Here is a 144,179-nt window from a genome sequence, read left to right on the forward strand (position 1 = left end):
TTGAGGAAACAGGTAGGTATCTGAGAAGCAAAGGGGAAGTAAGATTGTTCGATGAGACATTCCCGATGGTAGGGGCTTCAACAACAGGGATGCTTAATATTTGGTTCTGTATTGTTAACATTATTGGGAATTTTATCTGATTCTTTGAATCCTCAGGCTTTTTGTATGTTTTATTTTGGACACAGAGGAATTCGAATGGTGTCCATAATGAGGCAATGCAGAAAAAGAAATGTACTCTTGAAACACTAAGCTGAACCCTAAATTTAACTTAGAAGAAGCAGGCATGGGAATCCCAGGTTGACCAGGTGAAGCATCAGTTCTAACTGGTTCCCTCCAGTAAATCTGAGAGGGACCTAAGTCTCCCTTTGCTGGTTGGGAGGGAAATCAATTTGTTTAATGTTTGGATTTAATTTTACAGGAGTTTTCAGTTCCAGACAACAAAAGCAAAAAGAAATTCTCTACTCATCTTTCCAGTTTGTAATTCAGTATGCATTTGGCATTTAAAAAGACATATATTCCAAAAAAATACATATATTCAGATCTAAAAGAACTTCTGATCACTATAAAAACACGTTTACAATCCTTCAAGGTAATGCATTTCTAAAATTAGCATCCTCCTGTGTACTTTCATATCCTAAAAGTCTATCTGAGACTCTAGGTGTGCGGAGCTAGAACTGCAACACCCAGGAATTACAGTGGATCTAAAGAACCCTGTCCCTTGTCCTCATTACTTTTAATAAAGTCCTCTTCAGCACTGTCTTTTGACATTGAGAAATCCTTCTTTCTAAACGACTTCTTAAATAATACTAATCTTTAAAAATTACCCTCAGTTGTTCCTCACATTATTTTATTGATTTTAACAAGTCTGTAAGTAATTTTATTTTCACCATATACACATATGAGAAAACTGACAGTCAGGGATTGACGTTTGTGTAGTTTAAACTTGTATATGGGAACCAGCACCAAACTCACATCTGACCATCAGAGAACAGGAGGAACCGGTAAGTGAGGTAGGAGCCCAGCCACCACGATCTGTCCCCAAAACTTTCCACATAGCACTGCGCCTTATATAGGCCAAAGGTGGGCCTTGCTTAAACCATTTAAGAAAAATATGGAAACGAAAGCAGAATCGCTATTAGTAACGATGCTGGCACCTGGCAATGTCATAACATGAATTATACAATAAAGCAGGGCAATCATGCCAAAATGATTAATCAGAACTACCAAGAAACTTATATTATATTAAAAATTCATCCTACACACGTACAATTCTATACTTGGAATTATCCCAAGCCAGACTCACTCCTTGGGAGTGAAAAAGAAGCACATTTTCTCTGCCTCTCTCTCACCTCCTCCTCCTAGACAGCAATAATAATAAAGCTAATTTAAATGTTATTAAAACATTTACACAGCATACCCATACTTTCGTATGAGTCTAATATTATTGCGACAGTGGCACTGTAAAGTAGGAGTTGCAGGTGTACATATCTTATTTTAAAGATGAATAAATGTGAAGCATAACAAGTGTCATCACCCTGTTTAATTTCACAATACTCGTTAGGGGGTTTGTGTAGCTCAATCCAGTTTTGGGAGTTGCTCTCAGGGACTGTGGAGTAGCAGAGAGCAGAATCACTTTGAGTTTGAATGAGCCCATTATTGAGTTAAACAGATGTTTGCTATTTTGCATCACCAGCCCATCAAGCCTGCAGATAACCAGCTTCTCTCTAGCCACAATCATTAGATACGACTTTCCTTTCCACAGCTTTACAATGGGTCCCAGATGCTTCTTAAATCCAATTAAAAACTCCTGAGCCGGAGTTCTTTTCCTTCTAGGAATTTCCTTCAGCTCTTAGCGTTCTTCTCAGGTTGTTAAAAGTTTTACCCCTTCGTGGCCCTGCTTGTAAGAACCTCTTCCGTACCAAACCACATTTTTCTTCTTTAGACCATAACCACTTCCCAAGAAGGGCCCAAGTTTCTTCCTTCTTTCTTTCTTGTTTTCCTAAGTCTCTGTAACTTTCCCCAGCCTGACTCGGATGGTTGTGTGCTGTATCAGATGCTGGCTGACTCAATTTAGTAAGTGGTTTGGATGGAGACCTTGGCAGGCCTTCTCTAGGACAGGCCAGTGTTTGTCTAGTGGCTTTTCAATAAAACCCCAGGCCTTTTCAAGGGTGAGAGAGGAAAGGAAAGGAACAGCAGAGATAAGAGAGAAATGATATGGAGAGAAAACTACTCAGTAAAGGGACTGACATTTTGGAAGGCAGAGGGAAGGAGATTCACCTGGGGAGTGTTTTGGCTTCTTCATCTGAGATTTCTGCTGTGGCTCAGAATCAGTCTGCAAATTTCTTTGTCTCTCTCCTGTCTTCTTTCTCTGGACTCCTGTGCAGGCCTGAAGCTGCTTCTGTAGGGGACAAGGTGCGTACCCCTAGGCAGCCTTGGAAATGTCCCCCTTATTATGTTTTTCAGTTTACCAGGTAATTCCTTTACCAGGTTAAACTAAACTTATTCCCACAACATTTCTCCTCCCAAAAGATCTGAGTCAATTCAAAGTTCTAGATACACAGTAAACTTTCTATTCGAATTTACAGAACACTGTCACATTTTGAACCCCAGTGATACTATGTGTGTGTGGGTCTCAGGGTCATGTCCCAATGAAAAGGGCACCGTCTAGAAAACACAAGAAACTTCAAAATCATTCCATTTCTTTACTAGTATTCACACCATCAAACGCGCGAGGGCTAGTAATTATTAGGGGTACTTGAATCACTTCTGTCAGTAATTCATGTTCACATCTACTCCTCACAAGCACGTCCTGAGTTTTAGGTAAATCGCATGCAATTACTCCCATTTATGTACTAAGGTTTGAGAATTTAGAGGTTAAATGACTTCCCTAAAGAACGTACAGCCAGCAGGAAGCAGAGCCAGGAGAGAAAGACTGGTTTTCCCTTCTAGCCCAGTACACTGACCGTATCACAGGGCTTCCTAATAAACAGTAGCCTTTTGGTGAAATGACGAAAATGAAATGTCTTGTTGGTGGAGAAAACACTTAGTAAATTACAACGAATTGCTTAAGTTTTTCACCCCTATGAGAAACGCATAATCCACAGAGAACATTATGCATTTGTGCTTCATCTTAATGTCGTATGTTTTCTCAGTGTTAAGGATTAAAAGACAATATACGGTAATTCTATTTAAAAATGAAACATACCACAAATGGCGTTCTAGCGTAGGAAATGTTTGTTCTGTTGTCACGCTGTGAACCTAAGTTTATGGGTGGAGATTTCTTCCAAGTGTAATTGGAGTCCACGGCCACTGGTGGGAAGTTTTTATATGCTAAATTTGCTCCCCTGTATTTCTTGGTTCCCTTACTACCTGCAATGTGGAGTGAAGCTCTGTCTTTAGGTAGGAAGTCAACTTTAGAATCTGAATATTAAAAATAATTGTCTAATATTACCATAGTCCCAAGAGCCTTTTTTCTCCAATTAAATTGTTACCTCATTTCTTCAGCATAAGAAGTTTAAAAATATCACAAACCGACTTACCTTCTAATTCAGAAGTTTTGGTGTATAGTGAAGTGGTGATTAGTAGACTTGCTTTTCCTTGGATCTCTTTTCTTCTTTCCTCCCTTCTTTTTCTTCCTTCCTTTCTCCTTCCCTCCCTTCGCTCCTACCGCCCTTCGCTCCTACCGCCCTACACGCCTACTGCCCCTCCTCCCGTCCTTCCTTCCTTTTATACTGAACTCTCAGGTTCTCCCTTTTACCCCATAATCACTCTGGCAGCTGACTTGGATATGAGATAATAGTTCTCCAAGTCAGCAAGCCTTGCCTTCTTGAATAGGCCCTTATTCAGAATAACAGCTGTGTTTTCCCTTTATTCTGCCATTGAACCTTTACAGTAGGACAATGTTATGCCATTTAATAAAAGAAAATAAATGAGAAATTTATGTCATTAACTTTATCAGTCTTTTTAGGGAAATGATGTAAGCATGAAACATCAAAGACATTTTTTGAAACAATTCAAATGTCTTCCAGTAGGTTTGATTGAACTGACTTGGCCCTAGGGAGGTTCTTAATGGATGATTAACAAATGTATTTCAATCTTTGTTTTTTCTTTTCGTCCTAACCTAAAATTACTCTAGGCATGTAATTCTAAAGTTTTTCATTCAGGGAACTACAAAGAGCTTTAGGGTTACAGTCAATTCTAGAGTTATTAAAAATAATACAGTAATTTCCCTTTTAAAAATTCTTTGGGTGCTTGACATTTTTGTAGAAAAACCTACAGCACAACAGTTTCATACGTTATTTAACACTTTTAAAACCTGAGCCCATGTGTTTCAGTTTCAACGTAGTGTTGCTTTCAGAAAGCTTGTTCAACAGCCAAAGTAGTTCAAAATAATTCCATGTTTTACTTGTATGCTTTATAAACCGGAAGAGAATCTAAATTTCTTTTTTGATGTGACCATTTTTTAAAAGTCTATATTGAATTTGTTAAATATTGTTTCTGTTTTATGTTTTGTTTTTTGGCCATGAGGCATGTGGGGTCTTAGCTCCCCAAGCAGGGATCGAACCCACACCCCATGCATTGGAAGGCAAAGTCTTAACCACTGGACTGCCGGTGAAGTCCCATTGCAATGATTAAATGTCCTCTATTCTCCGGTCCCCTTTTCTGCCTAAGACCAGTCTCAAAATCCAGAGCAACTGTTCCTTTGTTCCCTTCAAGAGACTCAATCTTATGCAGCTGTGGATTGCGGCTGATGACTAAGCTTTCAAGGCAAGTGTGTTTTGTTTGTGCCTGGTCCTGGGTCTGAAGCCAGGTGGTGGCTGTTTAGGAGGGAGGATGGGTGTGAACTGGGAAAGAGAGTGAGGACAAAATGGAACCCCCATAGATAAGCTGGAACCTGCATTAGTTTCTCGCTCCTCCAACTTTGATGACCCAGGTGGCATGCAGGAGAAGGTAGTAAATTCATCACAGAGCTAAATGTGCACCTGGCTCAGGTGGGAGAGAAACTGCAGGAGGCTCCACGGGGAAGTTCAGGAGCTACAGGCTCTGCTGTCCTGCAAACCCAGTCAGCCATCAGCACAGCACCATCTGTGTATGCTGTGTCCATGTCTTGCTGCCCCTCAGTGACTTTCTGAGCATAAAAAGGACCATGGCTGCTGCTAAACTCTCAGTTTCCCAATCCCATGCAAAAATGTCTTTTGTGGGCCATGATAAACCAGAACAACATAGGAGAGAAAGAATCCTGGAAAGTGCAGTTCTTCCATAGCTACATCGATGCAATATAAATCCAGCAGCAGGAAGGATTTGGCCTAGTTAGTATAGGGGTTTTTGTCTGTTTGTTTTTGTTTTGTGTTTTAGTAAGTTGGAGGAGGAGAAAGTTGGGTAATACTACCACACCAATTATTGTTGTCATATATCACTGATTTGACACTGTTTTTTATTTTGTCTTAAAGTCTTTTTTTTTTACTATAGTATTCTTGTGAAAGAGATAGAGATTATTTATTTTTCTTCCCCTTTTATACAACTGTTGTAATTTCTGATCTGTGGAATTGCACTTAAGAAACAAAATCTATGTAGAAGGTGATTTGCCCAGTATCTCCCCTACAAGCCTATGGGAGAGTCAGAGCATTCCTGCTTAGTTGAAAAAACAATGACTTGAGAATAGGGAAACCTGGCATGACTTCTCTGTAAAAACTGGGTAATCTCTGGCAATTAATCTGTCTTACTGTGCTGCAATTGTTCTATCTGAAAAAAGGGAAAATAATGCACAAGATAATTTCTAAAATTATTAGTTTTCAATTTTAAAAAGTCTGGTTATATAACTAATACTTGTTTAGTATAAGAAATTCAAAGTTCCTAGCACAATTATCAGTGATTAGTAGAGCATCTCCTGGTTAGGAAAAAAAAAAAAAAAAGAGCTACTTTCCTACTCCTGCTGCTTTATTTCTTATGACTTTGAGTTAATTTCTAGTGTTCTTTCATTTCAACCTGAAGGACACCTCTTTAGTTTTTCTTATAGGGCAGGTCCAGTAGTAAGAAACTACCTTAGTTTTTGTTTATGTGGGAATGTCTTACTTTCTCCTTCATTTCTGAAGACAGTTTTGCCAGATACAGAATTCTTGGTTAATGGGTTTTTCCTTTCAACACTTTAAACCTTGTCTTCTGGCCTCATGGTTTCTAATGAGAAATTGGCTGTTAATCTTATTGAGGATCCCTTGTACATGACAAGTTGCTACTCTCTTGCTGCTTTCAGGATTCTCTATCTTTCAACAGTCTATTATGATATATCTTGCTGTGGGTACTTTGAATCTATCCTACTTGGATATTGTTGAATTTCTTGGATATATATATTTGGATCTTCCATCAAATTTGAGAAGTTTTGCACGTTATTTCTTCAGATATTCTCCTTCCTCCCTCCCTCCCACCTTTCCTTCCTTCCTTCCTTCCTCCCTCCCTCCCTCCCTTCCTTTTCTCCTCCTTCTCCTTCTCTTCTTCTCCTTTCTCTCTCTCTCATTCTCTGCTATTTCTGGGACTCCTATAATGCATATTTGGGCAACCTACAGGTACCTTACTTTACTTTTCTTCATGTTTTCTTCATCCTCAGACTCAATAACTTCAATTGTCCAATCTTCAAATTAGCTAATTCTTCTTTTTTTTTTAAATGTACTGTTAAATCCCTCACGTGAAGTTTTCATTTTTGTAATTGTAATTTTCAGATCCAGAATTTCACTTTGGCTTCATAAAACAATTTCTCTTTACTGATATTCTGATTTTGTTAGTACACTGTTTTCAGTTTCCTTTAATTGTTTTTTTTTTTTTAGCATACTTTAGCAGTTGTTTTAAAGACTTTGTCAAGTAAGCCCAACACCTAAACTTCCTCAGTGACTTTTCCTGTCAAGTTATATTGTTCCTTTCAATGGGTCATACTTCCCTGTTTCTTTATATGCCTTGTGATTTTTTTCTTAACTGCTGTTGTTGGACACTGGACATAAGAATATTATAATGCAGTAATTGTGAAAAGCAGATTCTCCCCCTTCCCAAAGATTTGCTGGGGATTTTTCTGTTTGTTTATTTGTTTGCTGAAGGCTGTAGAGTCTATTTGTAAAGTTACTTCCCTGAACAATTTTGCAAAGACTATGTTCCTTGTTGTGGGTAGTCACTGAAGACTCTGTTCTTTAGCTTGTGTTCAGCTAGTGTTTTTGAATGTTAGGAGCTAAAACAACAAACAAACAGAACCCTACAAAAAAAACCAAACATACCCAAACAAAAACAACAACAATAACAACAAAACCCACCTCTCCCAGCATTTGCAGATTGGCTCTGTGCTGAGGCACTCCTTCAACACTTAATCACAAAAATACACCACTGGAGAAAATCACCTACGTTCAACAAGTAGAAGAATGTACCACAATAAATGCATTTTCAGCAGACCATTTCCAATAGTCCCAATTCCAAGGTAACAATTTTGCCTTTGCAAGTGAGAGGGCAGGGAGTCTATAATCTGGTTACTATCTTGAGCTGAGATTTCAGGGTATGAAAAAATGCTTAAGCCCATGCTTTTGCTCATCACCATTAAAGAAAGAACAGTAGAGCCATTCTGTACTAGTACTATTTTCTAATCACGAGTTTCTCTGAGTTGGGCTTAGGAAACTTGAAAATTATATTTTTCAGGGCTTAGATTAGATTTAGTTGAATTTCAATAGCAATCACTGATCTTTCTGCCTGTAAACCTAGACAGCAGGGCACAATCACCGGGTTCCAGGGTGAACTTGGCACTATTTTGGCATGCTCAGGGTCATCAACCCTTTAGGGTTAAAGATGCCTCTCTCTCTCTGGTTGTAAATATTGACTCACTTCATGAAAGACTAGAGAGGAGGGTTGTTGAAACCTCCTTCTGCACTCAAGGCATTGCATGCTGTTAGTTAAAATGGAATAAGTAAATATATTTACTGTTTAAACACAGTGTCCTAAGTTGTAACAAAGTAATTACTCATATTAATTTAAAATGCATAGCAAACTGAGCTCCATGCTGAAAATGACATTTTTGATCCACTAATTAGCTGGACACATATAGCAATGGTGGGCCTGTGCCTTTTCTCATATGTCCTGCTTTCAACTAACTTTATAGTGCAGTTAAAAAAAAAAAACTGTCAATACATGACCATGTCAAATAAACATGTTATTGTTAATGACCATGCTATTAGCCACGTTATTAATGACCATCTCAATATATGAGCATGTAAAACATGATGAGTTTTTCATCATGGCCAAAACATATCATGAACATTGCTATCTAACAGCTAAGTTACTGCACAGAGATCTTGAGAGCTGGATAAGATTCTTCCTTTAGAAATGTGTATGGATTGGAGATTTTGCCACCTTGGCACAAAAGAAAACTTTCCAACCCTCTCATTATTCAGAAAGTAATTACATTAAAATGAACTAAATAGATTACAAAGGAGACAAAAATTGTAATCTTGTGAAGATATAAATTGTAGCCAGTGATTGGGATGTTTCCATTATCACTGGCATTTGTAATCTAGAAGTTTTAAACTTCAATATATTCAATACATAAGTCATTATATTAGAAAATTCCATTTGAAAACTTAGAGAAGTTAGAATGGTTCAGATATAGACATATAGTAATTATGAAGGTATTTTATATGTTTATCCACTGATTTTTAAATATTCCTTTTCCGTGGACAAAATTCTTAATCTCTTAAATATTCATTAAGCTGATTTTAATGAAGCAAAGTAATAAAAATCATTTTGCAGCAATTTCATAAATGTGAATGAAAATATGGTGCATTATGTATTGCAAGTGACCCCGGCATCTTCAGCATGTGAACAGACTCTCACACCCCATTGTCTAATTTTACACTCTTCAATAGATGATTCTCTCCCAAAACAAAATACTTCATTCAGCCATATTGGACCAGTACCTGCAAAAATCAGATACAACTGTATTAATAAGTATAGTTTAGTGGTTATGTTTGAGTGGGAAAGAGCCATTAATTTATTCACCAATTTAACAAAAAAAAATGTGTTGATCATTATCCATATACAAGTTCTGTGCTCTGTATTAAGATTCAAAAATTAACCCCCTGCCCCAGAAAATTTTAGTTTCTGTCACTGTGTAACCAACTAAAATACTAAGTAATAAGAGGTGTAACAAAGGTGCATACAGAGTTCTATGAAATCGTAGATTGAAGAACTATTGGTTTCCTCTAATGATTTAATAGTTTTATTTTTAAAAATAAGGAAGGAAATAAACTTTAATAATAATGGATACATACAATGATTTAATGATCTATATGTATCTGTACAAGGCATATCTAGAACATAAGCAATCCTGGAGTTCTTTTCTTAGGTTCCAGTGTATTTCAGTTTGCATGTGTCTGGTTTACCAGACATGTTATCTATTTTTAATTAAACCAAGAGTAATATGATCAGAAAAGGGCTTATAAAATATCCTGCAAGAACACCATAGATTATTAAGTGCAAACACAAGCAAACAACAAGAAAATGGCACAGCTAACACTTATTCTTTTTGTCTGAATTCTTCCTCAGACACATTAGAAGGAAAAATGACCTGTCAGCATAGGCTACCTAGAAGACAATTAACTAAATGAACGTAACCACCACTTTCAAGATAAGGACATTATTTTATCAATGAATAAGAAAACAACTGTTTTTCTGAAAAGAATTCATGGCAGGAAAAGATAACTTTAAAATGAATGTTTGGAAATGTTTTTCTGATATTCTCTAAAGATTTTTTAAGTGTATCACTATAAAAGTTTGTTCTTTTATACTTAAGACATTTGGGAGCAGAACCTTTGAAAAACTTCTAAATGAATGATTTCATTGGGTTTTGTTAAACATATAATATTGCAAACCTCCTAATGAATTTTCAAGAACATTTCATGTTGTCAAGAAACTGATGATTTAGCAGCAAAATTTCAATAAACACCTTTGCAAAACTGGTGGATGGTAAGTAAATATCTTAATACTGTAAGCATAATCAACAATGCATTTTTTCCATTTGAATCAATATGTTAAAAGGTTCTCTTTCAGTCACAAGAGCTATATAAAGCATATTCGGAAATGTCTTCAAGACTTAGAAACATACCTTTGTGTAGTTCTAAAAGTTAAATGAACACTTGTATTTCACAGAGGCATAAATAATGGCACATATAATTACATTACTCTTAACTGATTTTTCAAATATTATGTCAGTTCAAGAAATAAAAATTAACAACATGTGCATGGTTAATAATGTGCATAATTGTATAGCAGTATGTGCCTATAATATATGAATAAATTTCCAAGATATTGGAAATTTTGTAATCACAATGTGGATAACATTTGACTGAACCCTAAAAAATGGAGGTTTTCTGCGTATGGAAAAGAAGTCATTCCATATAGTGGGGGCAGCATGAAAATGCTTGATGTATTAGAACAGTTAATGGTCTCCTGGTATCTAAAACACAAAGTATATTAATGAGGGGAGGAGGACTCTTTGGGAAGGTTGGATAGAGAGCTGGGACCATGCTATAAACATTTTTGAATTTTATGTTGTGAGTCACCAAAAGAAATATCATCAAACTATATTTTAGAATTGTATGTTTGGCAGAAATGCGGAAGCTGGATTGAAGAAGAAAAAATCTATAATCTAAAAGAACAGTTAATAGGATGTTTATATAGATATTTTCTGTGAAGACATGTTTTTATTTACCCTTAGAACTAGGAAATTTTGATTTCCACATAGAAAATAAATAGGTTCATTCACTTAGTTTTTGAATAATTTGTACCTTCACCAGAAATATCCAAATACAAGACAAGTTATATTTAGGTTTACATTATCAAGGTAACTGGAAATATTGTAGTTTTCATTTCATATAATAGTAATTAAATCAATAGAATCCAAACAATGTTTCTATTAGACAAGCAAAGGTTTTCCTGGGCTGACCAATTATAAGAGTAGTAACTTGGACAGCTCAAGTGTTTTCTGAAATGTTTTTATAAGAGTATTAAGACTTTTCAACTTGAAATTTTAAGGCAGATAAAAAGGAAAAGATTAGGAGAATATGATCTCAAAGTCAGAAACCTTGCCAGGAATACTTTTTGGTTTCCAAATTGCTCTTACTAGGCATATCATGGTCCCTTTTCTGTTTGTGTTTGTATGTATGAGCATGTTTGTGAATGTGTGTTTATTTTAAATATATAAAGTCTATCTGAACTTTTTGGAAGTTGCTCCAAAGGGCTATTCAAAAAACATAGGCAAGGACTTCCCTGGTGGCTCCATGGTTAAGAATCCACCTGCCAATGCAGGAGACATGGGTTTGAGCCCTGGTCCGGGAAAATCCCACATGCTGCAGAGCAACTAAGCCTGTGTGCCACACCTACTGACTCTGCACTCTAGAGCCCACGAATCACAACTACTGAGCCCATGTGCCACAACTACTTTAGCCTGCATGCCTAGAGCCTGTGCTCCACAACAAGAGAAGCCACCGCAGTGAGAAGCCTGTGTACCACAATGAAGAGCAGTCCCTACTCACCACAACTAGAGAAAGCCTACGCACAGCAATGAAGACCCAACACAACTAAATAAATAAATAAAAAAGTAAAACCTTCATCAAAAAACATAGGCAAACAATAACAATTGCACAAATAATAAAACTACTTCCATTTTAACATGTAAAGGAACCAAAACAGTGGGACATTTATGTATTATATTTATTGCATTTATGAACATTTATAAATTGTATAAATAAACATAAATAAAACTTTTGGTGAAAGCCATGGTTCTGTTGTGTTTGGGAGCATGAGAACAGTATGGTTTCATGGTTTCTGTACCCAGGGGACAGTGATGCTTTCACTCTACATTTTGTAGATCTAGTCACCAGATTTATGTCTCAGCAGTGCGGAATTTTTACAATCCAGGAAAAGAGAATTAAGGGTGACAATCCTCTCAATGTCTGAAGTATCCAGAGGGCATCCCCATAGGGGAAGCACAAGATAGATATTATTCAGTCAATGTGCTGACATGTGAGCACAAGTTTTTAGAAACCATAGTAGAGGAAACCATGAATATTAGAATACCAAAGCTGTAGTAATAACAATGAACATTTAAGCCCACTTTTTAAAGAATTTACTGGGCAGAAAATATTCAAAGTACTTTTGAGTTGTTATCTCACTGAATTCTCAAGCAACCTTAAAAAGTTAATAAATGCTATTATAATGTCGTTTTACTGTTGAGGAAAGTGAAAATCAGAGAGAAAAAGTAACTCCACCCAAGGTCACATAGCTAATGCCTAATGGAGCCAGTATTCCCACCATGGGTCTGCCTAATGTCAGTGCCTTTAATCAAAGATTTACTGCAATCCCCTGCATTATTAGATTTGGTCATTTAACAAATCTCTTTTGAGTGCCTATGTGACTGAACAAAAATCAGAATCCATTCTCTCTTGGACTGACCTTCTAGTGAAGGCTTCTGTTTTAGGTAAATGCAGCAACTGAGGTCACATGTGTAATTAGTGGCAAAGCTGATTCTTGTATTTAGAACCCCTAACTCATATTTCAGTGCTTTTCTCACCAAGAACATATGGATGTGATAAACATATTGTATTATTCAGTAACTCTGGTCTTATGCTATGTGGAAAAGATTCAGACACAGTGAACATGCTAGGTCTTTTCACATATAATTTTAAAAATTTACTTCTAATAACTTTGTAAAATATTGGCAATTATTTCCATTTCACAGGTAAATAAACTGAGACTCAGAAAGGATGCATGACTTTCTCAAAACAACAGAGAGAATAGAGCCAAGCAACAGAACATGATGACATTTAAAACTTAGAGCTATTCATTGACTACAAAGAAGCCCAGATAGTTATAAAAATAATTTTCAAGGATATGCTGTTTTATTTTTATATTAATATATTTGGGACTATCAAGCCTAAGGAAAAAATTATTTAATACTCATGTCCCATCTCCTTCCAAATTGTTTTCTGCATTAAAAATTAATGCCAAGGCAGCATAAAATGCCTAAAATTTAATCTTCATGTGCACCTCAAAGATTAAAAAAGAGATCTGTTTTTATTTCTTTAGGTAATAACTGTTACTCAAGGATATTTTTTCTTGCTGCTGTCATTGTTAGTTTTTGCCTCTGAGTTATCGTTTCTACTAGTGGAAACCTATGCAAAATCGATGTATATATTTTAGAAATGTTTTTATTCTCTAGTCCTGTTTATCATCTATTTATCTATCTACCTAACCATCTACATATCTACAATTCCCTTTACAATTTGAAGGCTGCATAAGGAAGACAGATTGACCAATTTTGTGTTTCCAAAAGCAGACAACAATAACCGTGTTGTCCATGGCTTCTGGAATTTTATGAGCTTGGTTTGTGATGCTTAAGAGTATGCTTGACAGCTGATACCATTTCCTCTTAATCTCTCTTTTAAAAAGACAAATATTGATATTTCTTTGAGGGATTTGAGTTTCCTTAATCTTCGGTAACACTGCTTTTATTTAAAAAAGTAATCATATTTCAAACATCAGCCAGATATACAGTGACACGATGAGATTTGAGATTAGCTCCTGAATGGATAAGTGGGGAAGCAAAAATCACTAATGGTTAAAGTCTCTGAATGAATTTTAATTACATCCAGTCAGCCTGGGTGACATGCATTTATATCACTTTAAGACTTCTAGTTGGGAAGTGCTTTGTCAACAGTTTCTTCTTTGAGAAAAGCATTCTGGGTTTTTGTTTTTGGATCAATGTTAAAAATGAAATGGGGGGGCTTCCCTGGTGGCGCAGTGGTTGAGAGTCTGCCTGCCGATGCAGGGGACACGGGTTCATGCCCCGGTCCGGGAAGATCCCACATGCCGAGGAGCGGCTGGGCCCGTGAGCCATGGCCGCTGAGCCTGCGCGTCCGGAGCCTGTGCTCCGCAACAGGAGAGGCCACAACAGTGAGAGGCCCACGTACCGCAAAAAAAAGAAAAAAAAAATGAAATGGGAATCAGAATAGAGAATGGGTAAACTTATACTATAGTTCTGGATTCTAGTTTTGTGGTTCTGGAGAAGCCACTCATTTTCCCTGTTTTATTATATATGCAGAATAGAGAGGTGGGGGGTCGAAAGAGCTCTAAGATTTCATCTCCCTTTAAAATTCTGTGATCCTAAGATTCTGAAGAAGCAAACTCTTTAGAAATGAAGTTTTTAAGGTTAAAGAACTTAGGACAGTCTGCCTAGTGAAGAGACAGGGTGAGGGATGGATGTTGAGTGCTCTCCCCACGACTGCCACAATAGCTATGTAAATGGGGCATGTTTTGTGACAGTTCTGTCAGCTTTACTTAATTTTACATGAAAAGTGGGGCTGTAATATCTATTTCTCCCAGGCACTGTAAGCACTGAATGAGATCATGTAGTAAACACCTGATAAACAGTATTATTCCATACTTAGTATTTATTGCCTTTGTTACTGTAAGTAACAGAACAGACATGTTAAGAACCCTATTATAATGGCTCTATATCAGGTTCCATAATACCCAACATCTAAACATTTACGTTTCAAAACTTTCAGTGCGCAGGGAGCAGTACATAAGAATTAGAGTTCTGACCTATTGATACATTTTATTCATCTTTGAGATTGTTTTTACTTCCAATCACTAATGGATAGTTCAGAGATGCAGAGTTATATTCTTGATCTCCTTCAGTTTATTCTTGTAATTTTTTTAAAATTCCACTCAGAAAATTGATTATGGAATGTGAAGGGGGTAATGAATAAAAGATAGCATTTATGTTTAGAATTTTCTTTTGTTTCTGCTTTTAAGTTCAGAGCTTCAGCACCAACTCCTTTAAATTTAGGAGAAGATAAGATAGCTGCTCCAGATCGAGCTCTTACTTCCTGTATCAGCTGACAGGCTCAGATATGCCTGGAACAAACTCCCGGACTACCACTGTCCTCTGACAAAGCTCATCCAAGTTTGCTACAGGGAGACCACCAGGATGAGAGATTGGAAAGCTTGCATAGGGAGAGAAGAGCCTCCCTCCCCCTTCCCTGCCCCGTGCAATGGCAAGCACCAGAAGCTTCTCAGTGCTTCCTTAATTTAACCATTTTGTCTACACAGGAAAAAGAAAGAACATTCCACTTTATGCAAATGGTGCAACCAGATGAAAGAACCCATTTAAAGGAGTGTGCTTTAAGCTTTGTTCCTATAAATCATTTTCTTTGTAACTGCAAAACTCATTGTTCTTAAAGCTAATAAGGATTATCTCTGGTAAGCCAGGTTTGCTATTTTAAAATGAGAAGAAAGAAGAAAGAAAAAAAAAGGAGAGGGGGAAACTGTGTCCAGAAAACTGTATTCTTTCCTTAATGGGAGGAGAGATACAAAGGAGATAAACTTAAACTTTTATCTTCTTGTTTCAATTTTGATAATAATGCAAAATATAGTATTAATCTGATTCTTCTTACTTTCCTATAAGAATGACACATAATTAAAACTCTAGTGCATTCCTCCTCCTCTCTCTACCCCTCCACTCACATTTCTAAGTTTCCTTTCCAGTCTCTGTTCTGCATTCAAAATTACTTTTTCTTTTCCTCCTGAGTAAAACTGCAAATTTAAGGTGGAGGAGTGGAAAAAGGAGGCGTTGAAACAGCTTTACATGAAAAGGTGGTTTACCATGACTAATCCAACATCAGTTTACGATGCAAGCCTGTTTCTTAAAATACAATGTACAATGAAGTAGATCATGAAATTTATTTTTTAGATTCTTTTTCTCCAGAACAAATCACCTCAGTTCTATTCTTTCTCCCAGCTCATCTTGCTTTATTATTTTAAAATTCTCATCATCATTCTTCAATTTTGGGGGATTGAATATGCAGAGAGCTGAAACAGAGCTGGATGTGTGTGGAGCAGAGTGGGAAGATTAGAAGAGAAGCTTACATAGAATGCTTCTTAAATCACACCTCTGTACTGTGGGAAAAACCACATTCAACTTTACCACCCTTGGAACATCGTGAATATCACTCTACAGTATAACATGGATCTGACTTTTCTACCATTCAACAAGGATTGCAAATAAACTTGTAATTATACAGTTGGCAGTGCTGCTACCAGTGATCTCTGTCACTCTTGAGCAATGCTATGAGTCCGGCTTCGTAATGGGCACTTTCTATATGCAGCTCATTTCAGATTAAAATAAATCTGCTGGGTTGTTATTATTATTCTCATTTTATTGGAAAGGAAACTGAAAGTCTGAGATGTATCAGAGCTAAGGTTTCAACTCCTATCTCCTTAGTTTATATTATAAAACTTTTAGTCTTTCCAGTTCAGTTTGGTAGGTATTTGAGAATGTGAGAGGAAAAACAAGATTCTGATAAATCTCATTGTTTTATTATAATAAAACTCTAGTTTAATGTATAGGGTCACCAGCTACCATGAATACAAAGCCTCACTGAAAATGGATGCTCAGCTTAGAGAAATAGTCAGTTACCTGAAGAAAACTGGAGAGAATCGTCTCCATATAGCCAAACGACTCATTTCACAGGAGACTAAACTCTATTGTTTCTTATATAAATAATGAACTTTCTTCTTTTTGGCCAGTACTTCAGAATATGTGTTTTATTCCTTTCTTACCAGTGCTTTAGACTAGAAATCCCTAGAGGTATAAGCAAGAATGAATAAAAGCTGTGGGGAAAAGAATATTTTACTTGTGAGACTAGGCCTGCAAGTTAATGGAATCTTAAGATAATAGTCTCCAATTGTATGTTTACCATCTAGGTTTAGAACCTCAATTGAAGAACAGCTTTGAAATCTATGGCAAGGCTTCATATTCGTAAAAAGAACAGAGCTGGCGTATAACGTCTTATTCACTTTCCCACCACAGATTGTATTTGAAATGTTTTATACAATTATGTATTTTAAATAAATGGGCTTTCATGCTATGGATCTTAGTTACCATAGAAATGGATTTTTTCCTCACAGAACATTGTAGAAACCCAGATTGGCAGTTTAGTCTTCCTAAACAATTCACTGATTCATTTGATTTTCTAGTGACTAAGAGTTAGGGATTTTTTTCTTTTCCCCTTCTGTGGGGAAAATTGCTGTTTAAAACAATTCATTTAGGAGGTAAATTTTACAGGTGCAAAGATGATTTTGGTCTGACACTTTTCAAGATGGGGAAGAAGTTCTGAAAGTGTAGTAGAAATGGAAAATTTGGAAATTCCAAAGATCTGTTGGATGATGGCAAATTATGGATATTTTCTATTTCCTTTGTTTCTTCTATTCAAAACTCTAAGGCACAAATCAAAAACTGACAGCCGGAGGCTTGAACCTGGTGCAGAAACTTGCAACATCATCACTCTCTTCCATCTTGTGCTTAGCCTCTTTATGAAATTAAATCAAGTTTCTGGTCTCTAAAGACTTTAGAACCTGGATCCCTGCTAAAATTCACCTCTTAAATTCGATAAAATGAATTCTTTTTGTAAAGGAATAAAGGATATAATTGTGATCTTATTATTATCTTATCTTATTATTAATACTATTTACGTGTTTAGCACAATGCCTGACACATAGTTATTACTCAATAAACTGTAGCATAATAGTACTTAACAATCTATTTTATGAATTTAAGAAGTCTATTTTATCTTGTTTAGTCTTTTGATCTGATAATTTGACATACTCCACTATTTTATCATCATACACAAGATTATCTGGGAATACTGCTGTTTTATCTCTATTATTTTGCATACAATTTCCTATTGCCCATATCTATCTAGGAGAATAACACAAAATCAAGATGGTCAAATTTTTTTTTTTCCTTGGTCAACATGAACTTCAGAGATACCAATTATCTATCACATGGACAGTAGAATAAATAAAGAGGAAATATTGACTATAAAATTCTAGTTTACCTATATGTGGCTATTTTTTCTAATCTGTCCTTCAGAATTGAAGCACTTATATATGTTTAATTATACATAAAACCTATTATTAGGTGCCAATTTAGAAAAAAAATGAGGTAATAAAAATATCATGGGTAAACATTCAAACATTTTGTCCCCAGCAAATTTTCTTCCTAGCTCTTTCAATACATTCACAGAACAAGTTACTGAGTCATCCAGATGAAAATATGCAGATATACATGCAGCAAAAACATTATTCAATTCGACCTCAAATAGAGGGGAAAGTAACCTTTCTCTTCCCTTATTTCTCATCAAGTTCCTTAAAGGAGAAGTCACATTAGTAGGCATAGAGAACCCGTAAAATCGCCTCTTTCTCTTTCATGGTTTTTCACTGTCCTTTCAGAATAGAGGTGCTCCATCATGGACTAAGCTTTGGGAAGTAAATACAGAAGCTGGTACCCACCACCCACCCTCCAGTTCCACAGAAGAGAGAATGGGGGAGCACGTGGACTTGCCCAGCTGCCCGCAAGACCCAGATATGTAAATGAGCTTCCCAGGAAGTCATGCCTTGTCTATATAATTCACTGGTTCCTGTTCATCTGCTTTACCAGGAATTTTCCATATTTTCCTCTATTGTCCAACTAACTGATTGAGTCTAAACGAAATTTAGACATTAAATGTTGTCTGAGAGCATCTTTTTTTTTAATCTCTATCTTTTCATTTCTACTTTCTAGGAAAGGCCTTAAAAAAAGAATCCTGCTTCCTATTCTACATGTTCCTGTCTCTACTTGATTGTATGTACTGGAGAATGCCTACATTTCATTAAAAAAAAAAAATTACCTTGTCCAAAATAAGCTCCCTTATGCACATTTCGAGCACCTTGGTATCCCAAACTCCTACAGATGACCTGTCCTCCACGCAATTCCCAGCGGTCGTCACAAACTGTACCCCACTGGCCATCATGGAAAATTTCCACTCTGCCTTCGTGAGGGCCGCTACCACCAACCAGTCGAACTGTCTTAGACGGTGCTGTCACAGAAACAAGCAGGGCTTAATTTTACATATATGTACATATTGCTTTATGCTTTAAAAAAAAAAAAGCATTTGAGCACATTTTTCCAGCAAGTTCAATTATTGGAATAAATATTAAACTTTCTAGCACCACCTATTGGTAAAGAGTTTAATTGCAAACATTGTACATATTGGTCAGATCTGAAGAGTAAATCTACTCTTGCTTTTTTATAAGTTACATCTATGAAAACACTGCAATGATTTTGTTCCAGTGACTTTAAAATTTTATAGCTACAAGTCTGTGAATGTTATAGAGATTTTTCATACTATTTTTAAAAATTTTAACAAAGTGATTGCTTTCTTGACGCACTAACACACAAACTGGAACATACATCCAGTGACTTTCCGTGATACAGGAGGTTGAGGAGAAGATATTTTATAATATCATAAACATAAAAATAGACCAAACGGCCTGTTCTTTACCAAGAAAAACAAGGTAACTATAATGACAAAATCAATTCAGAAATAGCAAAGATATTCCTTGATATAAGCCCCCTGGATTTTGTCCCAAAGTGTTTTTCTTGTTTTGAAAAAGGATTAATGAGATAGAAATCAGACAAGTTTCATTTATTTTGAGAAATCGCTAAATATACCATGAAATATACCATGTATATACCAGAAATATACCATGTTTACAACAAAGTAACTTTGTTCTGCAATGCCTACGTAATCAAAATTGCCATATATACAGTAAACTTTTATAAAACTTTGATCATGTGCAGTGATTTACATAAATATGAAATGTCTCTTTCTCATTTTTAAAACCAACATACACATTTTGAACCTAAGAACAGATAAAGTGTGTAAATAGTATCACAAAAAATTTCACTTAGAGTTAGAAAATTTCTTTAAACAGCCTGAACTATTCTAGTAAGTATTTGTTAAAAAATCATTTGGCTGAAGAACAGAAAAAGGCAAAGACAGAAAATAATTTTTAAAATTTACTTAGTGCTAAATAAAATATTATCTAATAATTAGAAAAGCCAATGAATAAATACAGTTCTATTTAAATATATCTTTTCAAATATGAGTTTGAAGAACACCATAATATAAAAAAGCAAGATGCAATTCTTACAACAGAAATATCTCTGTAATGTGAAAATGGAGTTTTAGTGTATGGGTTTTCAGAACTCAGTTAACTAAAGAAATAGTAACTTTTGTTTTCTAATTTGAGCAAATTTTGTTGGAACAGTAATCCAACAATATGTAAACAAAATAAACAATTTCCTACAAGCCTGACTGAGCCACTCAGAAACATGAAAAGCAAACATTAACATGTAGTATTACAATTATAATTATTTTCTTGATTCATCCAAAATATAATTCAGTGCTAAATACTGAATTAATGTAATAATGTCCAGGTGCATAAGCCCTTCCTCACTTAATAAACATGAGTTACAAACATTAAAAACATTTTTAGAAAGGAAAATAATTTGCTATTGCAGTATTCAAACTTCCAATTACTAAGTAAAATACCTGGGTGACCCAATCATTCACTGTAAATGCCTAAAAAAATAGGAAATAATAATCCAGGAATAGATTGTGTAGTTTTAAAACATTACAGTCATGTAATAGTAACTAGTGCCACTCCCAATTATTTTACATAAGTCAAAAATAAATCTCCCTGTGCTATGCTGCCACTTCCCATCAGCCAACTATTTTACATTCGGTAGTGTATATATGTGGATGCTACTCTCACTTTGCCCCAGCTTCGCCCTCCCACCCCGTATCCTTAAGTCCATTTTCTATGCCTACCTCTTTATTCCTGTCCTGCCCCTAGGTTCTTCAGAACCATTTTTTTTTTTAGATTCCATATATATGCGTTAGCATACAGTATTTTTCTCTTTCTGACTTACTTTACTCTGTATGACAGACTGTAGGTCCATCCACCTCACTACAAATAACTCAATTTCGTTTCTTTTTATGGCTGAGTAATATTCCCTTGTATATATGTGCCACATCTTCTTTATGCATTCATCTGTTGATGGACATTTAGGTTGGTTCCATGTCCTGGCTATTGTAAATAGAGGACACAACCTTTAAAAGAATGACATAGCCATAGGACATGACATAAACTGGTTAGAACCAACTAGGTCTGAGATGGGGACGAGACTTCCACTGGACCTTGAGGTTCTGTATATGCTCACTGTAATACATCAGCATGCTAAATGACACACCCACAGGCTCCATGGCAGTTCCAAGGCTGACCATAAAAGGTCAACAAGTGGGTGGGGCCCAGTTCCTGGAAATCCCCACCCCTTCCCCAAAATAGCTGGAATACTCCTCCCACTCATTAGCCTAAGAAATTACACCCCCCCCCCAATAAAAACTGACCCTGTACCCTGGTGCCTTTCTCACCTTCTGAGATGGCCCACACTCTGTCTGTGGAGTGCATTTCTCTCTAAATAAATCCACTTCTTACCTATAACTTGGTCTCTCAGTGAATTCTTTCTGTGATGAGACATCAAGAACCTGAGCTTCATTAAGTTCTGAGACCAGGTGTGTGGTATCAGTTAAAAGACTGTGGGTTCAAGTCCCAATCTGAGATACACGGTTTAAGTTAGTCACCTGGAACAGCTGAATCATCACTTGAATCTGCTCAGGATTCTCTCTCCAAATTTTATCCAAGAGCCTCTCTGTTAAGCTGCTTCATTCTTTCCTTTGATTGGAAGCTGGACATCTTTGTTCCCCAGTGAACATGTCTATTAACAAGTCCTACATTTATATTTTACAGTCTCTTTCTCAGAGACAGTTCTAAAATATCCAAGGAAGTCCTCCTATGACCTAGTTTGGGCGAGATGCCCATCTATGGACTAAACAGCTTGGGCCAAAGACAGGGTCAGTTACATTCACATGCCATTCCCGGAATGGGGGGAGGGGAGAGGCATTTCCTTGTTGAAGGTGAGTTTTGAGCAAAGACAGTAAGCCCGGTTCATCAGACATTTTAATAATCTTCGTGTACTTATGAATATTCATTATACTATATGTTTAGCCTGGTGTTCTTTTAATATCCCTGACTGTAGAATATAACTGAAATTAAAAATCCACGAGTTAGATAATCTGGATTTTACTTATTCCTCTGACACTGTTTATGTGAGCTTATTAAACTATTCAATCTCTCTAGGACCAAATTTTCCAACTGTTAAAAAGAGAAAATGATATTTGCTCTTAGTTAAAGCATCTAAACACAACTTCTCTGTGCCAGGCATTTTCCTTGGTTTCAGAAATTATTTGAATAAAGCATGTATCCTGCCCTCAAGATTCAAGTATTTCTGAGGTTATTTTGAAGGTTAAATAGTTCATTCTTTAAAATGAAGTACAAATGTAAAGGTTTTACTTTTACAAGTTTTGAAAATTTTGAGGTTTACATTTTGTGGAGAAAGCATTAGAATGAATATATTATCTTGATATTAATCACCTTATTAATTTTTAACTACTTTCCTATTTAATACTTATCCTTCTCAAAGAGGAGATCTTAACCAAGTAGGATGACATTTTACAGATAGACAAAACCTACCCTATGGTTTCAGATGTGAATGTATTTGACCTTTGTTATTTCCAAACATGATAAACCTTGAAGAGACTCTTGGAGACCAGTAATGAGTAAACTATGGCCTTAAGCCAATCTCAGCTTGCTTTCTATTTTGTAAATAAAGTTTTGGTGGACTGCAGCCATGCCCATTAGTTTACATACTGTGTAGGGCTGCTTTCAGGCTACACAGAAGAGTTGAATAGTGTGACAGAGACCTTCTGGCATGCAAACCAAAAATATTTACTAGCTGGTCCTTTTCTGAAAAAGCTTGCCAACCCCTGATATAATTGAACACACAAGACTAGTATGATAGAGGATTTCAGTAGGGAAAATCCTGCCGTGTGACCCCTGGAACAAATAAGGTCATGATTAATCTCTACTTACTTCTCCAGTTTAACCCTTTGAAAACCTCTCCACCCCCTCTCCTTGCTCCCTTTAGTTCAATTATATAATTACTCACATTCCCAAGTAAGCCTTGCTCTCCTTTATTTCTGGGGCTTTCGTTCCTCAATCCCCCCCCTTTCCTCCCCTCCCCACCACTGGCACCTCCCATTTCTTCACCCTCAGCCCCCAGTTTGGATTGGTATCCCTTCTCAGGCTCGCATAGCACTACTGCCCTGCAAGGCACCGTGAACTAGGTAATTTTCTCTCCCAGACTGAGGTCCTTCCCGTTATCTTTTCAATACCTGACCAAATATCACTTGATGAAGTCACTTGATGAAGGGTTTATGGTGTGAATGAATGAATTTTGACCTCTTCTTGATACGCCGTCTCTATTCCTGAGTGGATTAAATTGGCAAATGCTTCAAATATCAAACACTGAAAGAAGTAGAATTTAGTATGTCACCAGTCTCTAGAGAGAATACAGTTTCTATGTGTAGAAGCAGTAAAGGAAATTGCGAAGGAGAGGTTGATTTAAACATGAGTCTATTATAGGAAAAAACTATGTGGCTGTCCACGAAGAGCCACCAGACCGGTCTGGTGGCAGGGTCTGATCAGAAACCTCACATATTCCAAAACCTGATTATTTGTAGGTTTAGAGGATTTATCTCTTAGTGGCAGACTAATGTTAAACAGACTCTCAGGACTAAATGTCAATTCAACTTACAACCAGAAAGGTAGTTGCCTCAAAAACGGGAATATTTTTAACTACTTGACAAGGCCATTTTCTCTCTGTGGGCAATCTGCACAAGAAGTCAAATCACAATCAGTGAATTATTCGTTTAATTAATTTATTAACTTACAATGAGACATAGCTATGAGATTTTGCCTCTGGGTTTGGCCAGTGCTCTTTGCTTAACACATTTTTCTTTATATATGTTAATATATTCCATCAAGTTAGCTGGTTTGACATATCTCTGCTCTGATTCACTGCAGTTTAACTTTCTAAAGGCAATCTTACTCTTATTCCCTAGATTTGGAGGAAAGTGTAGAGTACTGATAATTTCTATATATTTTTAAAAGCCTGTGTGTAATATTAAAATATATAAAATATTTATTACACAAATAGCTCATTCATATTTTTATAAGATACCAGACAAAAAATAAATAATAGAGTAGATAATTTACAAAGGTTTTCTAATCTAACCTGAGAAAATAACTTCAAATATAGTGAAAGTTAACAAGTTCACTAGTTATTATTGTTTTGTTTATTGAAGGCTTATTTTTAAAGGAGGAAGTAAAACATATATTAAATATATATGATATATAAATATAAATATATATTTTATATAAAATATAAAACATATATTAAATATCTCAGAATAGAGGAATAGCTAAATTAATTATAGTATACATTAGATGGATAGTTTTAGACTCATTAAACATTCCTGTCAAAAGAATCATACAGAAAATAGAGAAAAATGATAATATAAAATTTAAGTGACTATATTAACATTAATGTTTCATTTTAATATGCCAAAAAAATTGATATATAAAATGATTAGAAGGAAGTATCCAAGCATATTGACAGTAATTTTGTACAGGGGACAGAAATTGAATATAAAATCTTTTTCTTATTTTCTGAAATTATATTATTTTTAAAACTAAGATTAATTTAATTAAAATAAGTGGTGGCCAGATAGTCACTGATGTCCTTACTGTTTTAAAGGGTCTATGATTCAAGTTAAGCTGAAATTCATAAAATTGAGGGAAAGAACAAGCTCAGAGTGAGAGATATAGTATAATGTCCTTTATATAAAACACAGAAAATAATACCATCTATCATTTATGCAAACATACACATGTAGTAAATATATAAAAACACGAATAGAAAGACACATGTAAACTCCATGACAGAAGTTTAACCTGGAAAAGCAAGGGAGGCAGGTATAAATGGGGCTTCATCTGTGCTAGTTAACACGATATTTCTTAAAAGAGAAATATGTGTAGTCCGTATGGTAAAAGGACAACACCTCTAAAATGCGGGTGGTGTGTACATGACTATGTATTAGCTATTTGTTGTAAATGTTCTTCCTTCTTTTCTTTATATTTGAAATCTATTTTATTTAAAGAAGAAATCTATTTTATTTAAAGTCCCATGTTCATGGGGACACTGATGGAGCCATCTATGAGCCCAAAATAAATTATAAAAATGCTTCATATACAAGTCTTTTCTAGAAAGTTAGGAAAAACTATTATGAATCTACTATGTTTGAGACAGGAAGGGGTCAGGGCACAACCCTTAAAAGAATGACATAGCCATTGAAGACACAACAAACTGGTTAGAACAACTAGGTCCAAGATGGCGGACAAGTTGACTTCTACTAGACCTTGAGCCTCATTATACACTCATTGTAATCCATCAGCATACTAAATGACATACCCACAGGCACCATGATGGTTCTGAGGCCAACCACAAAAGGCCAACCATAAAAGTCCAAAAAGTAGGCGATGACCCAATTCCTGGAAATCTCCGCTCCGTCCCCAAAACAGTTGGAATAATCCTCCCACTCATTAGCCTATGAAATTGCCCTATAAAAACTAACCACCTATATTTTGGGGGCTCTTGCCTTCTGAGATGCCCCATACCCTGTCTATGAAGTGTGTATCTCCCTGAATAAAACTCCTTTTACTTTACTATGGCTTGCTCTTGCATTCTTTCCTGTGCAAAGCCAAGAACCCAAACTTGGTGGTAGTCCCACGGACTCACGCGAGACCTGGGACGTGACCATCCTCTCGTGCCCCACTTTCTTTCTTGCAACAAGCTCTAGTAGACGAAATTTTAATTTGAAAAGCGAAGTCAGGAAGAATGTGGACTATGGGGTGTCTTTGCATTGTGTCCATCACTGCTACTTGAGTGGAAGTAAAGAACTGAGGTTAAAATGTAAAATGACTTTTGAGGAGTGTAGCCATTTCATTTCAATTATTATCATATTGTTTACCTCATGGTCATGCTTTCTTTTTTTTGTATCATTTATTGGAATTAGGATTTAGGGTTAAATTTATTACTCAATAGTAATTATTATATTTGAGTTTCAAATGTAACAAACATTTTTTTAAAAAGTCTGGTTGCAAGTTGACCCAGAAGTCCTTGCAATATGGCAAAATTCCTCTAGAAAGGGAACTGATTTTTTAATTTAAGATAATTAGCTTAATGAGGTATTTAACTATGAAAGAAACACCCTGGTGTGAAATAAAACTCATTTTATGGCAAGACAAGAAAAATTTAAACATAAAAAAATTTTCTCTGCCCTTTGGATTCCACTCTCTCTTCTACTGTGCATTGTGTGTCTGACTTATCCATCGACCAGACCTCCCCCATCAGCAGAAATACCTGCTCAACCATAAAGAACAACATTCTCCTAGCATTAGCAAGACAACTCCTTCAAAGATAACATTCCTTCTTGATCATGTACGGGATCACATGACTTACCACGATGACCCTTAGATCTGGATTATGTAAACTGTCAATAATACATCATTTGATGTACAGCCCTCTGCCTCAAAAAACTTATATAACTGTGCCTTGACTTCTAATGGGCGGAACAGTTCTCAGACCTGAGATGCTCTTGCTGAGTTATAATCCTCAAATTTGGCCCGAATAAAAGTTTCCATTTCTTTCTTAGATTGACTGATTATTATTATTTTTTTACACTGGATATCAGATGTTTGGAGAAATAGGCTGAATTTCTTGGAAAAATAATTTAACAGATTTTGAATCTTACTCCAGCAGTCAAAGAAAACACGTATTCTGGAAGCCCCCAAACAGGGTAAAGAGGAGAAACCAGAGGGAGAAGATTTCAGTGGAGCACGAGTATGCAAAGTATTTTGATGGCAGGGGAGAGACCAAGGAGAGTGGCCAGTGAGGAAAATATGGAGTCTAATCTAGCCAGGAATTTCGACACAGTAAAGTCTAAGGTTCAACTTGAAAGTTGTAGACTCTTCTGCTCACATTTTCCTGTTATGAATAAGTCTTCAGTAAAATTCTCTTAAATCCCCAGGTGGAGCTAGGGAACATCCTCAAATGAAAGGAGAGGTGTGGTGCTGTGTTGGAATGAGTGACGTGGAGGGAAAGGAGCGATCACAGATGCATAGGCATGTGAGTTTCCTAGGGCTACGATATTAAATGGTCACAATTTGTGCAGCAAATTAAAACAACAGAAATTTATTCTCACAGTTCTGGAGATCAGAAGTCTGAAATCAAGATGTCCGCAGGGCTGTTTTCTCTTTGAAGGCTCTGGGGAGAAATCCTTCCTTGCCTTGTCTTAGGTTCTCATGACTCCGGCCAGTCTCAGTGTTCTTTGGCTTGTAACCGAATCACTCTAATCCCTGCCTCTGTCTCCAGCTTTTCACCATGTCTCTGTGGCCTCCTTTTATAAAAACGCCAGTTGTTAGCTTTAGGGCCCACCTGAATCCAAAATGACCTCATCTTAGCCTAACTACACCTGCAAAGACCCTACTTCCAAATAAGGTCACATCCTGAGGTTTCAGGAGCACTTGAATTTCTAGAAACCCTACTAAACCCACTATCACAGCTGTGGCAGGGATTTGAATGAGGAGACATGGGGAATATAATTTTTCCATATTTTCGTCAATCTACTTCAGACAGGAGGCACTGGAATTGCCTTAGAATGTGAGGTTGGTGCTCAAACAATTTTATTTCAATATTAAAGAACTGACCCCCAAGATTTGAGGACTGCAGAATAGCTGGGTAGTAGACATTTGGTTACACTGGAAATTAGTGACTTAGCAAAGTTAACCATGATGACACTGAACACCCATAGTTCAGCGACTGAATAATTAAAAGACTGAGAATGTGCTGCGTCAAAATAAACTGTACTAAACCTCAGATGATATTGAGTAAATCTATTATAACTTAAAAGTTCTTACTTCGCAGTGGGTTAAGCAGGATATGAGTGATAATTCAGGTGAAGCAGGGGATGAAAATAACTGTAGTACCCCAGGAAAGGGTCAGGACCTGTAGGTTAAGCCACAGTGGGAGATATTTCTGGGACACTTCATGTGCAAGCAAGTAACTGCTGTTCTAGGGAATCTCGTCTTGAGACTCACATTGTAGGGCAATGCATGGCCAGAGAAGCCAGGTTAAGGGAGCAAATGATAGGTTGTGAACCGGGAATACTTCGGTGGTCCAGTGGTTAGGACTCCATGCACTCACTGCCGAGGGCCCGGGTTCAATCCCTGGTCAGGGGACTAAGGTCCCACAAGTCACCCGGTGCGGCCAAAAAAAAGGCTGGAACCTATAACCTATGTTCGGAAAGTGCTTGAATTGGAACAAAAGAAACAATCTTGTATTAGTGTAAGACTACATGTACTGCAGAACAGGAAGCCAGGACCTGGTTCTCTGGAAAAAGCCATTTGGTCCTCCGAGGTTGTGGAGGCATGGGGAGTGGCGTGTTGGGTCTCTCTACTCTATCTGAATTCCGGCACATAACTGAAGGAATTTCAAATTTTGCTAATGCAAAAGACCTGGCTGGAATCGTATTGATGTTGTTTTGTTTTTCTTCCGTCTCATTAGCTCTTGTGAGAATCAGGCTGTAAGTCAGCTGAGATAACTCCTAAACAGGACCAGTGCTAATCACTGGATTCACTGCTGATTTAAACCTCTATTTCAATTTACAAGACATATTAGTTATACGTACTACAAAGGAACACATGTACTGTGTTAATGGAATACTATATGTTTTTAGTGCCCATTTATGGAATCATATAAAGCTTGAAACACCACATAACTGTCAAGAATGAGCAGCATTTGTCTAAGTTAGCTGGAGACAACACTGCTCAGGCACACTCTGCTCTGCTGAAGCCTAGCTGGGCTACTGAGAAAAGGACAGTGCAGTTAAACAAGAGACACAATAAAAGAAGAGGACATCAAAGCAATCACATTATATTGAAAAAAATGTTCAAATTGAGCCAGTTACTGAAATAAAGATAGAATATTAGCAGGTAGCTTCTTCCCCTTGTGCATATGAGTAATTCTCAATACAATAATGGAGGCTAGGTAAGCATTCTAGAAAGACTATGTTTCTGAGTTAATATACTTGGGGGAAGAGACTGGAGGCAATGGCTGGAATGGGATATGAAGGAAGAAACATAAACTAACAGAGATTAATTGAGAATATTTTTGGGAAATTTGACCTAATGGAGTTCATATTGTAAGAACTCTTATGTTAAGGTCTTTCAATGATTAGGCTCATTCTAGAAAACCAAATTGCTCTTTACAAATCTCTTTCTCTCCCTTCCTTCTTTCTCTCTCCACACCTTCCGTATGACATATTTGTGGTATTTATATATATAAAATATATAAAGCTAGTTGTGGGAGTGTTGAATGGAGTCACAGTTACAAATAGGGACTTTGGAGATCAATACACCAGGCTTTGTGATTCTGTTCTACCACTTAGTGGTGAGCTTCAGTTTCTAATCTATAAAATGGAAATGATGATAGGACTTACCTCAAAGGCTCTTCTGAAGATCAGATGAGATAACGCATTAAAGTCCCTGCATTAGAGAGTAAATATTTTCTAAAAGCTCATTATTATACTTATTTCATGTTTGGAAGAGAAGCCTTTACTTTGGTCAACTGAATGCTTAGAGAAAGACCAGAATTCATTTAAGGTTGTGCTGAGCCCTCAGCGGAAATTAAATGAAAGACACACAGATATTTCGTATCATTGTATGAGTTTCAAAATAAGACATTTACTCTAAATTCACATCCTAATTACAGTCTTATTGGGTAAAAAGCACAGTAGAAAACACTAACAAATGACACATTAGTAATTGGTATATTGAGGACAGAACCTCACACAAAGTGTTTCATTGTATGGCTGGAATTCTGTTTGCTTGAAACACATACACTTTCAAGTTAGGGTGAGAACACAGCAAACTATTAGGACAAGCTTTAGAACTTGGTGCAGACTTGTTTTCTTTTTATTATATGTTATTAAATTTGGTGTAATTTGTGCATTTGAACTGGGCATTTCAGCCTCTACTTCTGTCTAAAGAAAAAAGCCTTTCTCCCCTAATTTGGAAAGTTCAGGTTCGTATTTGACACACTTAAGAATCCCTCTGCAGTCTGGGGTGTCAGATAACTGGTGAGCCGAACCCCCTGGCATTGTCCCCCAGGGTCCCTGGGATCAGGGCCGTCAGTGGCAAGTGTGGACCAAGTACTGCTGCAGAAGAAGAGGGCTCCCAGGTGCTGCCTGTTCCCTGGTACAGAATGGGGTAGGAAGTCCTACCCAATTAAACCACAGGCAAAGAGATACAACTCATCTTCAGATGTTTGCTTTAACTGGCTCGTCATCGTTGCCAGTTTGCTACTACTGAGGATGATCTGATTCCTCTCTGTCCCTTTTTTTCCTGGAGACTTTGGTGTCAAGCCAGCACAGACCCAGAGTACCACTGACAACTCTAATTTGTTTCAACACTTCTCGGAGCTTTTTCATCAGCAGCGTCTTGGGCTCACGCTTTGTTCCTCAGAGCCTGGAACTCCCGTTTTATTAGCCTGACATTTTGTTCTGACCTCTGTTGACAGCTTCTGGCCTCTGGCGTGCACTCTGTTTAGTCACTCCTTTTATTTATAACTTATGCTCTTTTGCTCGGCTCAAACTCATTGATTTGTGATCTGGTCATACTTGCGTTGCTCTATCTAATGTAAAATCTTATCTGATTCTCCAGCACCTCTTTTTGTCCATGGCATTTATTTAGCTTCTTGCATTTTCATTTGGCTCTCACTCCTGTCCTGATTACAGATTTTAAATGTCTGCATTATACCAGCGAGGAAGAGCAGCTCCAGTTCAGAGAGACCATGACCACTGAGAACTATGCCTTATGAGTATAAAGCACTTTATAGTATTACAGAGCATCTGCATACACACAATATCTTACGTGACCCTCACAACAATCCAGTGAGGTAGGCAATACGATGCCCATTTCACTGGGGAATGAATGGAAGTGGGGAGACACACATAGGGACACTACTGAGAATTCTACTAGAACATTAATGTTGTGAATCCTGGGACTATGTGTTAAACCTTTAAGGAAAGGAGAGTTGACAAAATTCAATTTGTTGATTAATAGAGAGACATTCAAAACTAACATGGAATCCCACATTTTTCCGTTTTTTAGTTTGCCTTTTCTTACATTTTCTCCTTTCTCACTGTCAGCCCTTTCTTCACCTACACAAAATATCTCCAGTTCTACTGAAATATTTATTTTTCTCCAGGATCTATACTGGATATTTGAAGCATGAAGTACAATGAGTTGTGTTTAAAAAAAAATTTTTTTTTACAGTTTTTATTCAATAACGTAACTAGCACACTTAGGAACTTTGTTTTTTACATGTGCTTTTACCAAGGATACTAAATGCAGCAGGCTGGTGAAAAGACCTTTTTAGACTAAAACAATTTCATCTTTTTTTTTCAGCAATTTTTTTTATGATCAAAATATTGTTGCTTGAAACAGCTCGGTATTTTAAGGAAACAAGTTTTGTTTTTTGGTTCAAAAATGTTGAATGAACTGCCCCAGCTCCACTAGACCTCACTATAAAACTTGAAAACAAATATGCCATAAATTGGAGAATAAGAAGACATAAATGCAAACTAAGCAAATCAAAGTCAATTTACCTTTTTAAAATTCTAAGGAATTAAAAAATCTTGACCTACTCTGAACACCTATGGAGCCCTGTTCCTTCCCACCATATACCTCTGCTCTATTCTATAACTGCCTGTTTCCACGTCTATGTGTTCCTGGGACAATTAGTTCAGGAAGTCCAGGGACAATAGTTATCTTATAAGCAGTTTAGTCCAGCTCCAGGAGGTACACAATAAACATATGCTGAATGAACAAATGGATTCTTTTAGGGCATCCCTATCTCTGGTTGAGACTGGTATTTTTGAGGGTAGAGAATGCACATATAATCGGTATCCATGAGATTTCTCCTGGAACCCGATGGGTTCAGAAGACACTAGATGAGTGGGTGGCAGAGGGCTCCTGGCCTAGCTCTGAGGAAGGTAGGAACAGCCCGCCAGTCAGTACCTGGGAGGCGTCCCAGCTCAGGACGGTGGTGATGGTGGGGTGCTAGAGTGGGTAGAGGTATGAGCAAGGGAGCAGAGACCCAAACAGCACCAAGGACCAGTAGAGGAAGGCATGCGGAAGCCGGGCACCATTCGGGAACCAAGGTTGTTTGGAGGAGCCACAAAGGGATCTTGGAATCAGTTGTGCTGTGACTTGTCCAGAGGTGAAGGTCCTTTTAGTGAGATGGTAGCACAGGGTGTCCCGCCCAACCCACCTGATCTTCAAAGGGGCCTGCCCTAATATGATCAGGGAGTTATGCTGGTCCTGACACATATGTAAAAGAGGAAATAAGAATGAAATTAGAACATTCTCTAACACCATACACAAAAATAAACTCAAAATGGATTAAAGACCTAAATGTAAGACTAGATCCTATAAAACTCCTAGAGGACATCATAGGGAGAACACTCTCTGACATAAATCACAGCAAGATGTGATAGATCTTTTCTGATCCACCTCCCAGAGTAATGAAAATAAAAACAAAAATAAACAAATGGGACCTAATTAAACTTAAAAGCTTTTGCACAGCAAAGGCACCCATAACAAAATGAAAAGAAAACCCACAGAATGGGAGAAAATATTTGCAAACGAAGTGACCAACAAGGGATTAATCTCCAAAATATACAAACAGCTCATGCAGCTCAATATCAAAAAAACAAACAACCCAATCAAAAAATGGGTGGAAGATCTAAATAAACATTTCTCCAAAGAGGACATACAGATGGCCAAGAGGCACATGAAAAGATGCTCAACATCGCTAATTATTAGAGAAATGCAAATCAAAACTATAATGAGGTATCACCTCACACCAGTCAGAATGGCCATCGTTAAAAAATCTACAAACAATAAATGCTGTAGAGGGTGTGGAGAAAAAGGAACCCTCCTATACTGTTGGTAGGAATGTAAATTTGTACAGCCACTATGGAGAACAGTATGGAGGTTCCTTTAAAAACTAAAACTAGAGCTACCATATGATCCAGCAATCCCACTCCTGGGCATATATCCAGAGAAAACCATAATTCGAAAAGATACATGTACCCCGATGTTCATTGCAGCACTATTTACAATAGCCAGGACATAGAAACAACCTAAAGGTCCACCAACAAAGGAATGGATAAAGAAGGTGTGGTATATATATACAATAAAATATTAGTCAGCCATAAAAAAGAATGAAATAATGCCATTTGCAGTGACATGGACTGACCTAGAGATTGTCATACTGAGTGAAGTAAGTCAGACAGAGAAAGACAAAGACCATATGATATTGCTTATATGTGGAATCTTAAAAAATGGTACAAATGAACCTATTTACAAAACAGAAATAGAGTCAGAGATGTAGAAAACAAAGTTGTGGTTACCAAGGGGGAAGGGAGGGTATAAATTTCAAGATTGGGATTGACATATACACACAATTATATATAAAATAGATAACTAATAATAACTTACTGTATAGCACAGGGAACTCTACTCAGTACTCTGTAATGACCTATATGGGAACAGAATCTAAAAAAGAGTGGATATATCTATATGTATAACTAGTTCACTTTGCTATACAGCAGAAACCAATACAATATTGTAAATCAACTACACTCTAATAAAAATTAATTTTAAAAAGCTGAACCAAAAAACAAATAAAAGAGGAAATCAATGATTATTTTTGTTATATTTAAATCATGCTTGAAAAATGTTTTCTAAAAGTACAGCAAAATAATTCAATATAAATTTTCATATACCAGAATTAATTGAATATGTGGGGAATCACGCACTTTCACAGGGAACAAATTGGCACAACCTTTTGGAAGCCATTTGTAAGAATCCTACAAATTGTAAAATGCACGTCACCTTTGAACTATTGATTCTACTGCTAGCAAATTCTCTATTAAAAAATATTCTCACAAGATCATGTAAAAGAGTGCTGAATGTAGCACTGTTTCTTAAAGCCAAGCTAAAGCAAAGAAAAATCATCAAGTGTTCATGACTAGGGAACTGAATGATACATTATGCTAATTATGGTAGCGCTATATAATGGAATAGTGTGTAGCCACTGAGAGAAAAGAGCCACATACACTGCCATAGCAGATGATTGGCATATTAACTTAAATAAGGAGAAAACAGAACACACTGTATAGATGTTTCTGTATTTGATTCTTTCTGTCTTTTTGAAACATTAAGGAATTATATACTCTCCATGAGGGGCTGGGTATGTGGAGAGGAATCTGGAGGCTATGTACACACACACACATTTATACACAGAAATCTCTCTTAATACTTCCTCAAAGAAAGCAAGCACGTAAACTTCAAAACAGCCATGAAAATATCTGTAACTGAAAACATATCTGAACGTATCTGAAAAAAAAAAATTCAAAGCATTTGATAACCTCAGGTAACAAAAGACAGTGTGGGTGTTAGATTAACAGGCTACAAAATAAAGGTGTCCCTTATTTGCCAAGCTTAACCAGAGTCAAGGTTAAGAAGCTCAGATAAAGTCTCAGGAAAAGGAGAAAAGGAGATAAAGAAGAATCAAAGATAAAGGTAGAGATAAGGATAGAAATAAACATGCAGATAGGGAAGAGTTACACAGGAGTTCAGTGAAAATAAATGGAGTGACAAGGAGAAAGGAGAAGAAATGGAATAAAAAGTAAAACAACAGATCAAAGTGATCACATCGAAGAATAAATGGACACAAAGGAGAATTTTTCCTATTGTTTCTATTACCTTAATATAATAATAACAACAATAATAATCATTGACTAACACTAAAGCACTTTGAGGAGACACACAATACTCAGTGTTGTTCAATTTAGGGGCAAACACACTTCAACAATGCACACAATTATGAAAACAACTGTAGAAAGCATCACGTGGTTACACCATACTTAAATGGCTGGCATTCACAATGGTGACCCTAAGCTGCCTAAATGTGGCATCAACACAGTGTATGAGGTAAAAATAATTATTTTTACTAAGACAGAGAAACTGGGACTGCATTTTTTAAACAATAATTACAACTGAAAACTGCTAGATTTGGGGATCCATTAAAGAATTTGTGAAAATCTGCCTAAAACAGACCCTTGATGGGTAAAGATTATGATAGCTGTGTGTGTATCACTTATTCTCTCTCTCTCTCTCACACACACACACACACACACACACACACACACACACACACACACACACTACATGCAGCTCCAACTAGGAACACAGAGGAGGAACCCTTGGTTTCTGAGAAATCAAGTGTGGATTCCTCATTCCCTTTCAAAATCCTTTCATTGTATCTGGTAGATTTGGCCTAGACACACAACCATTGACTTATGGCACTGTGACTACTGAAGATATCTAATATCTAGTTTTCAAGATCCAATGTACAGATTCTCTACATTGGAACATGAGGTCAGCATTCCACCCACAGAGATCCCTGTTGTGAAATCTATTCTGTTGCAGTTTTGAAGGTCTGGGATATCGAATACCACTTCTCAAGTTTTTATCAAAACAAAACAAAACACACAAAAATACCCCAGCTGTCAGAGAATTAGCCTGTTCTTAGATTGTTCAAATTCCTATATGTAACATTTCAGTTATTTCAGTTAGTAGGTAGGGAGGCTGTATTGTTTCTATTCATAAGCTTGATTCTCTTTCAGCAGATTGAAATTGGCTTGAAAATTGAACAATTTTCTATGTGAAATTTTTAGAAAATTACACTCATCACAAAAACTAAATACAAATGGGTAATGAGATTTAGAGTAGTATAATTTAATCTATTTGTTTTACACCAGTTAGCACAGTTTATTTGTAGAAAGCTGTGGCTGACTTCCAGAGAATCCCCATGGATCAACACTGAAGTTCTCAACCTTTGCCTCAAGCCCAGACCACCACTATCACAAGCTTGTTTATTACAAAGGCACACACAAAAAAACCAAGAAACCGTAAACTTACTTAGCACGCTTCCACTCCCTTTTTCCCCCTTCTGGCCTTTTTGTCCAGAATTTCCTTTAAAAAAATAAAAAGAAATAAAAAGAAAAAACTTTTTAAAATTTAGGCAATTCACAGTGCTTGAAATGGAGACAGCAACACAAGGTCATCTAGAATAACAACGTATAACAATCTACAGATTTTCAGACATAATAATGTTGATGACGATGATGATGATAATACTAATAGCTATCATTTTAGAAACCCTCTTATGAACTTAGCATTTTATGGGTAGGTCCTTTACATACATTATCTCAGATTACTTACCAGGACATTAAATGTTCCATTTTCCTAAAGTAGGCAAAACTGAGGTGTAAGCAGTTTGTTTCGGATTATTGACACTCCTTTTCCTCCTCCTTCTTTGCATCTTCCTCCCTCTCCCAGAAAGCCTGGTATCCTCCATCTCATCCCAAACCTTGTTTTTCTGTTCCCATTACAATCTGTCTGTCTTGTTTTCTATTTCTTTTATGTGAAGCCTAGCAAAGATGGAGCTGTGAATGAATTTCTGGGAGTGGTGAGATCCCAATTACCTCAGTCTTGGGGGAAGCTGGGAAGGTCTGAGGGGTGTCTAAACCTCTAGATAGTTACTTTTGGCTTCGAGAAACCTCATTCACATACTTTAGAGGTGTGCTACAGACCCTGTGCTAATAAGGGTCAGGACCTTATATGGAAACATCGTTAAGACCCTGCTCTTTGCTAATGGGTTGCTATTTCACCTAAGGTTCCTAAAGCTATATCCAGAGGTTAAGCCCTTAGTACCAACAAGAAAATTCAACGATGACAATTGCATCTCACTAGAGGGGTGCTGTTCTCACATATTGATTCTTCTTCCAAGAGTCGTCAGATATGTCTTGTAAGTAATCACCTTCCTGGCATAAATGCAGGACTGACCATAGAGCCATCTACCTCTAAGTCAAAATCTTCATTAATGTTCTTGATTTCCTCCAGCAAAATCAAGGACTGTTCTCTTTTCATCCAAGAGCTCAAAGGGCATAGTTCAAAGATCATGAGCTTTGGAATAATAACAATAATTTTAGATTCTCTTGTGTTGAATTATTTTGCTCTGCCACTAATTAGGTATGTGGCTCAGAACAAGTCTTTAAACCTTTCTGAGCTGAAGTTTATTCTTCTTTCAAATGAAAAAATAGTACCCTCCATTGCAAACCTGCCTTGAAAATTAGCAGCAATGTTTATAAAGGGCCTTGCTCTTAAGAGATGCATGTAAGACATGGTAGCTCTTATTTGTTTTACAACATAACTTAGCTAATTTTATTTTCAGTGAATGAGAGGATTTTTTCATTTCATTTCACTTTTTTATGGCACAATTATTTTACATTTTATTTTGCAGTTTTAATCATTATTTTGTGTTCTTTTTGGTCTGTTTCTCTAACTTACTTGGCCTCATCCATGCTTTGTTTTCGAACGTTTGTCCTTATTCACCTCTTAGAGAAGACTTTTTTGATCTCCAATTTACCAGATTAAAAAAAATACAAAATAACGTGTGGTGAGTAACATGAAAATTGAGATTTAGCATTTAAAAACTGAAGCTATTTCCAATTAAAATTTTATTTTGAAATACCAACCATTCCTTATCATGGTATAATAGTCTCTAATTGCTTTGCATATATGATTACACTGTACATCATTAAATTCATTTTTTAATTGTGATTCAGTCATTTCAGGTAATATTAAATTGACAAGAATCATTAATTTAGCACAAAGTACCTAAAACCTTTTCTATTTTTTTTTTGTATGGTAGGCTTTTATAAGATATAATACCAAAGTTTTAGATTTCCTCAAGAGGAAAAATCTAAGATATTAAACAAAAATTGGGGGAGGGGGGTTAAAATGGTGTAACTGATCAGTTCTAATTCTTTTCAGAGAAGATAATATAATAAACAAGCTTAATTTTATCATTCTAGCGTTATTTTCAGAATTAGAAAATAATTGTAAAATTACTCTGGGAAGTCTTTTCATGTCGTAGTTTGTCTTGGGTATTTTATTTTTTAAATAAATTTATTTATTTATTTTTTGGCTGAGTTGGGTCTTTGTTGCTGCGTGCGGGCTTCCTGTAGTTGCAGCGAGCGAGGTCTACTCTTCGTTGCGGTGCGTGGGCTTCTCATTGTGGTGGCTTCTCTTGTTGTGGTGCATGGGCTCTAGGCATGTGGGCTTCAGTAGTTGTGGCACGTGGGCTCGGTAGTTGTGGCTCTCGGGCTCTAGAGCACAGGCTCAGTAGTTGTGGCGCACGGGCTTAGTTGCTCCACAGCATGTGGGATCTTCCCGGACCAGGGCTCGAACCCGTGTCCCCTGCATTGGCAGGCGGATTCTTAACCACTGCGCCACCAGGGAAGTCCCTGTCTTAGGTATTTTAACGATACCTTGATCTCTGTTCAAGCCAGAGAGCTGAACAAATGACCCACTTTTCTTCTTATAAATAATAAAAAAAATGTTTTATGTCATTTTAGCATGATTCAGAGATTTCCTCACAGACGACACTTGGAAATCTTTTCTCACACTTGAACACATTAAAAACATTCTTTCTAGAGAACAGGGATTCCTCCCTCCTTTATAATGACATCTTAGGCTAAAAACGAGCCCAAGGGCTTTGTCAAAACCTGGAGTTAACCACCTCCTGTCAGATATGTCACTCTTCTGTCAAAAATAAAGAACTAATATTTCTGAAAGCCACTGAAAAGTAAGAAGTAGATGGTATGTAATATACCGCCACTCTAACTTTAAATATCAATATAAGAGGAGGTATTTTCAATAGCATCATTGTGACTTCAAGCATTTTCAGAGCCCCTGCCATGAGCTAGGCACTGGGTTCCTCATTTTCACACACAGGCACACTTAGCCCAGCCCAGCTCTTTTCACCTACTTCAATTCAGATGTGACATCTTCCCTCCTCTGCCTAATGCTTCTTTCTATTTCCTGAATTCTTCACCTTCAACCTTCTTAACCTTCCACAATCTTTTTAACCCTTCTTTCCTCTGTATCTTCAACAACTTCTCTATTTTACCTTGCTGTCAGCATTTAAATAGTATTCAAATTCACTTTCAAAGAAAAAACAAAATCAAATGAAAAAACCAATCTCTTCCTCCCACTCTGAAGAGCCAGACTGCTCTACTCCGCTGTCTACCAGCCTCATCGCCAGGCACCCCTGGGCATTCCCCAGTCTGGCTTCCACCCCACTTCACCCAGCCCCACCAAAACTGCTCTCAGTAAAGGCAACATCCTCACAGCAACAAATGGAAAACGCTTTCTGTTGACTGCATCTCACTTGACCAACTTTTGGAACTCCTTTGGTTTTTTTTCACACCACCTTCTCTGGGTTTTCTTCCTCACTCCGGCTGCTTTGCTCTTTCTGCTCAGTCTGTACGTCTGGAACCACTCAAGGCTTTATCCTAGGCCCTTTCTCTTCTCACTGTTGCCTACCCATAAAATATTACTAAAATCAATGATTATTAAAATTCATTGACTTCAGTGAACATTTATATGAGCATAGCTACAACTTTGTCTTTCTACCTCTGGCTTCCCCTCTGAGTTCCAAACCCATATATTCGACTATAAATATCTCCATGAATGGCACAGAGTGTTCAATAGCTGTTTGTCAAATAAATAAAGGAATTCATTGTGGTCTATAATTTTAGACATTCCTAAGAAAGACCATAACTCACCCTTAGAATCAGACTTTGAATGGACTCCAAGAGTCTAACTGGAGAGAAGCACATTATTTACATTGCTGGAAAACCTAGTTCATTTAAAAAGGTTCTGTTCAGAGTACTCTAGGGATTTTGAAGATATGTAAGGTTACACTTCAATTAAATCCTCCGAGCTCTCTGCAGTAAATCTGTCAGATGGTAAATGCTCTATAGATCTGCCATGGATCAAGAAGAAAGTCTTCCCTTTCTCTTCTTATATTTGTATACTTTATCAGTTAAGGACTGTCTTATTTACTTCTCATTTCCCTGTACCAAGCATTGTCCCTTGTATATATATATTGAGTACTTAATACATGTGGAAGGAAGAGGGCAGGGTGGGGAAGAAAAGGAGAGCAGGAGAGAAAATAGAAAATAAATAGGGCTGCTCTTTCTTAATCTTTTTGCTTTGAAATCACTTTGCTTTGATATCACTCGGATAGTCCAGGCTGTGTCATTAATTAGAAAATGACAATTAGTAGATTTTATTTCTAATTTTGTTACCCTCTTTGGACCCTTGTAGAGGAAGAATGCATTCACTGCTTTAATCTGCAGTATAACTAAACTAGTACCAGGCACTGCTGCTCATATTTCTACCAAATTTGAGTCTTTTAATAAGGAAGTAATATCCGGAGAATATCTTTTGTCAAGGGATTTATTACCTCTACCCCTGCTTTCATTTTTACAGTCTCTCTTTCTCCGGTTTTCTTCACCTGAAGATGTGGTTCTCAAAGTGTGGTCCCTGATCAGCATCATCACTGTCACCTGGAAACTTGTGAGGAGTAAACATTCCCCAGGGAGCCCAGTCCCTAACCTATTGTATCAGAAAGTCCTCCGGAGGTGGAGCCCAGTCAGCTGTTTTAACAGGCCCTATAGGTAATCCTAATGTCTGCTCAGGTTTGAGAACCACAGATGTAAAGAAGTTCTGCGCATCTTTAGGCCAGCTCTAACACGACTTTCTTTGTAACATCTTGTCTTGCTGTACAGAGTTAATCACTCTACTTTCTACTTCCACAGCTTCCAGCTACCATTAGTTTTGTCCCACTTTACAAATGTTTTATTACTTACCACTTGGTAATACAGCTAACTGGTTCTGCATTTTTCTGTCCCCTGCTCTCTTCTAAAATTTCTGTGTACAGTTCACAATTCAAGCTTAGGCTAGCGGCATAAGGAGTAGAAATAATATCATCATGTATGTAAATTGTAAAGGGCCCGAACATGGTGATTATTAAGTACTAATATACAGTAGCAGGCAGGTTATCTTGTAAAGGATAGGATTTCAGGTCTGCCTGTATTTTGCTAACTGTAACTTAACAGGGTTTGGCGGTTTTGGTTAAAGGGGTGTTAATACTTTGCTTGTTTGTTTTTCTCTACCAGTCTTTCCACTCTCTTTATTCTAAGATAGATACCATTCTTCATGGTGATTTATAGTGGTGTGGAGTTGACAGATCCTCTGTTGTGATTTTATATGGAACTGTTTTCCTTTTGGACATAGAAACTTTCCTCAGGTGGACAGAAATCAGTTTCAGATCAGAAAATAAACTGCATGTGAGTGCTGCTTTTCATACTATGATGACCATTGTTTTTGTTATCTAAGAAGTTGAAAGGAATATCTATGATCTGGTGTTTATTTTACATATTCTGTGAAGAAAATACGCATTATCATAATACCTGGCCTCCCGGTCTTCCCCGCTGATCCTGGGAATCCTCGACTTCCAGGAAAACCAATGGATCCTCGATCACCTTTAAGACCTGGAGGACCTATATGGTAAATGAAGAAAAAAAAAAAGTCCCAAAACAGTGGTAATAATTCATTTTGCATGAAGATTTGAGAGAATAATGAAACAATCTAATTTCACTAATGGATATGAAGGAGGTGAATCTCCAAATGGAGGAACAATGTCTTTCCTAAACTTTCATGTGTAAAAATTGATAGATAACAGTAACAGTGAGTAGAAACATTAGTGCATTTAGTACCCTGTAGATATTCAATATGTAACAGATTGTCACTAAAAATAAAAACACACAAGAAAAAAAAATCTTAGCGTTTTAACTGGAAGCCTTATATAGTCTAATCAGGAATCTTCAAATGGCAGAATTTTGCTATAGCTGAAATGATAACTTTGAAATGTAAGCTAAAAATTGGACTTTTAAGATTTATCCCAGAAAAATCACAAGTCAAGCAATGAGAAGTATCAGAGAATATTTATTAAAAAAATACTGAGGCCCTAGTGCAGGAATATACTACTCTCTCATGCTCTTGTTTTTACATACTCCATTGTAATCCCAAACAATAATGTAGCCGTGTGTGTGTGTGTGTGTGTGTGTGTGTGTGTGTGTGTGTGTGTGTGTGTGTGTGTCCCAGGCACAGGGAAAGTATTCAGTAAACATTTTTTTAAAGTAAAAGGTTATAGGTAATTCTCCTTGGCATGCTTCCAAGGAAATGGCATGCTGAAATGAATTTCTATTATATTATTTTGAGATAAAGCACAGTTTAACATAATATCCACCCCAGTACATGAGTAACAATTGTAATATATTTAATGTACTGATTATTTAATACTACTAAGCACGTATATCTTCTCAGATTTTCATATCATGGTTTCGAGTCAAGCTGAGTTTAGTGGGCTCATTTGCATGTATAGGTATTTTTTGTTTGTTTGTTTTTGTTTTGTTTTGTTGGTACAGGGTTTCTTTTGTCTTTTCTTTAAACACTCCCATTGTAATATTTATTTATTTATTTGTTTGGCTGCACCAGGTCTTAGTTGCGGCACATGGGATCTTTTAGTTGTGGCATGTGGGATCTTTAGTTGAGGCACGTGAACTCTTAGTTGCAGCATGTGGGATCTAGTTCCGTGACCAGTGATCAAACCTGGGCCCCCTGCATTGGGAGCACGGAGTCTTAGCCACTGGACCACCAGGGAAGTCCCTATAGGTGGGATTTTAGTAAGCCTGGTTAAATCAGGAAGTAGAATTATCAAGACAGTCCATCATATACTTTTAACTTCCTGATTCCCTACCAAACATGGGGCAAATAGGCAATCTGGCAAAGAAAAAAACAGATTGCAGCAATCAGGTAGGAAAGATGCCTAGTAACTTGAATATTTTTGCTGCAGTGCACCAACTCAAATGGCAACCTAAAAATCTAAAAGAGTCAATTTATCACTCCAACAATGAAATCCACCTCTCTTTTTTGAGGGGCCAGATAATGCCTATTTGTGTATATGAGCAATACCAACAGCAGCAGACTAAACCCTCACTTAAAGAATCAAAGCAGCTTTGCAATGGTATCTGTCTAGGGTGGTAACAAAAGCTGAAACTTTTAAATCCCTCTATTTGATTCCGAAACAGCTACAAAAGATGTTCCCAAGATGAAGCTTTGGAAGGCAAGTTGTAGCCCAGACTGAACTTTTATGGTTGAGTTATAAAGCTTTGATAATTGCAATTTGTAATGGAGGAGTTGACAGACCTTTGACAATAGCTGCTCTGGCAGATAATGTAACACTGGTTACTTCCCCTGCTTATGACATTAATGCACCATTGGTAAGATCTGCTGGGTGCCAGTCAAGTAGAAAGACTTTTCTGAACAAAGAATCTTACCTGGTATTACTTTCAAAGGCAAACCAACAATTGAGATATATATATATATATATATATATATATATATATATATAATACTAAAAGCTTTTTTTTTAAAGGTAAACTTTATATATTGGCTTTTTAAGCACTATGATGTAAAGGGCTGGCATGTGTCAAATTCATGCTTTTCATTTTTAAAAATTGTTTTTCTGATGTAACCTGGGCTGGTTGATACACCGATCAGAAAGAAGAACAGTTTATATAATCAAAACACAGAAAATTAAGATCAAGTCCCTGGTATTTAGACATTTCTTTAGCAGCAAAAACTATTCTAGTTATCATTAGATGGAGCAGTATACTCCCCACCTTCAAAAAGCATGCAGGTATTTGATTTCTAGCCATGAATAACAGGATGATCATGTTACTGTTATTATCTTTATTTTTTTGAAAGCAAAGAAAGTTCATGCTCTTTCTCTTTTTCTGTCTTCTATTATTGTCTTTCAAAATATTGCTTTCAAGATTACAGAAGAAAATAATTTGAAACAATTTTGCTCTAAGTAAGATACAGAGAGTGGCTGACAGCAAAGGGAAAAGTCATCTGTATTCTAGTCAATATTTACATTGAGATTGCATAGGTTTAAGCAGATAAATTCCAGTTAAGGACCATATAAGGAGTATAATCCAATTTGCCTTTGATTTACATTAGTTGTTTTTTTTTTTTGTATCTTAAAAACCAGGTAACCTCCCAATATATTCAATGTGAAGATGGTTTTCATATTTTCCTTCACATGTGACATAAAACTAGGTCGGCCAAATACTGTTTGCAGTCAGTGATATGGACAGCACTCTCTAGACTTATGAACAACCCCATGTTGTTAAAGCACTTAACTTTCTTTAAAAATCAAGAGTCACTGCTTACCATTCAGAACATGATAGTGATTATCATTTGATATCCCCTCAACATTTGATATCATTTGATATCCCCTCAACAGACACAAACATACACATGCGGACACGGACACACACACACACACACACGCCACACAGGGAACCAGTCAAATAACTGATTCCCCCACACACATACACAGATGTACATTACCTAGCCCTGCAGTATATGATGGAGTAGTTACCGTACCTACTGGACCTGGAATGCCTTGTGGACCAACTTCTCCAGTGGGACCTCTATCTCCTTTTTCACCTGGAGGTCCAGGAGGACCTTTAAAAAATAAATGACAATTACTGATCATAGGCTTAAAGCATAGGTAAAATAGATTTGTCATTTGTCAAGACAGTTACGTAGGTAAATCCAAAGCCTTTTATTTGTTGCACAATTACACAGAATGAATGAGACTAACCTTCCTGAATGGAAGCATACCCTGCTACTGAGTAGTGCAATGAGATAGCTCTAAATTAGACAACCGAATTATGGACTAAATACTTCTGTGTGCCAAGCAGTGTACTAGGTTCTCAGATGCTGGGGGCAGAGAAAGACAGTGAGTCAATCAATGATGGCGCAAATCCACATTAGTATTGTGTACCTACTGGGTATGAAACCCAGTGCCCCTAAAACTGAGCTCCCTTGCCAAGTTTATGATTAACCTCTCTATCTAAAATTTTATTCCCCTTCTTGACCTACCCCTGTTCCCCTCAGGACTGAGGAATATCAAAGAAAAGGGGGACTGAAACCAAGCAGGACCCTGCAGGGCCTTCCTGGGTACAAAAGCACCCTCCAGGTGCCCTGTTTCTTGTTTGCAGAAAAAAGGCTTTAGTTTCCTAGGCCTTCCCTGAGCCCCAAAGAGCAGGCACAAGGAGTTAACAATGAGAGAAGTGAGGGGATGCAGAAACAAAGGAGAAGCAGTCAAGCAAGGTAGCTAGAATGATAGTTCGGAGTCCTAGTTCCTCCTCAATGGGTATACATGACAATCTGACACATATCTTTGAGTCGATCTGTAGAAACTAAGCCCTTCACCCATGTGGAGGATGGTGACTACACGCTGACCACTAGTATGTAGACCCCACACTGGTTGGAACCAGAAGGTTGATGATTAAGCTTCTGGGAGCATCACCCTGTTACCTCACCACCAGGCAGATTTCACTATATTAATTTAGATGCTCTGTGGAAAATGTATAAGTCAAGTCATGTGTGATACCCTCAAGGGAAACAAAAATCCACACAAAGTAGACAACCAAAAACCCTATCATTGAAAATGATACCCTCGGATATTAGAAAAATGCAGATCAGCAAGAGGAGCAGTGGTTGAAAAGACTTAATTGAGGAGGTAGGATGCGAAGGGGATTTTGAAGAATGGGGAGAATGAGAAGAAAGAGAATGCTGGGTAACTAGGAAAGATGCGGGGAATGGCAGGAAAGTGAAAATGAGTAAAGGAATAGCTTTTCAAGTAAAATATTAGGTAGAATCCCTAGATAGATATAGACATTATAAAATAAGTTGGAGAGGTTGCAGGGAAAATTCTGACTACCTGGCATGGCAATTACCAAGGTGTCCCCCTAGTACTGAGTTTGATCAACACTGATTTACTCATTTGAATTTTCTGTGCCCAGCAAAACAGGTATCTAGTGATCACCTCTTTAGAATGATGGCACTGAGTATGTCCCTCTTCTACATGGAGTGCCACAGGACAAGTGTTATTCCTTTCCTTTAAAGCAGAACACTTAGCAATTTCTTTTCAATTCCAAAAGGAAGAAATGAACCTGGACATACCATAGAATAATCAAATAGTGATGTTTTAAAAGAGTCATTTTCAATTTCCGTGGTTCAAGGACAGCAAGGATAACACACAACTATGTTTAGCATCACTGGTTAGAGAGCACTTGTTTACAAATTTTAATCAGGTGGGGAGATATGATACTTGAAAGATTCTAAGAAGGGGCTCCAAAAATAATGATAATCTTATGAGTAAATATATTCTGTCCATTTTCTTTGCTTCTTTTGAAATCCTTGTCCCTTGCCTCTCTCCATTTTTCTGATCTGTTTCTGATTTTTCAAGGTCCAACTTGGGTTTTAGCACCTTCCTTCCCTGGTGACTTAATTTTCCAGATATTGTTGCTCTTCTCAATGGCACATCATTCATTTCCCTTCGTACACACCATTGGGCTGTAAGGTTTTATTGCATTTTCATTACAATAGTAACTACATATTATAGGAAATATAAAAGCCTAGAAAAAATGAGGAAAATATAATACATAATTCTATCATCTTAAGAGAATAATCACTAACATTTATTTTCTGTTTTTGTTGTATATTTTTTGTTTTTTGTTTTTTACATAATCATCATGCAAACTGCATACTACTGGGCATTAAGTAGTTGTAGTAACAACTAGCAAATTCTCCTAAGCTATAGCTTAATGTTGGAAACATATATTAAGGTGCCCACAAGAGATGTCATGGTTCTACATCAATGGGAATCTACGCATCTTCTATTCCTGCAGAATGTAGTTTCTCCCAACAAAGGGGTTTTAATTCCCACAACCGTGAACACAGCTGCGGTTCATTCATCTCTGCACAGTGACAATGGAGGGGGCAAGCAGGACAGAAAGACTCAATTTGCAGCTTGAATTTTGCTGAGCAAATTAAAGGGAAGCAAATCCACAGTACTCCAGGATGGCATTTTGAAAAAAAATTGCACATGAAAAGACTGTGATTCAGTGATTAGGGCTCTAAAAAAGCAAGACAGACATTCCAGAAAAAACTAGAAGGTGTGAGACAAGAAACAAGGGACACAGATTAGCTCTGGGCTCTTAGCCTCTGAGATCAAGAGTTTTCACCATTTCTTTAATAAGTAAGAAATGGAACTCACTATCTTTTCAATTATTTTGCATGTAACTATGTATAGTAACTGTACACAGCTCAAATGTTGGAGCATTAACTCAATCATAACAAATACATCTATGCTATTTTATAAAATTCAGGGTTAAAGATCCCTCTTTGTCTATTTCTATATAAAAATGCTGATACCAGGTACTTGAATCCCAGAGTAAGAAAACCAGGTAAAGTCTTTCCTTCAAGAGTTCTGAGTGTGTTGGATGTTACATTTTTATTGTTATCTTAGTCTTCATGTAACATTAATCTCACCCATTACATTCTGTTTAAATTCTATAATTTGTTATACAGTGTCTTCGACTGCCTAGAGCAAAATGTGGAAAGAATCTCAATGGTTTAAGTGTCTTTTTGATAGTTTGGAGGGATAGAAGTACACAGATCATATACTACTTTCTCTTAGCTTCTTATGTAGAACTTTTGAGAACATTATCAACATAATGCTCTCATCTACCTTCCAAAACTGGTCTCTCCAATCCTGCTGTTGCTCACATCCTTATCATACTGCAGTTGGACTAATCTAGAGGGTTTTTTATTAAAATCTGGTGTGAATATATTTTGTCTATTCCACCCTCATTCATTCATTTATTTCAGTTTAAAAACAAATGTCTGCATCAACAGACATTGGAAAAAAAGAATGGAAGTGGAAAAAAAGAATGAAGAACTTTAAGTCTGAGACTTCGAGTCTATTGTAGTCACCTTCTTGGTTCTGAGTTACTATTTAACCTTCCAAAATTCTGTCCCATAATCACATCAACAACCACTTCTGTGCATCAATAATGGACACAATGCTTCCTGGTAGCTCTCTTGCTAACATATGTCAAAGGACACTAGATTAATATTGTTCGAAACATCTGATCTGCCCTAGATCAAGAACCCATAAGAATTCCACTATTTTTCATCATCTTTAGTACCATCTAACTGCAAAGTTAGAGGGATAATTCATAAATGCTATAGCAGTAATTTGCCATGAACAATTCCCTCTATAAAACACACCACCAAATCCGCTATTAGCTGTCTCCCTATGATTTTTTGTTTTTAAGGAAAACTAAGATATCTACTTAGCCACAGAGATGTACTGATTTAAAATACTCAGTAATTTAAAAATATCATAGATCAAAATTACCCAATTTACTGGGAAAGAAAACCCAGGAACATCACATCATTTAAAATCCTCAGATGATAACATAGCACTAATAATATCTGTCAAAATTTCCAGAGCTATGCTTCTCCATGTCGTGTTCATTACGATCATAAATTTCCTACTTTGTTCTCAATCTTGCCTCACATGTAGATCACCATAAAAATCTGCCAAGTCTTCTAGGCTGCTGCTATTTAAACCTCTTTATTTTTTTTCTTTTTTCTTCCAGTTTTCATGCTCACTGACTTAGAGGTGTTTAATCTGGACGAAGCCTTAAAGCTTGCTTAGTCAAACATAATTATAGAGGTCTGAGATAGTGAATTCCCAAGGTCTTAAAGCCAGTTGGGTAAAATCAGAACTAAAATACTTCTTTCCTGATGTTCTAGGCTATACTTTTCCAAAATTAATTGATTTCATTTTGGGCATCTGTTCTTTCATTATTCCTGAGATGAATTTTTCTTTTACATAGTGGTTAAAGACACAATTCATTTCTTAAATCCCAATAATTAATTGCACAAATCTCCAAATTCAAATTCTATCAATCACTTCTTCTTCTTTATCATGACAATTGATCAATTGATACATTTTTTTCTCTTTTTGGTGCTTTTAGTTTCTGGAAAAAAAATATGCTTAAAATTTTTCCACATAACCACTGCTTTCAGCAATGAGTCATATTTTATTTCTCTTAATTTCTCTTAAGTTCCTTCCTCAAATGTTGAACAACTTTGTCTTTTAAAGTCATGTTATCCCCCACTCCCCACCAAATTCTGCTTCACCATTTCATTTCAACAATGAAATTTCATTTAGTCCTTTAGACTTTAATTGCTATAATTACTTGAGAAATATATTAAAATATCTCTACCTCTTTAATCTTCATAAATATTTAGTAATTGCTAACATAAAAGAGGAGGGACACCAAGTAATGACACTGATCCTACAACCGACATTAGATAAAGCACTCATTAATTAATACAATGTCTCTCTTGGGTTATAGTTTAATAAATATTTATTAAAAATTATGACTAGATGCTGTAGAGGATATAAAAACTAGCCCGTAATTTTAATGAACTTACTGTTTCCAGTAAGAGACAACATTTCGATAGAAGACAGTATGAGATATTTTTAGATATGACAATCATATTAGGAATTCTCTTGTGAAAGAATACTTAATGTTCAAAAGTAAGCAAGATATAAATGTCAGCAAGAGTATTACTACAGTGGGACCAGAGAAAGCTTCATGGAAGAGGTTGCATGTATGTCATCTATGGACATTAATGATAGATAAGATATTTTCAGATACAAATAGAAGAGGAAAGATATTCTTTCAAGTGAAGGAAAAGCCATGAGGCAGGATGTAAAAAGTATTGGGCATGTCAGAATCACAGTAAAATCAATTGAAATATTTGGTGTCAAAAAGGGAAAAGACAGGGAATGAGGCATTCAAAAGTAGTTAAGAGAAGCACTATAGGAGAACTTGAGCGCCACAGAGAAAAGTGTATGTGTAATAAGGAGGTGATAGAGAGTCTCTTTGCAATCTAGGGTGTCCCTCTAGGAAGGCTGCATTCTAACAAGAGTGTAGAAAGGATTGTAGTCTGAAAGACTGAGGCAGGAAATGATTGCAAGACTATTTCAATAGTCTGGCAGAGTAATGATAAGAATAGTTCACACAGAATATAAAGGAGTGACAAGGGGTTAGAGAATGTGGAACATAAGAAGTAATGGTATTCTGGGAGAAAATAACAACAACAATTAAAATTTCTACCTTGGAAATCTGGAAGAATGACATTGCCATTACAAAGTGTAACTTCATAAAAGGGAAGTATTACTTTCACTTATTCCTTTAAGGCATATACATTTGCTCACCCACCATATACCAGGCACTCTAACAGGTGCTGTGTATGGAGAGACAGACAAGAGAGACAAGACACAACCTCATGGAATTCGCATTTTATTTGAGAAGATCTGTGATAAACAAATAAGCAAATGTATATATGAAACAGTATCATGCAGTTTTAAATACTATGAGGAAGTTAAAGCACACCATGATATAGAGAGATAATAAGAATGGGGAGGGAGAAATTATCACTAGAAAGGTAACTTTGAGTGGATCTAAGGAGAACAGAAAGCTAAGAGAACATTTAAGGGGAGAGAGAGCTGTCTAGTGCACATTATGACAGCAAGAAGTGAAACCAGCACTTCCTGCTTGTTAACTTATACTGTTCAATGGCACTTTCATTCTTCCAGCTCTTCCAAGCTAGACAGAGGGAAAATTAGGAAAGAGGGCAGATAAGCAGATGGGTGCCAGATCAGGTAGGAGTTCAGATTTTATTCCAAGTTCAGTGGGAAGATATTGGAGGGTTCTAAGAGGTAAAAGATCTAATCATATGTTATTAATATTATTATTTCAATAACACTCTTTTGCTCTCTGTAGAATGGATTAAGAGTAGAATCAGGGAGAACAATTGGGAAGCTGATGTAGTACACCAGGCTGTAATACAGTTGCTTGAATTAGAGTCATAGCAGAGGAGACAGTGAGAAGGAGTTTTATCACATGGAAGAAGAGTTAGCAGGACTCATATATGGATTGGATACAGGGAGTGAGAGAAAGAGAGAAATCAAAGCTTGCTTCCAAGACCTTGGAGTGAGTTACTAGTTGGACAATGACTCAGTTGACAGATAAGACTAGAGAACCAACAGACTTGAGGGGTGGATGAGGGTAGGTGCTCTCAAGAACTAAGGGCTTGGCGCAGGTTCGATCCCTGGTCAGGGAACTAAGATCCCACATGCTGTGTGGCATGGCCAAGAAAAAAAGAGAGGGGGAGGGGGAGGGGAGGGGGAGGGGGAGGGGAGGGGAGGGGGAGGGGAGGGGGAGGGGAGGGGGGGAGGGGAGGGGGAGGGGGGAGGGGAGGGGGAGGGGAGGGGGAGGGGAGGGGAGGGGGAGGGGAGGGGGAGGGGAGGGGGAGGGGAGGGGGAGGGGAGGGGGAGGGGAGGGGGAGGGGAGGGGGAGGGGAGGGGGAGGGGAGGGGGAGGGGGAGGAACAGAACTAAGGGTTTGGGTGTGGATTTGTAAAGTTGGGGATATTTAATTGAAATCCCAAGTGGAATTCGAAATCCCAAGTGGAATGTCTAATTGTTAGTGTGAAAGCTGATTAATTCAATTTTTCTTTATCATTGGTTTCAATGTAATACTTAAAGAAAACATGCAGTAGAGGCTTCCCTGGTGGTGCAGTGGTTAAGAATCCGACTGCCAATGCAGGGGACAAGGGTTCAAGCCCTGGTCCGGGAAGATCCCACATGCCGCACAGCAACTAAGCCCATGCGCCACAACTACTGAGCCTGCCCTCTAGAGCCTGCGAGCCACAACTACTGAGCCCGTGTGCCACAACTACTGAAGCCCGCACGCCTAGAGCCTGTGCTCCACAACAAGAGAAGCCAATGCAATGAGAAGGCCATGCACCGCAAAGAAGAGTAGCCCCGCTAGCCCCAACTAGAGAAAGCCTGCATGCAGCAACAAAGACGCAACTGAAAGAAAGAAAGAAAGAAAGAAAGAGAGAGAGAGAGAAAGAAAGAAAGAAGGAAAGACAGAAAGAAAGAGAAAAAAAGAGAAAGAAAGAAAGAAAGAAATTTATAAAAAAAAGAATACATGCAATATATTCTATACCAGTTAGCTATAAACATAATAATAAATATACCTGCAACATTACAACCCAACAAACAGCTATCTATTTAGCTGCTTTCCCATCTCGCTCATCTTCTTCCTTTTCAAAAACAATCATTAACCTGAATTTTGTGTTTCTCATTTTCTTACATTTTAAAAACAACCATTCTCATTAAATGTGTATGTGTAAATATACATTATTTACTTTTACTAAATCATGAGCATTAGAAACAAAAATCGTACTGTAAATAGTCTCTGGGACTTATTTTTTTAATTTTTCTTTTCTTGTAAAAATTTGGATATTAAGAGTTCCTAATTATCCTAAACTAGTGTTATGTAAGATGAAATCACATGAGTTTCTGTTTCTCTTATTCTAATAAGAATTAACAATTGAAAGTGTAAAGTAGAGCTTAACAGACATGGTAGCTAGAATAAGAAGATCCAACATGAATTTAACTAGTGTTACAGAGGAAAGGATAGAGAGAATTGTGAAGAGGCAATATTCAGAGACTGAAGCTGATAATGTTCCCAAATTTATGATAGACTTAATCCACAAATATAAGTGGATTTAGGAAGAAAATGAAGTAAAACAAATGCCACATGGAAAAACTGTCGACATAAAAAACACAGACTAATGAAATTGTAGGTATTAAAGACAAAGATAATGGCAAGCAATGTGGTCATAATCATTTTAAAAGCAATAAGAAAGGCCATAAACCAGAAGAAAATACGAATAAAAATAATAACTGTTACGCTAAGAAATATGTATGTGGTAAAACAATTTTAAAGATCAAGGACAAAATAGAAAAAATGAAATCGAAACATCTCACCACCAATGGACTTTCACTAAACAAATCTCCAAATAATACTTCAGGAAGAAAAAAATGATCCCAGAAGAGATGTCACAGATACATTTAGGAGGAGGAAAAACTGGCAAACTCATGGGCTAATCTATATAAATATTGTCTGTATCATGTAATAAAAACAATCTTGACTTAATTCTTGGTTTAAAAAATACATAAAATAGAAATGCGCTATACTCAAAGACAGCAGGGGGCTTCCCTGGTGGCGCAGTGGTTGAGAGTCTGCCTGCCAATGCAGGGGACACGGGTTCGAGCCCTGGTCTGGGAAGATCCCACGTGCCACGGAGCAACTGGGCCCGTGAGCCACAAATACTGAGCTCTGTGCGTCTGGAGCCTGTGCTCCACAGCAAGAGAGGCCACGACAGTGAGAGGCCCGTGCACCACGATGAAGAGTGGCCCCCGCTTGCCACAACTAGAGAAAGTCCTCGCACAGAAACGAAGACCCAACACAGCCAAAAATAAATAAATGAATAAATAAATTAAAAAAAAAAGACAGCAGGAAACCAGGGAAGAGGGTCATCAGAGCGTTTTAATTTCCTTGTATATTTGAGGATGAAGGTGAAGATACTGATCAACTTGTGACTTTAAGATAAATTTTAAGGATGACTATCAGCAAAATAAAAATAAATATAAGGTTTCCAAAATCTTTTTGGTGCCCTTGATAGAGAGAAAAGTTTAATGAGAAAAATTTCAAATAATACTAAAGTTGACATGGAAGGAAAGCAAAAGGAACATGGGACTGCACAGAAATGGAGCATAAAATGACAGTAGAAATAAATATGGTGAAAAGAGATGGCCAGATTGCATAGTAAATTTTAAGAACTATTCTTTACAAGAGACAAGCCTAATACAAAGGATAACAAAGGTTGAAAGTAAAATATGAAAAAAAAGTTAAAATGTAAATAATGACTAAAACCAAGTATAGAAATATATATGATATATATACTAATTTAGAAGTCAGTAAGATTCAATTCACCTTGTTTTACTCACAGGAGCTAAAGAAGAAATTGACAAACATTGTTTTTTTGGAGAATTCAAAAGACCTTTCTAATTAATAATACAATTGATCAGGTAAGAAGAAAAAATCTGTAAGTTTAGAAAAATAGAATTAACAAGCTTGATTTACAGACAGGTAGAGAACTTTGTGCCTCACAGAAAACTTGTATTTGTACATATGAGAAATTCTGAACAATAATTCATTAAACCGTAAGAGCAATTTCATTTGTTTTTTGCTTTTTTTAAAATCACCATTTAAAGGATACCAAGATACTGTCATCTTAACATGTCTTGATATGATCTCAAGGCTCCTTCCTCTGGATCTTTGTGGTAAAATTTGTAGTAAACTATTTTAAAACCAGAGAGTTTCCCATATCAAATTTCTGCATATATCAGTGCATTTTAGTACATCATCATCTGGAGAATGAGAGGATATTTTACCTTGAATTAAAGTGATATTTTTCAGTGTCTGAGAATGTTCCCAATCCTTCAGCCTGAGATCATTAGTGATGTTATTCAACAGTTTCACTTCTCCTTTTATTTCCTGTTCCAAATGCACTTGTTTTTCTTCCAGAGACTTAATTTCTGCTGATGTATTGTACACATGCTCCTCTAATTTACTCATCTCCTGTGAAACATAAGCAAACGTCCGCAATTTTTGTTACACACATAATTATCAAATATATAAGTTTAAGAAGCTCTACAAGTCAGGTTTTTAAAAAATGTAAACTATTACAGTAATATTATGGAATAAGAATATAGAAATTAGAGAACAATTTTAAAATAGTAATTCTTTGGTTTTGAAGCACTCCTCTTTTAATTGAATGGCTGAATTTTCACACCCTCTGCCAGAAAAAAATTGGTTAAATATATATCTAAGGTATGCTTCTATTCCCAAATATATACATGTCAAAATGCTAAAAATAAAATTAAAAACTTGTCATGTTTTTTAATTTATCTGAAGTGAAATTCTTTACACTGTACTTAATTACAGTTCCTTAAATAGATTTGTATATTAAACTGTTTTATAGCAATAACGAAGTTTAATGTCATAATTCTCAGTGGTAATGAACATTAAGGATAGCTTTTCAGATTCAATAAAATCTCAACTAGCATTAACAATACCTTATGTTCAGCTTTTTTATTGCCTCTGCATTGAGATTTCATTATTATTTTACGGTTTCAAATGTATATATATTTTGTGCGTATTTACATACATGCGTGCATATCTGGAGACTGAGCAAGACAGATTGTACTACATTCTGGATTATGCTTTTATTTTTCACTCAATAATATAAGAATATTTACCTATTAAAATACTTAGAGACTGCCTTATTTTCTATAATTTAGTGGAATTGTATTGCATGTATTTTTCATAATTTATTTGATATCTATTGATAGAGTTTTGAGCTGCACATAAATAATGCTGAAATGAACACCATTTTATATATATCTACATATTTATACAAGCACTTCTATAGGACAGCTTCCTGGAAGTGGATCTGATCAAAGGGACTAAATATTAAAATTTTGTTCACTACTGCCACACCACCCTCCAAATATATGGGACCATTTTTTAAACCTTTCTCAGTGTACATGAATGCTTACTTTTGCACTAAAATCCTAGGTATTCATCAATATATTTAACTTTGTAGAGTAAGAGTAAACATAATAAAACCTTGTTTAATTTGTTTTTCAAATTAAGTATCTAGTCATAAAGTTTTTGACAATGTTTTTCTTTATTGCTTTTCCTTTCAAGTCTTTTGCTTGGTTTTCCTTTGGGTGCTGGGCCTTCTCTTTCCAATGTACCTAACCTTCTCATCTACCCTGGTAATGTTTTCTGTCTCTCTGTTCTTTTATTGCATCCTCTGTTTCCATGGTATGCTCTATACTTTTCTAAGAACTTCTAGGTTTAACTGTTGATAGATTCTCATCTCCCATTTGCACAAAGAAATAAACCAGTGGTTTACTGTTAATTAATCCAGGTATGAAGAGAAAATTTCACCTCCCTTCACTGGACTGGACAAGTTGAAGTGAGAGGATCAAGAGAGTCAAGTAAAACCTTTGGAAAGAAGTGAACATGTACCAGATCTGCCTCTACAATAGCAGCGTACTCAAGCAGAGAGACATCCATTTTTACTGCTCCAATGGCTTTCCCCATCCAAAACCTTGTTCTAGATTAGAATTTCTCTACCCTCTACCGCCTCCCTCCCTATTTGGCATTTTCCATACACTATGGTATAATGGTGGGATAGTGAACATGGATGTTTGCAGAGTGCAGCAACATGGTAAATATGCTCGATGTCATTTAGGTGGCTGCAAATTGCTCCAGCTGTCAGGTAGTTCCTGATATCCACAGAGCAAAAGGCAGGGGACTAGCTGGTGATTTTGCTACCTAAGCCCTGGGAGCCGCCGATGTTTTTCATACCTAAAGCTGCGGCTGCCTTTTTTTTCCTTCTTTGAAAACTGCGTGTGGTGCTCACATTAACCATATTTCACTTGAAATAAGTTTTATTAGGAAGAGAGAAAATGCATTTGATATATTTTTTAAAGTGCTATACAGCACCTACACACACCGTCCACAGTCTATCACCAGTGGCACTGCTAGAAACAGGCATTTATTTTTGCATTCTTACAGTCCTTTGTACGTACAATGGAGAGGATAAATCCCACGTCTCTCTTTGATTTTGTGTCAGTGTTCTCTTTTCTTTCAAATTAATGCTTGGTCTGTCCTTGCTAAACATTACGCTGCTATTACTTATAAGCCTTTTCCTCAAACAGCATTTACTGATTGAGGCATTCATTTAATTTACTTATTCCTGCATTGGGCTAAAGATTCAAAGATGAATACAGTTGTTTTAAGCAATGAGAATGAGATTCCAAATATTGTTTTCAGTGAGTAAGCACACGCGCGCACACACTAGCACTGACCTAGATTCCAAATCTCCACAGATGACTACTGTCTCAAAAAAAAGAAAGCTTTGAAAAAATAATTAACTTTGGAAGTTCCTCCTTTCCCTTGTACCTCCACATCTAATACTGTGACCCCTTCCAAAATGTAAGTGCAATCTGTCCGAATAGCTCACTGATCACCAGAGTTTGGTTATTTCTATTAAGTATCACTTCAAACAGGTTCAGGACTTCTACTGCCTTCCAAATGGTTTCCACTTTGGTTTCAATTCCTCATTTACATGGGTTCACAGATATTCTATAATCTCTAATGAGTTGGGGATATTACTAATATCAAATATATTATTTTTTCATCGTGTCCATCTTCGTTTTCTCCACACCCTGTCTCACTGTTCCTCTGATCCTGTTTCCACACAAAGTAATATTTCTTCTCCCTTCCTCCTCTTTCCTTCCAATTTAATCAGTTTCTACTCCCATAGCTGACATTTTACTTTCCTCTGTTCCTCAGCCCTGGAGACAGTTGCTTCTTTGAGAATTTTCTCTAACTCCTCCATTGCTTGAGTCCTTGATATTCCAATAGCATCTGATATGCTTGGGTACTTATTAACCGTGTGGGAAACACTAACAGTCAGATTTTGGAAGATGTGACAAGGATCAGAGAGAGAATATTAAGGTTGGTGTTAGGATGAGGTTCACCAACAGTCTCCATATTTAAATAGCAATGTCACTGTCTTCTCAGTGACTGCATTTTACAAAAACTAAACATGTAGGGTGTTCTTTCTTAACCTGTTTAGTCTATTCTCTAGTCAATAATTTAGTTGGTTGCCACCTGATGTTACAACTTCAGAGGCTTCTCCTTGCTCTCTATAAGGGACATCCATTTTTAACAATCACTATGGCATAACACTGTATCTATACAGAAAACAACCTCATTAATTAAGAAGTGGTCTATTCAAGTAAAATCTACTACAAAGACGCCAGCCTTGCTGAGCTAATGGTGGAAAATTTATAGATTTTAGTACTGAAGATTGTAGTCGTATGAAGATTATTTTTTTACATGAGTAATGAAGTTTTATCCATATGCTTATTTTTTCATGGAATGAAACAATTATAATTACCCAACAACAAAAAATAATTCAATATTGAACTAAACAACTTGCTTCTTAATTTCTTTCTCATCAAAACAAAGTGACCCAGAGGGTTGGCCACAGAATAGTTTAGAGCAAAGGTAAGAAAATTATGATTCATGGGTCAAAGTCTTTTTCTGAAAAGAAACATTTATTGGATCACATTTTCACTCAGCTGTCCATGTGTTGTCTATGACTGCTTTTGTGCTACACTGGCAGAGTTAAGAAGTTGCAAAAGAGACCATGTGGTCCCCAAAGCCTAAGGGTTGTACCTGGGCCTTTGAAAAGAAACTTTTGCTAGCAACTGGTCTGGAAGATGCTTTGCTCTCTTGTCTTGTGTATTTGATCCTGTGATGGTAATAAGATGTTGTATACATTATTCAAACTTTAATTATTTAATTATAGTTACCTTTACACATAAAAACTTATGGATGCTTCTTGGGAGTGACAAACTATTTTAAAATTTAGATTTTGTACTTCGCCCATGTAAATAAGGTTTTCATTCCTTTGATGATGAAGAAAGTTTGGGTTTCATATAAAATTTGCAAATGCAGAGTATCTATCTTTCCAAATCGGCTAAGATAATCTAACAACTATAATTGGTTTCAAGAGTCTCAAGAGGCATTCTAACAGTATTTATAAAATTAAAATACACTAAGAGAGTCTATATTCAATGAAAAACAAACAAACAAACAAATTTCCCCTTTTGCTGGGAATCTGGAGAAGGCAGTGGGTAAATCCATTTGAAACTTTCTGGTAAGATTGCAAGAGGAATCAGGGTTAAGTAGAATGATGTTGAAACAGGGTTTGCAACTTTTTCTCTTCCCTGGACTACCTGAGGAGATAGGATCTAGATGGATTCAATCCCAGGTATGACCTTCCAATACAAACCTCTTACCTCTTGTTGTTTAAATGCATTCTCTTGGACTTTGGCATTCAGTGTTGCAATACTGAGCTGCAAATCAAGCAGTGTGGTGTTCAGACTTATTAATGACTTGGAGACTTCACCTATTACATTTCCATGTCCCTGGATGAAGGAAAGTAAGGAACTTAGCTGGAAAAGAACGTCATTAAACCTTTGATCGGTTGTTACACTGAAATTTTGGAAATTCTTGGCATCTATGAGATTGGCTTCATTATCTGAAAGATATTGGATTCTCTTCTCCACGTTGCTCATGTGTTCCATAACGACTTCTCGAAATCTCATTGCATCTTCACTGTCATTTCCTTTTCCTGCGAGACTTGGAGATATATCATTTGCATTAACTGAACCAACTGTGCAATTCTTCATTTCCCATTTCAGGAGTTGAGCTGCGTATTTAAGTAAAAATAAACAGAGTCATGCCCCGTAACCTTCAATGCATCCACCATTCTATTCCACAACACTTCATCCCATTCTAACGTTCTGAACACTATCCTAAATCAGGTATGTATTTTAAATATACAAAGTATGAACCAAGGTAGGCATACTGCTGAGAGGGAAACTGTCTCCTTTTCCCACTTTACATTAGAGTTTATCCCACACTTAAGTCACTCTTTCTGAACTGCTGCTTAGATGAATCTTCTGGGTCGTGGCACACGGCTCTGAGAGTAAGAGTAAATTCTAGAGATCATGAAGTACACTGTATGCTGGTCCTCAGGTGTGCTGTTAGAGTAAAACGAGATAATGCTTAACACAGTGTCTGAAGTAAACATGTTGAGTAGGTTAGTTATTATGAAGACAAATGATAATGTGACAGAAACTATACGTAGTATCAATAAAGGTAGAAATATTAGTGTTATCCACTGTATGAACAAAGTGTTGGCTCATCTTCCTTATCCTGTCACTAAGCTAACAGAGTTATCATTTTCAGTTTCCACAGAACTAATTTACTGTTGGTAGAGCAGGAAACTGGATAAAAGAAGTTTTTTTTAACTTTAAAAAATATTGTTTTTATAAGACTCCTCTTTACTTATTATAAAGCATATATTTATAGCAGAAAATTTAGAAAAGACAAGGAATAAGGAAAAATAATTTACCATTAGTCTCACCGTCCTGAATTAAGTGCTAACATTTTGGTATATGCCTGTCAAATTTCTGTTCCCACTATCATATTATCATCACAAAAGCAAGATTTTATATACAATCTGGAAACTAGCTTTTAATTAGTACTCTATCATAGACTTTTGCATATTATTTAATATTGTTTTACAAAAATAATTAGAATAACTACATTGTATTCTATGTGTGATTCTACGATTTATTTAACAAAACTCCAACATTTACTTTGCCTCTGTTTCTACTAATATATTGAACACTTTGATGAACAATCTTATAAGTAATTATTTCCTGAATTAAAAAATTCTACTAAATGGTATTTGGAGGCATACGGAAGTGCTGATATATATTTCCAAATGGGCATATGTTCTTTAAACAAGCTAATTATCCTTCTGAAAGGGTCTAGAGAAATACGTTTATAGTTTCAAAAACTGAAAAGCATAAACATTACTTTTGCAGATAAAAATAATATACAATTATACACAATGAAGAAAATGTTAAACACCATTTTATATAATCAGTGGCGGTTAAGATTTTATTGTTTTTTTCATCTCTCTTTCTATATCTATATTGTTTATACCTTTTAGCTATGTATATATCAGTCTGATCCATATTAATTTGAGTGCATAAGATTTTCCATATTTGACCATTACTGAGTAATAAAGAGTAACTTAATATTGCTTAAAAGTATATCTACATAAACAGTGATATCTGATCTGTCAGTTTTCTTAATAAAATGATATGGCAATAGTATCAGCTTCATAGGTTTTTGAGACTTAAATGAGATTACACATGAAAAACATTATATTCCACCCTGAGCTCAGGGTACCTGTTACACAAATGAGAGCTTGATATTTGCACATGAACAAGCTGCCTGGTTCTGAAATCTAGTTCCATTCCTCCATTACTAGCTGGATTACTCTGAGAAAATTATTTATCTTTTCCTTGATTAGGTTTCCCCAGTGATCTAAAAGTAATAACTATCTTACAGTGGTGCTGAGGATGAATGCGATAGGGCATGTAAATCAAGTAGCACACAGATGGCACGTGTGAAAACTCTACACAAATGAAGGTGCCTTATCCTTGAAAGATATTATCTTAGTTACAGAGTCTTCACCACCTTTACTTAAAGAAGCTGTTTGATGATGGTTGTCATTGTAGCTATGATTATATTAAGTATTAAACTACATATGCAATTAAATCCCAATTAAAAATAAAACACATATCATATTTTCCTAGTTACATTCTCTTTAAAATTAGCTTATTTGAATTAATAAAATATGTAACTACATTTTGATATAATCCACAACCGAGACCATATTGCATGTACATTATTTTACATTTCTAAATTTATCAATAAATTATACAAAATAGTATACTTCTTACTTGGATCTCATCACATTTATTAAATTAAGTGTAGGGAGCAAGTTTTGGATTGACAGCCTCATTCATGGAGTCATCAATTCTATGATTTATTTATTAAGCACCTACTATATATAAAGCACCGCTTGAGCGACTCTGGGAATAGAAAATGACTGGGAATGGACTTTGACTTTAACAATAAGAAATCTAAACTAACAATATTTGCAAAATTATCTCAAACTTGTCCCTTAAAAATTTTTCTTTTGTGATAATTACTGCTTTTTTAGGTAGCAGTTAATAATCTAAGTTCTGGAGGAGAGCTGCCTGGATTAGTGATTCTTGCTTTTTCCTTTATAAGCTGTGCCTTTGAGCAAATTAATTGGTCCATGCTTCCATTTCACTATCTGTATAAATGGGATACTACTAGTCAGTGTTTAAATAATTAAATGAGCTGATATATGCAAAGTGCTTAGATCTTTTCCTGGCACATAATACACATTTGATACTTTTCAATATTTTAATTATTATTAATATTTCAGATTCAATATCTGTATGGCCAATACTGATAACAAGGGGAATTAATGTTGTGTAATATAAAAAAATTGGGAGGACGTTGAGTATTCTATGAGAAAGGTAGTATCTGTGCTTTATTTATTTTTTATTGGAGTATAGTTGCTTTAGACTGCTGTGTCAGTTTCTGCTGTACAGCAAAGTGAATCAGCCATACATATAGATATATCGCCTCTTTTGGATTTCCTTCCCATTTAGGTCACCATAGAGCACTGGGTAGAGTTCCCTATGCTATACTGTAGGTTCTCATTAGTTATCTATTTTATACATAGTAGTATATATATGTCAATCCCAAAAGAGAAAAACAAATATCATATATTAATGCACATATGTGCTTTAACAGACATATTGATCTAATTACTCAACCATATAATTTTTACTTTCACTGGAAATACTTTTTATTTCATATGGGTAAAGCAAAACTTCTTCACAGTATAGAAAGGGAAGACTTGATTTAACAAAATGTCATGTAACCAAGGATTTTTCTTTAATAGCAAGTTCAACATGAACTGACAATAAAGGCTATTTTTTGCTTATAGACTTAAAAACACAATATTGCTTATTTTCCCAAATCTTGAATGAAAACTAATTTAATCCTTACTTTCTTTAAAAAATTTAATACTGTATCAGAAATCTAGGTAAAGAATGACAGAGTTCATATTTTCAAATGTTCATTTCTTTCATTATCATCAGAGAGATGCCATATTGTGACTTTTCTATTTTACATTTGAAAGGAGACATATTTTATGGCTTGTGCAAAGACCTAGGGAGAGAGTTATATTTGATTTTACAGATCACATTTGCTCTTTCATGTTGGCAAAACCTTCTACCAAAAATTTATATTATTTTGAGCTAAAGGATCTTCAATGTATCAGTAACAATTTATATACATTAATCTTAGATTATATCTTATTCTTCAGAGACATTATTCTATGTCACTGTACTGTGATAGTGATCTAGTAGCTTCTTGAAGAAAAGGTAGCGCATGGAGGAGATTTTATAATTAAGAAATATCTTTCAATGTATAAGACACTTTAAATAGAGTTTTCATGTATAACACTTTATTTTATCTACTGATTTATATTTGCCAAAACAGAGTAACTTCTATCATTTCAAGGATACATTTTGTCTATATTTGAAAGTTTTGGATATCAAGTAGAGATATGTATTGCATTTTAGTTTTCTTTTGGAAAATATTCTGACCTACAACTTACAGCTGTAAATGGATTGTCAGTGTTTATTATTCAAGTATGATAGACACAGGGAGATCTGTTTCAAATTCTGGTGAATTTGGGTGCTAATGTGAACTTATAAGATTTGAACATTTTTAGCTTTTTGTCAGTCGTAATAGGTACATGCTACAGCTTTAGGAAACAAAGCTACTTCCAATCAATCATTGTCAACCCTAGAAAAAATGTGTTGACTTGGTAGTATTTTCTAATAGCCCAGAGATTTTTGAACTTGGTTAGAACCCTGAAGTCTTTCCAGACTTCAGTTCGTATTCTGCCTGGGCCTAGTAGAAAGAAGTTGCACTCCCTGAGGTTCGCTCTGTAGGCCACGGTTTGTATAAAAGTGATGAAATGTACCAAATTCTAACTGGCTGTTAGCTAATGATCCCTAACAATGACACATCTTTCAGTTATGCATTTCAAACTACAGATAAGCATATACATAAACAGCACACAGATAATCTCAGTTCCTCAGGAAGTTAGTTGTTTAATGACAAACGTATCAGGTTCTTTTACTTAGATGGCTGTGGTTGGTTTGACAGGCTGATTGGTTCCGTTTGTTGTGGTTGGCTAATGATTTTGTTTCAAAATAGGAGTTGATTTTTACATATGGAAAATATTTTCCTGCCTAAAATTATGACAACTCTGTTTTGTTTTGTTTTTTTATTGGCCAACCATATTTTGTTCTAAAACCCTGATTGCACTGGGAGATAACAGACCACAGAAGTTAGGAGTTAGGAGCCATGGGTGGGAACTCCAACTCCATTGCTGAACAGTTTCCCTTTGTGGATGATGAGGGTAAGCATACATCTGCTCAAGGGTAACTGTAAGGTGCATTGAGATAATCTGTGGAAAATGTATAGCCTAGTGCCTGAACATAGTACATGCTCAGAAGCATTACAAAAATGTTACAGTTATTGTTGTTTTCATTATCATTTCTTTCTTAGTAGAATTTTTGGCTTTCTCTTGGAATATTCTTTAGGTTGTCTCTTGGTGGAGGAGGTTTGGCCTTTATTAGGAGAATTTTCTTATTAATCTGATTAGTATGCACATAAAAATGTATCTTCCTCCCAGCCTATCTCTTGTTCGAGCATATGCCCATTTTGCCACTCACAAAGAGGAGAGCTACAAAGTATATAAATTCAAATGCCAATCAAATCCCTCAAAAATGCTCCTGAGGAAAACAATATTTACAGATTTGCTTGAGTTATATGCAAGCCATCCACCTCTGCAGAAATCCTCCAATTTATCCCCAATTCAAGCCAAACTCTCCAAAAAAAAAAAATGTACCTGAAAAACATCATGTAGATCCAAGCAAAGTGTTCTATTTTTATTTTTCTTTGAAAGGATGCTAGCAGGTTATTTTTAGAGATGTTTTAAATAATACCCTTATGAAATATGTGGCCATATAAACTGTACAAATATTACTGAGGGACAGGCCATTATTTTACGAGGTTTCCTCTGTTTGAAGACTCACAGGAATACTTTCTGCTCTCAATACTAGGAGTAGAAGTGTATTTCTTGAACAACTGGCTTATTGTTATATTTTAGGCATCATTAATGTAAATGGTCATGTTTATATCCTCACATTGGCAACTAGAATACTTACCATGAAATTTATGATGCATCATTAGAAATATATAGGACTTCAGGGGGTAATATTTTTGAAATGGTCTAATTCTTTCCATCTTACCTTTCCATATCTATATTTTTATCTCAAACTTCCATTTTCTATGCTATTTAAAAACCTTTTTTTTTACTTAATAACTTTGCAAAATCTATTTTTTCATGAAATAACTCTGAGGAACACTTTGTGATGTGAAGTCACCCTTATGAATCTCCCATATACAAAAGACTGAATGCTTCTTTTTGCTCCTGCAATAATTAATTCACAGGATGAGTTGCTGAGTTTCAGAACTCTAGAATACTGTACCTGCCACTATTCCGATGATAGGTACAAGAACTACAAACACAAGGAGATAAAGGGCAATCAGTGCAGCTTTGAAAGACTTCATTTTCTCTTGAAGAGTTGGGCCATTTTTAGGATCTGAAAAACAAAAGCCCAACCTACTGTTAGAAAACTTACTCTTCTTACTTAAAATTTTTGAAATCTCCAATTACATTGCTAGTAACAAACCTATTGGAATAAAAAGGGAACAAAAAAATAGGTTCTTATTTATTCAGTACAAAGCAAAAGGGACAGTCACAGAAGAAGCCAATACAGGTATCAGTATGGACATTTGATTGTCTTATCCATTAATTAAACATCCAGGACAAAGTTACTATTCTCTGCAAGTTGTACTTGTCTCATTTGGGGGCACTAGCTGGAAAACTTTAGTACTGATACCATACCAACATACATGCAAACCTAAATTTCATTCTTCTATTTCACATGGGAATATATTCTGGGTGAAAATAAAATTCTTCATGCAACTATGTAATTATACCATTTTTTCAGATTTTAAGTGAGATAAGAGAAACATTATTGTCAATGATAATTATGCAAATTGTCTCTCCTAATTCCATCTCAATAGTTTTGTATTTGGATGCTTCTTATGATTTGAATATAATGTGAAAAAAATGAAATAAAATGACTCACATTTTGATTAAACTTTGGAATGGATCAATGAAGCCCATTCTCTGGATATTTCAGAACATAGTAATATTTTAGTATTATTTGTTTATATGGAACACCAATTCACATAATGGGATGCTAATTGTAGAAAAGATAACTCAATGTAGAGGGGAAACTTACTAGCAAAGGAAGACATTTCTCTGATTAAGTGAATACAAATTTCTTTGATTAAGTGAATACAAATTTCTTTCCTATGGCCATTGTTTTTATTGTTTAATCAAAAAGAAGAAAATTTTGTTTTCAGGTTGTAAACTCCTAAATTAAAACAAAAGTTTAGACATTGTTCAATAACGTTCTATGAGGGATTGAACAAAAAAGGAGAAAAGAATTAAGTAAAGAGAAGAAAACAATAAAGAAAAGGGGGAAAATTGAAGGAAAAAAGAGAAGAAGCGGGGCTTCCCTGGTGGCGCAGTGGTTGAGAGTCCGCCTGCCAATGCAGGGGACATGGGTTCAAGCCCTGGTCCAGGAGGATCCCACATGCCGCAGAGCAACTAAGCCTGTGGGCCACAACTACTGAGCCTGCGAGCCACAACTACTAAAGCCTGCATGCCTAGAGCCCATGCTCCACAACAAGAGAAGCCACCACAATGAGAAGCCTGCGCACCACATCAAAGAGTGGCCCCTGCTCACCGCAACTGGAGAAAGCCCATGCGCAACAAGGAAGACCCAACGCAGCCAAAAATGGATGAATAAATAAATAGATGAATAAATAAATTTTTTAAAAAGAGAAGAAGCAGCCACACTATAAGCAAGATGGGATATTCCATCTGTCAGGTGACTAAATTTGAAATCCAACCTGGCAGATGGAATGTACACATTTAGGGTAAGTCTCAAGACCATAATTTTACATAGTGTCACTAACTCTAAGGACAATCTCCACGAGCACCCCACTCTTATTCTACTTACTCAGAGGAAGCAAAGCGGTCATTGAGTGAGCATCAAACTTCACAGATTCTGTACAGCTATTAGTGTCCTCCTGTTGATTGGGAAAGCTCTCCCACGGTTCCATACTTCTATCAAACGTGGAGAAATATGATAATTACACATGGAATTGCTAGGGCCCTTTGGCAAAAAGTTTCAAATTGACATTTATAATTAAAATCCAATTTTAGCAAGGGAACAAGTATAATTAGTTAGTTAAATTTACATATCTGCCCTATATAGCAACATATTATACTTATCCATAAGTTTTAATTTTAACATTAAAGGACAGATTTACATGAATCCACTCATGTATCTTTCTATGTACAAATGTGTACCTGTGATTGTAGATGTGTGTTTTTTTAGAGTGAGAGGTAACTTTGCTCTCTTAGCCAAAAAAAAACCCAAAAAAAAACCCAACTGGCAGAAAACAACCATTTAGCCGAAAAGAAAAAAAAGAATTTCCCTTAGAACAAACAGTAGCTGAAAAGTTGAAGGAAATATTTCTTGTGATCTTTTATCAGAGGTTCCAGATAGAGCAAACAGTTATGCAAAATTTGGAACAAATGTTTCCTGTGATCTTTTATCAGAGCTTCATGAGCCAAGTTTTCTTTTGCCAAGGCATCAGCTTTATTCCTTTAGAAAGTTTTAACAAAGTCTAGTCACAGATTAGGAGCTAGCTTTTTTCTTTTACTTTGTCTTCCTTTCCTTCCCTTCGCTTCCCTTAGCTTCCCTTCCCTTCACTTCCTTTTTTTCTTTTCTTTCTCACATATTTTTCTTTCAGGGCTTCCTTCACTATGCACATTGGCAGCATCTCAAATATGTGCTTGTATCTTTTTAAGCACAATCTATTATATTTTATGACCCAGTCTATGTCTATGTCTCTTTAAGGTGCATCAGAATCATTTGAAGGGCTTCCTTTAAAACACATTGAGGGGCCCCACCCCCAGGGTTTCTGATATTTAGGGTAGGGGTAAAGAATTTGCAATCCCAACAAGTTTTCTAGTGATGCTGTTGCTGCCCATCTGAGGACTGCATTTTAAGAACATTTGCCATGAAGAGAAATTGTATGACTTTTTCTTGGAAACAGTTCAGTTCATTTGATTGATAAATTTAGCCTAAAGCCAACATCTTCTGATTATTATTTATTTTCTCTAATGATGAGTTATGGATTTAGCACAGCTGAAGTTGTAACTGAGTGCACTGGCAGCTCCAGGACATCAAACTCATGTGTCCTCCAGAAACTGAAGGACAACCATCCACATGCAAACGTTCATCCTACTTTGGGAAGAGGTATTGACAAGTAAGGATGTGACTCAACTCCTGTCAATATATTTTTTAAAATATTACCAAGGAGATTCTTTATTTTGCAGTTTGTACCTGTATCATTCCGTAACCTGATCTTAGTTTTTTGTAAATCCTATTGATCTGACCAAGGAGTGTGTTCTTTAAATGCTTCAGCCACTCTGGAGGAAGCAGGCAGAGGGGGAATTTATAGAACCTACATTCTCTTTTCTTAGGCAGAGGTGAAGCTAAATAAACGATTATCTGGGAACATTCACTATTATAGGAAACCAAATTGATTAATTCAGGTCCAGACTCTCCTGCCATTTCCCCCCTTTTAATTCACTCTATTATTTGATTTGGATGACAGTTTTTTACTTGCCATGGAAAACAAATAAACGAACAAATAAGTTTTTAAAATGAGATGACAATAAAACTTAGCTAAATGCATTTTAAAACTACAGTTCAAAGCAATTGGGGGACCTGCCTGGTGGTGCAGTGGTTAAGAATCCACCTGCCAATGCAGGGGCACAGGTTCGAGCCCTAGTCCAGGAAGATCCCACATGCCGTGGAGCAGCTAAGCCCGTGCGCCACAACTACTGAGTCTGCGCTCTAGAGCCTGCAAGCCACAACTACTGAGCTGGCGCTCTACAGCCCGCGCGCCTAGAGTCCGCACTGCGCAACAAGAGAAGCCACCGCAGTGCAAAGCCCACGCACCACAACAAAGAGTAGCCCCCGCTCGCCGCAACTAGAGAAAGCCCGAGTGCAGCAATGAAGACCCAATGCAGCCAAAAAAAAAAAAAAAAAAGCAGTTAGGACTGTGGCAAGGCTTTTAAACTTTGAACTCAGTTTATAAAGGATGGGCTCACAAAGTATATACATTTAGACACCCCTGCTATGTACCTAGAAATCTTTTCCTGTCAGTCTGTCTACCAGCCCCTTCTCTATGTGTTTGACTATGGTTTTGGCTCTAATAGTTGAGATATTATGACTCCATTTTCACCTATATACAAAGGAAACATCCTTGGGACTTCCCTGGCGGTCCAGTGGTTAAGAATCTGCCTTCCAATGCAGGGGATGTGGGTTCGATCCCTGGTCGGGGAACTAAGATCCCACATGCCGCAGGGCAACTAAGCAGGCTTCTCATTGCAGTGGCTTCTCTTATTGTGGAGCGCAGGCTCCAGTAGTTGCAGCACGTGGGCTCAGTAGTTACGGTGGGCGGGCTCTAGCTTGCGTGGGCCTCAGTAGTTGTGGCTTGCGGGCTCTCGAGCGCAGGCTCAGTAGTTGTGGTGCATGGGCTTAGTTGCTCTGCGGCATGTGGGATCTTCCTGGACGAGGGATTGAACCCGTGTCCCCTGCATTGGCAGGAGGATTCTTAACCACTGCACCACCAGGGAAGTTCTCAATTTTGTTTTTCTTTAGGCCTCTACACTTTGATCTATCTTTTATGGGCTTCAGATGATAATATACATCTTTTACATTACTGTATTTCAAACTGTGATTTCTTTGGGTAGATTTATTAAAACTGAAAAAGAAAACCCTCTAATAAACGCCTACAAGTGGATTAGACTAAATGACCATATCTGGGAATTCCCTGGCTGTCCAGTGGTTAGGACTCCACACTTCCACTCCAGAGGGCATGGGTTCGATCCCTGGTCGGGGAACTAAGATCCCACATGCTGGGTGGTGCAGCCAACAAATAAATAAATAAATAAATATCTGGGTTATAGAGGTATAGAGGGCTGAAAGGGAGATGAACACTAAAATCTGCTGAGTGGCATGATGAATGAAAAATACTTCCCTCTGGCTACTCTGGGTGCACCATGAGTTCTGTCTGTTTTCTGGAGCAGTGTATAACAAGGGTTAATCATGATCTGTATGAAATATCAGTATACTTTTTTCTATTAAAAAATAGATTAAGTTAATCATAGATGACGTTGTCATAAGATTGCTGGCATTTTCTGTTCTTTCTTTCTTTTATTCTTAGTATCCATACTCGCTGAGAATCTCATCTATTTACATGGTAGAACCACTACCTGCGTCCTGACCAGGCCAATATATCCAGCTCAGATCTCATGTCTCAGAATCAGATTTTTTTTTTTAATAATACAGCTAGCTACAATGGTGTACTTTCCACATCAACCTAACTTTTCTTTTTCCAGGATTTTTAATGTTGGCATGCCACCCATTTATATCATCTGTTTATTATTATAATCATTCTTTTTTTTTTTTTTTTACTACTTTTTACTATTTTTTGTGTAGCAAGGCATACATGACATAATCAGGTGTGTAGCAATACAGAATTAATATGGCAGTGCTAGAAAAGCATGGGCATTCAAACCAGAGGCCAGGACTTCATTCTAGATCACTCTCACCCAAAGACCCGTATCTGGTGGCATAGCAACCCCTCACTTCCTCAAAGCCATTCCTTCCACTCGATCCCAATTTTTAGATTTCAGTTCATTTTTATCTACCCAGCCAGGCATCTTAGATAGTAGCAGTGGGGTAGGCAATTGAGGGGCGAATCCAAGAGGCATTAAGAAGGAGGAGGAAATTCAAAAGAATTGATGAACAAGCATCAAAATGTAGCAGTTTAACAAAGACTAGGAGAAAAAAATCAAAGAGTAGAAATTATTTTTCAGGGAAAAAATATGGCAGATACAAACAAACATATTTAGTAGGCTAGTAAAGAAAGAATGGCAGTACTAAAAATAAGGAAGAAACTCTGACACTACGGTAGAACAGGAAGTCAGGGTCAGGGAAAAAAGAAAAGAATGTCAAGACATGCAGGTCACCCATAACCTGCCACACGGAATTTGAGCTGTATTCCTCATATGGTAGAGGCAGAAGCAGATGCTGAGAAATCAAGAAGCAGTAAATGTATAAAAATGAAATGCCTTGAGTGTACACTGGAAATCTAGTCATGTTCTTGCTTTTCCGTTGAGAAGAGATGCTGAAGATAGTACTGAGGCAGTACATTGAGGACAGCGTTATTTTTTCCTGCTTGTTCTTCTCATCTCCCAAACTACTGACACTGGAGTGTGCCTGGTCTCAGTTCTTGTCCTCTTTTTTTTCCTCAGTTCTCTTTTTCCTCTTTTTCCTCAGTTCTTGTCCCTCGGTGAGCTCACGAGTCTCATTGCTTTAGATACAATCTATACGGCTGATGACTCTCCATCTTCATCTCCCACCCAGGCCACTCCTTTTAACTGCAGACCTGGATATGCATCTCCCTAACAACACCACCATCTGGATTTCTAATATGGCCCAAACCTAGGGGTCTCCTTGTCACCCACTTTCTGTCATCCTCCACATCCAATCTACCATCAGATCTTGCTGGTCTGATTTCAAACCCTAAGCAGAAACTGACTGCTTCTCGTCACCTCCCCTCCTGCCATCCTGGCTTAAGCCCCATCATCTTTCTCACCTGGACGATTTTAATAGCTCCCTATGTGGTCTCTCAGCTTCATTCAGTTCCCTCCACTTTACTTTCCACACAGCCTCTAGAATGTTCCTCTGAAAAAAGTAAGTCAGATCATATCACTCCTCTGCTCAAAACATGTGAACACTCTCCGATCTCGCGTGGGTCCTGACTAAAAGCTCACTAGCTCAGACAGACCATTCTCCAGCATCAGATTTAAAATGGCAGCCTACCTCTTTCACTTCCTCTTCTCCTTCCTGCCTTGATTCCCAGCCCCAAACTTACCACCGTCTAACATGAAATACATTTCCCTTGTTTATCGTGTCTATTGTCTGTCTCTTTTTGCACAAGTTAGATCCATGACTCAGGAGTTTTTATCTCTTTGGTTCAATGACTAGAGAGTTCCTGCCACTTAGCATGTGTTCATCACTAGGAGAAATTCCATAAATAAATGAAAGACAAACTATTTTGCAAGATGACTGGATTTTAGACCCGGGGTTATGCCTCAAGAAAAGTCTGCATTTCACTAATGCAGAAATATAAAAAATTCTTCTGCTACACTTTGGGAAATAAAAGGTTTTTCTCTGAATTGTGTGTAAATAGGAAACTGAAACAAAAAATCTCACCCCCAAGGTTCCCACTTTTGCCTCAAAGACATTCGTGAGACTTACCAGATTCCTCCAGTTCCTTACTCCATAGTATACATGTTTTAGTAATGTTAGAGAATATACACATGTGAGGCTTTATCAGCCAGTGAACAATTCACATAATCTAAGTGTGCCTTTAAATGCCTTTTCCAAAGTTAAGAAGAAAACTAACTTCTCATAAATTTATTCCTAACAACTGTCAATGCACTGATAAAGAATTATGAAATCGTTTGAGTTTGTATAATCTACTGAAATCATGTTCTCATGAGAAGTGAAACACATCTCTGCAATATCAGCTTTTCATGAAATGGGTGAAAAGTTTAGAGAAGCTACAACAGGAAAAACAATGAAAGAATTTCAGTGTTTTTCTGTTTGAAAACACACTCTTCTTTTTTCCTGTTTTTATTACAAAAACATTATAACACTATTAAAGATAAGTTGGGACAAAACTTCTATCATCCCATCACCCTAACAGAAGAAAAACATTGAGTGTATACCTGTTATAAATTGATACCATAGTGTACATTATCATTTGGTCTTATGCATTTCCCTTAAAATCATATCAATAACTTTATACTTTGAACTATTTTTTCAAATTTAAAATGATGGGCTATATAATAATTCATCAAATATATGTATCTTATTTATGCAGTCATTTTCCTACAATTCTTTTTAGAAAAATGTTCCCTGTTCTTTGGAGGGCAATGTTTAACTAATATAGATGATGATGCTGTAAATATTTTTATAACTTAGCTTTCTTCTTTTGAAATGTTTCTTAGGATAATTCACTATATGTTGAACTACCAGGTGACAGGAAGACTACCTCAAACTTCTTAGTATCTACTGTCTTACTGCTCTTTAAAAAGATTGTACACATTTACAAAGATTCCAGTCACTTATGTTTTAAACCAAATTCACCACTATTCAGTAACAATGTTTATTTTAGAATTATTTAGATTTTAGTAAGAGTTAAATGATACCTTAAGGTGGCTTTCATTTGCATTTTTTTACTTTTAGTGTAGAAAGGCTATTTCCATGTAATTTTTTACTATTTATTTTTCTTCTTGAGTTTTTGTTTATTCATATCAATTGCTCATACATTCCCCAGGGTATCTTTCTTTACATAGATATGAAAAAAAACTTTCTTTACGTAATATAATTTAATGCACATTCTTTTTTTCTAAGACTATGTCTTATTTGAATTTATCTTCAAACTCTCAATGTTAATTTCACTGTTAAGATTTGGGGTAAATAATAACTTTGTAATCTTATTATTTAAAAACAGAAACTCTGATTTTATGAACAGTTAAAAACCCACATGAAGTGAACATAAAATTAACATGCTTGTGAAACCAGTAGCTCTACACTTACAGAACACATCCGTAAGGGGGATTAAGGTAAGGCCTGGAAACATCCATGTTGCCCCTGATGCTACCCATATTCATCCTCTGCAGTGAAGGAGAAAGAGCATCAATTCTTTAATGTGAGATCTAGATGTGAATGCTGGCTGTGTCCTTTCCTTGCCATGTGATCTTTGGCAAATATTTTAATTTATTTGATTGCAGATTCTTTATATATATATATAATATATATATATATGACTATATATAACTATATATATATAGTTATATATATATAACTATATATATAGTTATATAGTTATATATATATATGACTATATATAACTATATATATATATAACTATATATATATGACTATATATATATAATATATATATATGACTATATATAACCATTTATATGGTTATAATATCAATTTAAAGATTATGAGAATTAAAAATAACTTTTGTAAATTGTCTAGTACACAGAGAACAACCAATAAATGAATCACCAATATTTTAAAACACCAATTTTTTTTTAACATGAACTTTTCTTATTTTATCCTCACAGCAGCACCATGAGGTATTTTCTCTATTTTACAGGTTGGGAAACCAAGAGCTAAAACATTGAAGTACCTAGTTAACGTAACACAGCTAGGGAGAGGGGGAGCTAGGGCCTGAAGGTCGGCAGTGTACTACCAGAACAACGGCTCCTAAACCCTGTGTAAAACATTTATAATCTCACTTTTATGACTTTTCTATCACTATTCTCACATTGCCAATGAGACGCCTAACCCCCGTTTTTTATGTCGTGTAAATCTTAATCATTCTTCAAGGTGAACTTAAATTCTAACACCTCCATGAAGGTTTTTCTTTCTCCTCTTGAAGTAGGTTTGGCCCTCCTGTACCCCCACAGTAGTTATATAGAGCACTTTCACACCACTTACAGTGCTCAAATTATATTATGCCAATTTGCCTTAGGTCATGATCTTCTTGAAGACAGAGACTATATTTTATTTTTCATGTCCTTTCCCTATATCTAGTTCAGGGAAGTGCACATAATAGATGCCCAAACAAGATCTGCTATATGAGCAGTAAAGACAATATGAAGTACAAAGTCAAAAGTATCATGTAAAAACTAAGCAGATGAGACTAATTAAAATATATTTAGTCATATTTTGAATAAAGTCAATAATTTGTAATAAAATATGCGAAATTATATGCCAAAAATCTCTTGCTAGTTCAGCACACATATACATTTTTCACCCACAGAAAATCTAGCAGAAATATCTATCACTGAAACAATCAAATCAAATAATTAGGGATACGATAAAAAAATTCTACCACAAATTATTGATCCCATATGTATATATCTCTCACATATCACATACACGCATACGCTTAGACACACACAAACACACAGAGTAGACACATACACTCAATAGAAGCAATTTGGGAAAAGCATAAGTAAACTTCTTTTACCGTGTCCTAAAGACGGCAGCACTGATTTATCCACTTCCCTCTCTTAACAATTGAAACCTAAAGGCTTTATCACATAATATTTCAGCAGGGCACATGAAAAAGGAAATGACACATTTGTATGTTGGAAATCTTTCTTAACAATGTATTTCAATAGTACTCCCCTCAGTGCACAAGTTTGCAAAATCTAAATTTGTCAGATAACTCATTCCTCTTCCCATCTAGGACTTCACAAAAGAAAAAGAGAAGTAAAATGAAAAAGAAATGGAGTTAATGTAACAGGGTACATAATGTATGGCAGACTGATCTTTTCCTTTTAATAAGATATGTCTGCCTTCTATAACATTCTCATTATTATTTATCTTCTATTAATCTCATTATCTTCCACTAATTCTCATGATCTCTTTCGTACTATATAACCTTGAGGGAAGACTCCATGTTTAAGTGATTTGTTTTTCTTAATCCTTTTCCCTATATCCCTTATCTCTAGCTTCAAACACAAAACACAGGAGGAAAGGATTCCTACTAAGTAAAAGTAGTAATCCCATACTACTCACTTCAGCTCTGTCTATAGTGATGTTTGCATTATCTATCGATCTCTTTCGAGCACCTAAAAAGTTACTTATTTCCCCAAGAGTATAATAGAGGAAAGGGGTCTCAGGCATAGAATCAGAGCAAAGGAATGACCTTCATCTTCTACCCCTGTCAGAGTTTTACACTTTTAATCTCATTTATTTAATTACTTCAAGTTCCAGTAGGACACGTATAATAAAAAACACACAACATTACACGAATGAGCTAATTTTTAGATCGATTCTTTTGGGGGAAGGTGTTTAATTTATATTCCATGGATACTTCTTGGTGCTCCAAACAGGGAGGGATCTACTTTCTACCAAAAGATGGTCAAAATGACCTTGCCTTGCCCATGGGCACCACAGAACACTACCTGCCCCCAGGAGATAACATGCCTGGTAGAGAGAATGCAGGAACAGTGCAAACTCACAGCTGAGTTCCGCTTACTTGGAGCAGAGCCGCTAGAATCCTAAACCAGCGAGAACACTTAAATTGTAATTTGGACCAATTGCTGGAGGCTGAGTGAGGGCCAGTGTGAGAGTGAGGGACTCCTGGGGCTGTAGTCTCAGGCGGGACCCCAAACTTCCTGGGCTCTATCCCCAGGAACCCCACCAGGTTCTTACAGCGAAGAGCCAAGAAAACTCAAAAACTCAATTGGCGCCTCTGGAAGAGGGAGGGGAAAGTAAGCATTTTTAAATGTCCGGTGAAAGACTGGGATTTAATCAGTTATAGAACACTTCCCCTCCCCCATACCTTACCGCCTCTTGGGCTCCAGTAGGATAAGAGTGGATTAGAGCGGAAAGACCTGCAAAAAGTTCTTTTTTAAGGGAAGTTTGTAGGGAAACCCCCAAACTACAGAGGAGACAGAAACAGACACTGGAGGAAATTTTAGCCTCCGACAGCTCCAGCTCCAGCAAATATTAAACACAGCCCAACTCCTAGTGAGGTTCCCATAAAACTTCACACTAATATACTGTTCACCTCAGTTCCTATACCTGACCTGACGTATCAACTCCAGTTTTCAACAAAAGACATGCTGCAAGTCAAGAAAGTGTGTGACGGCCCTAAAAGTCACAGGTTCCTTGGATAGTTAGGGAAGTGGTGAGGGGTAAGGGTGGGTAGAGTATGTACAAAATACTAGTGACTAATTTCCCTCAAGCAACATTAACAAATCACCCCTTCCTCGTGAGACACAAAAATGCCAGTTAAGAAAAAAGTGATTGTGATATTTTTAAGTGATACTTTTAAAACATGAATGCCCTGAATTTAGGGAAGTCTGGCTTCAGAGGGACAGACGCATGTAGTTTAAATAAGCTTAAATGTGGTAAAAGTGTCAATTTAAGCTTGAGCAAAATTCATTAAGCAAATTCTTCCTCTTTTTCTTTCTTTCTTTCTTTTTTTTGCCACACCACACGACTGGTGGAATTTTAGTTACCAGGGATGAAACCTGGACCCTCAGCAGTGAGAGCCCGGAGTCCTAACCACTGGACCACCAGGGAATTCCCTCCTTAAGCAAATTCTTATCCAGAAGTCTCCTGGAATCATTATGAGATGTCAGGCTAGGGGCTCAAAAGAGAACAGAACTTTCTACCACAGCTAAGAGAATGGCAGCAAACTGAGTATCACTCACTTTATAGCAACTTTACATGTGCCATATTCTTTCCTACTCACAGCAAAAAAATTCTTCATTTTAAAATGAGAGAACTTAAAGACTCTTCAAAAAATTTATCTAGGGACACCTGGCCAGTGACAGAGCATGAACTAGAATCTATATTCTATGATGTTCTTTCCACTATGCCACTTGGATCCTTAGTTTTCATGAACACACATAATTACTCATCTCTACATCTCCATTTTCTCCCATATCTTCAGAAGCTATGGCTGATGATTTCCAGGAGTGCTTCCAAAGCTCAGATCTGTCTTTTCCTGTTTGATCTGCCTCCATCAGCTTTCAGAGAATAAAGGGCTCTCTCTTTGACTTCCAGATCTCTTGAAAACAATACTCCTTAGCCGACTCTAACCAGGAATCGTATGGGGAAGGTGATTCTGAGCAATGTAGTTCCTGGCATCTCCCGTGGGGCACAGGAAAGATAGAAAAAGTGTAGTGAGGCAAAAAGCAATAGTGGATGTCCATGTAGTCTGACAACTCAGAAAAGGACACTTACCATCCAAAGAGGGAGTGGATACTGAATTGCTGAAAAGGGGGAAAGACTGCCTTGGGTGCAAAAGACAGTCATCCAAATGCCTGAAAAAGACAGGAACATGAAGAGTGTCAAAGACCAGAGCAAGGCCAACGTGGCCGGGGTAAAAATGGAAAAAGTGGCAAGCAAGGTTCCAGCTAAGGCTGAGCGTTGGGTAGGTGGCCATGAACTGAGGAGTTTTTCTTTATCTTAAGAGCAGTGGAGGGACTTCCCTGGTGGTGTAGTGGCTAAGAATCTGCCTGCCAACGCAGGGGACACTGGTCCGGGAAGATCCCACATGCCGCAGAGCAACTAAGCCCGTGTACCACAACTACTGAGCCTGCACTCTAGAGCCCACAAGCCACAACTACTGAGTCCATGTCCCACAACTACTGAGCCTGCACTCTAGTGTCCGTGAGCCACAACTACTGAGCCCACATGCCACAACTACTGAAGCCCGTATGCCCTAGAGCCCATGCTCTGCAACAAGAGAAGCCAGCGCAATAAGAAGCCCACGCACCACATCGAGGAGTAGCCCCTGCTCGCCGCAACTAGAGAAAGCCCGCACGCAGCAACGAAGACCCAACGCAGCCAAAAAAAATAAATTAAAAAAAAAAACAAAAAAGCAGTGGAAAGGCATTAATGATTTTGAAGTGGGATGAATGAGCCATATTTGGGTTTTAAAAGTTGACTGAATGCAACATGGAGAACAAATTGGATGTGGGCAGTGTGGTTGAGCACAAGTCAACTAGTTAGGAAATTACTGCAATGGTGTCTGGGAAAGTTGATGGCAGCTTGGACTTGGGTGGTGTCAGTGGTAAAGGGGAGAAGTGGAGAAAGATATTAAAAGGCGAATTTAATGGGACTTGATAATGGATTTGATGGTGAGAGATGGTGGGCTTAAATTTTTCTCATTTACTACTCCAGACCCACTCTCCACCTTTCTCTACCCTTCTATTTTCCCCAGGAGCTTGACTTTCTGGGCTGAAACACACAGCTCTCTTGATCTCTGGCTTCCGATGAGGTCTGGCAAATGGCAGCCCAGCAGGAGATTTGTGAAAGGAAGGAGAGTTGGTTCTTCATGTTAATTGTCTAGAAATGAAATAAATACTTATTACCTGGGAATGTTGGTGGCCTCTTAAGGGCTACTTGACCTATATAAGCAGAAAATTTCTGTTAGGCAGAAACCTCTTGTTACTGTGGAGATTTCAGTATCATACCCATTTCCAGAACTGTGATAGCTAAAATATCCACTACCTTTTAAGAATAACCAATGGCTGGTGATAGGACTTAGGGTTGGCAGAATAATGTCCTCCCCCAGAAAGCTATCCACATCCTAATTCCTAGAAGAATGTTATGTTACAAGGCAAAGGGGAATTAAGTTTGTACATGGATTTAAGGTTCCTAATCAGCTGACTTAGGAAAATTATTCTGGAATTATCTGAGTGGGTCCAAGGTAATAACCAGGATCCATAAAAGTAGGAGAGGGAGGCAGAAGAAGAGGGTCAGAGGAAGTTTCCAGTTTTGATGACGGAGGAAAAAGGCCACAGGCTAAAGCCTGTGAGTGCCCTCTAGAGGCTGTAAAAGGCAAGAACATAGATGTTCCCTTAAAGTGTTGAGAAAGTAACACAGCCCTGATGACAACTTAATTTTAGCCCAGTGAGATTCATTTTGGACATCGAACCTAGAGGACTGTAAGAAAATAAACTTGTATTCTTTTTAGCCACTAAATTTGTTAATATGTTATTGAAGCAGTAGAAAACTAACCCAGGACTCTTTGTTTGTTTGAGCTGCCATAATAAAACACCGCGTTAGATAGACAGGGTGGCTCAAACAATAGAGATTTATTTTTCACAGCTCTGGAGGCTGAGGTCCGAGATCAGGGTGTCAGCAGGTTTGGTTTCCCCTGAGGCCTCTCTCCTTGGCTTACACATGGCTGCCCTTTTGCTTCTCCTTCACATGGTTGTCCCTTGATGCTCACATTCCCCTGGTGTCTATCATTCAAGTTTCTTCTTCTTATAAGGACACTAGTCATATTGGATTAAGGCCTCATTTTACCTTAATCACCATTTTCAAGGCCCTATTTCCAAATACAGCCACATTCTCAGGTACTAGGGGTTAGGACTTCAGTATATGAATTTGGGGAGAACACGATTCCGTTTATTAACAAAAACTATATCGTAAACCTCCCTTGATGCCCTCTCCAGAGGTTCCTAAGGCAATAAACCAAGGTGATTTACTGGTGTCTGTTAAATAGAGACTCAGAGCTCATGCCGTTCTTGGCCCAAGTCCATTTCACAGTGGATCCTAAGGGACTACAGACCCATCCTATGGTTATTTCTCCAGTCATAAATGTGTATTGAGAATAGATATATTTAACAATTGGACGAATGCACATTGGTTCCTTGATCTATTGGGCAAAACCTCTTATGGTGGAAAGGGTCAAATAGCAGCTAATGAAACTTCCCCTCCCTATCAGGATAGTCATCCAAAAGCTTTCCTGCATCACTAGGAAAACTCTTGAGATCAGGGCACAATCAAATATTAATGTCGCAAAGCTGTGATTCTGGGGAAATGATATATGAATGAAACGTGAAAACACTCATTTCCGGAGTAAATGTCCAGTAGAGGGCACCCACTGCGGGACTGAATAATCTGACTGACAAAATGACTTTCTCTGGTGAAAGCCAGCCAGTTTTTTCCCCGCAGTTAGTACACGTATAAGTCATATTGCAAAAGAGATGAAAGTGGCTCCTGAGCTGAACAACATGGGCTTCCTCTCAAGAAGGATGATCTGCATATTGCAAATGAGTTTCCAATATTTCAACAGCAGAGGCTAATGCTAAAACCTAATCTGGCTTCTTCCAGGGAAGAATGTTTAATCCTCACTGGAATAAACACTTGCTTAGGATGTGGATTTGCCTTTCCTGCTTTCAGTGCTTTCCCCAGCACCAGTTAACAGATACACGGAATCCCTTATTCAACACTGATGTATTCTACACAAGATTTTTTCTGACCAAGGCACATATTTTATAAATGGTTCCAACTTCAAAGGCTTCAGGAATGGGTTCTGATTGGTTACATTAGACCATTCATTTTCCCCTAGAGGTGGGGTTTTATAAGAATGCCAGCTCTCTCACAAATAAAGTGGTTGGATTAGGATAAGAAATATGTCTCAGAAGAGGCATTGGTGGTGGAGGAATATCCTAGCAATAATTTTCTGTTCTCTTAAATTTCTTATTTATCATAGTGTTGTTTGACTTTTCACCTATTTGTCCCATTTTTCAAACAGAATAAGAACATGCATATTCTCAATATATTTTTAATTAAAATGTTAATTAAAATACCTTACAATAATACTTTCTTTTTTTAATGTTGATTAACTTTTTATTTTGTTTTATTTTATTATTATTATTTTTTGGCTGTGCTGCACGATATGTGGGATCTTAGTTTCCTGACCAGGGATTGAACCCATGCCCCTGCAGTGGAAGTGTGGAGTCCTAAGCTCTGGCCTCCCAGGGAACTCCCACAATAATATATTCTTTAGGACACATATTGTTACATTTTTTTTTTTTCGGTCTCACACCTAGTAGGCCCTTAATACTTTTTTTGAATGGACAAAAATCGAAAGAAATATTACACAGGGTATCTCATATCATTCCTTACAATGACCTTACATTCTAGACAGAATAGTATTATCCCAGTTTAAAACTGAGAAAACAAAGGCTCAGAGAAGATAACTTCCTTAGCCAAAACTATCAGGATGGTAAATGACTGAATTAGAACCCAAACTGTTTGTTAACTGATCATTCTTTGCAATACTGTACTACCTGTGAATATGATAATGATGACTGAAATGGGCCCAAAGAGGCTGGCTAAAGAGCATTAGAAACACTTTTGGTTGCTAGTAAATCCCCCACTGTGAGTATATATCTTCTGGGGAGCCAGGGTCCACAAGGCTGCAAGTTCAAGAAGGTTTCTCTTCCTGCTCCTTGAAAACTGGAGGCCAGGCCAGTGACTCAATCCTGCCTGAATTCTGAGTGTTGAGAAAATAAGACAAAGACTTTTGGATAGGTAGGAAACAATTCATAGCAATGGTGGGAATGAGAGTCCAGAGAAAAGTTTCTTATCAAGGATCCCGTGTGGGTGATGCTATGAGTAACATCCTTAACTGAAGGTGGCTTTGGGCCTGCGTGCTTAGCCCACTTTACTTCTCAAGCTGGGCTCTCCAATCTTCCCACTAATTGGACCAGAGGGACCAGAGAGTCTTTAAGTCCTTTTTTTTGCTGCTTACATTAGCCAGAGTTCTTACTACTACAATGATGATGATAACCAAATAGAAGCCGATGTAGAGAAACCAGATGGTCTCAAGAATACATATTCTTCTCTGGCTAATCACCATTGTCTAGGACTTTTTTCTTTTCCCCAATTCAGTTGTTAAGAGTTCAAAGTTTAATAGTTTACATGATTTCAATGGTAACTTTATAAATGGAATGCTGTCTCTACTGAATCATGGGCAGTATGAATAAATGAATTCTTACATAAAAATTGGTCATATTCTATTTCTCTTCATTAGATATGTAATATGGAGATAGGCTTTGTGATCTTTAGTAAAGACCCACTTAAAAATATGCACTCCATCCTTAGCTACTTAGAGGTAAACACCTTAATTTACCCATATCTAAGATGAAAAGAATAGTTAGAACGTTGTTAATTGGGCTCTGATGCCTGAACAGATCTGAGGGAGTCCTGCAGCTCTCTGCAGGACAAGAACATCCAAAAAGCATCCAACTAAGGAGAACAATGAACATGATGAGGATGAAAGGAAATGGCAACTTTTTATCATCAACCAAAGTGAAGAAACCCCATAAAAGACAAAAAGCAACACCATCTTCCAAATAATAGTTCAAAGAAGAGGATGATTCAGAAAAATGAAGAAATGGAATTCATATAACCTGCTCAAGATTGCATTTTTCTCTGTAATATAAATGGCAGTTGCAATGCTTAATCTTCAGGCTCCTACTATTTAGATATGAATACAAATTATCTTTAGAAAATTCCTTTGCAAGGCAAAAGGTTTTTTAAATTTAAATGAGTTCTTTCCCATCTGTCATAATGCTTACAACAAGTTTACACAGACTTCACATTGCACTGATTTAACCAAAGGGAATAGTCTTCCCTGGTTGCTTTTACATCAGATGGAAGAGATTTTGTTTATTTGTTCATTTCATTTTGTTTTTACTGTGGGAGACAGTGGCATATCAAATATTCCAGCCTGTCTCCAAAACCTATACCCCAAACACTGTATTTCTTACATTTCAAAATACCTACTTAGCTGAGACAGATTAAGGAGAATTGTTAGAAAATTGGTTACTGAGATTATTATGTCTCAAAATAAACTCTTTGCATCCAAATCACTTGCTATATTCATACAACATAGGAAAAAACAAGCAAGATGAGGTCTTCAAAGATAGAGTATAAATCAGCTAGTAAAAAGCTAGTCAAGGGCTTCTCTGGTGGCGCAGTGGTTGAGAGTTCGCCTGCCGAGGCAGGGGACACGGGTTCGTGCCCCGGTACGGGAAGATCCCACATGCCGCGGAGCGGCTGGGCCTGTGAGCCATGGCCGCTGAGCCTGCGTGTCTGGAGCCTGTGCTCCGCAATGGGAGAGACCACAACACTGAGAGGCCCGCGTACCGCTAAAAAATTAAAAAAATGGCTGCCAAGATTTTGAATCCTGCCTCTGGTACTTGCTAACTGTGACATCAGGCATGTTATTTTATCTCAGTTTTTCATCTGTAAGCTGATTTTCAAAAAGATCTATTAGAATTGAATAAGTTCATAGTTGTAAAGCATGTATAACAGTGCTTGGCATCTGGTATGTCCTCTGTGAGTACATTGTTACATTGTATACAGTAAATTAAAAGGTTAGAATTGGAAAATGTAAAACCAACATTGAATCTTCTTCATTAATATTACAATACTTTTTCTTAAAACAGCAATCTCTTAGGAAAGACTAACTGACTAGCAAATTTCTTTCATCTCTGACAACTCATTTTTAATATTGGCATGCTATTTTATCCAGTACATTCACCTGAGTACACTTCGATGTCAACAAGATGGATTGTTATATTTTCTATATTCTTATTTACTTCTCTCCTGAATTATTTTCGTCCTTGAAAATTTAGCAATTTAAATGAACCATTTAAACCTTAAAATGGTTGGAAAGATTCTTGTTATGTATACCATCATGGTTGATTTGCTCATGAATTCTAGCATTTTGACAACATGGGAAAAAAGTCACACATTCTAGGGCCAAACTACCTGGCTTCAAATTCCAGATCTACTCTATTTAGCTACGTGATTTGGGGCAAGTTATTTAACCTCACTGTGCCAGTCTTCCTCATCTCTAAAACAGGATGAAGGAGAACGTTATCTCATATTCTATGGTGAAAACTGAATAAGTTTATATAGCTGTGCTTTCACAGAGCAGATAATCATAAGTATTCATTGGTATTATTCTAATACCAGTTATAATCGGTATTGTTATAATAGTTCTTGTGACATCGTTATATTTTAATTTTTGTGTCCATTTTTGGACCCGTGAAATACATACTTTCTGTAATTTTTTGTGGATGTCAATTTCTTTGACATTGTCAATATTTCAAAAAAATGTTTACTGAGGATCTGTTATGAGTTAGCTGCTTTGACAGACATGTAGGTGGAATAAATCTAACAATAAAACACTCATTGTGCTTGGGTTTAGAATCTAGAAGGGGCATGTGGAAGGCATGCTAGGACTCATCAACAGTGAGTTCTCCTTTCCTTCCTGGGTGTTTGGGAGATCAAACTTTCCAGCCCACTTGTGGGGTCATGTGACTGCTATGGCTGAAAAAATACGAACAGAGTAATATGAGTCACTTTGGGGCTAAGGCAATGAAAAGTGCAAGTTCAAGCAGAAAGGCATAATGGAATCTTAAGATCGTAAAGATTATTCAATATCAAATTACACATTATAAAGAAAATGACATGACACCAAAAATAACATGCCATAACATGCACAAAACATAACATACTTAAATTAGTATTGAAAATACTATTTCTTAGTATGATAATTTGTTTGTTAGATTAATAACTTTGTCTCTTTTCAAAGAAAATAAAACACCTTAATTTTAGAGAATTTCACAAAACATGATTAAGAATAGTTTATAAAATTCCAAACAAATGAATTTAATAGAACTCTCAAAAATGTTTTGACATCTTTAGAATGGAATCAGTTTCATGATATTCACAGATTCTGCAAAAAAGAATGACATTTTATTCATGAATCACAAGAACTCAAATCATATTTTCTGTTATTTACTAAAACAAAAGGAAAAGTGTTGAAATGTATGTGCATCTATTTTGAGTCATGGAATTTAATAAAATAATATCATTTAATAAAAATAGACTTGTTTTTCAAGACATTTGAATCAAATATTTATTAAAACCTGAGTTATCCTTATAGTAAACTATGGTCTGTTTTTATAAATAAAGTTTTATTGGAATGCAGTCATGTCCATTTGTTTACATATTGTCTATGGCTGCTTTTGCTACAACTTCAGAATTAGGCATTTGTGACAGCGAGTGCATATCCCACAAAGCCTAAATTATTTACTACTTGACCCTATATGAGAAAGTTTGCTAACCCCTGCTTATAAAGAATTTCTATTAATTTATTCATTTTTAAATATTTTGAATTTCACTCAGGAGTTCAGCGCACCAAAAGAGAGACCTAATGATCTTTAAAGTATTTAGGAGTTTTAAGCAGAAAGGTATTTAATTCAGGGAATAAGATATCTAGAAAATTGTTGAAAGGTTTGAAGGGGCCAAATCTAGGCTGGGGCTCTTGGAATGTCTCCCAGACAATTTAGGAGTGAACTTTCAGGGTACCTACTACCTCTGAGGTATCCAAAGGAGGGATCTGGGCCCAAAGAAGAGGACCTAGGACTCTGCCTCTTCAACTGCTTCTCATCCAAAGAGCTGAATAATGAATACCATTCTCCAGAACTTTGCTGCAGGAAAGTTGTACAGACCCATGTATTTGCTTCTCAGAAGCAAAAGGCAAGGACTCCAGGAAGATGGGCTCTACCTATTGTACTTTCTAATTTGCAAAATAGTTATTCTTACTGGATAATTTTTACTCAGGCTCAATCTACAAGGGAATCTGGAAAATGTGAAATGTAGTTTTTTTGTTTTTTTTTTACTTTCAATATCTTCATCTAGAAGAAGGGTAGAATGGACAGACTTTCAGTGAGCCAATATTGAGAATCCACCTGATCACGTAATAAAAGCAACAATTATGCTTATTAAAATTATTTGATTAGAGGATAAATATTACAGGCTAAGTGAAATAAGTCAGAGAGAGACAAATACTGTTTGTTATCACATATGTGGAATCTATGAAATACAGCAAACAAGTGAAGATAACAAAAAAGAAGCAGACTCACAGATAGAGAGAACAAACTAGTGGTTACCAGTGGCGAGAGGAAAGTGGGGAGGGGCAATGTAGGGGTAGGGTATTAAGAGGTACAAACTATTAGGTATAAAATAAGCTATAAGGGTATATTGTACAACATAGAGAATATAGCCAATATTTTATAATAACTATAAATGGGGTATAACATTTAAAAATTGTGAATCACTATATTGTTTACCTGTAACATATAATATTGTACATCAACTATATTCAGTTTTTTTAAAAAAAGTTATAGGGCTTTTCAGGTTATCTATTTTCTCCACTGTGAAGCTTGTTAGTTTGTGTCATTTATGATATTTATTTATGCTTTCTAAGTTTTCAAATATATTGTCTTAAAGATATTCATATTATTTCCCACTTATTTTTTAAAGTCTTTAGACCTTGACTGCTAGATATCATGATAGATACTGATAATTTGTGTTTTCCCTTTTTGGTTTTTTTTGGTAAGGAAGATTGACGAAGTTACTAGGGTTAAGTACTTTTCTTTAGGTATCCAGTGACTTTTTAAAAAAAATTGAGGTATAATTGACATATAACAGTATATTAGTTTCAGGTATACAACATAGTGATTCAGTACTTCTATATATTTCAAAATTATCATCACATAAGTCTAATTAACATGCATCCCCATACAGTTACAATTTTTTTTTGTAATGAGTACTTTTGAGATCTACTTTCTTAGCAACTTTCAAATATGCAATACAGTGTTGTTAACCATACTGTACATTACATCCCCATGACATTTATTTTATAAGTGGAAGTTTGTATCTTTAACCCTCTTCACCCAACTTTTTAATGTGTTTTCCATTTTTATACTGATTAGTTTGGTGAGAGGATTATTCTTTTATTCACCTTCTCAAAGAAAAAACTTTCAGTTTGACTGATTTTTCTCTACTGTTTTTCTGTTTTCAATTTCACTAATTTCTAGTCTTTTCTTTCCTGTTTTTTAGGTTAAGTTTGCCCTTCTTTTTTAATACAATGTTGACTGCTACAAATTTATTTCTAATGATGTGGTCTAGCTGCATTCTACAAATTGTTGATGGTAGTATTTCCATTTTTATCCAGTTCCAAATATTTCCTAATTTTCCATTAATATTCTCTTTGACCCATGAGTTATGCAACAGCATGCTGTTTAATTTCCAAGTGTTGGGAGTATTAGTGACATTCTTTTTTGTTTGTTTTTTTATTCTCTTGCTCTCAGAGAACATATTTTTATGGTTTCAATATTTATAAATTTATTGAGACTTGTTTTATGGTCTCAAGTATCATCTATCTGGGTATATAATCTGTGTGCATTTTAAAAGACTATGTATTCTCCTGTTGTTTGGTGAATTATTCTATAAATGTCAACTAGGTCTGTTGTTCAAATGTTCCTACCAATTTTTTTTGAATTATTGAGAAAGTGATGTTCAAATCTCTATGCTTACAGATTTATCTATTTCTTCTTCCAGATATAAGAGATTTTGCTTCATGTATTTTGTATCTTTTTTTAGATTTTACATATTTATGTTTTTTATGTCCTGAATTGACCATATTATTATGAACAATTTCTCTTAAGCCTGTTACTATTTCTTAAAATTTACTTTTTTGATATTATTATATCCAGTGTCCATGTGCATGTGTGCATGTGTGTGTGTCTGTGTGTATTGACATGGAATATTGTTGTCTATCCTTTAACTTTTAACCTACTAGTGTCTTTGAATGGGTCATCTTCACTTTGAATGATTCTGATATGATTTCTAGTTATCATTGTTAAAGTAACCAGATTGGGACAAGATGAAGTCACTCATGCTAAGACCCACATTAGCAAACCAAAATTTAACTAACTTTCTATGCTCAGCTGTCACAGAAAAGGAGGTCCTATGCCAACCAATCAGCAATTGCCTGCTCAGCACAAGTTACCTAACCTAGCTCCAAGACTTCTCTTTGCTCCATGTAAGGAAAGTTATCCAGCTTTAACCAATTGGTAAATGTCCAGTAAACAAGGCAAAGATGCCCACTCTCACCACTTTTGGGGGTTTTTTTGTTTTTTTAAATGTATTTATTTATTTATTTTTGGCTGCGTTGGGTCTTCATTGCTGCGTGCGGGCTTTTCTCTAGTTGCGGTGATCAGGGACTACTCTTCATTGCAGTGCACAGGCTTCTCATCGTGGTGGCTTCTCTTGTTGCAGAGCACAGGCTCTAGGCTCATGGGTTTCAGTAGTTGTGGCACGCGGGCTCTAGGGTGCAGGCTCAGTAGTTGTGGTACACAGGCTTAGTTGCTCTGCGGCATGTGGGATCTTCCCAGACCAGGGCTCCAACCCGTGTCCCCTGCATTGGCAGGTGGATTCTCAACCACTGCGCCACCAGTGAAGCCCAACAATTTTGTTTAACATATTATTAGAAGTCCTAGCTAGAGCAATTAGGCAAGAAAATAAAAAGGCATCCGAATTGAAAAGGAAGAAGTAAAACTACTACTGTTCTGGGGAGAATGGATACATGTATATGTATGCCTGAGTTTCTCTGCTGTGCACCTGAAACCATCACAACATTGTTAATCGGCTATACTCCAATATAAAATAAAGAGTTAAAAAAAAAAACTACTACTGTTTGCAGATGACATGATATTATAAAGACTCCATCAAAAATGATTAGAAATAATAAACAAATTCAGTAAAATTACAGGATACAGAATCAATACACAAAACACTGTTGTATTTCTATACACTAATAGCAAACTATTAGAAAAGGAAGTTAAGAAAACAATCCCATTTTAATTGCATCAAAAAGAATAAAATACCTTGGGATAAATTTAATCAGGGAGGTAAAAGACCTATACATTGAAAACTATAAGATGGTAATGAAAAAAATTAAAGATGAAATAAATAAATGGAAAGATATTGTATGCTCATGGATTGGAATAATCAATATTGTTAAAATGTCCATACTACCCAAAGCAATCTACAGATTCAATCCAATCCTTATAAAAATTACAATGACATTTTTCACAGAAATAGAACAATAATACTAAAGTTTGTGTGGAACCACAAAAGGGCCCACACAGCCAAAGCAGTCTTGAGAAAGGAGAACAAAGCTGGAGGCAACATGCGCCCTGATTTCAAACTATACTTCAAAATTATAGTAATCAAAACAGTATGGTATTGGCAATAAAAAGACACACAGATCAATGCCACAGAATAGAGAGCCCAGAAATAAACTCACACATATATGGTCAATTAATTTACCACAAAGGAGCTAAGAATATACAATGGGGAAAGGACAGTCTTTTTAATAAATGGTGTTGGAAAAACTGTACTACAGTTACAGCTACATACAAAAGAATGAAACTGGACTACTCTCTTAAAACATACACAAAAATTAACTCAAAATGGATTAAAAATTTAAACATGAGGCCTGAAACCATAAAACTTCTAGAAGAAAACATAGGCAGTAATCTCCTAGACATAGGTCTTTGAGATGATTTTTTAAATCTAACCCCAAAAGCAAAAGTAATAAGAGCAAAAATAAATGAGTTGGGATTACAACAAAGTAAAAAAGCTTCTGCACAGCAAAGGAAACCATCAGCAAAATTAAAAGGCAACCTACCGAACGGTGAAAATATTTTCAAATCATAAATCTGATAAGGGGCTAATAACCAAAAATATATGAAGAACTCATACAACTCAACAGCAAAAAACAATCCGATGAAAAAATGGGCAGGTGGTTTGGATAGACATTTTTCCAAAGAAGATGTACAGATGGCCAACAGGTACATGAAAACATGCTAATTGTTTATAACCAGGGAAATGCAAAACAAAACCACAGTATGATATCACCTCACACTTGTTAGAATGGCTATTATCAAAAAGACAAGAAATAACAAGTGTTGGTGAGGATATGGAGAAAAGGGAACCCTTGTGCACTGTTAGCGGGAATGTAAATTGGTGGAGCCACTACGGAAAACAAAATGGAAGTTCTTAAAAAAATTAAAAAGAGAACTTCCATATCATCCAGGATTCCACTTCTGGGTTTTTATCCAAAGAAAACAAAAATACTAAGTTTAAAAGATATATGCACCTCCGCTTTAACTGCAGCATTATTTACAATTTTCAAGACATGGAAGCAACTTAAGTGTCCATTAACGTATGAATAGATAAAGAATATGTGGTATATATAGAGAATATAATATTATATAGCCATAAAAAGAATGAAATCTTACCATTTATGACAACATGGCTGGACTTCGAAGTCATTATGCTGAGTGAAGTAAGTCAGACAAAGAAAGAAAAATACTGTGGTCTCTTACATACGGAATCTATTAAAAACAAAAACCAAAAGAAACAAGCATGTAGATACATCAAACAGATTGGTGGTTGCTAGAGGTGGGTGGTGGGTGGTGGTAGAAATGGGTGAAGGGGAGGGTAAAAATAATAAAAAAAATTCATAAAGAAATAGTTCCAAAAATGTTAACAAGTATTGTAGCTGACATTCAGAATTTTAAAAAAATAAATAAAGCATAAAGTTAATGGAACTCTTGTGTCTTTTCTCATTAACTAAATTTGCTGATAACATTTTCAACCGGCACAGTCCTTTCCCTGTCCCACACTACCATTCAAAGTGAGCACTGTCCATATTCCTAAGTGGGTGTTTTTATAAGATGGTGAAATGGTGTTTTATCCAACTGACAGTTTGCACATATTGTGAAAACATAACAGAATTAAGATACGATAATGATAGTCTACATGAAGAAAAATGTTATTTGTAGACAATTTCCTTCTAAAATATCAGACATAATGACAGAAAAAAACAATCTAAACACATTGCTCTGATTCGCTGAACACTGCCAGCAAGATGGTACCATTTTATGAGTTGTGATCTGAAACAGTGTGATCAAGAAGCTAAATACAAACTTACCATTTTTAAAATCAAACAATTTATAATTAAATTAAACTGATATAGATTTAATGACACATTTAATCAAAGGCATGGTAAATATTCAAATGGAGCAGTTCTCAAAAATGATTTAATTGGAATTCTGTGACATAGTTAAGTTGATTTGCTGAGGCTGTTTTCACATTGTGAGTTCCCTTTATCTATAAGCAATATCAATATTGACAATTTCCCATGGTGCCACTATAGCATTTGCTCTGCATTTTGCAGATGTGTGCACACAGGTTAAAAGACAAGTGAGTTTTAATTCCCTAGCTTATGAGATTGCTTTGTCCCCAGCCTGCTTTTATGTCATAGAATTGTAAAGCTCTTTTTATCATTTCTGTGATCTGAGTCTCTGGTTCACTGCACATTCCTTATACTCCTATGAAAATTTGAAAATAAATTTGAGTAGACTAGATCTGAGGCTTCTTTATTATAACTGGTTTAGCATTTCTGTGTTGAAATTTATTACAGTTCCTAAATGTGTATGGCACATTATGTTGTCTAAATTTAAAGAGAAACAAAGACATGTGGCACCATCTGATTTACTCAACATTCTAAACCCCAGTTTGGACATTTAAATTAGTCTAGAAATCATGCTGGAAAATAATAAGGCACATTTTTGGAAAACTATGAGGTGGAAGTAGGGCTTGTTCCCTTTCTTCCTCCACCCTAATGTGCACATTGACAAAATCATACTAAGTTCATATTAAGTTCAAATAATATTCTATTAGGCTTCCCTTTACTAGAGAGGTATGCCCTTAAAAGTAATGCTTTATTGTACAATATTTGAAATTTTCATTAGATACCTCTGCACCAGTGCACAGTCTGGGCCACAATTTTTGCTCTGGCTGCTACTGAAGCATCCAGCTCACAGTGGGCTTTACCCACAAACTGGAGACCCCTCCAGATTTGCCGAAAGCCCTTACCAGGTACCTCTTGCTTTGTATCCCAGAGTTTTGCTGATGATGTCACTCTGATACAAGGATTAGCTGGAACCTTGGAGGGTTCTTTAAGGAAGTAAGGTTAGCCTTGACCAACAGGGACAGAAACTGGCGGTTAAATGGTCTTCTCCCTTTCTTCAGGTAGATTACTCTGAGACACATCATTTAAGTCTCTTCAGGCCTGGGCTTGAGTCTCATAGACATAGCTATAATACTGGCCAACCTGATAAAATATCCTTGTACTCTTCCTTTTTTCTCTTTCCAGGTCTCTTCCTAGGATCAGCCAAAACCTAAAACTAAAACAAACACAAACAAAAAACTGCTTGCACATGAGTGTTCGCATCACGTTTACCTTGGGCATGGGGAGTGGGGGAGGGCAGCTAAAATAAAGTAAATGGCATTAAGTTGCTCCCTGTATGTGCACATTTTATTCCTCTGCCTGAGGTGAAGCTGAAACTAAAGAATGAATGAGAATGATCACAAGCTATTTATCAAGTTGAAATCTTTCCTCACCAGACAACTCCTGCTGTACCCTCCTCTCCCACTGTTTCAAATCCTCCGTGCACTTTTATCTGGCCTGTGTCAATTGGCTCTTCACTTGCTGAGCTAGGGAAGTCCTTTGTCTCAAGGTGAACAGTAGACTATCAGCTATACTGCCCATATCTTTTTAATCTTTCACCTTTCTTTATGAACAATCCAGAGTAAATGTTAATGACAAATGTTTGAATGAATGGATCAAAAAATAATTGTACTCAATCTTAGGTAGTCACTCAGGCAGCAAGGAGCTAAATTAATTTTTCTTCCTCCACTGAATGATAGTCCAGGTGGAAGGAAAATTTCTGAGAAGAACACGGAGTGTCTTCTTCCCTCATTATCCCCCTTCTTTATTGAAGATTGCAAGATGTGCTTCAATAGGTTTTACTGTAATTGGCTATAACTGTTTGGGGTTAAGTGTCACTCTAGAAACATGACAGCAATACATTGTAACCAATTAGGAAACTGTATCTTAAAATGTTAGTACAGACAAAATTGTCATATTAAATTTATGAACTCTTATATGGCAACTGCAAGGTATAAATAAGAAAGTTTCCACCTTGATGAAGAATGAGCATTACCACATCATGAATAAGAATCACTAAATGAAAATTTTTAAAGTTTTTAACTTTATGCAGAATTAGTCACCATATTAGAGTGTTTATGCATATTAACATACAGCTTTATGCAAATATATATGTATATGTAGTGGGATGGATCTTTAATCTCAAAATAACGTAACCAAGGACTTTCCTGGTTGTGCAGTGGTTAAGACTCGTGCTCCCAATGCAGGGGGCCTGGGTTTGATCCCTGGTCAGGGAACTAGATCCCACATGCACGCCACAACCAAGAGTTCACGTGCCACAACTAAGGAGCTTGTGAAACACAACTAAGTAGCCTGCAAGCCGCAACGAAGGAGCCCACCTGCCACAACTAAGGAGCTCATGTGCCACAACTAAAGGAGCCGGCGCTGCAACTAAGGATCCCACAAGCTGCAACTAAGGAGTACACATGCTGCAACTAAGGAGTACATGTGCTGCAACTAAAGAAGCCGACTGGCCACAACTAAGGAGCCCATGAGCTGCAACTAAGGAGCATGAGAGCCACAACTAAGACCCAGCATAACCAAAATGAATAAATAAATAAATAAAATAATAAATATTAAAAACAATAACTTGAACAACGAGGCCAAGTCTACATAAAAATTTAGGATGGAAGTAAAATACTTGACCTTTTGGCTTATTTGTAGCTTATTATGGTTCATTATTCCTAAAACACCATACCTGTACTTTAATGTGACAATTTAAAAATTAAAATCAATAAAAAATTTATTTTGCACCCAGAGATTATCATACTAAGTGAAGTAAGTCAGAAAGACAAATACCACGTGATATCACTTATATGTGAAATGACACAAACTTATCTATGAAATACTCACAGACATAGAGAACAGACTTGTGGTTGCCAAGGTGGGAGCGAGGGAGGGTTGGATTGGGAGTTTGGGGTTAGTAGATGCAAATTATTACATATAGAATGGATAAACAACAAGGTCCTACTATATAGCACAGGGAACCATATTCAGTATTCTGTAATAAACCATAATGGAAAAGAATATGAAAAAATAAATAAAAATTTTATGCTAAATCATACAAAATGTGTAAGATATCTATATCTACACCAAGATTTTATTCCCAAGACAATTGTCTTGACTCGCCTTACTGTGAAGAAAGTATATATTAATACTCACTCCAAGTCTTTATGGTTTCATATACAATGAATGGATGAGAAAAGAAAATAACATTTGTAAATTTTCTTGTTTTCTTCATTTATGAAAATTTGGAAAATAGAGAAGTTATAAACAAGTGAATTTAAATTATCCACAAAACTACTAAGAATATACTATTGCAATGAACTTTGCCTGTATTTCAGGTACTTTTATACACATACAAATAGATGCATTTTAAGTGGATCAAATGCCTCTGGGTCATTTTTCTCCAAATTAATCTTTAGAACTCCTCCTTTTAGCTTCACTACTGATTTGTAACTCCTGATTCTCATTTTTATACAACTTCCCCACTCAAATCTTCCTCATCCCATGTACAGAAGATGGAAAAAAAGAGGCAAGGTTGAGGGGGACCCTGGTCTCAGACCATTTCTCTATTAGCAAGAATCACAGCAAATATATTAGATGGAAAGATTAGCACTGGAGTCTAATAATTTAGTTTGTTCCACGGTTCCATGTAAATTGTCCCATCTCCAGGCTGTTTTATTTTCTGACTCAAAACAGAACTAACAGCAGGCAGTTTGCTCAAGAAACCAGAACACTTGAAGTACCAAACTTCTCATTTCCATCTAGCTCTTCTCTAGAAATTTGGACATATTGCTGTTGCCTGGTCCCTTTTCTATTCACTCCATGTTTACATATGATCAGACTCAATGTAGGATATAATCCATAGGTGTTGGGGGTCAGATTTTTAGTTTTGAAATCCATGTCAGAGAAAATGTACCATTAATTTTGCCTTTTCATTTTCTCATCTCTTCATGCAAACAACTATTTCTAACTAACCACAATATAAGTTAAAAACAAAGTTTTATTTCTTACACATTTCTATTCTAATACATTTATAATATTTAAAAATATTATATGTTTCTCTTAAAACATTTTGTTTCAAGCACACGTTGTCATATAACATTTTTCAACTTCAGCTCAGATGCCCCTGCTTGATAGTTATTTTTCTTGGTTGTACCCATGAAGGATCTCTAACGCTTCGCCTATGGAAAGATTCTCTCTGCTATTCTGAACACCAAATTTTAAATGAATGAAATCATTTGAATTGTTGTACAATTTTCTTTAAATTGACTTTTACTTTTTTTTTTCATTTGGGGTTAATATAAATAATGTTGCTATAAAGATTATTGTATATGTGTTTGGTATGTTCCACCATCATGACTGGAAGCAGAGGTTCGATTTATTTTCCATCTTAGGAAAAAGAGAAACAAGAGAAAATTAAAATTTACATCTATATTCGTATTGAAATTGGCAGTATCATTTGGTCTTTCTATCACATGCTATATCAGGGGTTATCTCGAGATAAAAAGTATCTATAAACACTAAAATTTTGTGTGTGTGTGAATACGAAAGAGTGAAATTTATAGATAACAGAGTATGCAAATATTCAGATTTAGTAGGTAATGATGAGCAATTTTCCAAACTATTAGTACCAATTTGCACCCATGCTATCAGGAAATTAGTTTTCAGATGCTTTTCATTCTTATTAATTTGGTATTTTCTGCCTTTTTCATTTTAGACACTTTGTTATATGTGTGACTTTAATTTGCCTTTCTCTGATGACTAATCAATTTGAGCACCATTTTATATGTTTATTGGCTTTCGGATATCCTCATCTGTGAAATGCTATTTGAGTTTTTAGTCTGTTTTTCTACTGGGTTGATACTTTGCCTTTTAGATTTATAGGAGATTTTCTATGTTTTATGTAAGTTCTTTGTCAAACATATATAGAAAATAATCTTTCAGGAGAGTAGTTGACTCTTCTTTTCACTCTTCTTTAACTTTGTAGCTTTTGGAAGAAATCTTTGCCTGCATCAAGGTCTTGAGGGTATGCTCTTATGCTTTATCCTAAAAGCTTTATTATTTTATTTCAATATTAACTGTATAATACAGCTGGAACTGATTGTTGTATTTTGTGTAATAGAGATTTGATTTGGTCTTTTCCATGTAGAAATCTAATTAACCTAGTACCGCTTATTTAAAAGATATTCTTTACCCAACAGCACCGCATTGTAACCTGTGTCACAGATCAAATGACCCGCTGTGTATGGGTTTGCTTCTGGGCTCTTGTTCTGTTTTATTGGTCTTTTTGTTGTACTCTTTAAATATCTTGCTAATCATGAAGTTTTCATTGTATTATTAGCAAATATCTCAAACACAGAATCCATTCACAATCCAATTTATTTTTCACAATAATATGTGCAATTTTGTATTTCAGAACACTCAATAATTTATTTTTTTTGGAACTTCTCATATTCTATTAGGTCATCAAGGTTTTTGCCTCATAATGAGGCTGATGAAGAGTTCATACTTAGAGTAGACATGACAACAAAAGACTTTTTTTTATTATTCCCTTGTCCTTAATGATCTTCAATATATGGTTTGTTTTGGTGAATATTTTCAAATACTAGGCCATTCATGGTAGTTAAAACTACAAAACAGAAACTCCTGATATTCTTAATCAGAAATGTTATATTAATTTCAATACTCTGAAAAGGAAATAAGGCCACTACCAACCCCCTGCATTAAGAAACATTTTTATCTCAAGATAACCCCTGATACAGCATGTGACAGAAGGACTAAATGAAACTGCCACTTTCAATATGAATATAAAACACAGATGTAAATTTTAATTTTCTCTTGCTTCTTTTTTTCCTAAGATGGAAAATAAACAGAACTTCTGCTTTCAGTCATGATGGAGTAATAGAGACTAGATTTCTCCTCCTGCCTGAAACAATTGTAAAACTAGATAAAATACATGAAAACAGTTTTCAGATAATAGACACAAGGCAGCACAAGACAATGATCCCTGAGAGAGGGGAATCTGGTTGCCTGGTTGCCCGGTTGCCCTGGCCTATTGTCTGGCAGAAGTGCAGGGAGGAGCACGAATGATTTAACCCAAAGCAGAAGAACCTGTAAATTGTGGAATCTGTAAAGGACTCAGCAGATGATGGAGGGAATGGCGGTGGGGTGAGACCAGGCAGTTGTTACTGTTGCTTATTCTTCACTCTGTATTTAAATATAGTTGAGACCTGCTCTTTAATGCCACATCCTTGACCCGTTAATCATTCCCTCTTAAAATCTTCTTTGGCCTAGAATCGCACAAACCTGCCTCCAACTTTTGCTGAATGGCAGTCTTCCCTTTTTTGGGTGTCTGCTTTTAACATATTTGTGTAAGTTTCTGTAAAGAACAATCTAGGAGCAACTTTCAAAACTTTTATAAAAATCTGTTATTTAGACCAAAGTATGTCTTCACATAGTTGCTAGGATGCCTGTTAGCTCTTTGATTGATTCTGTGTGAAAACCATTAGTGGGATGGTCTAAATATAAAGAATCAGATAAAAGTGAATCATAATGTAATTTTATTTCATGTTCATAGAGAATGACAATCTTTTATGGGGCTATGTACTTTATATGTTCCCTTCCCATTATCATCAAGAATAAGCAATTGGTGATTAAGAGGACTGATTTGGAAAAATGAACTGATCCCAGGAAGTAAAGAAATCTGGATTTGCTCCTTCATACTTTTATTAAAGTGAAAATTTGCAGCATAATTTTACTTTCTATTATTTCATCAACTGATTCAAAATTGGGTATTTATCCAAATTTTTAGCTTTAAGAAAATACAGTTTATGTTAAGAATAAATCTAAGCAAATGGATACATTTCTCACATTAAATGATGCCAGATAGTTGGTCCACATTTTCTGTCTATAGAATTCTGAATTTCAACTGAATTAAATCAAGATGAGGAAATATTTTAGATTGTGTGAATGAAGAAGAAATAGGAAAATAAATCTCACTAAATTTAAGAGAAGATACGGCAGCATTTGAAATAAGGACTACTTTTCAAGGGTAATAAAAACCTAACTAGTTATCTTAGTAAGTTAGCCTGGAAATTTTGGCCTCAGTGGCACTTCAGGGTAGGAGGAAAGCCCAGGTCTTTCCCAGTATATGGGAGTCCATGTTGTGATGTAAGCCAGCCAAGCCCAGGTCTTTCCCAGTATATGGGAGTCCATGTTGTGATGTAAGCCAGCCTATGAAACAGACAAACAAAATTGAACAAAGGAACAAGGAGATGGCTGGGTTTCCAAGTCACTGGACTTCTCACTGTGGAACACTTCAGTAAGTAGAATAGAATCATAATCTTTTTACTTCACTCAATGGCATTTTCTGCTGGGTCCATGCAGCCACATCTAACAGAGGTGATGACACTCATGGGCTGAATCTCCCTAAGATTTGGCAAATGGTTCTCCTAGCTGACGGGCATGGACAGGGAGCAGGAAATACGGTAGCTTTCAGGATTAACAGTGATTAAATTCCAGAGTCATGAGTAGGCAATAAATCTGGGCCTCTTGCCTTCCTCTTTGCCTAAATTTTTATCATTACTGAAGCAAAGAATTGTTCCCATACCTTCCTAGGCAAGTTTACTAATCAAGTAAATTTTACAAAATCCTTTTTTTTTTTTTTTGCAGTACACGGGCCTCTCACTGTTGTGGTCTCTCCTGTTGCGGAGCACAGGCCCCGGACGCACAGGCCCAGTGGCCATGGCTCACGGGCCCAGCCGCTCCGCAGCATGTGGGATCCTCCCGGACCGGGGCACGAACCCGTGTCCCCTGCATCGGCAGGCGGACTCTCAACCACTGCACCACCAGGGAAGCCCCTACAAAATCCTTTTTAAGTCTGTTCACTGGAAGCCAGTTATATTTGCTAGGACAGGAGCTAAAAAAGGGTAAGCACAAACTGAAACTTACTTTATGATTCTGAATGCTATTATAACGACATATATATATATATATATATATACAAACACACACACATATATACATACGTACACAAGCACATATATTATTTTTCTCATCTAATGTAGCACTTTGAAGTGCCCTAATGGGAAAAAAATTTTATTATAAAGTCTACTTCTAACTTCTTGATGATGATCATTTTGAACTCTAAAGAAGAATTTGAAAAAATGGAGACACTATCTCTATAAGCATCATTTTCCTCATCTTTAAAACAGAAGTGTTAACAATGTCAGTCCATAGGGTATTGGCGGAGTCCTTTAGAACCTTGCCTGTAGAGGGCTTAGCACAGTTCCTGGATGCAGAAAATCTTTACAAAAGCCTGCTGTTGTGGGAAAGAAAAGACAAAGCAAGCATGAATAAACTTACATGCATTCCTATCACAGGGGAACTGAGTTTATTTCATTCCAGTCTCTAGATTGGAGAGCAAGTTTTCCAGGACTCTCTTTTTGGAATTGTGACAAAGACTTCAGGGAATGAGATTTCATCAGGGTGAATCTTCCTTGCTCCTACTGTGACCCCCTGACATCCTAGATGTACTTCATAGAGGACCCCATAGATCACAGCCTGGCTTGGGGAACAGGGGATTGGTGGCTCCAGACCTTATTACAAGTCATTAACTTCGGAATTGCTGTGGGGATTTTAGTGACGCTTCCTTTGTGTTCACATCCTGCATTCGAAATGCAATGAAAGATTAAGGCTCCCCTCCTGTGTATGAGGCCAAAGGCTGGTTAAGTCACAGAGAAATATATTTGAACAATTAAATTCAATTCTCAGCTGGTCTGAAGCTGTGCTCTTTCCTAGGTAATGGCATTCTCCCTAGACTCACACTTTTAGATATCCTGTGAGGGCACTTAAGAGTGATAACCAGACCAGAGAAAAAAGGCCACTAGACCGTCTTACAATTCCTCCATCTAGAAATGAATGAGTCCAAGGAGCATCTCAAGCCACTCCAGGAAAATATGTTCCTGCCGTGTGAGGCCAGAGGAGCACAGAAAGGGGAATAATAATGCGAACTGGCTTACAGGGCAGATTTTGTTTGTTGCCCCTGAGGATCTTGATATGAGCATGACCACATTGTTTTGATAATGGTACCAGGCGACAGCCTGGCTGGATGAGTTGCAGAGAGAGACCAAGAGTCAAAGACCCGGACCTCTGGCAGAGAGAGGAACTGCTCTTGAGAGAGTGGTTCACTGACAGATGGGTGGAAGTGAGAGTAAAGGTGAAACCAGCAAAGTTCCACACTTTACAAATATTTCAGGAGAAGGGATTTAAGGACAAAAGCACTTGGATCATACGAGAAAAGAAGCCCAACTTTAAAATGGAAGTTTTGCAGGTGATAGTTAAGCTGTGTCATGGGATCCTGTATTTACTGAGGAAAGTAGCTCCAATGCTGCTAGATCCCATGAACAGGGATATTTAAAGATGTGTCTGTCTCCCTCCCATAAGAGACAGCAGGCATCCTGACACAGAAATCCCCATGTGTATGTCCAGAGAAGTCTCACTGATTTCAGGATAGACACTGAGTCTTAGGAAAGGAGAGTGAAAGAGATTATAAAAAGTGAGAAATATTTTTAAAATGAAGTTACCAATTGCTAAGGATGGTCCCTACAATAGTTAAATACTTATTAAGAAAAAAAATCAAGATTAAAAAATAAATAAGTAGAAATAAAAAGCAAAGGGGTCTCCTATGAATACAAAGAATAAGAGATGGCATTATTCTCTCACCTGAAGTAGGGCAGGAAACTCTTCTAACTGAAGTACTTATTCATATTGACCCAAATGAGAATGGTGACAAGTGTGATGCTAATGGCTCACCTTGGATATGACTTGGCTGTGCTCTCTTGGCCAATCTGTGGCTTCCATTATAAGTGGGTAGGATTGGGTCGTATCCAAACAGAATGAATGTTGTAAGCTAAGAACTGCAATCTACTGAAAGGATGCTACATAAGATGCAGGTCTGAAATCTCACTGATTTATTGACTCTTAAACAAGATCAGAATTGCTTTAGTTTCCTGATTGATTAAAACCAGTCCAAAGTTGTCTCCAACTCATTAATTCAAGACCTAGCATTCTAACTCAAGCATACCTAATAAATGAACCTAATTATATTCACTGAGATTCTCATTTCACCTTTCTTAAAGAAGAAATAATTGACAATATTCTTTAGGAAATTCATGGTACATATTCTTGGAATGAGCTGAAAGAGATTTTAGAGTTTAGAACAGAACAGGAAACTCAGCATTTCCCCCAAAGTAGGACCTGTAGTATCTGTTTTTTTCCTCTTAGAAAATTATAACTTTAACATATATAAATATCAATTTATGTTCTGCTACAAATATCAATTTATGTTTTGCTATATTTTGCTTAGTGTCTTAAGATAATCATTTTTATATATTATTGCACACTCCATTTGTTTCAACCAAAAAAAGTAAAGTGAATGTTGATGGTTCAGTGGTTGCAATCCCCATAAAGAAAAACCTAAGTAAACCAGTGGTATTTGATTGAATAGAAAGCAGGGGAAAGTAAATGACCAAATAATAAAGGTAAATGGTAAAAACTTGTCAAACGGACAGAATTGTTTTAAACAAAAATATAAACCTTGGCACGCTTAGCTAACACGTATTTCGTTAACAACTACTATGTCTCAGAAATTGTGTTGAGCCCTGCAGATGCAAAAATTAAGGCATAATTCTGATCTCAGAAGCTTCCATTTTGAGGTTAAAATACACATTAGGAAAATATATGCATATCAGGAAAAAAAGGTTAAAATCTAGCATTAAGAGTCCTTATAGCACCTGAGTTCAGAGTTTGTCACAGGGACATTTCATAGGGGCACTGAGCTTGGACTGCTGTGGTGGGGAGAGTCATAACTAACAAGCAGAATTAAATAAAAGGGGGCTTTGGCACAGAAAAAGGTCTTCTGTGTAAAGAGAAAAACGAACAAAATAAGAAACTATTAAATGTTTAAGAAACTGCAAATAATTGAGTATGAAAGAAATGAGGACAGGAGAAAAAATATATGCAAATATTTTTATAATTTGGGGTTGAGAAAAAGCTTTCTAAACCTGATACCATGATACCATATTAGGCAGCAAAGAATGGAAGGGAATTACGCAGACCCTCAGACCCAGCTGCTTTGGTTGGTATCTTAATAAGAGAGACCTGGAAGAATCTACTCCTAGGATTTCAGCCCTTCGGTTTCCTCTTTTTTTTTTTTTAACCTGCATGCAATGTTGTTTTGAGGAGCAATGAATTAATATTTTAAAAAGTATCTAGAACAGTGTCTGACACATAATAAGCATTCAACTAAATATTAGCTATTACTAATATTAGCAAAATCTGAAACCATAAAACTGTTGATAGATGTAACTGTATGTAGCACAAAAACAAATTTCATAGAGATAAAATTGTACTGAAATGTGTCACTTACACCGGTTGGGAATAATCACAGACTTCTTAGTGCCCATTGAGTCACATCAGGCTCTTAATAAAGACAAAAGGATAGAGGAGAAGAGGAGAAAGTGAGCGCAGGCAGCACCGGAATTAGAGAGATTTTCAGGCTCAGCCCCACAGGGGCCTTTCTTGGGAGCACAGGAGGTGTTTCATCTTCAGGTTGCAAAACACCAAGATATGCCTCGGAAATCTTAGCTCCAGGGGAGCCTCAGCAAAAGTTTCCAGTGGGATCTTTCATGCCCAACTGGTCACATAGCCAAGCCAGGCTGTAAAACTTGTATGACCAGGTCTAAGTCATCATTCCATATACCTTAAAATAAGACAAAAAGGCTAGCCCCTGGTGTCTGAAGGACAGTTTTGAACTTTAAACAGCACATCATCAATCACTAGTTCGCGCATCTCATCCTAATTTTGGCCTAGGGACAGTACCAGAATTCCAGGCATCTCCAAACATGAGCATAGAGCCGCCCCAATCCAGCTGCAGGATTCCTTTACCTTATACATTCCCCACTTCTGACTCATGTTCACATTTTTAAAATTATGAACTGTTCATCATCACATTTCTGTAACTTTTGCACCACTTACAAAACAGTAAAAGCAAAGAACAATAACAAAAATGATAATTACTTGTATCATTCAATGAAATGTATACTGCTTCAGAGAAACATGTCCATTTCCAAATATTCCAGCCCTACTTGTTTGTAATCATGCAAAACTTGACAACTCTTTTACTTCCTTTCACTACCAAAATTTGAACTTTGGGAATGCTATCAATAGATCAACTAATTAATAATTATTCAATTATTAACTAAAGCTAGTTACTCTCTCCAATCAGCTTCCAACAGAAGAATATTTTGTGAAGGTTTTAATTCAATCTCCCATTCCATTTGATATCAATATCAGTATTATCAATCCAATTTAATTGCACCAACTACACCAATATTAGGATTAAAAGCAGTCCCATTATGAGTTAGAAAAATATCATTTACAACATTAGTCAGTTTTAAATATAATAGCATTATCCCAGCCTTTTCAAAGGAGCCCTTATCCATATAAGAAATGTTGTCAGGAATTCAGGTCTAAATCAAAAGTAAATTTCTGCTAATTCTGGATTCCAGATTGCTTATGGGTGTAGACATATGCCTTGTTTCATGCCATAAAGTTGTACTAATATGGTTTCCCACTGGGTCTAATCTTTAATTAATGCCCATTTCTCCTCACTGGTAAAAATCCTAGTCAAGTTTAATAACTTCATCGCACTGCTGAGTGCATATGGTTTTTGTTTATAAGTGGGCCTTGGCAGTTAGAAAGCACCTATGAAAATTACACTGTCCAATTATGAATTCTCATAGGCTAGAGGGACAATAAATCTCTTATAAAATCATTCCCTGTGCTTCTACTGTCATGATCCCAGGCCATTACCCTTGAACAGATGAAGTAGCATTAGAATTACTCCCAGTGTTTCTTCACAAGGTGTTGTTAGTGTCATCGACACATAGCATATGGGCGACTCCAGGTTGCATGCGACTTAAATCAGCTTCAATCTCCACACTAGACTTTTGGCTCAAAACAAATGAGGCGGTTTCTGTAAGCAAATAGCCCAAGTCTTTCGGGCATTAACAAATATAGCTAAGAGATAATAATCTTGTTTTCAGCCTCTCAAAAGGCACCAAGTGAATATAGGCATTACTTTTTTGAATGGTTACTTATGGGTTTCCTTTCTCAGAGCAGTCACTGCCGCTTCCTGCCATTTAGCATTAATTTTCACCAGAGCCTGTGGGGAGGACCATCAGGTTCCATCAAAGGACTGATGCACAGAGTTGGCAGCAATATGAATCTGGTTAATCTGGATTAAGTACAAATTTGTAGGACTAGCTCATCTCCTACACGGGAGAGAGGCAGAAATCACTGATCTCAGCTTAGGCAGGTGAGGGAAACAACCCATGCCATCACATGCTTAAGAACTGGGATAGTAAAATTTTGAGGAAGTGCCATGGGTAATATTTAGAAACCAATCCTTCATCCGGAGCTTATAAATACAATCCAGATCCTGGTGCTACAGGATTAGGAAGAGAAGAAAAATAGGAGGAGGCAAGAAATTTATGTGTTGGTAAGTTCTTGTGTCGTCTCTTACCGCTTCTTCCCTATCTTCCCACGATATTTCAACAATCTAACCAATGATGATCCCTCCTTATTTCCATGCATATTAAATTTTAACACACTTTCATTTAATTGTGCAAGCCATCCCTTCAGTCTTTTCTTATCCTGATGGTTTAGTAAGTAGGTATTTCAACAACTATTCTGATTTTTAATCAATCCTCTTCTTTTCACATATATAGGTATACGATAAGCCCATTGTATATGATGCTTCTTAGACCACTGTAATATTGCACCTACAGTAAAACTGTTTCTGTGATCGGATAATATATAAGCAGAGGATTCAAAGTGAGTAACAGTTTCTGTGATATGTCTCTCAGAAAGTTAGAACTTTCCTTCAGTTACTAGGCATGCAAATCTAAAATAAGAATGAGAATGGATTCCAGTCAAGACCCATAAATACTCACACAGAGCTGCAGGCAACAGGTTAATGCATTCCACCTGCTAGCTATGGTCCAGACTGGCTCCACTGAGCATCTGTAGCTGCTTTTAGTTTCTCATGGTCTTGTTGACAAACAAAAGCGCTGTTAGTCATCATTTTGCACTTCTGAGGATGATAGCGGGATGCAGCTTTACTGTGCCTTTCTAAAATTTTGCATTGCTTGCATACTTCCATGGCCGTTTATCTTGTATAGAAAAAGATCAAACAAACAAGGGCATCTACTTTTTAAAAAATTTGTGACTACTTATTTTTAAAATGTTAATGAGGTATAATTTACATACAATAAACTATCAATATATAAAGTATAAAATGTGATATGTTTGACCTGCATCCAGCCTTGAAAACATCACCACAATTAGGATAAAAAACCTATCTATTATCTATTATCCTTTAGAATGTCCTCATGCCACTTTGTAATCCTTCCCTCCTGCCATTTTCCACATTTTTCTTGTTAACCAGGCAATAGAGATCTACTTTCTGTCAATAACTTTGGCTACATTTTCTAGAATTTTATATAAATGGAATCATATAGTACTGTTCTTTTTTTTTTTAAAGGCTTCTTTTACTCAGAATAATTATTTTGAGTTTCAGCCATGTTTAGGAATATTATAGCTCTGCTTGGCTCTTTACTCACTGATATAAATTTTAGAGATAAATTCTACCAAAAACATCTATTAGTACTTTAACTAGAATATCATTAAATCTATAGATCCAGTTGTGCACAACTGAAACCTTGAAAATTCTATGCCTTCCTATCAATAACTATTGTATGTTTCTCCATTTATTTACTTAGGACAATGTTCTTAAGTCAAGTTTTCATTTTCTCCATAGATGATGCATACTCTCATTAGATTTATTCATAGGTAACATACTGGAGTTTTTGTTACTGCAAATACAACCTTTAGTATAGCATTTATAATTGTTTCCTGTGTGTAGAAATGAATTTAGTTTTTATATATTGGATTTGTAACCAATGATTTACTAAATTCTCTTGCTGATTCTCTCGGTTTTCTATATAAAAGCTTATTAGCTGTGAATAATGACAATTTTGTTTCTTCTTTTAAAATATTTTAGAATATAGACATTTATCCTGTTTTGGAGGCTGCCAATGTCTACAAGTGCAAGGTTGAATATAAGTATTCATAGGGGGCATTCTTACTTGTTTCTGATATTAAAGAGAATGCTTCTAACATTTCTGAATTACATTTTCTCTGCATCTTGGTAGATATCTTTGATGATTAAGGAGATTCAACTCTGCATCTAGTTTACTGACAGTCTTTATCATAATTGCATTGAATTGTATTAAATGCTGTTATACTGGGTCTATTGATATAATAATATGATTTTTCACTTTAATTTTTAATTTGATTAATTTATTTTAATACATTTTCTCATGAAAAACACCTTGCAATCCTAGAGGAAACCAAATTTTTTTCCTAACAATTTATTTTATTTGTCATTGGGTTGCTGAATTAGTTTGCTAACATTTTGGGGCAGATAAAGGTTTCTTAGATGTGACAACAAAAGCATGATTCATAAAATAACAAATTGTTAAACTGACTTTACCAAAATTAGAAATGTCTGCTCTTTGAAAGACACTGTTAGGAAAATATAAAGACAACTTACAGACTAGGAAGAAGCTTTCCTAAGAGTATTAATAGGAACATTCTTCATTATAGCAGAAAACAACAAACAAAAAATTCACAAAAAGATCCAAATATCCAGTAGGATGAATAACTAAATTGGGTCTATTGATTTAATGGCTTACTCTAAGAAGAGAAAATGAACAAGCAAGAGCTAATCACCATAAATGGATTTCAGGAACATGTGGAGAAAAAATGCTAATTCTAGATGGATACATATAATTAGATTACATTTATGAAAATTTTAAAACTGGAAAAAAATAAATATTTTATTCTGGAGAATACTGGCAAAACCATGAAGAAAATGGATGAATTATTAACTCAAGATTCAGGCTCATGAATGGATAAATTTCAGCCTGCAATCTGGGTGAACACCAGAGAATTTCAAAAATACTGGTGATACTCTTTATTTTTTTCATTCATAGATTTATTATTTAGAAGAGCTTCTAGGTTCATAAAGTGTTAAGCAGAAAGTACAGAGATTTCCCATAAACCCCTTCCCTTCACCCCTCCCCCAGTTTTTTCCTATTATTAATATCTTACATTACTGTGAGATATTTGTTAGAATTGATTAGCCAACACTGATACATTATTATTAGCTAGAATTCATAGTTTACATTAGAGTTCACTCTTTGTGTTTCACATTCTATAAGTTTTGACAGCGTAAAAAGTCATGTATCCATCATTACAGTGTCATACACTGTATGAACAGAATAGTTTCGCTGCCCTAAAAATCCCCTCTGCTCCACCTATTCATCCCTCCTCCTTCCCCATAACCCCTGGCAACCATTGATCTCTTTACTGTCTCCATAGTTTTGCTTTTTCCAGAATGTCATGTAGTTAGAATCATACAGTATGTAGCCTTTTCAGATTGGCTTCTTTCACTTAGCAATATGCCTTTATAGTTCTTCCACATTTTTTGTGACCTAATAGCTCATTTATTTTTATCATCAAATAATATTCCATTGCATTAACGTACCATAGTTGTTTGTCCATCCCTGTATTGAAGGACATTTTGGTTGTTTCCAAGTTTTGGCAATTATAAATAATCTATTGTTTAAGTGTGTGTGTGGGGGGCAGAGAAATACTTTATTATTATTACTTACACTCTATATATTATACACAATATTACATATTTATTAGATATTTCATGGCTGATATAATAAATTATCCAGTTGTTAATATTATGATATATGCCTCTGAATATATACATATGCCTGCATATATGTATCTCTCTATATATCTAGTAATTATTAAAATAAAAATACATATCTCTCTATATATGTATCTATATGTATGTTTCTGTATATTTATTGACATGCAAACTTTTAATGGCTCACTGTTAGGGGAATAAAGCCTAGTTATAAAAGAATATTCTTAGTGATTCTGATTTTATAGATTTATAGCTAGAGAGAGAGGATAGATAAATAAGTAGATAATATCTGAAATTATGTTCATAGTATTTGCCTCTGGGTGGTAGATTTAGAATGCTTTTAACTATCTCCTTTTATTATACGGTCAACTTTTATCATTAATATTTTCCTTTATATAATTTATCCTATCCTTACATTAAGGATATTAATATCCTTAATATTATCCTGTAAATTTGTAAAAATTTACAAAAATAAAATTTAAGTCACTTGTATTAAACATATGGAAGCATAAAACTTAAATTCAGAAAAGAACGCAGGGAAGCTTCTTAAATGGACAGACAATAGAGACCAAAAAAAGAATAAAATTTTGCCATTTACAACAACATGGACGAACTTGGAGGGTATTATGCGAAGTGAAATAAATCAGACAGAGAAAGGCAACTACTGTATGATATCACTTATATGTGGAATCTAAAAAATAAAACAAACTAGTGAATATAACAAAAAAGAAACAGATTCACAGATATAGAGAACATACTAGTGGTTACCAGTGGGGAGTGGAAAGGGGGGAGGGCAAAGATAGGGGTAGAGGATTAAGAGGTACAAGCTATTAAGTATAAAATAAGCTACAAGGATATATTGTACAACACAGGGAATACAGCCAATATTTTACAGTAACTATAAATGGAGAACAACCTTTAAAAGTTGTGAATCACTATATTGTACACCTATAACTCATATAATATTGTACACCAACCATACTTCAATTTAAAAAAAAATCTTAAATTAAAAATCCCTATAAATTGATTGTAAAATGTTGGAGGATGAAACTTCCAGAAAAAAATAACATGTAATATATAATATATAAAATAATACAATACTAATATTAAATTAAAATTTTTTAAGTCCTTCTGTGAAAGAGTTAAAACCTGAAAACAGATGTAAAGTGACTTTAAGTGAATCCTAATTGCCAAGTCTACATCTGTTGGCTCTACCTTCTAATAAATTGAACTTTTTTGATTTGTGATTAAAAAACAAAATCCTATGAATTGATTTTTAAAGGATTTTGATGCCAAATCTTCATACATGTACTATGTCACTGATAACAGAATTTTACAAGATTTAGTTAGCAAATGAATTTTCATAATTCATGTAGATAAGAAAGACACTATATTAAAACAGACAAGATAACACAGGAACAGATAGAGGGCAATGGAGTGAGACAACCTGGGGAAGGAAGAGAACAGCTTCTCACTGACTGAACCCTTCATGTCAGATTGTTTCTTATTTCGACAAAGGTTCTTTCCGTAGAACGAATAGAGAAAGCCAGTGTGTTAGCAGGAATTTTGCTTCTGTTTTCACGTATAAAAATTTACCTGAAGGTTTTAAATGATACATTGCTTGTTTTTAGAAATATTTTTCATCAGTTCTCAGACACAGTTTTTAAAAATAAAGCTACCAAATATTTCAATGTTTTTGAATTGTATTATTTTACTTTTGGTGTATTTCTCTAATATATGAAGGCTAGTATTCAAAAAGAAATTCAGAAACATGATTAGATAGGAGGATATGGATCATCTATGAGTAATTCTTTATAAATACTTAAGCAAATCATTTTAAGAAAAAAACACAGTATTCTATAAGTTAAAGATTATACATATAAAGGAAAAAAAGTACATAACCAAGGGCAACTCAATTTGAAATGTAACATTCTCTGAAGAAAACCAGTAAAACTATTTTTGCTTTTACAATCTTAGCATGTAATGTGCCTTTGAGTATTTCTGCCACCTTCCCTCAGGATACATATCTTTAATAAACCATAACAGATGTATGCTAAACACTAAATGTATGTTAATGATCTCCAGCAGGCTGCTTTGCATTTTGAAAAGTAATGCTATTTCAAACATACATTGACTTGTACCTAAAATAATTTTTAAAGCACACACACACATATATATGTATAGATAGATCCTCAAGTAATAACTAAACAAGCATTTAACATCTCAAGACAAAGACAGCAAAACAAAAGAAACTACAAGGACAAAAAAAGAGCCCCATATTCAGAGTAACTTAGATGAGAAAAGCAGAGCTGAGATCATTTAAGCATATAAAATGTCATTTCCTGAAATGATGGCAGTGGAGTCCTAGCACAGTTTTGTAGACGATATCCTTAACCTCATCTCCATGTGAAGACTGTAACCCACCAGGTATTTATTAAGCAAGTGCAATGGCAGATTCCATAGCTCCATGGCCACAGAGTCCCTTGTCTGAAATTAGAAATAAGGTAGGTGTAGAAGAAACTACAAGGCATTCACATAAAATTATTCGTAAATACGTAAGATACTGTCACTCATGTATAATTGCTGTGCAGAACATAGGACATGTCACCAAGTAACTAAGGGTACCAAGGTAGAGGCAGAGAGTAACTTTTGAAAAACGGATTTGGCATTAGTTCTCTGAGGAGATGACTTTATGGCTGAGATGAGGAACCTCACATGCAAAGGCCCTGCAGTAGGGACAGGTGTGGTGTATTAGAGTTGAAAGCCCTGGGTGTCTGGAGAGTAGTGAACAAATGGTAACCCACGTAGCAAAGCCTTAAAAGGACCGGAGATCTGGAAGGACCTGGCAAATGTTGGCCAAGAGCCTAGACCACTGCATTCAGAAGCCACTGGAGGGTTTAACTATAGAAATGGCATTTTCTGATTTCTGTTTTTAAAATCCCACCTTGGCTGCTCTGAGAAGAATGGATTGTAAGGGGAAAAAAATGCAATGATGGAGATCAGCTTAAAAACCTATTCACTACTGTGCCCTCACTGGTTAGCACACAATAGGTGCTCAGAAGAAACGAATGAATTTCCAGGTTACAAGGGAAAGGTGTGAGGAGTCCATGGAATTGTATGTCTAAAAACAAATAGTTTGTGAAGGCACAGCCGTCCTATATATCTCTCTGGGTTGCATGAGGACTAAACATCTCTGAAGATATGGAATCGTGATTTGAGCAATGTTGGTGAACACTCATTGGTAAAATATACAAAAGAAAATAGAAAAAAGAGGTGGAAAATGACCCAAACACACCGTTAATTTACAGAGCCTATGAATCAGAAACAGCAGCATGTGAAGTTTTAATTGACTATTACACTTCTCTGAAATTACACATCTGCTATGCTATGTGTCCCTGAGGATAATATAACTTCTTCATTAATGATGATTCAAATAGAAATCATATTTTACCTCATTAAAATTCATTTAGCAAACAATCATGCAGCCCTTAATTTTTTCCAAGGACTGTAATAAGACGAATAAAGCCCAGCGCTTGCAATCAGTGTCTAGCTGAGGACAGTGCCACCCTCAGGCCTGGTCACATCTACAAACGTTAAAACACAAGGACCTTTTTTTCTTTTTTTTCCCGATTTGGTCTTATGAGAAAGTTATTTGAAAGTTTAGCAACCTAATGAACCAAGAGAAAATGCAGAGGCAGAAGTGTGCCCCCCAAGCAAGAGGATGCATCCCTGAGTACCCACCCGGAAAGGAGAATACACCCCAGTGTGTATAGAGCATGGTCCAGAGAAAGCGTGACTGTGCTTTTTACAGCTGGCCTCTCCAAATCACCCAGCACAGCATCTAAGCGGACCAGTTCTGCAGATTTCCATGCTCCCGCCTTCTCCTCTGCCCAGGTGGAGGCATTTAGAATTGCCTAGAAAGCTTGTTGGAAAAGGGAAGTTTTAGGAAGAGAAAACTACCCATTCTCCAGACCTCCATTTTGGTTCAGGCAGATCTGGTAGTGGGCCAGGCATGCCTTTGGCCAGCGCTGCTCCAGCAGATAACAGGTAAAACCAAGGCTCAGAGGCAGCAGGGCTGGAGGGGGGTGAGGGATGGTGGAACTCGGCCCCTTCAACTTTAAGCTGTGGGTTACAAGGGCCACGCTGGCTGGGCTGGCTGCGGTGCCTGCTGGGCCCTGGGGTGAAACCTAAGCTGGACATTGGAGGTAATTTAGAACTTTAAATATTTCAGACATAAATACACGAGCCTCTTTCTTTGCACTCACAAATATTAAATGAGCCTATCGAGGTGACTGGAAAAATAACCATAATAAAATATGATAGGGTCGAAGTACATGATGGAAATTGCACAGGGTGTGGAACCAGTCAAAACTGGCAGTGAATCATGGCTCCCCCTCCTAATGGCTCTGTTTCCCTTTTGAATGGCCACTGTCCATCTCTCAGTGGCTTTAACTATAGGGTGGCAGAAGCAATTTCTACTCCACACAGTATAGTCTTAAGGATTAATACTGTCACAAAGTTGAAGCCACCCACCCAGGCATAGTGCCCAAGACAGTTTAGTGCCACCTCCATGAAACAGGGTGCTATGGAAAATGGTGGGGAGAGAGATTCATTCTTCCCAGGGGCTCACAGTCATGGAAGGCTTCAAAGAAAGGAAGGCATTTAATATGGTCTTAAAAATAAAGCATCAGAGAGAAATAAAATGAGCAAAAGTATGAAGTATGCAAAATGCATGACTGAATTGAAAATTTTTTTCGGTATGCGGGCCTCTCACTGTTGTGGCCTCTCCTGTTGCGGAGCACAGGCTCCGGATGCGCAGGCCCAGCGGCCATGGCTCACGGGCCCAGCCGCTCCGCAGCATGTGGGATCTTCCCGGACCGGGGCACGAACCCGTGTCCCCTGCATCGGCAGGCGGACTCTCTGCCACTGCGCCACCAGGGAAGCCCCATGAATTGAAATTTAATTGTGGGGTGAGTGGTAGAAGTTAAAGACAGAATGATTGGTCTGTGAAATGACGTTTTCACAATATACAACTTATCGAGAGGTTTTACCTTGTGGATAACTGGATATTATTAAGTTTTTGTTTGTTTGCTTGTTTGTTTTGTTTTGTTTTAATGAGAGCAATGACCTCATTGGTCACTCCAAATGCTGACTGGAAATAAATGTTTTAGAAAGATAATTCCCACTTCAGGTTGATGTCTCCAAGAAGGACTTGTTGACCGTCAGTCATTCTCCTAATGCTGAAATTATCACAGAACCTATAGGAAAGTCCCAAATGGTGGTGCCCACAAATCAAAAGTAGGAATAAAACAATTATTTCTGAGAAAATCCAAGGGTTATTTGTTGAACATGCAAGCTGTGATATTTACACTTTTCCCTTTTGTTTATAATTATGTTCACAGTTTATTTCCACATAATTTGTGTTTTAGACCCTACATCATTAAGTTTGATACTTTAGATTCTTTACAATAGTAAAAATAAACTATTAAAAACTCAGAAGAAAAGTTGTATCACATTTGACTGCAGCGGATATGGAAATAGCAAAACATTTAAAATTGCCCAGAGCAAGGGTGTGGCTTGGTTCCTAGAAAACTTCAATTGGATTGGATTTCTGAGATTTTTAAATACTTTAGGTTTTAATGCTACAGTTTCGTTGCCTTTCATTGCTCTGGTGGAAGTAAGCTGCTTCATGCTTTATTTGCTTTTCCTTCTCAGATTCCATTTTAAATAGTTAAAGCCTAGCTACATGGTAATGAAGGAAAGTGGAAAAGAACAGACCAGAAAGAATATTTGGTATTTCAGCACTTTAACTTCACAACTCAAAGGTTTTGAATAATTTATTGTCCATAAAATAAGGTTCCCTTGTCTATTTCTAAGCACTGGATACCAAACAGCAAATATGAATAACAAAATCCTAGTCACTTTTATAATGAATTCGTTGCCCCTGTGTGGCACTTCTGGTCATTTTATTGCTTTTCCACTTTTGTCCAAGTTAATAAAAGAAGCCGATACCTCTTTCCTACCTAAACAATTCAGCAGCAACTGTGGGGATAATAAAAAGATGATTTACAATCCATTTGGATAATTTCTTGAAGCAGGCTTAGAACTATCTCATAATTCTCAACCTAATGTGAAATAATATAACTCATAAAATCCTGGCACTGGAGTGGAAATGACAAAGAGGTCTAGTATGAAGCATGATGTGAATCTGGGTGGAGTGATGCCTCAATCATTCTCACCAGAATCACTCTCTATCATTTGCAAAATAGAATGAAAGCAAAATAATCTGTGTTGCAATGTTATAACAAATTTTTTAGAAAATGTTGCCAATACGTGAACTGATAGCAGAAAGACCAGAACATTTACTATCCAACATGGGAAATGTTAACAATTTTTCTGGGATATCATGGAGAACCCAGGACAATCCCTAACAAACCAGGATTTATTGTCACTAACCAATACTCTTCCAAAACTGTGACTTTAGTACTCTTTTCCTGTTTTCTTGCCTCAGAGTTCCTGCTGCACATATTATTTCTCTACTTAAAATTCTTCAGTGGCATCTCACTGTAGTTGAGACATGTTCCTAATTATAAACCAGGTTTATAACACCTACACAATCCATTCTGCTGGTGCCTCCCTTGTGCTGACTGTTGTCGCTAAGACTGCTCTAACCATTCGGCTTTTTACCATTCCTTGAGTTTGCCAAGCTAATTCTGGCCACATTTCTTTACATTCCTCTGTCTGAGTTGTGTTTCTCCTGCATCTTTGCATGGCTGGTTCCTTTTCCTCATTCAGGTTTCACCCCAAATGTGAGAGCTCTCTGACAACCCCACTGGAAGAGGCCTTCCCAGCCCTGACTTCTCAGGCTCTCTTCATCTCCTTTCCATGTTGACTTTTTTCCACCGTGCTTGACACTGATTGAACTTTTCAGTCTTCATCTTATTTAATGCAGCAGCATTTGGTAAAATTGATCTTCTTGCCCTTTGGACACACTTCCTTCACAGGATAGCCTATCACCTGGGTTTCCTCTCACCATTTTTGGTGGTTCCTATTCAGATCCTTTGCTACTTCCTTCTCATGTGTTAACCTGTAAATTCTGTAACCCTAGTCTCAGTTACCAACATCTTTTCCTTGCTACCTATGCTGATGCCCTAAGCGATTTCATCCAGTCTCATTGCTTCCAGTATCACGTACAACCTGATAACTCCCACATTGATACCTGCAGCTCATATGTCTCCCCTGAACTTCAGGTCTGCATGTCCAATGATAGTCTAACTGATGTCTCCATGTGGACATCTAAGTGGCATCCTTAATTTAACAAAATCTGAGCCCCTGATATTTCCTGTTCTCTTCCAGACCATCTTCCCCTTTCAGCCATCCACATCTCATTTAATGGTGACTCAATCCTTTCCCTTTCTGATGCTAAAAACCTTGTGTCCACCTTTGACTCCTCCTTTTCCCACAAAAGCCTCATCTGTTCCATCAACAAATCCTATCTGCTCTTCCTTAAAAAGAAACACAGAATTCTATAATGTGTCACGAACCCAGCAGGCCCTGTGCTGACCTCGGCACCATGTTCTTTCCTTAGTTATTGAAATAGGCTCCCAACTGATCTTCTGACTTCTGCCCTGGCCTCTGGAGAGCATTCACAGCACCACAGTCACAGTAATCCTGTTAAAATGTAAGTCTTGGCCTGTCACTCCCCCAGTGTCTGCCTGTCTCAGAGTAAAGACAGAATTTCCACAGTGACTCCCCAGAATGCTAGAATGTGCATGTTGTGTGCCTCAGTATCTGTCTGATCTTCTCTTGTTTTATTCTTCCTTGTTTGGCTACAGTAGTTTTTTTCATTGTTTTTTATTTTCTGTTGGTGGACCTTATCAGACACATTCCCTCTCCTGAGCCTTTGCACTTGAATTTCCTTCCGACTGGGATGCTCTTCTCCAGTAGCCACAGATAGCTCTCTCACTTCCTTCAGGTTTTTACTGAAAAGCCACCTTCTCGGTGAGACGTGTCTCCAATCTCACCTGTCATTTTATATAGCCCTTCTCTGATTGATTCTCTGCTTTATCTTTCTCACTAGTATTTATCACCAAGGAACATATACATTTTACTTAATTATCGAGTATATTTTCTGTCTCCCATAACAGGAATGTAAGCTCCATGAGAAGACAGGTTTTCTCAGTCTTGGTCAGTGTCATAGTCCCATTACCTGGAAGAGGGCCTGGACTATAGTAGTCATTTAACCTATGTTTGTTGACTATTTTCATGAAATTAGAAGCTCTTCTTAACTCCGCATTCTTTGTTGTCATGCTCCTGGTTTGTGCTTCAATTGAGACTCCAATTACTCAAAGTTTGAAGACACAGGCAAACTTTCTACTTTCCCACCTACACGTCACTCTGAAGCCCACTTCTGTCTGGCTTTCATCCTCACCATTCACCCAAATGCTTCTTGTCAATGTCACCAATGGCCTACCTACTGCCAATCCCTATTCAAACATTCCAACCATTACTGGATTTGTAAGTTTAGAATATTTCACACGGTTTAACACTGTCACTGAATTTTGTGACACTGTATTCTCCATGGTTTCATCAACAGTCTTGGCCCCTTTTACTGGTCTCCTTTGCCAGTTTATCCTTTATCTGATGTCTCAATTTCAAGTTTCTCAAGCCCCTGTTTTTTATGATTTTCTCTCTTTATATTCCCTATGCATGTGATTTATCATCCATTTCTATATAGCACTAAATTCCATCCATAGGATGAAATGTACATTTACATATGCAGGCTATAAATTCCTCAGAGATAGAAGGATAAAATGGACTGTGGCATTCCTGGTTTCAAAAGCGCCATATTCGTTTCAGTCGCCTGAGAGTACTTACCATTCTTCCGCAGTGTCACAAGTGACTGGAAGGAACTCAAACTTGGTGGGAAGTACCAAATATTCCAGGGAAAGAAATTAAGCTATATTATTTGCCCAGTTGTACCTTTCAGTCTATAGAGAATAATATGAAATCATGTGTTATTAGTTATGAAATTTGAGACAAGAAGTAGGATGTGTTCTTTCTGTATCATGGATGTTATTTTGAAAGAGCACACATTTATTCAAAGCTGGTTCTCCACTTTTTCACCCACTCAACACTATGTTATGAATCACTATAAAAATGCATATTCTTTTTTATTTCCTTCATGTTCTGAGAGGCATTTCATTATTTATTTTATCCTTAGGTAGAACTTATGTCCCATTTGTTACCATTCCTCAGAGAAATATATTATGTATCTTTTTATTAAACTGTTTATTTTACCAAGATGCGATGCATATTGCAAAACGAACATCTTCAGAGCTTGGGAAGAACTGGTGAAATCCAAACAAATCCTGGAGTTTAGTTAACAGTGATGTACTGATGTTGGTTTTGACAAATGTATTATGGTAAGATATTAACAATAGAAGAATCTGGGTGAAGGGTGTATGGGAGCTCTCTGTACTATCTTTGTAACTTTTCTGTAAATTTAAAATAATTCTAAAATACAAAGTTAATTCAAAAGGTAAAATATATATATAATAACTTTGAAAGATTAAAAAGAGGAAGGAGGATTCTGAAAATCTCTACAGAGGCTTATAAAAAATTGCTTTTCTCTTAGGCAATCTTCAGTGAGGCTGCTTTTTCATTTTATTGGCAGTTTATACTGTCACGAGGCCACAAATAAATGAAAAAATAGAAAAAATAAAATCAGTATGTATATGATTGAACATAAAATTACTATGACATTCTTATTAAATTTAAGTTCAATTTCCCAAATAGGTACATGAGAAATCTAGAAACATTCCTTCATCTCTGCCTTATGTATGCTGTTCCTTCTATCCTGACTGAAGTAGCGCATAATCCAAAGAAAAGTTCAGGTATTTCTCTACTCCAAACATAAATAGATAGCCTATGGTTTCTAGGGTAGGTAACTTAGTTTGTGTGAAATATAAGGTGATATTGTAATATTATGCCAATGTCAGCACATCTAACTTATACCATAGTCCTTTTGAAAAGTTAATTCCAAGGAAAGGTGGGCCAGTGGAATGGGGCCAAATAGAAATATTCCTTTATCGTGACTATTATAAGAGCTGGTTTCTACTAGTCCACAGTTTATTGTCATGCCTTACACAGTCCCAGTCACAAGAAACATGGATGGAGGGGACAAAGAGAAAGAGAGAACCAGGCAAGAAAGGCGTGAAGAAATCGGTCCTGCAGAAGGACGTGCCTTTACAGTGCAGTCATTCATTGAGGGTGCAGTGTCCATTGGTTCACAGGGACTTACAGATCTAAACCAATGAATGTGTGTTATGGAAGGATTCTATGGTCTAACAAATGGAGACCAGAAAATCCTTCATTGGCCCTCATTCTTAGAAACAGATAATTAGTAGTAAACCTTTTCCATGAACCTTCTCCAAAGATAAATAAAATAGAAAAACAAACTATGAGCCCGAACTGGATTTGGTAGTGGTCAGCAGCAAGGAAGCTGGAGAACCAAGCTTGCCTGATAGCAAATGTGGCTGACGATGCTCCAACCCAAACACTGAGCCCTGGGCCAGCAGCCAGACCTGGGGACTAAACCTGGCAGCCCACAATGTGCTGAGGCACTTGAAGAAGGATAAAGTGCTGCTATTTTCCTCCTTCAAAGATTCCAATTTGAAGTATGCCAATTCTAGCAAAAGCTGTTGTAAAACTTCCCTGAACATTTCCAATATAACTACTCATTAGTCACACAGATGGACAACAAACAGATATGAGTTCACACAGGTATCACCAAGAACACAGGGAGGCAGGGCACCAAGAGGGAGCACCAGCACAAACAGTAAACAACCGATTAGGCCCACAAAGGAATTCTGAGGATGAAAGTGTCAGAGAATACACAATTGCTATGTAGAATAACTATGTATAAAATGACTAAAGAAATGTGAGGTAGCAATTAGAGATTACCAAGAAAGAACAGGAATAAAGGAAGAGAATCAAATAGAACTTCCAGAAATGAAAACTATAACTTTTGAGAATAAAAATGAAGCCTTAAGGCTTCCCTGGTGGTGCAGTGGTTGAGAGTCCACCTGCCGATGCAGGGTACACGGGTTCGTGCCCCGGTCCGGGAAGATCCCACATGCCGCAGAATGGCTGGGCCCGTGAGCCATGGCCGCTGAGCCTGCGCGTCCAGAGCCTGTGCTCCGCAATGGGAGAGGCCACAGCAGTGAGAGGCCTGCGTATCGCTAAATAAATAAATAAAATGAAGCCTTAATAGATGGATTAAACAGAAGATAAGACATGGCTGAACAGGGAATTATTGAACAGAAAGATTCATCTGAAGAAAGGAAGCAAAATTCACTACAGGGTAGGGGGAAAGGAGACTATGTCAATAGACATTGGGAATTAAATGTCTAATATCCACTTTATTTGTGTTTCAGACAAAAGAGGAAATACTGAAGAGAAAATTTTTTAGAATTTTTCCAAAACCACTGAAATTTCTCTTAATCATTTTGTTTGAACTAATTTCATTTCAAAATCTGAAACCTAAATCTACTGAGTAAAACACACACAAAAAAGGAAATTTGAAAGATTATGCATCAATGTAAGTATGGCAGTATTCCTGTTATCTCCATTAAATATTTATGATGTGGATGATGATGGCAAAAATTAGGATAACATGGAGTGTTTTGTAAGCTCTAAGCAAGGTTCTAACAATTTTTAAATTTCAGCTAGACTGTCTGAAAATGAATTCCTGGAATACAGCCTTTTTATTAGCAGTAAAGTCACTTTTTTATTCCTTTGAAATATAGAACTTGTGTTAATGTGTGGAGGATGGATGACAAAAACGTACATATAAACAGCTGCTGTACTGCAGGTAAAATGAAATTGCTTTAGACAGGGTGGGTGAAAGAAACCCCAGCAGGCTACAAGGCCAGACACAGTGTCAGCTTTCATAAGAACCCATCTTTAATGGATGCAAAGAAGCTGGGGCAGGACATAGCAGATAGAACCTCACAGCCCATAACAATCAGATAACTCAGCGTTTCGCTGTGGATAAACCTTGGAGAGAAAGAAAAAGAAAGGAAACGCTGAGTTTGACAACAGAGTAAAATCAGTCTTCATTTGTATGCAGCTGGAAACAAAAGCCTGTCAGCCTTCGCTGGCCTTTTAAACCAGACTTGCACATACTGATAGCACCGTTATCTATAGTTTACAACATGAAAGCATAGGACAGTGGTATATATATTAATCCTTCTACCTTTATCCCATTGCTTTGGACATTTTCCAAAAAATTCTAAAATTCAACAATATTCTTCAAGTGCCCAAGAGACAAGAGAAGCTACTCCAGCCCATGTGACACTGGAAAGATATTCCCTTCTTGATGATACAAGAACAGTTTAATGGCGGACAAGACATAAGCTGTTTAAGGCAGAATAGGAATTAAAAAAAGATTGTGGCTACCTTCATCCCAGAGTTTAAGATGACATCTCACTTTACCCACAGTTTTTGTTGTGCTTGTGAACAACTGTCAGAATCAACTTATTTCTATGCAAATGCAAGATCACATTCTGATAGAGACTGTTTCTCCTTGAACCTGGAAATAGCAGCCCTGCTAAACTTAAGCCCATATAAGTAAGAAGACAAGAATGCAAATGCCTATGACTGAGGAGAGGTGGTAGAATCTGCTTGAATTGTCCAAGCATCAAAGGAAAAGATAACCCTGTTATAGAAGAATCCCTAAATCAGGCTTGTAGTTAAGGTACCAGCGGTACTGCACAGATATCCAATGTCATCTACCGGTTCTGTGACAAATTTTATAAGAGAGGAGAAAACAAAATTAAATGATCTGGGTAATGTGACAATAATGCCCATTCATTTTCTGACTTTTTTTCTTTAATGGGAAATGTCTTCATTTATATGATAAAGAAGGTGTCCTCTTCCCTCTGACTGGAGGGTTTGGCCAATTCTCTGCTCAAGTGCTGTTTTGTTTTTTTTTTAAAGATTTTTTTAAATCAGTTATGTAGTGCTACAATAAATGTCCAATAATCTACATAGGAAAATCTTTGATGATGAAAATGATGAAGATTGAATAAGGCTATCGATTACTTTATCTTATTTACATATAAAGAATAGATATCCAATGGTGAGGAAGAGACAGAAATTGGACAAATACTCATAGGTGTAAAAATTACAACTACCTCTGAGCTTATACTGTAAATGAGACATTTTAAGTAGTCCTGTAGCCCATGCCTATTTTTTCCTCAGAAAAAGAAAAGCTGCCATCATGACACCCCCTCTTGTTGCAGATTTCCACAGTGTCACTTGAACTTTCAGTCAGAATCTTATTTTCTTCAAAAAATAAAGAAAATACTCCCTGCTCTTTATCTTATAAAGATAAATTTATCTTATAAATTTATTTAATAGTATACTTTGCTTTCTCATACAAAATTTTAATATCCTATAATTGTCACTTAAAATATGTTTTCAAAAAAATGAAATTAATTCCTCAATATTTGAATATTTTCAGAAAAACAGCTCATTGTGAGGTGAGGTAAATGTTTTCCAGACACTTTAATTATAATTTGTTTTTTTCGATTATGTATTTTAGATTTGCATTCTCTCCACATGATATTTGGTTTGAATTAGTTCTTAGCTGTTTACTAATTAGATTCAAGTAGCTGATATCTGTGGTTTGTTATGGAAATGAACTATTCAATTGTACATGTATTACAAAATTTTTATAAAGCCTTTAAAAAAGCATATAGAGTCTAATCTCAAAATGCAAACTAAACTCTCCTCAGTTGGCATTTAAATTTAGGTAAGTGTTTCAGGATGTATCACCATGTCACCTTGCTCGGTTCCAGTTCCATTTGGAGTCCTGGTTTTGACAACCGAGAAGCTGAAAAGTTTTCCTCTTTTACTCTTGGAAAATATCCCTCAAGTAACTTTACTGGGATTTTGGCATGATTCTGCAAATCTGGCATCCCATGGACTCTACTTCTTTCCTTTGACCCTAGCCTAGGGGTGGAAATTTTGCTCTCAGCTAAAAATAACGTCTTGCTCTGGAGTTACTACCTGCTGCAAATGTATTCCCATATAGCCCTTGATGGTATACTATATTCCTGTTAGGATACCTGTTCTTCATTTTGAAGCTGCTCATACTTTTCCTTGGGTTTAAAAACAGATGGAAAGATATACTATGTTCTTGGATTGGAAGAATCAATATTGTCAAAATGACTATACTACCCAAAGTAATCTACAGATTCAATACAATCCCTATCAAATTACCAATGGCATTTTTTGCAGATCTAGCACAAAAAAAATCTTAAAATTTGTATGGAAACACAAAAGACCCTGAATAGCCAAAGCAATCTTGAGAAAGAAAAATGGAGCCAGAGGAATCAGGCTCCCTGACTTCAGACTATACTATAAAGCTACAACAATCAAAACAGTATGGTACTGGTACAAAGACAGACTTATAGATCTATGTAACAGGATAGAAAGCCCTGAAATAAACCCATGCGCCTATGGTCAAAAAAACCCCAAAAACAAAAATGAGAATTTTGAGTTGAGTCATTCTCAGAGATTCCATCAGTTATGATCAACTCCAATGGGTTGGTCATTAACCATCACGTGTACTGTACTCATGCCTTTGGGCATCATGTTCTAAGTATCACAATTTTTTCCAAAACTGGTAATACAGCCAATTCTACTCAGGTTCAGCCATTCTCTATGGATCATTCATATTTTGTTTATAAATGAATGTTAAATTTTATCAAATGCTTACTCTGCATCTTTGAGATGATCACATACATTTTCTCTCTTTTAATATATGAATTATACTGATTTTCAAATGTTAAACCAACCTTGTTATGCTGGGATAAACCATACTTGGTCTTGGCATGTTATATATTTTTATATATTGTTGGATTTTTATATATTTTTGGATTTAATTTGCTAATACTTTGCATAGAAATTTTGATTCTATCAGTCACAAGTTTTCTCTTCTTGTTACCTTTCCACTCCTTCCTAGTTTTGTGGTGATAATAAAAGTTCATTGCTCTCTTTTCTTTGGCAGGAGAGTAGATTTTGCATTAGATTGAAGTTGCAAAAAAGACTCCCCATGTGTAAAAGTATCTAATCCTGAGATGAAGCAACTTGGAGGTTTTACTGTTTAATTATTTCAGACCTACACACTTGTAGGCTGTTCCTTGTAGGTGAAGATGACACAAACTAAAGCCTTGATTAATTCATGTTAATTTTGACAGACATGGAGAAATTAACCACAAACTATGTTTTTGTTCTTTACAAAATCAGGACAGATTACATGTACATTTAGATAAAGGAAAATACTCTTTTACCAAAAAAACTTAGATTATACATTAAGAGTAAGTAAAGAACATTTTATTTTATAGTCTTCCTCTACATTGCCTGGAATTAGGTTTCTAAATCTGTCAAAAAGCTTTATCTATATCATGGGTACTTTAAAATTACTTTTGCCAAATAACAACTGAACACAGGGCATATACATTTTTAAAAATTTTTATTAGGACATCACCCAGTGCTTCAAACATCAGTACTTTCTTTAAATCCCAGAATTTCTAATATAATGTTGAGATATTTGGTGTTTACAAAACAAAGCAAATAAAAACCAGATGTGCCCACTATACCTTCTGAAAATCTTTCCTACCTATAAGGGCCCTTATCTTCAAAAGAGATGATGAAATTGATATACCGCAAGAGAAGAACAAACAGCAGGGCAGTTGAGATGCCCAAAAGGTAAGTTTCCCAGAAATAATTAGCTTTGAGAGTCAGTAAGAGCCTTCCAGAAGCATCTAAGAAGACAAAATCTCTTGCCTTCAAGCACCATTACTCCTTACCACTTTTAAAAATACTATTTTAGATTGACTTTGTTAAAAGTTGGTAAAAACTGGTTTTATACATACAGGAAAAGAAATAGAAACTAAATAATCTAATAATTGATAATATTTTATTCTTTTTTTTTCTAACAGGAATCAGCAATATTAAAGGAAAAAAATAGCTATTTCATCTGCAACAAAAGATGGGAAAATTTTGTCTGAATTCAGTTATAGTGCATAGCTTTTATTGCTTTAATTCAAAAGTTTCTAAGAACATTTGTAGTTATTGTTAATTCTGTGGTTAATCATGGTTTTGTTACCTGTGTAACTGGTGATTAGAGGAGTCTCAACTCCTTATGTATAAAGAAGAAAAGTTTCTATTATTTCTCAGCTGCTGCTTTCAAATGTGCAATGTTGAAACTCCCTTCACTGCTGGGAAGTTGGCCTCTTAACAGCATATGGTTTCAGTCCCATAATTATTCCATCATTTTAACATTCTCAGCTTAAATTTTAGAAATCTCGTATCACATTTAAAGCTCTAACCATGTCCCCCAGACAGACTTGATTTGTGGCTCTCCAGGCTTGGAGCAGGAAGTGAGCCATGGTCAGATCTTACACTTCTCTACCTCTAACTCATCAAGGGACATGGTCTGCGGGGACCAGAATTGAGTAAGAGGCCCCAACAGAAGGAAGGTGTCTGTGGCCAACACACACTTGCTCTACCAGAGAGCTATAGGAGTAATTCCACTTCAACACAGCTGGAGCTGCTATTTGACCAACAGAACAGACAGGAATTTTATCTACACTTTCTGCGCAGAACATATATGGAGCCAGAAGGAACTTACACTCTTTAATGCCAATAGGTGGCCAATTTAGAGACCCAGAGGTGGCATATTTGTGACTTAGCTTTTTATCTCTTTTTAATCTAGAATGAAAAGTTTTGCTTGTTCTATGATATATTCCATTTATTTGAGCTTTAACATATCTTACTAGCCACTAAATGACTCTCTATATATAACATCTTTCATGACTCTTGTCTATGTTCACATGCTAGTTATTTACTTACCTACTTAGTTTTATTTAGTATTTATTTACTATGTTTAACACTTTGTATTCATCCTAGTTTGTTTTCCCATGTTCTCTAACAGAACTGCATTTTCTCAAGCAATGTAGAAAACTCACATTAGTCATATGAAGCAAAAAGGAAGAGGACTGACATTAATTACAGCTCAATACTTATCATGTCCAAAGTTGGGCATTAGGCACATTGTGTCTGCCTGCTCAGTTATTTCCTATTGGGAACCTGAGAGGAAGAGAGGATATCCCTATTATAGAGATGGAGCAAAACGCTCACAGAAGATGGGTGATTTTTTCAATGTCATGTAACTGTCATATTCTAAAGCCTGGATGTGATCCAAATCTCTCTGGCATCAAAGTCCATAAAAGCCGCTGCCTGAAACATTAGTCATTGGATAGGAAATTGTTCATTTTTTGCCTAGAATAAAACACAATGTTGCCCCTAAGTCCTGCATAAAACATTTATAATTGCTTTATTTCATTCTATGGGTGAAATAATTCTCTCTTTCTTCATAAATCTATTATATAACTGCATATATCTGGTTAAATTAACTCCTAGGTATTTAACTTTTTGTGTGTGATTACCCTTGAATATGGTACTCTTTATAACATTGATCTGTATTTTTAGGTCTTAGTTTCTGGACAATCCATAGTGTTTAATGGGAAATTAGAAATGTGGGTCTCTAATACCCTTTGCCACTTTCAGAGAAGTTACCATGTGAAATATATTTTGAATTTAAATTCTACTAATTAGTTGCAAAGTCTAAGTTCACTCAAAGGGTAAAGATTTTACTTACTTCTGAATATTATATTTTATTACATATTATAAGCTAGTTACTATACTATATTTAAATTAGGGGAGGATGTAACTTAAATCTTTTAAGTTAACACAGTATTTGGGGACTTCCCTGGTGGCACAGTGGTTAAGAATCTGCCGTCTAATGCAGGGGACACGAGCTCGAGCCCTGGTGCAGGAATATCCCAATGCCACGGAACAACTAAGCCTGTGTACCACAACTACTGAGCCTGCGCTCTGGAGCCTGAGAGCCACAACTACTGAGCCCGTGTGTCACAACTACTGAAGCCCGTGCACCTACAGCCCATGCTCTGCAACGAGAAGCCATTGCAATGAGAAGCCCGTGCACCACAATGAAGAGCAGCCCCTTCACTGCAACTAGAGAAAGCCTGCGTGCAGCAACGAAGACCCAACGCAGCCATAAATAAATAAGTAAATAAATAAATAAAATTTAAAAAAACAAAAAGGCAGTATTTGGTAAAGTGTTTATTCCATCATTATCGTTGCCACCAACCATCAAAATGTAATGGCAGAGGGGTGGATCAAGATGGCGGAGTAGGAGGACTTGGAGCTCACCTCCCCCCTACATTCACATCAAAAATACATTTACATATGGGGGCTTCCCTGGTGGCACAGTGGTTGGGAGTCCACCTGTGGATGCAGGGGACATGGGTTCGTGCCCCGGTCTGGGAGGATCCCACGTGCTGCAGAGCAGCTGGGCCCGTGGGCCATGGTTGCTGGGCCTGCGTGTCCAGAGCCTATGCTCTGCAGCGGGAGAGGCCACATCAGTGAGAGGTCTGCGCACCTCAAAAAAAAAGAAAAAAAAAACATTTACATATGGAACAATTCTCACAGAAAACTAACTGGAAACTGGCAGAAGATCTCATACAACCAAAGCTGCAAGAAAGATCTCCACGCAACAAAGAAGGATAGAAAACAAAGGCATCAGGATGGGACCGGTGCCCCTGGAAGGGAGCTGTGAACAAGGGAAGGTCCAAATGGGTAGGCCCTAGTCCTGAGGAACACCCTTGACTCCTGAAAAGTCCACTGGGACAGACAGAAGGGCTCGAGTAGTCTGGACACCGCTCGTGAGGTGTGCGCACGTGCTGGCTTATAGCAGTTAGGGCAGAGACTGACCTGCACTGACAGCTGTCACCTCACCACATTTCCCAGTTCAAAATGGGCACCCAGTGGGGCTGCTAGTATTCACAGTGACTAGGCACTGGATCTCTGGCAGAGGGCTTGGTCTAGCTGTACAGGGACAGCCCAGAGGGCCTGGAGTGTGGTCCAGGCCAAACCTTGGAGTCCACTGTCAGCAAGCACAAGGCAGGGGTAGGGGTAGCCTCTGAGGCCACTGTCAACACACACACAGTGGGGGTAGGTCCAGCCGCAGTGAACTTTGTGGACATGCATACCTGGTGGCACCAAGGAAATGCACGTCTTGGGCTGATAGCACCTGGGGAGGAGTATGCTGAGCCCTGGCCTGGGAGGATTCCACATGCCATGGAGCAACTAAGCCCGTGCGCCACAACTACTGAGCCTGCACTCTAAAGCCCACGAGCCACAACTACTGAAGCCCGTGTGCCTAGAGCCCATGCTCCACAACAAGAGAAGCCACCACAATGAGAAGCCCACGCAGCACAACAAAGAGTAGCCCCTGCTTGCCACAGCTAGAGAAAGACCCCACGCAGCAACGAAGACCCAGCTCAGCTAAAGACAAATAAATAAATTTATAAAAAGGAATTAAGAAAGATTATCAATAGAAATGCAGATCACGGTAACAAGGAACTAAAAACTATAAAGCCGAACCAATCAAAATTAGACAAATCAATTGCCAAGATAAAAAACAATCTAGAAGTAATGAATAGCAGACTAACACAGAACAAATAAGTGATTTGGTAGAATAATGGAAATCACCCAATCAGAATAAAACACAGAAGACAAATTTTTAAAAATAAAAGCAACATACAAGATGTACAGGATAATATAAAGCATGCCAAAATACACATAATAGGGGTTCCTGAAGGAAAATAGAGAAAGGGTGATCAAAAATGTACCTGAAGGGCTTCCCTGGTGGTGCAGTGGTTGAGAGTCCGCCTGCCGATGCAGGGGACAAGGGTTCATGCCCCGGTCTGGGAAGATCCCACATGCCGCAGAGCGGCTAGGCCCGTGAGCCATGGCCACTGAGCCTGAGCATCCGGAGCCTGTGCTCCGCAACGGGAGAGGCCACAACAGTGAGAGGCCCGCGTAGCGCAAAAAAAAAAAAAAAAAAAAAAAAATGTACCTGAAGAAAATATGGCTGAAAACTTCCCAAACCTAAAGAAAGAAACAGATATCCAAGTACAGGAAGCACAAAGGGTCCCAATCAAGAAAAAACAAAACAGACCCCATCAAGATGTACCATAAATAAATTGGCAAAAGTTAAAGAGAAGATTCTAAATATAGCAAGAGAAGAACAGTCAGTTACAAGGAAAACCCCATAAATCTATTAGCTGATTTCTCTGCAGAAACTTTGCAAGCCAGAAGGGAGTGAGTGGTATGATATATTTAAAGTCCTGAAAGGGAAAAAACTGCAACCTAGGATACTCGACCCAGCAAAATTATCATTTAGAACAGAAGGAGAGATAAAGAATGTCTCAGAGAAGCAAAAACTAAAAGAATTCAGCAATAGTAAACCTACCCTAAAAGAAATGTTGAAAGGTTTCCTCTAAATGGAAAAGAAGTAAGAATCTGTAGGAAAGAGAAAATCCCAATAGGAAAGGCAAATATATAGTAAGGGTTGAAGATCACTTAAATAAGCCAGTACATAGATTAAAAAACAAAACAAACAAACAAACAGAAACACTGTAAAAGCAACTACTAACTACAATAAATAGTGCAGGTATAATCATGAAGATGTAAAATATGACATCAGGAACACAAAATGTGGGGGAGGGGAGTAAAAAATGTAGATCTTTTAGAATGCATTTGAACTAAAATAACTATCAGTCTAAAGTAAGTAGCTACAGTTATGGGTCAACATACTTGACCCATAATCACAAATCAAAAACATACAACAGATTCACAAAAAACAAAAAGAAAGACACTCAGGCACAATACAAAAGAAAACCATCAAACTACAAAAGGAAAAACAGAAAGCAATGAATAAAAAGAACTAAAAACTCAACTGGAAAACAAGTTTTAAAATAATAACTATATACCTATCAATAATTACCTTAAATGTTAAGGGACTAAATGCTCTGATCAAAAGACAAAGAGTGGCAGATGGGATTAAAAAAACCTACAATATACTGCCTATGAGAGACTCACTACAAGGCAAAAGACTCACACAGATTGAAAGTGAGAAGACAGAAAAAGATATTTCATGCAACTGGAAATGAGAAGAAAGCAGGGGTAGCAATAGTCAAATCAGACAAAATACACTTCAAAACAAAGTCCATAAAGAAAGACAAAGAAGGACATGATATAATGATAAAGGAATCAATACAAGAAGAGGATATTATACTCGTTAACATAAATTTACCCAATATAGGAATACCTAAATATGTAAAAGAAATACTAACAGACATAAAGGGAAAAATGGACAGGAATACAATTATAGTAGGAGACTTTAACACCCACTGACATCAACAGACAGATCTTTCAGACAGAAAATCAATAAAGCAACAGAGGCCCTAAATGACACAGTAGACCAGTTGGACTTACTACAGGACACTACATTCAGAAAACCCAGAATACACATTCTTTTCATGCGTGCATAGAACATTCCCTAGGATAGACCACATACTAAGTCACAAAAGAAGTCTCAACAAATTTAAGAGGATAGAAATTATTTCAAGCATCTTTTCTGAACGCAATGGTATAAAACTAGAAATCAACCACAGAAAGAAAAACAGAGGAAAAATGTACACATGGAGACAAAACAACATGCTACTAAAAACCCAGTGGTTCAATGATTAAATAAAAGAAGAAATCAGAAAATACCTTGAGACAAAGAACAGTGAAAATACAACCTTAAAATATCTATGGGATACAGCAAAAGCAGTTCTAAGAGGGAAGTTCATAGTAACATAGGCTTTCCTCAAGAAACAAGAAACATTTCAAAAAAACAACTTAAACTACCATCTAAAAGAATTAGAAAAAGAATAACAAACAAAACCCAAAGTCAGCAGAAGGAAATAATACAGATCAGAGAGGAAGTAAATAAAATAAGACCTCTCCCTCCCAAATTAGAAAAGATCAGTAAAACCAAAAGCTAGTAAAAAAGAACAACCCCCCCAAAATCAACAAACCTCTGACCAGCCTCACCAAGAAGAAAGGAGATGACCCCAAAAAACAAAATAAGAAATCAAAGAGGAGAAACAACAACCTATACTGCAGAAATACAAAAAAATCATGAGAATACTATGAATAGTTATATACCAACAAATTGGACAACCCAGAAGAAATGGACAAGTTTCTAGAAACATACAGCCTGCCAAAACTGAGTCAAGAAGAAACAGAAAATTTGAACCACTGCTGCCCACCTGGCATTACCTGCCCACTTCATCTGCACACCACCTGCCCAGACCAATCACTAGAAGTGAAATAGAATCTGAAAGAAAACAACTCCCTGCAAACAAAAGTCCAGGACTAGACAGCTTCACTGTAGAATTCTACCAAACATACAAAGAAGAACTCACACCTATCCTCAAACTACTCCAAAACCAAAACCACAATGAGGTATCACCTCACACCAGTCAGAATGACTATCATCAAAAACTCTGCAAATAATAAATGCTGGAGAGGGTGTAGAGAAAAGGGAATCCTCCACACTGGTGGTGAGAATGTAAATTGGTGCAGCCACTATGGAGAACAGTATGGAGGTTCCTTGAAAAATTAAAAATAAAGCTACCATCATATGGTTTAGCAATCCTACTCCTGGGCATCTGTCCCAAAATGATGAAAACTCTAATTTGAAAAGATACATGCACCCTAATGTTCATAACAGCACTATTTATAACAACCAAGACACTTAAACATTCCAAGTGCCCATCAACAGATGACTGGTTTTAGAAGATGTGGTATATATACAAAGGAATATTACCCAGCCATAAGAAAAATGAAATATTGCCATTTGCAGCAACATAGATGGACCTAGAGAATATTACACTTAGTGAAATTAGTCAGACAAAGAGAAACACAAATACTATATGATATCACTTATATGTGAAATCTAAAAAAGAATACAAATAAATCTATATACAAAGCAGAAACAGACTCACAGACATATAAAACAAACTTTTGGTTACCAAAGGGTAAAAGGAGGGGAGAGAGTGATAAATTAGGATTAACAGATACAAACTACTACTATACATAAAATACAAAAGTAATAAGGATTTACTGTACAGCACAGGGAAATATATTCACTATCTTGTAATAAACTATAATGGAAATTAATCTGAAAAAATATACATATATAACTGATCACCTTACTATATACTTGAAACTAACACAATATTGTAAATCAACTATATTTCAATTTAAAAAATATAATGGCAGCTGACAACTGTATCCCTGGAATGACAACTTTAGCTACAGTTTACTGTGGTGCCCCTCTACAATGAAATGTTCAATCAGTATGGAAATCTTTTACACCCTGTTTTTGTTCTTGTAACAGGCATCATATAAATTCTCAACAAAACAGATATTCATATACACTTCAATTACAAGAATCAGTAAGTTGTTTTAAGAATGATAAAATTTGATTTTATTTCATTGGAAATTGAAAATAGGTCAATTAACATTTTTACTTATTTGTAAAAAAGCAATTTCTGATTTTTTGATAGTTTTTCTCATAGTTTCCTTTTAATATAGCCTTTTGGGGGAAAGACAGGGAACTTAACTACCCATAATTGGTTCTGGTAATTCAAAATGTAGTCACTGGGATGCATCATCATCTAAATTTTTCCCAAAGCATAAGCTATAACTTGGGAGTATATTAGTTTTGGAAGCATTTTTAACTCTTTCAGAAGGCCAGAACACTATGAGTAGATTGGTGCAGAGTTTATTAAGTGACAGTTACATGCTTGAAAAATCAAGCTCAATTATTAACTTGGAAAACATCTGAATCAAGTTGAGCCTAATTTTCTAAGCATGTACCTATCACTTAGCCAAAAATATTGAAGTATCCTGCAAATATTTCATATCTTTTCTATAAGTTAGATGACAACATATCCAGAGCTAAAATAAATTATGAAATTGTATATAATATAAAAATGGATTCTAACACTTCATTTTCATACAGTTCTTTCTGAGACAGTACATGTTAGAACATCTTAAGTACACTTTATGTTTGATTATTCCTATATGCTTGGGAAACCACCGGCAGGGTTAAATATATTTTCTAGCAAAATGGTTCTAAGGAAAATTAGAACAGTACTTGATTAATTGAATGTTCAACCTAATGGTGAAAGGCATTTATAATTTCATCACATTGAGAGCACTTCAAATAGTTCACAGGAACCAGAGATCTACATCCTGTGAAAGAATTTAAGTAACTGGTTAATAGTAGGTAGGTTGCCTCCTCTTGACGACTGTTCAGACAGAAAGCAAGGAATCTGATGGGAAATGTGCTCTCTTATGTTGAGGATCCTAATTTCACTTAAAATTCTTAGCTTCTAGAGAATCACAAAGCAGAAATCATTGAAAATTATTTTGTGCAATTTCAGATGTCCAGTTGTTCTCCCAACTCTCATTTATAATATACTTAAGCCATTTATAATTAATTCATTTTCAAATAGCTCCAAGTAAATTTTTAAAAATTAAATCAAACAATTGAGCTTGGAAAGCGATTCCAGTTATACAGAATGATTGTATTGGTTAGTTTAAACAAAACCAATTATTTGTCAAATTGGGTTTCAACACAATTCAGTTGTATAGCATGTAAATAAGATATTATAAAGGCAACCATTTGCTATTCATACAGTAAATAGATGAAGCTGATCTTCATAAAGGAAATAAGAATTGGGTTTTTTTATAGATTTATCTGGGAAAAAAGAAACCCAATACACCCTTTCTCTTTCAGCTCTCTTTCTCTATCTTTCACAGCTTTCAAACATCTTTTGCTATACCATTATTTATGGGGGTGGGAGGCACTTTTCAAGTAAATGTACAGCCAGTTGGTGGTTAGAAATTAAATCCTACTGTTTTTTTCCATATCTATACCCTCTTGTCAACTTATTGATTATGGGACACACGTTACTCCTTGCTTTCTTCAACGCTTAGGCTATTGTGATTTAAAACACTCTTGACAGTTAAAATCTTCTAATTTCAAGATTATTCCCTCTGCTATGAATTTTGAAAATCTATTTGGTTCTCAAAGACAATAATATTATTCATCATCAGAATGTTTCAACATAAAGGTCTCTTTTGGTGAAAGGGCCACAAGCACAGAAACAAAAAAACAGAAATTAAAATGAATCTGTTAAATACATCAATGTTACTATATTAAACATTCACTGAGAAAAATTGAAGTACTTATGCGTGGGGTAAGAGAAACTAAAAAACTGAAAGCAAAAACATTATTGGTGGGGAAATATGACCATCCTCTTTCTGTGTGTGTGCGTTAACTACCAAATTGATCTGGCTGAATAGTCTATTAAAAGCACAATCTTCATAAAAAATTGCCTTTGGTATCTCCTCAAGATTTATAGGATATAAAGACTCCCTTACTACTTATTTTATGAACTATCATGTTTAGGGAAAATTAAAAGGATTGTTAAAGGAGGAAACACAAATTCTTCAGTCTATGAAAGAAGCTTACCAAAGTTGCATCATTTCTTTTACAGCTGTTAAAATAAATAATTTGCTTTGCAAGTTTTCTGAATGATATTCAACTGAGAGAAACTTCTTTTGATGAACCAGAGAAGAAATAGCTTGAACTTTGCTATAAGTTATTGACAAGCTTTCTTCTCGTCAATATAGAATGAAGTGTTTGACCCATCTGAGTTACCAACTAGACATCACATTTCTCAGATATATCTTTGATCAGCCTCTATGTTATTCTTATACTTCTTAGAAGGAGGTGATTTTATGTAAGAAATTTCTTTTATCAAATCTTTTCTTTCTTTTTTAAAAAAAAACATAGATTTAAAAAAAAACTATCACTCCAATTTCTTCCTTTTCAGCAAAACCAAGGAAATTAGAAACATACTTTAATAAAAGTTAAAAAGATGGCTAGCAAATAAGGAGGAAAGGGGGAAGTAAATACAATCCTGCTGTGAGGGAATTTAAGATAAATGGCTTTCAAGTGTTTAAATAACCCATCCTCTGAAACTAAAGGAGGGAAGCAGTAATGGAAATGAGTATTATGTCCACTCAGACCATATATTTAGGAGTTTAGGAGGGAGTGTGAGAAAGATGTTATTTGATAATGTTACTGCTTTGGAAGAAGGAGTAAATGAGCACGTTTTTTGAGAATGTAGAAGGTGATTGTGGAGCTTGAGGAGACTGCATAACAGATTGATATTTTAATGAATATTAATAAAAAATTCATTTAAAATAAAAATATAGTAAACTGTTGTATTTACTTATGTATTAAAATATTCATAAACTTTCACTATTCTATTATGAGAAGAAAAATCATGCAAATGAATAAACTATATGGGGATATATACATATATATATATTTCTTTCTAAGCATGATCCCTCACCCCACCTCACAGAAAAAATGATGGAAAAATGGATATCACATATGTAAAAACAGCATATTGTTTAAGAAATTTTAAGCACTATATAAGTGCTTAATATATTGTGCACAGAATTCTACAAGTGAATACAGAAAAGTATCTGAACATTTATGAATGAAAATTACTCAGGGTGGGGACATAATTATTTCTATTTCTCTAATAATTCTGCAATGAAAGTACATTGAGATAAATATAATCATATTTTAATATATTTAATTAAACATATTTTAGTACCCATAAGCCTGCATACAAGAGTGAACATAAAAGCAACGTGTTATACAGTCCTTGCCTTTAAGAATTTTATGGGCAAAGGAAGGAAAAGCGTTGATCTTTGTCCATTTTCCTAAGTGGGGAGGTCTAGAAAACAATCTGAAAATCCCTTTGGATAAAGTTTTATTTATAATGATGAAAACATGAGTAAAATAAGAATTAAGAGCATTGCAGTTTCTCTATTTCAGGTTTTGAGTCCAAATGCAGCCTTAAGATTATAAATATGCACAGAAATATTCATCCGTGACATTGCTTATGTCCTTTGCAAAAAAATATGCAAGTCATCAAAAGTTCTTTATGTAACAGTAAGCTTCGGTTAAAAAGAAAACTCTTGTCGTAAGAAGAAAAAAGAAACCAACCTAGAATACATGTATTTTTTTTTCTTTCTTTTTTTTTTTTTTTGCGGTACGTGGGCCTCTCACTGTTGTGGCCTCTCCCATTGCGGAGCACAGGCTCCGGACGCGCAGGCTCAGTGGCCATGGCTCACGGGCCCAGCCGCTCCGCGGCATGTGGGATCTTCCCGGACTGAGGCACGAACCCGTGTCCCCTGCATCGGCAGGCGGACTCTCAACCACTGCGTCACCAGGGAAGCCTAGAATACATGTATTTTTAAATAAAATTTTCCTTTTCATATAAATATATTTATTGTTAATAATTTAGAAATTTTAGTAAACCAAAAGAAAAAATTATCATTTCATCCCACTAAAGGTAATATGCAAAATATGATGAAATATTTTGCAGTTTTCTCTATGAATATTTAAAAACCTGTGTTTAAAAAAACAGCATAATACTGAATAGATTTTCATTTAGTTTTATTCATTTTAAATATATTTTCAACTCGATAAATATTTAAAAATTATTTTCATTACTTTATTTTATAAATAATAAATCAGCCCATCATAATTTATTTAGCCCATTCCTATTTGTTGGATATTTGGTTCCTGATGATTTCTATTTAATAACACCGTGTTATGAACCTCATTTAATAAAATTTCTGCACACATTTTCATAGAGATAACTCCAAAAAGTGGAATTATGGCACAAGGAATACATAAATATTGAGGCTTTTCATATTAGCATTTTTTAAAGCTGAGGTTAGAGAGTGTGGATTGGAATAGACTACTTACATTTAGATCAGAAACAAGATCATGTAACCTTGTTTGTACTCAGAAAATAACAAGATTGAGGGGCCAAATAATGATCTGTGTTTTAAAGGACAAGAAGGCTGTCATTTGTTGAATACAAAGAATCAACTGTGGTTATGGAAATAAATAATAGAGCTAGATTAAAAAAGAAAAATATTAATAGAAAAATATGGAAGGGAGTCCAATATATGATGGACGAGGAGGAAATAGTTGTCAGTCACTTGTTCCTGACATGAATGGTAGAAATATCCAGAGGGTTTAACCATGACCAAGGTGAATGGAGGTCAACTGAAGGGAAAATATAATTGAAAATAAAATAGTTAAAAATTTTCTGATCTCTATTTGTTATGATATCAAATCTTTAATTATTATTAACTTTTTCACCATGCAGAGCTGGTTTAGAAATGCATTACATATCCACAATTATACTGCATTCATGAGAGTGTTAAGACAAAAAACAGATCTTTGATAATCACAAAATCTTCCATTTACAAAATACATTTTTCTTGAAAAATGTGAAGCCACTGTAAGTCCCATTGAAGTTTTAACATGAAGCCATTGAAGAAAACTCTTTCCTTAAGAACTTTTAATTAGTTTTGAGAGAAAATGTTTGCTCATTGGTTTTAAAAAAGCTTACATTATTATCTTGCTTTTAGTCACAAATGCTTTATCTAATATGTTGCTGTTGTCCAGGACTCATTAATTCTATTGTTTCCCTTGCTGTTAGTGCTCATTACTTTGCTCATTTGAAATCAGAACAGGTTAGAAAGGTTAAAACTTTTTTTTTAAACCTGTGTCCTGAAAGTAAACAGCCTATGAGATAAAGCTGAACACCTGAACATTTGATGTATTACGTCTCAGTAGTATCTGACAACCCTTACTCCCTGGCAATGCAATTTTTTTCTAATAATTTAGTCTCAGTCTATTAAAAGACAATTACAGATAATGCACACAGGCAAGTGGTGAAGGATGCCCAGAATAGCTTCTGTAGAGAGGTTATCAAAACACAACTCACCAAAAGGATTTTTGCATTTATTTTAAAAAAATTATTTCAAAAACACAGTTATATAGATTTTTACAGGACTAAATATAACAAAAAAAGATGGAAAGGATTTCCTCTTTGCTACTTCATATAACACATTTTTAAAACATAAGGTAGGGACTTCCCTCGGGGAGCAGTGGTTAAGAATCTGCCTGCCAATGCAGGGGACAGAGGTTTGATCACTGGTCCAGGAAGATCCCACATACCATGGAGCAACTAAGCCCATGTGCCACAACTACTGAACCTGTGCTCTAGAGCCCGCGTGCTGCAGGTACTGAGCCCACGTGCTGCAACTACTGAAGCCTGCATGCCTAGATCCCGTGCTGCACAACAACAGAAGCCACCACAATGAGAAGCCCACACACCACAACGAAGAGTAGACCCCACTCACCGCAACTGGAGAAAGCCTGCGCAGAGCAATGAAGACCCAACACAGCCAAAAATAATTATAATAATAAGGTAAATGTTATAATAGCTATTTATTGCCTTATTATAACTAAATGCTTATTCTTTATTGCTGTGTACAGTTTTGAATATTTAACATATTTGAGTGTACCAGTGTGATTTCATAGCTGTCCTGCTGGTCCTTCACCTTGGACTACTGCATGATTAACTACTGAAGAAGGGGCATTATCACAACAGTAGCCATTACAGACGGATTAGACTTGCATCATGACATTTTGCAACAAAATTAAGAAACCTCTTGGGACAATTCTGAGTATAATCAATTGAAACTATTGTATTCACTCAGCCCTCTAGAGGATTTAAAATGCACTGATACTCACATGAAATGACAGTGACTGTGCATAGTATAAGTACACTTATTTCTGAAATCCTTTTTGATATCTTATTTCATATATGAGGTAGAGGTCCTCTCCTTGCTTTGTTGACTGGGAAGCTATAGTATATGGAATCACCATATGGAACATGCTGTGATCTATGTGAAAAGAAGAGAGACCCCTTATATCATCATTTCCTGTACCCCCCAAGAAGGGGCTGCCTAAATCAGGATGTTTTTCCAAGTTGAGATTGATTGTTTCTGGAATGAGTTCAGAAAAATCAGAAGCCTCTCTTTCTGACTTCGTGTAGACTGCATTTGGATTGCAGCCCTAATACAAGCAAACTTCTTGGAATAGTTGGGGTACAGGATTTTTCAAGGACACTCTCTATGCAATAAACAGAGCATGTGATAGCATTGCAGACAACTTGATGGGAATCAGATGACCTGGCCCTCTGCCCCCTCTGCCAGTCACACAACCTCTCTAAATACCCATTTTGTCTCCTCTTTAAACTGACGAGGTTAGAGAGACATCTCTAAGGAACACCTTCTGCACTTCTAACAAGAGAGTCATCAAACAACCTCACTGTGTATAAGGGGAGCGACAGGAAAAGTGAAAGTAGGATGAGCAACAGTTTAGTAGAAGTAGAGCTGACTCTACTGTCACGAGCTCTGGAACCTGTGGTGAGTCATGTAAGTTCTCTGTGTCCTCTGTCGGCTTCTCTGTGAAATAAAGGAATAGACCTAGAATGGTGATTTCCAAACATTTTCAGCTATAGTATATGGAATAGCATACCCTTTTTTCCCACAGGAAAATCGTATGTGGAAACCTAGTATATAAAACATAACAGGGAAAGTGCTTAGGAGGAAGATGGCTTGGGACGGACAGGGCTGGATGGGCATCCGTGCAGCCTTTGCCTTGCTCCCTCCTCAAATCCATGCATTTGTGTGGAAAAGCACAAGATTAGATACCCTTCATGAGAATGACACTGAGAGACACCTGCTACTTCATGGTTTTCTCCTCCAATCCCCCCCACCTCCCCAATACAAACACTGTAGCATCAAGATCTTTGAAACCAGATTACTTCCTGGTCTTTAACTAGTTACCTCTACACATAAGGGATGGAATTATCTATCTGTAGTAGCAAGCTCTGAGAGTAGCTAATGGCAGGAACTAAGGAGATTTGGAAATAACCAAACTTTATGTAACCTCAAGGAAGGAGGCTAATAATATTGGAGATCTGTAATGGTATGAATTGTGTCCTGTCTGAAGGAAAACTATTAAAACTCAATAAGATAAACCCAGTATGGTATTTCCCAGAAAACATTCTTCTGAGAGATGTTAGTAGCTGCATTTTAGGAAATAATATATGCCTCCTCTGTTAAAGAAATGTAGGATTAGATAAAATCATTGTCTTATTCTGTTTACATACACTTTAATATGCTAATATTCCAAATAAAATTTCAAGAGAGATCCTACAGTAGAAAGCATTTTCAAACTTATTTTGGGAAATGCAAAGAGTTGAAGAAGGGGAGCTTCATTTCCATTAGATGAGGACAATGTTGGAATCATAGATCAGCTTCTTCAACACATCTAGTGGTTGATGGCTCTGTGAGAATTCTTTTAAGCTTGTATGAGTAAAATATGAATATGCAAATTTAGAATAACTCCCCTTCATACAATTTTGTAGTAAGTCTGGCCTAGTCCTGCCATGTAAAGTCCTTTCCTGATATCACAGATAACTGATTGTACAAGCTAACAGTCTGGTCATTTTTCCAAATGAATGAAAACTGCACTTGTGGACCATAAAATAAAATGAGATTTGTAGCTTAGCAAAAAAATTTATCCATAACACAGCTTATAATCACATGGCAACTTGAATAGTGTAGCATCAACAATAATTTAAAATGGCTATATAGAAATTCAAAGTAATGTGGTTGGGGGTATAAAAAGAGTTTTGATGTATTCACTCGGAAGTTCATTCAATTTATAATTATCTTAGAGAGGACAGCTATAATATACCATCACCACCAAGCCGAGGGTAGCTTCCTTGAGCAACTTGAGAAAACTGAGTAATTAGTTCTTTTAACTTGCCTTAGACTGAAGTGTCCCAATACGTTCCTTCATTGTTTATTGCAATACAATGCTACTTGTATAGGATTTATGTGTCAGAGTGCTCATTTTGACAAACCTCAAATCCAATAAACTAGGGATATACTTCAGCAACCCATTCCATCTCGAGAGGGAACTCGACTCTCATAAGCAATCGGAGGGCATGTGTCGGCTTTTTTTGCACAGTTCCATACATATTTGTACTTTTACATACACAGTGCACTCCTTTCTTTTTTCTTTGCAGAAATGAGAGCATACCATGCATACTCTTATACAGTATTTCTTTAAAAAATCTTAAGTTTTAGATCTCTTCCCACATCTGAACTGATATATCTATAAAATGGTTCTTATGGCTGTGTTGTGTGATTCTTTAATAAATAATGCTAAAATGAGCTTCCTTTGTACATACTTTTTGTACACACATGAAAGAATTTTCTCAGATAACCTCTCTGAGTCAAAGTGTTGGTTCAAAAGTTACGCATAGCTTAGTTTTAACCATGGCAGTCTTTACTATCAATGGAGAAAACACCTTGAACAATGGAAATACATCATCCATTGCTCTTCTTGGCTCTGAATTCACCGTCTTAGATATTCTTTACTTGGCCATAATCCTCTAATACCAGAGTTTAGTGCACATAGGAGAGTATGTCCTTCTTGGGCAATGAGACTCTTCAGTAGTCTACTTTCGGTAGTCTACTTTCAAATGGTGTAAGTCTGGGATCCAAAGAGTTACATTAAGTGTCAATTAGACATACTTTTCAGGCCAAGCTTTAGATTTCATCACTAATAAAATTCTCCAGAAAATATAAAAGATTTTTGGAAAAATGTGATTACAGTGAGATCTATGTGCTAGTAATCACATCAAAATCTTTTCTGGACATGGTACCTATTCCCGCTGCATTTATTTACTTTTATGCTTTACCACACACACACACACACACACACACACACACACACACACACACACACACACACACACACACACACACACACACACACACACACACACACACACACAGTGGTATGCTATCTGAAACACAAGTCTTCAGAGGAAATGAAACTGCAGTTCGCTTTCCAACCCTAAAAGGCTTGAATTTATGAACTATTTCCACGGCTTGCTTGTAGGGCATCCAATTTTTGCCTAAGCCCATGTTTATTTTTATAGTACCCTGCTATAATTCTCAAGGAACCACTGATACACATTGACATTCCGGCTCTATACAAATGCTTCCTCTAGAACAGCAAACTTAGTAGGCATATAGTCTGCTTTCCAAGTTATCAAAGGTGACAGTTTTAGAAAATATTCTCTCTGACACAAGAGAGGTATACAGCTATCCAACCTGCAGTATCTGTGTACTTGCTACAAGCTGCCTGACTGCTAAGACATTGCAGCATATTTTGAGTTATACAGCTCACTGGTTTTTAGAACAATTTTTTACAGTAGTTAAAACAGAGTAAACTTCTATAATAATCTACACATTGATTCAAGTTGGAATAACAAGAACTGGATTTACAATCTCATGTGAAATAAGTAATAAAAGACAAAATATATGAAACATTGGCACAGAAAACATTGGCCATTGGGCAACAAACAAAAAAACAAAAGAAAAACCCCACAGGGATTCATGGTGGACAAAAATCAAATGAGGAGACACCTATGAATGCCAGTCTTACTTGCTGGAGAAAGTGTACATATTGTAGCACTGGGAGGAGTAGAGCCAGGAATCCGGAGAAGTCAAGCCTCTGTTGTTGCCAGGATGGAATATCGGAGAGGAAAGAGGTACACAGTAAGACAACCCCTGAGATGTGCACAGTCCCTCTCAAATATTCAACTGAGTCCTGATGGATCAATACATACATGAGGAAGCTATTTGAGGATGGGGGGAAAACTACCCAAAAGAATACAGGGAACGGAACAGTGCTTATAGATCACAGTGGGTTAGGGATAACACCCATTCCCAAGGCAGAGTGGAAAACTTTATAACTCAGGGGTCATCAGTACCAACCCTGTAATAGTGTTTAATACTAAAACCAGCTTATTAAGAAAGATCTTGCCTCAACAGGGGGTAAAATTTAGCCCTAGAATAAATACGGTTCTGGTACAACCTAACCAAGCTTAAAAGTAGGACTTGAAGGAATCAAACTGAATTCAAGTAACCCAACTGCATCCCACAGCAAAGTTCCAAAATATTTTTAGGCAAGCAAAAATATCCAGCACCATCTGGTATCTAATAAAAAAAATTATCAGGTATGAAGAGAAGCAGAAAAATATAACCCATAACGAGGAGAAAAATAATTAGAAACTGACTCAGAAATGACACATGATAGAATTAATAGTTAATAACATCAAAACAGTTATCATTTGTGCAACCTATCAGTTCAAGAAGGTAGATGAAACATTAAGCATCTTATGTCATATGCAGACGTGAAAGATAAAAATAGCCAAATATAATTCTAGAGGTGAAACTACAATGCATGGGATTCCTTAAAAAGACACTGGATGTGTTTAATAACAGATTGGACAGTGCAAAAGAAAAGATAAGTGAATTGAAATATTACCCAGAAGGAAACAGTGGGGAAAGTATCAAAACAAACAAACAGATTATAAAAACAGACCATTATGAGCTGCGAACAATTTAAAGTGGTTAATTATATGTGCAATTGGAATCCCCAAAGGAGAGAAAAGATGGAGGAATGGAAAAAATATTTGAAGAATGATGGCTAAAATTTTCCAAATTTACTGAAAAGTATAAATCCACAGTTCCAAGAGGTTCAATGAATCCAAACAAAAGAACCATGAAGGAAACTATACTAAAGCACAGCATAATCAAATGCTTAAAGTCAGCGGTAAAGAGAAAATCTTAGAAGCAATGCGAAAAAACAAATGTCAAGTTTTATACAGGGGAAAAAGGTGTAAATGTGTTTGCCATTTCTCTTCAGAAACAATGAATGCTAGAAGACAATGGAACAATATCTTTAGAGGACAGTGCTGAAAAATAAAAACTGTCAATCTAGAATTTTTTATCTTGCAAAAAAAATCTTTCAAAAGGACAATGAAGGACTTCCCTGGTGGCTCAGTGGTTAAGAATCTGCCTGACAATGCAGGGGACACAGGTTCAATCCCTGGTCTGGGAAGATCCCACATGTCACAGAGCAACCAAGCCTGTGCACAACAACTACTGAGCCTGAGCTCTAGAGCCCTCATGCCACAACTGCTGAGCCCACGTGCAGCAACTACTGAAGTCCGTGCACCTAGAGCCTGTGCTCCGCAACAAGAGAGGCCACTACAATGAGAAGCCCGCACACTGCAACAAAGAGTAGCCCCTGCTCACTGCAACTAGAGAAAGCCACGTGCAGCAACGAAGACCCAACGCAGCCAAAATTAAATAAATAAATAAATGTATTAAAAAAATAAAAAAGAGAGAGTCTGGGATCTGTAACACACAGGTCTTCAAACAAAGAAAAAGGACAATGAAATAAAGACATTTCAGACACAAATTAGGTATGCATAAATTCTACTTTTATGAGATAATGTCCAAGAGTTTAACAGAAATATTCTTTCAAAAACTTGCTATTATTAGGCTTTTCAATTTTTAGCATTTTAGTAGGTCTAATTATGATCTCAATATACATTTAACTCTGTACAAACATATTTTTGTTTGTTTATTGACTGTAGGTATTTACTCACCTATTGCCCATTCAAATTGTTTTACATTTTTTATTGGTTTGATTTTTTGCTTAATGATTTATATTTTATAAAACTAGCTTTTTTCCCCTGTTATATAAGTGGCTATTATTATCTCTCCATTTGATGATGTCTATTGAGTAACAATAGCTTTTGATTTTAATGGAGAAAAATTTGCTGATATCTTCTTTTATGGTATGTTGGAGTCTCACCTATAAAATAATTTTCTACCACAAGAGGATAAAAATATCCTCTATCATTTCTTTCTAAACATTTTAAAGTACAGACATCCCTTGATTTGCATGGTTCTGATACAGAATATTTCAGTTACCATGGTTCAATTAAGTAACACTGGTCCCCCAACAGCATGGTTCAAATATTAGTTACCATGGTGTATTAACCATGAATAATTGCATAAAGTACAAATTTCATTGTGGTTCTACAGTCCACAAATTGCTATATAAATAAGAGATGGCTACCATGGTCAGTGACAAATCATGTCACTTTTTTTCAGAGCCTGTTGATTATTGGTCACTCTGTGTCTCCTATTCAGTTCAGGCATAGACATCAAAGCATGCAGGTGTCCTGCACTGTCTCCCAGTGATAAACCCACATGGCATTTAAAAAGAATGGATAATCAAAAGAGGAAATTGACCAAAAATGATGAGGATGCAACAAAGGAAAGAAAAGTGCTGACAACAGAAGTGAAATTCAAACTGAACAGAAATGGAGTTATAGATGATATAGTTGACATGGGAATGCTGATGCGCTGCCATTCGAGAGACTAGATAATGCAGCCAGGGGAACTTAGTGACACTGAACTTATCAACATAAATGAGGAATG

General features: G+C 36.5%; 1 protein-coding gene across 4 annotated transcripts; it reads right to left on the reverse strand.

Moving 5' to 3' along the window:
- Positions 1 to 8,805: 8,805 nt before the first annotated feature.
- On the reverse strand, positions 8,806 to 74,793 carry MSR1 (macrophage scavenger receptor 1). 4 transcript variants are annotated; one of them, XM_060136302.1, is made up of 11 exons: positions 74,750 to 74,792; positions 71,288 to 71,376; positions 66,565 to 66,671; positions 64,957 to 65,070; positions 58,723 to 59,135; positions 54,229 to 54,415; positions 44,428 to 44,508; positions 41,385 to 41,474; positions 35,980 to 36,033; positions 18,753 to 18,941; positions 8,806 to 8,939 (listed from the first exon to the last, which is right to left on the reverse strand). In XM_060136302.1, the coding sequence occupies exons 3-11, from the start codon at positions 66,665 to 66,667 to the stop codon at positions 8,806 to 8,808; spliced, it is 1,365 nt and encodes a 454-aa protein (XP_059992285.1). In that variant the 5' UTR covers positions 66,668 to 66,671; positions 71,288 to 71,376; positions 74,750 to 74,792. The 4 variants fall into 4 exon arrangements, with proteins under 4 accessions (XP_059992285.1, XP_059992284.1, XP_059992286.1 ...); XM_060136301.1 differs by lacking the exon at positions 71,288 to 71,376 and having other exon boundaries at positions 74,750 to 74,793; XM_060136303.1 differs by lacking the exon at positions 71,288 to 71,376 and having other exon boundaries at positions 74,704 to 74,750.
- Between the last annotated feature and the right edge of the window lie 69,386 nt (positions 74,794 to 144,179).

This window comes from Lagenorhynchus albirostris, chromosome 21, assembly GCF_949774975.1.
Source record: "Lagenorhynchus albirostris chromosome 21, mLagAlb1.1, whole genome shotgun sequence".
NCBI lineage: Eukaryota > Metazoa > Chordata > Mammalia > Artiodactyla > Delphinidae > Lagenorhynchus > Lagenorhynchus albirostris.

Excerpts from the sequence above, each read along its gene's own strand:
- MSR1 (XM_060136301.1), bottom strand. The coding sequence starts at position 66,667 with ATGGAACCGTGGGAGAGCTTTCCCAATCAACAGGAGGACACTAATAGC. Across the intron at positions 41,475-44,427 it reads AGGCATTCCAGGTCCAGTAG|GTCCTCCAGGTCTTAAAGGT; the intron begins GTACGGTAACTA and ends TTTACCATATAG. Across the intron at positions 8,940-18,752 it reads GGGAGCTTATTTTGGACAAG|GTACTGGTCCAATATGGCTG; the intron begins GTAATTTTTTTT and ends TGATTTTTGCAG.